The sequence below is a fragment of the Myotis daubentonii genome, chromosome 7 (assembly GCF_963259705.1).
Source record: "Myotis daubentonii chromosome 7, mMyoDau2.1, whole genome shotgun sequence".
Taxonomy (NCBI): Eukaryota; Metazoa; Chordata; class Mammalia; order Chiroptera; family Vespertilionidae; genus Myotis; species Myotis daubentonii.
In genome coordinates this window covers 37,483,004-37,612,728 of record NC_081846.1, presented here as the reverse complement: position 1 = coordinate 37,612,728, position 129,725 = coordinate 37,483,004, and the positions used below count along the sequence as shown (strand labels likewise).

Genomic DNA, 129,725 nt, shown 5'->3' with positions numbered 1-129,725 from the left:
GACAACCAGGGCCTCCCTCCCGTCACCTCCTCCAGGAGCACGGGGTGGGTGTCCGCAAGGCCTGGGGCCAGGCTGGGCAGGTGCACAACGGGCAGGTGATGGGGACAGCCTGCCCACGGGCTCCCGATGCAGCGTTAACGGGTGCGCTCTCTGCAGAGCAGCTGTCAGAGCAGTTCCTGCGGTACAGACGGTCTTGCAGGTTCCGGGTTTGTGTTCTGAGACCACTGATGTCCTCATCTCGGGTCATTTCAGTGCAAAAGAACGGGGGGGGGGGGGACGTCAACGTCAGTCAGCCTCGCTTGACCATGTTCTATCAAATGTTTAACTGAGGGGCCAGCGTGCCAGGCACAGGCCGACCTGTGGGGCCAAGCCTGCATCCTTGTTGTTCGCCTGCTGGCTCTCCTGGCTCCCCTGCGCTCTCAGAACACAGCACAAAACTGCTGAGTCTTGTAAATGTTCCCTCTTCCAGGAAATGAGTAAAAGCTACACTTCAAAGCACCCAGGACGGGTGGTCTCCGACGCAGAGGATCTGAAGGTGTTCTGGGAGAAGAAAATCCAGCATCACGCACGGCAGCTGCAGAGAGAGGGCGAGCGGATCCGCAGGAGCGCCCTGGACAGGTAGGTGGGGGCGGCGCTGGGTGGGCTCAGGCACTCAGCCCCCTGCCTCCCAGCAACAGCATTGCACTCCCAGATCTCATGTCATACATTACCTCAGATTCTAATCACAACACTGAATAAGGGGAGAGAGGAACACCTCACCGTGCCATCACCCATCCCTCCACCCCACACTCCATCACCCCATCCCTCCATCCCACACTCCATCACCCCATCCCTCCATCCCCCACTCCATCACCCCATCCCTCCATCTCACACTCCATCACCCCATCCCTCCACCCCACACTCCATCACCCCATCCCTCCATCTCACACTCCATCACCCCATCCCTCCATCCCCCACTCCGTCACCCCATCTCTCCATCCCCCACTCTGTCACCCATCCCTCCATCCCCCACTCCATCACCCATCCCTCCATCCCACACTCCATCACCCCATCCCTCCATCCCACACTCCATCACCCCTTCCCTCCATCCCACATTCCATCACCCCATCCCTTATACTCTCACACTCTATTACCCCATCCCTTATACTCTCACACTCTATTACCCCATCTCTTATACTCTCACACTCCATCACCCCATCCCTCCATCCCACACTCCATCACCCCATCCCTCCATCCCACACTCCGTCACCCCATCCCTCCATCCCACACTCCGTCACCCCATCCCTCCATCCCCCACTCCATCACCCATCCCTCCATCCCACACTCCATCACCCCATCCCTCCATCCCACACTCCATCACCCCATCCCTCCATCCCACTCTCCATCACCCCATCCCTCCATCCCCCACTCCATCACCCCATCCCTCCATCCCACACTCCATCACCCCATCCCTCCATCCCCCACTCCATCACCCCATCCCTCCATCCCACAATCCATCACCCCAACTCTCCATCCCACACTCCATCACCCCATCCCTCCACCCCCACACTCCATCACCCCATCCTTCCATCCCACATTCCATCACCCCATCCCTTATACTCTCACACTCCATCACCCCATCCCTTATACTCTCACACTCCATCACCCCATCCCTTATACTCTCACACTCCTGAGCATGTGTGGAACTTGTTATGGATGCATGTCCTGCTTTATCTGATATTCTTACAATTGCTCCCCCTGAGTGTGTTCACTCTACTCCTTCCCACACATTTTCAGGACTGTAGATCCAAAGCAATCCCTCTCTTTCTGCAGCCAAGTCCCGCGACCTTGCTGCTGAGGGGGGCCTCACAAGCAGAGCCAGAGTGTCTGATCGCAGGGACAGCTAAGAGGGCAGATTAGCACATAATTCACACCTAGACCAGGCCTCCAATGGCCAGGATACCGAAGTGGCCACAGCCTCTTCCTCAAATAGCACCAGCGCTGCCCTTGGAGCAGGTTGGGAAGGAGGATCCTGGTGGCGCCGGGACAGAGCTGGACTGACCTTCCAGCTGCCAGAGGTCTGGCTGCTGCACTGGCCCACCCTCCCCCGCCTGTGGGGTGGGCTCTGCCACTCAGGACATCTGCCCTGGTTAGGCATAGGTGGGGGCCATGGTGCCTCCCCTCCACATGGCGTGGCCCCCACCCCAGCTCTCAGGAGGTCCTCACCCTGACGCTCCTCCCAGCTGCGGGTCACAGGGCCTTGTCCCCGGCCTCTTCTGCCATCAGGCCCTGGAACCTTTGGGTCTTCTGCCCAGGGGTGCAGGCCCAGGAGTGGGCGCTGGGTCCAACAGTGAGGGTGCATCAGCACCAGCCGGTATGTCACCAAGGTCCTGGGCTAATGGGGATGGGACTGTGGGCAGGACGTCTGTGCCTCTTGGGAAAGATGTGGCTAGTTATCAGGACCACAGACCGCAGCCAGGACACGCCCTGTCCCCTGGACCACAGCAGCCCCTGAGACATCCTCACAGGCACCCAGCGGCTCCCAGGAGCCAGTCAGCAGCCAGGGCCTGGTGCAGGGGCAGGAGCGTGACAGTCGTGTGTGGGGCCATCACTTGCGGGCCCGTCACACGTGGGCACTGCTGTCGTGGTCTAACCACCTGCTGCTCGGAGGTGCCTTCCTCGTTGAGGCCCTTGGGTGCCGGGACAAGGGTCTGAGTGCATGCCCTTTCCCCAGAGGTCGGCAGGAGCCAAGCGCCCATCTCTCCACCCACTAAAGCCAAACCACACCCTACCTCGGGCGAAGGCCCCAGGTGGTCATTGTCTCTGGGCCGACACCCAGGGCTGGGGGAGCCTGGCCCCCTGAACCTGGACGTCCCCGCAGCTGGGTCACCCTGTGCTCTGTGCTGTGGTGCCACAGTGTGTGCCTCCGGAGGTGGCCGGGCTGGGACAGGTGGGTGCAATGCGAGGGCGCTGGGGAGGGAGGGGGGTGGGAGCAGGCCCATCCTCATCCGCCATGAACCAGGCCTCACCAAGCAGAGAGTTCAGGATGTGGCTCAGCCTCTCTGGGACTCGGAAGTTTCCAGAAGCTACTTCCTGGGGCAAAGTGCTTTCCCTCTGGGCCTAGGGTCCGAGACAGACCCTCCGTGACAGGCATGGCCCTGACCTTGAAGTGGCCGCCCGAGGTTGCAGGGTTCTCTGCGACCTCACATCGTCACAGCTGCCGGCTGGGTGGGGACACAGCCCAGGTGTCGGGGTCCTGGGAAGGTGACTCACAGTGAAATTCCGCCTCCCAGGCTCCGTGGAGAATGGGCTCAGAAGCTGGAGCTGAGGCACAGGGCGCTGCAGGCTCCCCTGGAGGCCGCCCCGCGGGCCTCCGGAGACAAGACGGCAGCCTGAGTCCTGCGTGGAACGGAGGCACACAGCCAGTCACGTGAGTTCCCCCGAGAAGGGACACCCCGTGAGGGGCTGTGTGTGGGCACCGCCCGCAGAGCCACTGCACCCACAACCAAGCTTCACGGGCGCTCTCCCGCTGCTCCGCTCGGCTGCTATTGGTTTTGCTTTTGAAGCACATAGTAGGTGCCCAATAAAACCTACAATCATTGGAACAAGGGTTTGTGCAAAATTTCCTCTGTCTTTAAAATCCACACATCTTAAAAGCTGACCAACATGTTGTCAACTTGCAACAGCCGTAGAAAGAAACTCAGCCACCCCACTAGGCTTTCTGACTCCGAGGCTGCAAATTTTATTTCCCCTTCGGCCAACACATGCCCATAAATCTCAGCCCCACGATCATGGCTGATGGGAGGTCATATAAAGCTCTGCTTTTCCAGAATCCCCCATGTGCACAGGTGGGAAAGCTCAGGTTTGCAGAGCACGCGTTCCCTGAGGCCATGCGGCCCTGAGGTCAGGATTCTGTCCCTGCTGGAGCCCCACCTGTGGTTGTGACTACCCTGGACGGGCAGGAGGCAGGGCGCCCAGCGGAGGCCGGGCCACCACAGGACCTGGCCCCTCTCATCTCCCGACAGGGACCCAGGCTCCAGCAGCGACCACCCTCACGTGGTCACCCGAACGCCACAGCCCGTGCTCTCACTGGCCCAGACCCAGCTGTGGCCCTGGGTCCGCTGTGAAGATGCGGGAGCTCTGGTCTGGGGCTGGAGTCCAGCTGTGGCTCCCTCTGGTCTCCCGTCATCTCTCCAGGGTTAGCTGCTTGTTGGTTTGGGTTCTGTTTTGTGTGACCCTCCATCAGGTTGACAAAGGGCAGGGAAGGCGCACGGCTTTGCCTGCCCTGGGGACTCTCCAGGGAGTTACTCAGAGAAAAGGCTCTGAGAGCAGCCGCCAGGGACCTTCTGTGCCCAACAGATTCCTCGGAGGACATTTCCAGAGCTGACCTCACAGTTGAAAGTCCAGAAAAAACAAGTGGCCCTGGCCGGTTTCTCAGTGGTTAGAGCACCGGCCCACAGCCCGAAAGGTGGCAGGTTCCATTCCCAGTCAAGGGCACATACCTCGGTTGCAGGTTTGATCCCCTATCCTGGACAGGGCACATGTGAGAGCCAACTAGTCCATGTTTCTTTCTTCCTCTCTCTCTCTCTCCCTCTCTCTCTCTGTCTCCCACTCCTCCCCCCCTTTCACTCTCTCTCTAAAGATCAATGGAAAAAATATCCTCGGGTGAGGATTAAAAAAAGAAAGAACAAGTGGAGAAAGTTACGAGGCAGACCTACAAGCACGCTCCTCAGTCATCACCGGGCCACCTGTCACATTCGTGACTCAGGAGATTCCCTGGACACACAGCCTGGGGACCTGGCGATCCCTGGACATAGCCTGGAATAGGAGTCGCTCACGGACACTGGTGAAGGCCCGGGCTGCTGGCGGTGGCTTTATGTGAGGATACACTTAGATCATCGGTGCTGTCAACACCAACGAACGGAGGCGTAGACGAGCCCCTCTTGGCCGGAAGGGCACAGTCATGTCCCCGTGAGGCTGTGCAGAACCCTCAGGAACAGCCACCCCCTCCTTGCCATCTGTTACCACCCCAATGACCCATCACACCCCAATAATGGCAGGAGCCCAAACCCAGGAACGCAGACCACTGACCAGCCTTGTCTTCTGTGTCACGGATCTTGTTCTCGGGCAAAGCTGAGCCAGACTCAGAGGCTGGGGGGCACTAGGTGAGGAGGGACGGGGAAGAAAGAGATGATGGGAGGTGAGCGGGCGGGCCTGGGGCGTGAGGTGAGCGGGACTCCATCCTAAGGGACCCCGTGGGGGCTCAGCTGGGAGCTCCCTCCTCGCTTGGGCCCTTTGTGACTCGCCACAGGCTGGGTTGTGGAGGGTGTCTCTGAAACCTAGCTCCAGGGGCTGAGTTCTGCAGAACACATATGCTTTCTCTTAGGGAGGAGGAAACAGAGAGAGAGAGAGAGAGAGAGAGAGAGAGAGAGAGAGAGAGAGAGAGAGAGGGAGAGAGAGAGAGGGAGAGAGAGAGAGACCTGAGGACGGGCTCAGCCACACAGCTTGGAGAAAAGGGAATCATTTACAGAACATTCCCCCCCTCCCCGAACTGCAGGACACACACTTTTTAAGCATACAACGAACATTTCCCAAGACTAAAAACATTTCAAAAAGGAAGGTGCTCAAATGGCCAATGAGCCCATGAAAGGATTTTGCCGTCATTAGTCATTAAGGAAATTCATGCAGACACGGCACATGCCCGAGTTGCGGGCTCCGTCCCCATGGAGTGTGTGTGTGTGTGTTGCGGGGGGGGGGGGGGTGCGGGGGCAGCTGATCAATGATTCTCTCTCATTATTGATGTTTCTATCTCTCCTTTCCTCTCTGAAATAAATAAAAAAATATTTTTTAAAAATGGAATTAAGCAACAAGAGCTGCCCTGTTGTCAGGGCGGTGGCGACATGCAGAGTGCCTGACACAGAGCAGCCTCTGTGTGTTTATTAAAGAACCTTTCAAATGCAACACATTTGAAAATAACACAGCTTCTCTTGATTAGGCTACGATGGTGTCCTGGCTGGATCAGGCTCCTTTCAAAACTCAGCAGACATGAGCGAAATGAGGAGCCTCCGCTACCATCAACGCCCCGGAGATCCCCGGGTAGAGGAGAGAGGATCGGGGTCTGGGGGCAGGACAGTGAGCAGGAGGCGAAGCTCAGTCAAGGGCCGGGGGGGCGAAGTCCCAGCCATGGGGACCGGCGGCCCAAAGTCGCTGTCTGGTTGCCGCCCCAGACCCTGGGGAGAGCCAAGAGGTGGACAGGAGCCCCGCCCCCCACGTGGGGCACCCCAGGCCCTGACTATCGGGAATGGGAGCCACGGTCCGTCCCCCCATCATCTCAGCCGTGTGCCTGGAGGGTGAGACCAGTGTCCAAGGGTCGAGCAGCCCGAAAGGACAGAGACCTGGACGGGGCACCTGCTTCCAGCCCGGGAGGGGGGCACGGACGTCATACAGCGGTGAAGGGGGCAGGTCTGCCCTCCGCCCAGCCCACCTGGATACCAACGTGCGCCGTGGGACCAGGGCGCCACCTGGCGGCCCCGCGAGCACGAAGCCCGAGGCCGGGCCCAGAAGCCGCCGGAGTCGGTGCACTTGGGGGCCTTTGCCCTCCCAGGAGTCGCTGACGGCGCGCCGGGAGCTGCGCCTCCATCGCCTGGCCCTTGCCGGGCTCGCAGCGCCCTCCGCGGGTGGTCGGCGGGGCTGGGCAGGGTGTGTGCTGAGGGCAGGTGGGCCGGGGCCCCACACATCCCGCCCGCGAGACCCTCCAGTAGGAGGGAATGTGCTCACAGAAGAGAGAACAGGGGCCCCACCGCTGCTCCTACTGAAAGCAGCGTCGCCAAGACCCCCGACACCTCGTGCGCCGGCCCTTGGCCTCTCGGGCCCTCGCGGGGCAGGAGGTCCCAGCTGGGCCTCAGACAGTCGTCCTCCTGGACTCCAGGTTGGGCAGCAGTAGAGCCTGGCACTGACCCGGGGCCCCGCTTGCCTGTCTGCCTGGGCCACCCCTCCCGCAGAGCCACCCCAAGTGCCCACCCCTACACACCCAGAGAGGAAATGAGCCTGCCGCTGGAGCCATCACACACACACACACACACACACACACACACACACACACACACACACACACACTGCCCCGCTCCTTTCCCAGGCCCCAGGCCAGGACTAACACCTCGCACCCGCACCCGGGCAGGCTCCGAGGGAGGGTCTGCTCCACCTGGGCGGCCCCACCCCCGAGGCTACTGCACGAAGGTGAGCCACACGGTGAATAGGCAGGAGCCTTGTGGCAGCCTCTAATCCAGCGGTTCTCCACCTTCCTAATGCCACCACCCTTTCATACAGTTCCTCATGTTGTGGTGACCCCCAATTTCACTGTTACAAATTGAACATAATCAAAGCATAGCGATTAATCACAAAAACAATATGTAATTATATATGTGTTTTCCGATGGTCTTAGGTGACCCCTGTGAAAGGGTCGTTCGACCTCCAAAGGGGTCGCGACCCACAGATTGAGAACCGCTGCTCTAATCCCTCCATCTGTTTCTACAATAAGTGTGTGTCCTTTTCATGAGTTTCTTGTGTTTAAAGGACACACACTGCTGTCCTTTTGTCCCGCCGTCCACCACCCACCCCCGCTGCCAGACAGGTGGGTCCTGGCTGTCATGGGCCGGTAGGTTGCAGCTGGTTGGTCACAGCAGGGCAGACCCACGGTTGGTTGAATGAATCATGTGATGTAGACAATTATTTTAGCTTCTAAAGACCCCACGCAAAACCCACGCTGCCATATAGGGGCCCTAAGTCCCTGGACAATGCAGAGAGGACGCCCCAGCGCCTCCGCTCCGGGAGCTGAATTTTTCGTGGCACTTTCATGATCAGTTGGCATCACCAGCAGCACCAAGTGTGAGGTTCCCCACCTAGGGAGCAGCAGCCCGTCCGGACTCCAGCCACCCCAGTGCCTGGGAAAGGACACAGCACGGCCACTGTCCCGCCCAGGCCGCCAAGGGCACCAGGGGCAGGGACCTGCCCCGACCACTGAGGGACTCAGGAATCTGCACCGGCCCACCCTGACCCAGCCCCTTTCTGATGTGAGCTGTGGAATTTCCTAGAACTTTCTAGACGGCAACACCAGGTCACCCTTACTGACTGTGGGAGTGCGGTCAACAGGTTGTCCTCTGACTTCAACTAAGAGAAAAGCGACAGAGAAGCTTCCCGGGGGGGTGGGGGGGGCGGGCAGGGGGGTTTACCATGATGTTGGTTCCCAGCACCTGCTGAGGGGCCTCCGGCAAGGGCCTCTCGTACCTGCAGGACTCCGGCCACGACAGGGGTGTGCTCTTGGCCAGGTCAAGCTCCCCCACCCCGGCCCTAGGGTCTTCTGGAAGTCTGCCCTGCAGGCAGGTCAGGGAGCCCCCAGTTGGAGGAGAGGAGGGTGCAGCTGCTCATGTCTGCCGTGGCCACGCCCTGGGGTGCAAGACATTGGGTTCTCTTCCCTCCACTAGGAAGTTTACTGAAAAGCAACAAACTGTTCACATGTTAGTCCGCCCCACTTTGGCTGAACTAACAATAATTGCATCTAAAATGCGTCTGCCTTCAGTCCTCTTTGAGACCTTTCAGACATTCAATATCTCATATTTAATAAGGCCCATCCTGGTCATTCAGGCTGCGCAGGGGCTCACGTATGGCCCAGGTGTGGATTCAGGCCTGGATTCAGGTGCAGACTCTGGTGATGGCTCAGGTGTGGGCTCTGCTGGGCTGTCCTGGACTTCAGTCCCAGGCTGCCCTCTGCGCTGTAAGGAGTGTCCCTGCGCCTGAAGAGTCATGGTTATGCAGGTGGGTACAGATCAGAATAGCTGATGTGCCTAAGGATGGGTCCGCCACAGATCCAATGGGCATATTGCATGCACTCTCATTTTTATTAGTGAATTTTAATTCTAGTAAATTAGTTATTAATGAATTAAACAAAATTTCATTATTCATTAAGACGAATGTTAGAGATACTGACAGCGGGTGGGGTTGGTTGGGTTTTAACTAAGCCAGCCGATTAGACAGTTTAACAGCAGTGACTACCTCCCCGCTCCCCCAATGCAGGGCTGCGATGCGGCCGGCGGCCACACGGGGGCGCCGCAGGACAGCGCGGGCGGCCGGCCGGCGGGGGGAGGCGGGGCTGGAGGAGGGGCGAATGGGGGTCCGGGAAGGGCCGTCTCCGCCCATTCGACTTGCGGGTGGCGAGACCTGACAGCCCCCCTCCTTCTCCCCACCCCTCACCCCATCCCGGGGGGCCTTCGGGTGGGCGGCAGGGCGGGGTGGGGGCAGACTGGCCTCGAAGGGGCCCCCTAATCCGAGGAGCCCTCAGGCTGGTGATCCCCCCACAAGCTGTTCCAGGTGTTAACCCTTCTAGGGCGTCCTGACAGGGCAGGGTCCCTACGCAGGGGGGTGCAATGACTGTAGGGCGGACGGGGCTCCGACCTGCCACCCGTCCCCCACGGGGTTCGACCTGGCCCCGGGGCAGGAGCGTGGCAATTGGGCCGTGTGCGTGCGTGCGTGCGTGCACAGCAAAGGCGAGCGGACACGAGCTCTGTGCCTGAGGCCCAGTCCCATCACGCCCTGGGGAAGCGCCAGGGGCCCCTGGCCACCGCTCTCCCACTTCACCACCTTCTCTTAGGCGCTGGCTGTCATCGGCCCAAGTGTGTGTATGGTCTTCTCTTTTTGACTTTTATTTTAACGGAGTGTAACACACACAAGTGAACACACAGGGGCAGCTGGGGGTCACACCGGGGAATGATCACACGCGGACATCACACGTGGACATCACGGGACCACTGCTTGAGTCACGTCAAGAGAGAGAACACAGAAGCAAGAGGTCCAGGGAGCAGCTGTGCGCGCTGGGAGGCCCCAGCTCAGGGGGGCTGGCAGAATGGGGGCGGGGCTGGTGGGGAGCCTGGGGGCTGGGGGGCCAGCAGCACTTGGCTTTGCGTCTGGGCAGCCCTGCGGAGGGAGAGACGGGTGGGGGACCCGGGCGGGAGGTGGCACGCTCAGACACGCGTCTGGGAGCCGTCAAGAAGTGCACAGGTACAGTGTCCAGAGGACGAAGAAGATCATGCACATCCAGACCCAGACCTCTTCGTAGGGGTCGAAACTCGGCCAGCACCAGCCGTCCTCCTCCTCCAAGAAGTCCTCCTCCCTGCGGGCCCGAGGCCTCCGGGCCCGGCGGCGCCTGTGCCTGTCGCAGTGCCCGCTCCTGTGGTGGCTGCTGCCCTGCAGGCCTCCAAGCTTTATGGGACTAAAGGCTGAGAAGGGGATGATGAGGGAACCCCTGCTCCCCGAGGAGCCGGGGCTGAGGGCAGGGTCGTGGCCACACTCTGCCCCACCCTTGCCCTGGTCGGTGATGATGAAAGGGAAAGTCAGGGAGCCGTTGAGGTCAGGGAGGGAGTCCGGGCCCTGGATGATGTTGGCCAAGGACAAGGGAAAGGTGATGGAGCCCTCGCCCTTCTCTGTGAGGCCCAAGACATAGGCCACGGGCAGGGTGGCATCTCCAGTGGGTCCACTGTTGCTGCTGGGATCGGCGCCCGGGCCCTTGTCTTGGCCCAAAAGGGAGCCAAAGCCCTTGAAGATGAAGCCTCTGACCTGGGAGGACTTGATGCTCCTGAGCAGGTGGTCTCTGCCGTGGAGGACGGGGGCCTTGATGTTGACCAGGATGCTCATGCTGGTGGGCAAGGCCCTGAGACTGGCAGGCTGGTCGGCGGAGCCCCTGTCGATGATCATCAGCCCCTGGAGACCAGCCTCGCCGGGGGTGCCCTCTCCAGGGCCAACAGAGCCCTTGTCCCTGCCCACGCTCACCAGGGTGAAGGGCACGGTGATGATGTCCATGTCCTCGCTAAAGAAGTGGCTGCTCTCAGAGAGGGGGTCGGACACAGAGGGGAGGACGAAGCCCCAGGCGCAATTGGCCACAGGGCCGCTGCCCAGGGCTGGCATGGCCTGGACGGTGCTGGGGCTCCTGGTCTCGGGCCCCCAGGCGGGGTCTGGGGGCTTCTGGAAGAAGCAGACACCCAGGTCGCAGGCTTCACAGTGGTCCCCAAAGCAGACCTCGGGGCACTCGTCGGAGCTGATGCTCTCCTGGTAGCACTGCTGCAGGACGAACAGGACCAGCTTGTTGAGGAAGAGCCGCACGTTCAGCAGGCTCACCTGGCAGTCTCCCCGGGCGTCCGGCGGGCACAGCTGGCACGCCTGGGCCCAGATACGCATCTTCACCAGCCCCAGGTGGCGGTCCTTGTCCCATCGCACATGGAATAGGATGTGCACGTGGGCAGAGGACCAGCCCCACTGGCAGCGGTTGCACTGGAGCCTGGGGGGGAGGGGAGAGGAGGAAGAAGTGAGTGGAGGGGATGGGGACCTGCCCCTGCACCCCACAGCCCTCAGCCCTGTTGGCCCAGAGAGGGTCCCAGCATGAGCTCCATGAACCTGAGCCACTCTCTGTACAGGGACAGGATGCAGGTGCCTGGCCCCTGCCTGCAACCCACAGTCTGAAAAGCGAACACCTTTCATCAGATTTGCACCAAACACCTTTCTGTCAGATTGGCACCAAGCCTGGCCTGACCTATGAGGGGTCACCCTGCTGCTTTTCTGTCACTGTTCGTCACCCTGAAGAAATGTTACCAAAAGCTAAAGACAGCCCTGTGGGTCCTGGTGAGGGCAGGAAAAGAAGGCGTCTGCGGTGTCGGGCAGTGGGTCCGTGGAGGGAGGAGCCCGCCCTGGGAAGGAAGGTAAGGGGGAAATAAAGTTGGGAGCTGTGTGGGTGGTGGGGGCAGCGCCGGAGGCAGAGAAGTGTGGGGAGAGGGGGAAGCAGAGGTTCTGGATGGCAGGGTGCACCCTGCACCCCTGTGACACTGGCTTTGAGCAGGTGAGTAGGGGACCCGGCCCCACCCCCGGCATGGAAGAGGAGAAGCAGCTGCTTGGCTCCCTGGGTGAAGGGGCCGGTGCCACAGGCCCGTGTGTCCCCGGGGCCAGGCAGGCGGGCCCTCGGGTCCCAGACAGGTGACCCCGGTGAGGCACATGCACGCAGGTGTGGGAACCTGCTCTCGTGTGAGGTCTCCCTGCGTGTTTGCCTCGGGGCATCGGTGGAACTTTCCGTGACAGGGCATTGCTCTGCACCTGCGTCACAGTGGCCAGGGACGCCCGCACATGGAGCGTGTGCCCGGGAGCTGAGCGTCCTTTACGTAAATTAGTTAATGAGCACTTCACAGGCTGCAGGTGGCCGTGACCCTGTTGCAGAGCGCAGGTCTGTGTGTGGCCGCCCCACCACCTGCCTCCTTAAAGCGGTTCTTCACTTAGGCTGCGGGAGTAGCACGTGTTTAAAGGTGTTTCTTAGGCCTGAGAAAGCCAGCATTCCACCACCCGCTGGGCCTGAGGGTCCCTAGGGCGCCCCCTCCCAGCCCACCTCAGGATGCCTGGCTAGGTGGGGCCCTGCAGGTCTGGGTCGTCCACTGGACTGACATAGCTGTCGTCATGACAATGAAGATGGAGGTTCGCGTAGTGATCCACGACCACCAGGGCTCCCACCCGCCCACAGCCCAGGCCGCGCACATGTGCTCCTTGTCTTGGGCTGCGCTGTTTCCGTGCACTCCTCAGCTTCCTGGTCCCTCCAGCCTGGATCATTGCGGAGCTGGGCGGTGACCATGGCCCTGCCCATCCCCTGCTCCTGTCAGTGCTGCCATGGAAACCAGGAGAGGCCTCGGGAAGCAGACAAAGCCCTCCTTGCCTGGGCGGCTACGTCATCCCACGGGCCCGCATCTGGACAGGGCACCCACTGGGCTCCAGGGGTCCTCTCCTGCCAGGCAGGGTCTGAGATTGCCACTGAAACAGACTGGGCAGGCATTGTCCCTCACGTTCCAGAAGGGAGAATGAGCACCCAGCCCACCCACCTATTGGGGGACTGGACCAGGCCAGACATATGCCCCTGTGTCCACCCCTCAGAAGCCAGGTCACGCCCAGCCTGGCTCAGGACTCAGGGCCAGCCTAGGGCCCGTGGCCCAGCCGCCTTCAGCCCCCTCCCCTCCCGGGAGCCGGCAGGAGACCCCTTCCCTCCACCAAACCTGGAAAGCCCCCTCAGCCGGTACTCGTAACTGCCACTGTCCAGATGCCCCGAGGACAGGTTCTCCTCAAGGACCAGCTCCCAGGTGTCCTCTGGCTTCCTCTTGGCCATCAGCTGGGCTAAGGTGCTGACCCACACGTCCATTCCGTCCATGCTGGCGCCGGCCCCGCAGTGCAGACTGCGGGCTGTGCCAGCTCGGCTCCCAGGAAGCACCCGCAGCCCCCCCTGCCCATCCAATAGCTGCCTTGACAACCATCCAGTCTCCATGGCAACCGGCTCGGCTCAGACACACAAGAGACAGGCCGTTTTCTTATCCTTTTGAATATTTTTCATGACGCAAGCAAGCAATACATTTTCAATTTTAGAAAAAAATAGAAACAAAAAGGAAAAACAACCCAATGCGATGAAATCGCCCATCCCCCATCGCCAGAGCTTATCTGTGCTGACGTCCATGCGTGCTCCCATGCATATGTACATGTAAATATTTGTATGTATTCCTCACAGATGGGAAAACATACTAAACAGATCATGCTGTGCCTGGTGTTTCACGCACCCTGGACGGTGGCCCATGCTCACAGCCCGGCTCTGCCATAACCTGCCCTGCCCCCGCCTCTACTCCGGCCGGTGGCTCTTTGTCATTACAGACAAAGCTGCCAAGAACTTTCTTGAATATGTATCATTGCCAATTTTTTCAAGCTTTTTATTGGCTGGAAATGTGCATCATTTACGTAAAAATGCCTAAAGCATAAATGCACAGCTTCAGGAACTTGTATAAAGTGTTGGTGAGCACCTAGGAGAAGCCAGCCCCCTGCCGCTGGGACCCCCTGGCGTCCCCATCCCCCTCTGTTGTCCCCAAGCACGCCCTCGGTGCTTTCTGTGCATGCGTGTCTGGCCTTGCCCGGGTTTTCGGTGTGAGCTTCAGGAGCGTGGTGGTGTGTCAGGTACAACGAGGAAAGGTGAGTTGAGGTCAGGCAGAGCGGGGAGGGGCTGGAAGACGCAAATGAGAGGCAAAGTGCTCATTAACCTTGGGGGGCCCACGGCTGAGGACAAGGGCCATGTGGAGGCGGGGCTGAGACACTCCTATTAAAGCCCCCTCGGTGCTGGAGGAGCTGCCAGGGCAGCCTTTCCCCGGGGCAGCGGGCCAGAGACACGGAGCTCGCCAGCCAGCACGCCAGGGAGCAGGTTTCTTCTGAGGCTGTCGAGAGGTAGTCAGGTGGGACCAAAGCCATGAAACCCCCTCAGTGCTGGGGAGATAAAGGGTTTGACCAGGGGGACTGAGAGCTGACTTTGGTTCCCAACACCCACTGCAAGCTCAGCGGCCAGCAGGCCTCGTCCCCAGCACCCACGTCCCCCGTCTTCTGTGCAGTGGTGTGGAGGTGATGGCCGGCGCCCAGCAGCCACCTTAGACCATGAGTTCACCCTGTGGATGGAGGCCATGTGCTGAGGAAGCAGAAAGCTAAGACCCTGGATCCTTGATGACAGTCGGAGTCACCGTACTTTCTCCAGGTTGCCTACCTCTGACTTAAATGTACAAGAGAGAACCTTGGTATAAAAAAGAGAGGAATAAACTTCTAGCTCCAGTTTTTTAAGCACTGATTTCGGAGGGTTGGGGAGGCATTACCCAACCAAATCAGAGCAATGTTAACTGATACCCTACAGTCCTGGATTTCTGTACGCACATGCACAGACTTACACATTAATACACACACGCAGCACCTACATGCCTGCACACAAACACATATACACGTATACTCACAAACACACACATTTGGAGATTTAAACTGTGAATTCAGATTTAAACTACTCACAGCGTTCTAGAAGGTTTAGAAAATGAGGGGGATGAGAATCTCTTGTGACACCCTCCACCTCAACAAACAGGCAAGTGGCTATCTTTATTCTTGTGCATAGTAGATGGTGAAAGTATTTTGTTTAATTTTTTAAAAATTTGGTTCTTGCCTTGGCTGGTGTGGCTCAGTTGGTTGGGGCATCATCCCATGTACTTAAGGGTTGCCAGTTGGATCCCCGGTTGGGACACAAACAGAATGCAACCAATTGATGTTCTCTCTCACATCAATGTCTCTCTCTCTCTCTCTCTCTCTCTCTCTCTCTCTCTCTCTCTCTCTCTCTCTCAAAAGAAAAAATCAATAAGCATATCCTCAGGTGAGGATTTTTAAAAATTAAAATTAAATTTGGTTCTTGCTCATCTGGGTTGAAACTCAGGGGCCACCAAGATGCTGGCTTACCACTCTTCTCTCATGGACCCCAACCCCAAACTCATTGGAAACACCGCACTGTCACCATCAGAGGTCAGTTCAAAGGACCTGCCCCCAGAAAGACAAAAGAGACAGATATTGTGGATGAAGCCATCTATTACTTCAAGGCCAGTGTCTTCTTCAAAAACTGTAAAATTAAGAATGAAGCTGATATGCCCTGGCTGGTTTGGCTCAGTGGATAGAACATCAGCCTGTGAACTGAAAGGTCCCAGGTTTGATTCCGGTCAAGGACAGGTGCCCGAGTTGCGGGCTCGATCCCCAGTCGGGAGCGGGGGTGTGCAGGAGGCAGCTGATCAATGATTCTCTCCTGTCATTGATGTTTCTATCTCGCTCCCCTCTCCCTTACTCTCTGAAATCAATAAAAATTAAAAACAAAACAAAGAATGAAGCTAATAGAACCTTGGTATAAAAAACTCTCTACATTTCTGAGTATTTACAGAAACTCCAAAAGTGCAATTCCAAAAGCCAAGGTGAGCAAAACATGTATAGTCCCTGGGCATCAGTAATTTCCTGTTTTCTGGAGAACCTGGTTTTCCACTTAACACGATGTAGGCCCGTCCTGCAAACACACAGGAAGACGAAGGGCAGAGGGCCGGTTGGCAGCAGCTGTGGCAAGAGGCTGGCCTGAGACTCAGTGAGGAAGTTTCTGATCCTCAGAACGATGAACCCAGCGAGTGGCCGAGTGGCTTTGTGAAGAGACAGTTAATGAACAAGAGTCCTTCGGGACCCGGACGGTGAAGGCAGCCAGGCAGACAATGTTCCCCTGGCCGTGGGCAGCATTTCACAGCAAACGCCTTGACTTCATAAAGTTTTATACAGAGGAGAGACGCGAACATGTCTTTATTTGAAAAGTTCACTATCAAGAATTTGGGGGGGAGGGAAGAATGAGTTGTCAGAGGATGATCTGAAATGTTCTGCGGTATTAAGCTGTTACTTAATAAGCAGTGATAAAGAATTTCTAACACTTACAAGTTGGTTCTTGAATTTTGCCGACAAATTAGGCAACCTCTCTTAACTTCTGGGAAATGCTTCAAAAACAGGATAGAACAGAAAGTTTTTATTTGCAAACATTATTAACCATTTCCTGTTCCGACCTCAGAAGTACCTGTGACTCTGCCGGCCAGTGGCAGGTCCCACCCCACCCGATGGGAACAGCTCGGGGACAGGGTCACTGACATCACCCCACCAGCTTCTTCAGAACCAGTTTCGGGATGATCCTCCTGCTTCCTGTGTTTCTCTGTGAATGGAAACTGCCTCCGGAGAGCTCGGGGGATCCCCTCTCCCCCACTTTCCATCTGTGCTGGCTCATGTTCCCCTCCGCCTGCTGCCGCCGTGTGTGTGTGTGTGTGTGTGTGTGTGTGTGTGTGTGTGTGTGACCTTGGGGCTGGCGCCTTGGAAACTCTAAAGCACCTGTCCCCAGAGCAGGAGGCTGGGAGTCCCGCGGGCACTTCTCCAGCCCCCAGGACCCTCCTGATAGAAAGAGGGGGCGCCACCCTGCAGAGAGCCTCGGGAGGGGGCCCTGCTTCCTGAGCTTTATCATTAGGCCCCGCAGATGGCAGCCAGCCACCGGATAAAGGGGTTATACCACAGGTACAGGAACATGCACACCGCAGCCCCAGCGCCCGCGGGGACCACTCCTGTGATCAAGGCTGACGGTAACACTGACACCACACACCCCTATGCCTGCAGCACCGTCACCAAAACCTCACAGAAAGGGCCAGGCCGCCGCTCAGCTCCCACCCCCCCCCAGCTCTGCTCTCCGGGAAGGAGCCCATGGGAGACACGTGCTCGTGGGTGAAGAGCTCGAGGCCGCGTGGCCCAGCCCGACAGCCACACTCAGCCATCCATTCACATGCGTCACAGAAACACGCAGTCCCCGGGGCGGAGGACAGGGAGGCGGGCGAGGGACCGGCAGGGCCCGTGGGGATGGAGCCGGCACAGGGCTGACGTGCACAGCAAACACACACACAAAGTAAGTCCCTAAAACGGGCCCTGAGCAGATCAGTGGTTGTGCCCAGGCCAGCGTCCTGGCTGCGAGACGGACGGGGCTCGTCCACAGGGACCATTGAGGAACCTGGGCCGCGTGCACAGGGTCCGCTCTGTCAGCTCTCACACTCTCAACAGCCCAAGACGACCGGAGAGCAGCACCCCCCTTCTCCGGGGGACACCACACAGAGCTGGGGTGTGGGCTGTACCTGACGACCCCGCCCGGACCTGCTTATTGGAGAGGGTGCGAGGTGAGGGAAAGAGGCGGCCAGCCGGCTGTGACCCCAGATGCAACCCGCCACGCCTGAGGGTGAAGCCAGGACACGGAGCAGGGAGGAGAGAGCCAGCAAGCCGGGGACACAGGACCGGGGAGATGGCGCCCCTGACCTTCCCACCCTTCTCCAACCAGGACCCCTGGCCTGTTCCTAAGGAGAAGGTGAGGGAGGCAGTGTGATGGGGACCACGTGTGTGCATGGGGTTTGCGTGTCTGGGGGGACGGTGCGCTGATAAGCGGTGGGGATGCATCACCCCAAGATGCCCAGGCCTCCTGTCCCTGTCCTGCCTGTGCCACACCCTCCCCAGTCATCCTGCTGGTCCTGCCCACCCCAGGCAGGTGGGGGCTCTTCTAGGTCCCCACCTCCTTTCACAGGAGGGTCCTCCCCCTCCCCCCTGTACCCCCCCTGCCAACCCAGAACCTCCCAGTGCCCAGTGCCCCTTTCAGCCTCCTGTCTATGTCCTCTCCAGCCCACTGTTCCTGAGAGAGGAATTATAGGGGAGAGGGAGGGATAAATCAGGAGGAAGGACTGGGAGGGGAAGGGGTCAGCAGGAGGGAGCAGAGTAAAGGGAGGGGACAAGAGGGAGGGGGAGGGGAAACAAAGCAGAGACCAGGGAGGTGGACACGAGGGACTCAATCACCCTGGCTTTGGGCCCCCTGTGGACACATGCCCAAGCTCTTGCAGATAAAGTCACAGGAAGGAGGCTGCTGGGATGGTGAGGAGACCCCTCCCAGGGATCTGACAGCCTCTCACACCCAGAGCACAGTGCTCCCCCCCCACCCCAGTCCCCTCAGCCCCTGGGGACAAACTGCAGTGCCCTGGCCAGAGCCTGGCCGGAGCTGAAGCAGCTGGTTCCCTGCGTTGGATGCCTGGTGACCCTTAGCCTGACCCGGCCCCACCCCCAGCCCTCCATGGAGCCCCTCCCACCCCAGTGCCAGTCCTCTGGGCCCTGGGCCCTCCAGCCACCCACACGGGGAGTGGCCCTTTGTTCTAAACTGAAGCCGCCCGCTCACTCGCTCTGCCTGCAGACACCAGCGTCTTTGATGCTGTTTCCACCGTTTCTGTTCTTTAATGTTTTCCCTTCACAACTAACGCTGAGCGGTGCCCTGGGAGCCCAGCCGGCTGTGGCGCCAGCTGTCAGGCGGTTTCTGGGTTTCTGTCTGGTTATTTTAAGCTGGTGAGACCTACGCATTGCATCACTAATATCAGCAGTTTCTTTTCTCCTTGTTTTCCATTCATTATCATAAAAGGCTTAGAGCAAAACTATCTCACAAACATCTGGCTGGGCAGCCAGGCCACAGCCCCCTGCCGACCGGAACCCTGTCTCCCACCTGAACGAGTCCCGAGGGGCCCTGCGGGGGTTGTGGCACGGGCAGGCCCGGAAGGCAGGTCTGCCTCACAGGCTGAGCCCTGGACACTGTGCGCTGTCAGGAGGCTGCCGACAGTGGAAAGATCTGGAAATGGGGCCTCCCCAGCCTGCTTGGGGCCTTCTGAAACCCCAAGCTGAGAGGGGATGCTAGGCAACCGACGGCCTTCAGTAGGGCCGGCAGCAAGGCCCCCGTGCAGGTGGGGAGGAAAAGGGGGAGGACATGGATGAGGGCCTCAGGGGGTCCTGGCAGAAATGTCCCTGACCTAAGCCATGGGTCAGGCAGGCCCTCAGCTGCCCCTGCAGGGGGCCTGGCAGTCCGGGGAGGGACGATGGCTCTCCGGGATCAGGAGGGCCAGACAGGACCTTGGCTGCCCACTGCCCACTGCCCAGAGGGGTGGCTGGGTGGGGCCGCAGAGGTCTGGCCAGGCCCTGGGCCTCGGCCCCCAGTAGTGGCAGAGTTGGTGGGTTCAAACACGAGGCCACAGAGGAGGCAGAGTGGGCTGTGGGCAAGGGGTGGGGCCCACCTTCACTGCTGCCTGGGGGACCTCTGCCCTGAGAGGGTGGCCCACCTTCCCATTGTCAGAAGGATGGCTGGGGAGGGAGGACAGTCACCCCCTATCATATGGAAAGGGAAAGAGACAACCCCAGATAAAGAAACAAAATCTGCCCTCAATAGAGAGCCCTGATGGGGAGAGGTACCCAGACACCCCCGCCCCCCACCTGTCTGTCTCCCTCTCCTTCTTCCTCTCCATCTCTCTCTGCGTCTCTGTCTCTCTGTATTTCTTTCTCCCTGCCACCTCCTTCCCCTGTCCTCTACTCTCTCACATCCCCCATCTCTCTCTCTCTCCACCCCCTAACCCTCCTCCTACCCATGTGGAGGAGGAGGAAGAAGGGGCGGGGCGTGTGCCTTCAAGCCCAGGGAAACAGTTTCCTTTCTTCACGCACTTCTGCCGGAGCAGAGGAGAGGACGTTGTGGTCGGCAGCGCTTGGGGCATGGGGACCCCGGGGGTGCCCTGGCCGCTCCTCTGGGCGGTGCTGCAGCTGGGCTGGCGGCCAGGCTGGCTCCTAGGTATGTGGATCACAGCTGGGTGGCGGGGTCTGGGGTGGGAACAGCCTCTGGCGCTGTCTCTGGCAGGTGGGGAGGAGACTGTGTGGCGGAGTGCTGTGTGGCTTTGGGCGAGGGAAGTGCCCTCTCTGGGCTCACCTGGTGGTGAGACCCCTGAGGGGGCAGGAGTATCCCAGGTCTTCCTTTGTGGCCAGTGGGATGGCGAGCCTGTGCCCCTTGCTGTAGAATGACCAGGCCGGGCTGGCCAGAGCCCAAACCTACGCCCAGCTGCCCAACTTGGGTTTTCCTGGGATGGACCAGCCTCGCGGGGCTGACTGGCTCTTGAGGACACAGGCTGGGTGGCCCAGAGACTTACTCTGCTATATCCAAAGTAACTGTGCAAGTAAAGATCGCTCCCCCAACCCCGCTCAGGGCCTGGGGCGCGCCGCCTGCGGCCTCTGGAGGAGATTCCCGGGTGTAGAGCCTGGGCACGCCCCTCAGCGTCCACGGCAGGTTCAGGTGAGGGGCCCCGCTATGAGCCGCGCACTGGACAGGCCCTGCAGGCCCATGGTCGGGGAGCGGGGCTCCTCCTGGCTGCCCTCATCCTCAGCCAGCACTGCACAGGTGGGGACCGGGGAAGGTGGACCCCCACGTCCGGCCCAGGGCCTTTCCTCTGGACCTCGCTGGGATGGGGACCGAGGGCCCCTGGGAGGACCAAGACGAGGTGGGGGTTTCCGGACCTTGGAGTCCCGGGTCCAAGGGCTCTCGGTCACTCTGGCCCTCCAGGGTCTACTTGATGGGGATGGGGGCAGGCCTTTTCCTGGGCAGGGCCTCGCTCTCCAGGAAGACCTCAGGGTCAGTGAAGACACTCAAAGTGGTCCCAGGGCCTGTGGCCAGAAGATGCCTGGTGGAGGGCCTTGGGGGGAGTCCAGGCATGGGGGCAGAAGGCGTGTGCGCCACCCGGGAGGAGGACCTAGGGCAGTGATGGTGAACCTATGACACGCGTGTCAGGTGACATGCAAACTCATATTTTTGGTTGATTTTTCTATGTTAAATGGCATTTAAATATATAAAATAAATATCAAAAATATAAATCTTTGTTTTACTATGGTTGCAAAGATCAAAAAATTTCTATATGTGACACGGCACCAGAGTTAAGTTAGGGTTTTTCAAAATGCTGACACGCCGAGCTCCAAAGGGTGGCCATCACTGGTCTAGGGCGTCAAGGGGGCTGGGACCTCCCATGGCCTGGTCCTCACCAGGACCCCTTCCCAAAGCAGGGAAAGGTGAGCATAAGGCTCCGCAGCCAGACCCTCCAGCTTCAGACGTGTCAGCCTGGGCGAGATGTGCAAACGCAGACAGCCTCAGTTTCCCCATGTGTGGCCCCGGCTCGGCACAGAGCACAGCACTGCCCTGTCACACGCCTGTGGTGTCCTCCTGCTCTGGCCCAGAATCGGGCGCTCCAGGCCACGGGGACTTTTTTCCCATGTCATCTTCTTCCTTCCTAATTCATTCGCTAGATTTATTGTTTAAGTCCTTCCCATGGAAGTCCCCTCCTGAGGTACACGTTTTTCTCGCATTTTACGAACTATTCCAAACCCAGCAGTAGGCCGCCCCCACCCACCACCCCCGTGCTAGTGAAGGAGAGAAAACGAGAGTAAACGACAGCCTGGAGCCAAGCAAGAGCCCTCATCGACAGCTTCCTCACCTCCGGCGAGTCACGTAACCTCAGAGCCACGGTGTTAACCTGCAATTTGGGGACAACAGTGCCTGCCCTCTGAGGGCCATGGGAATGAAATCAGATCACTTATAAACACCGTCTGGCACAGACCGTGGCACAGGTCATTAAGTCAGATTATTGTATTTATTTTTTTCAAATTACAGTTCTGAAAGACATTTAAAACATACAGAATAGTTACAGAAAACAGCCGTGAACACCCTGCACCCAGAGCTGCCAACTGATAACACTGGCACATTCGCCGTGTGTATCAGCGGCCGGGACCAACGCCACAGACCAGGCGGCTTCTCAACAGAAGTCCCTGGTCCCACAACTCAGAGGCTGGAAGCCGGCAGCCAGGTGTTGGCCGGCGGAGGGCCGAGAGGCCAGGCCTCTCCAGCTCCTGGTGGTGGCCGCCAATCCTTCTCGTCCTCTGGCTCGGACATCACCCCATCTCTGCCTCTCTCTTCACATGGTCTCTCCTGCCTGCGTCTGTCCAGATGTCCCTCTTCTTGTAAGGTCAGGGTCTTGTGGGATGAGGGCCACCTCTGGACCTCATTGTGAACAAGTACATGTGCAAAGGCCACACTGAGGTGCTGGGTGTGGTCTCAGCGTGTCCACCTGGGCCCACGTCCCAGCTGTGCATGTCACCGCGATTTGGGCTGGGCCACGGAGGTTGGTCGTTCGGATCGCCCCGCAGACCTCCCCTCCTCCCGGCACGGTAGCTTCGCGAGTCCCGAGTTCAGATGTCCCCAAGTCCAGCGCTGACTGCTTGTTTGGCAGTGGCGGTCCTCAGCTCCCTCTGTCTCCGCAGGCCCTGGAGTTCTTTTGCTTTTAAAATCCAAATCTCCATTTTATTTCACACATGGGAAGCCTTAGGACTAGGAATATTTTATGGAGGTATAATGGGCGCAGTGTTGCATTACTTCCAGGTGCATAATGTAATGATTCCGTATTTGTCCACATTGCGAAGTCATGAGCCTGCTTAACAGCCCCCACCAAACATCGTTACAGAATTCTTTCTTCTTATCATGAAAACCTTTGACTCCACTCTCTTAGCTGCTTTCAAACGTGCAGTGGGATGCCTCAGTGTCCACGGGGATGGGTTCCAGGACGTCCGGGAATTCTGGGAAAGCCCCTTATATTGCACAGATGTACAACAGTCTCGTTAGTAAAGGTGTTTCCCACCAAGACGTGAGGTAGCAATCCTGAACCTACTTGTGTGTACTGAGATTGAACAAGAAAGTAATATATTGTAAGCTCTGAGATCCAGGTTTCTGTCAACCCTGTGGTGTCGGGCAGGAGTTGGGTCGGAACTTAAACTCGTGGTCCTTAGACGGCTCTCACAGCAGCCATGCCTGCCTGCTCCCCTGGGACATCATTGCTCCCCTGGCCACTTAGGGTCACACCGCTATTCCCGCTCCGCCGAAAGGATTGTCCCTAAATCTTGTTTAAAAATAATTTTTATTTTTAAATTATAGTTGACACACAATATTATATCAGTTGGAGGTGTATAACGTAGTGATTAGGCATTTATATCATTTACTAAGTGATCACCCATTGTGTCCCTAAATCTTGAACATCCTCTCTTGTGTTCTCTCCTCTTCTCTCAGCCGCCACCTGGAGCACCCTAACTGACTCACACCTAATACACACACAATCATATTTTCCTAACTAGTCTCAAGATTTCCAGGGGCAGAAACAGGCGTCAGAGATGGGCAAACTGTTGAGTGTTGGGTGTCTGGGCCAGTGCCCGCTCTCATGGCAGGGGCAGCCCCGACTTGGCCCCAGAGGCGGGACCTTGCACCAGGTGTTGAAGATTTTTCTGACATTTAAGGAGAGGTCAGACATTCTAATTTTTATGTGATATCTCGTACGTCTCATGTGCTAATTCTAGGCTGTTTTGTTTTTTAAAAATTCTTTGTGAGGGAAAAGATAAGCAACAACAACATATCTGTGGTCAAATGTATCTACCACAGCCATTTTGCAAGTTCTGGCCATGAGGAGAGATGACATTTAAATAAATGACTACAGCCGGCCCTTGGAGTCCGGGAGTCTGTATACTGAAACCCAAGGATGCGCAGGGCCCTTATATAAAACGATGTGGTGTTTGCATATAACATCGGTGGGTGCACCCGCACATCCCTTGTTTTGCGTGGATTCAGCCAGTGCTCCACACAAATTAGCAAGTGGAAAATTCAAATTTTGCATTTTGGGATGTTCTGGGATTTTTGGTTCTTTTGACTATTCTGATCCGAGACTGGTTGAGTCCATGGATGCGGAACCCATGGGTGGGAAGGGCTGACTGTGGAGTGTTATGAAGCACAGTTGCCATGCCCGGCATCCCCAGGACCTATTCCTCTTATAACTGGAAGTTTCTATCTTTTGACCCCCCTTCACCTGCCCACCTCCTTTCTGGCAACCACCTGTCTGTTCTCTGTATCCATGAGCTCGATTTTTGTTTTGTTTGCTTTCTGTTTTACATTCCACATATACGTGAGATTATATGGTATTTGTCTTTCTCTGTCTGACTTATTTCACTTAGCATAATGCCCTCACGGTCTATCCAGGTTGTCGAAAACGGTAAGATTTTATTCTTTTTTATTGCTGAGTGACATTCCATTGTATATGTGCACGCCTCTTCTCTATCCTCCCGTCTATCACTGGGCACTTGGGTTGCTTCCGCAGCTTGGTCACCGTGAATAATGCTCCAATGGACGTGGGGTGCACCTACCTTTTCTGTTAGTGTTTTGGGTTTCTTCTGATAAATACCAGACGTGGGCTTGCTGGATCCTATGGTAATTCTGTGTTTAACTTTTTACGGTAACTCTATCCTGATTTCCACAGTGGCTGCACCAGTTTACATTCCCACCAGCAGGGCTCGAGGGGCTCCTTTCTCCGCGTCCTCACCAGCACCCGCTTGTTGATTTGCTGGAAACAGCCATTCTAAGAGCAAGAGGTGGTGGCTGGCGGTGGTTTTGACTTGCATTGCCCTGATGATTAATGAGGACGAGCATCTCTTCATCTATCTGTTGGCCATCTGTATGTCCTCCTTGAAAAATGCCTGTTCAGGGGCTTTGTCCATTTTGTAATCAGATTGTTTATGGGGGTATTTTTGCTTTTGAGGTTTATGGGTTTTTTATATATTTTGTATATTAACCCCTTATCCAATATATGATTTACAAATATTTCAAATCTTTTTTCCACTCTGTAGGCTGTCTTTCATTTTGTTTGATGGCTTCTTTGCTGTGCAGCAGCTCTGTAGTTTGCTGTCGTCCCACTCGTCTATTTTTGCTTTTGTTGGCAGCCCTGGCATTCTCGAAGGCTCCACCGGGGTGTGTCTGATGATTGGTCATGGAAGATCACAAATGTGTCCTTCTTAGGGCATCCGCCAGGGACCCCACCAGGGTCCCATTCTCTCTGGGCCCCCAGCAAAAGAGGGGAAGGCTCTTTTGCCTTTCCTGTGTGATGAATAAAGATGCACAGGGGCAGCTGGACGGGGACCCGCCTCGTCCAGTTCCGATTCCGTGAGAGGCACCACAAATGGCCAACAGACAAGTGACTCAATTGGTAACAAATTAAGGTCAGGGGTGGGGCAGATGAGATCCAAAACCGCAGAGAAACAGGGCTCCCCCCTCCACACAGAGCGAGGACAGGGTCCCGGGACCGGTCAGCAGTGCCCTCACCAGGGCGCCCTGGGAAAGCCTGCTGGAGGGGCCTGGGCAGGAGGGGAGGTGGCTCCGTGCACTGCGTGGCTCTCAGGAGAGCTTCTTGGGTGGCCCCGGCCGTGAGAGGGGGGCCTGCTTGGAGGCCCTGGCAAGTTGGACCCAGGTGGAGGCATGGATTTGGGAAAGGGGTGGGACAGCGACTTGGGATGGTGCCATCCAGACGGGCTGTCCTGGGTGTTGGTGAAGGGAGACACGGGCTGGCTCAGTGGACAGTGGCGGGGGACACACGAGCAGGGTGGGTGCTGTGTGCTGCAGTGTCACCGATGACTTCGCCAAGTCTTTGTCCACCTTGAACTGTCACTCCCATGGCGCTTCCTTTAAAGCAGCGGTTCTCAACCTGTGGGTCGCGACCCCTTTGGGGTCGAACGACCCTTTCACAGGGGTCGCCTAAGACCATCGGAAAACACATATGTAATTACATATTGTTTTTGTGATTAATCACTATGCTTCAATTATGTTCAATTTGTAACAATGAAAATACATCCTGCATATCAGATATTTACATTACGATTCATAACAGTAGCAAAATTACAGTTATGAAGTAGCAACGAAAATAATTTTATGGTTGGGGGGTCACCACAACATGAGGAACTAGATTAAAGGGTCGTGGCATTAGTAAGGTTGAGAACCACTGCTTTAAAGAGACTTGCTTCCCGGCACAACACAGAGAACGCTGCCTTTTGTCGCCACCACACCCCAGCAGTTACTCTTTAGATAACTGTCATGACTAATGTGCAACATTCAGACTGAATTTCTTGCTCATCTAACAGAGCTGAGCGGTTTGGGGTTAGCAGGGTGGCTCTGCTCCGTACATCTATTTAGAAACCCAAGCTGATGGGGCTTCCTTTCTTCACTTGGGCCTTCCACTCAGAGTCATCTTCATTGGTCGGCCAAGAGGAGAGAACCTGTGTGGGCCAGGGAAGAGCGATGGACCAGGTCCAAAGTGCCATTCACTCCACATCCCACCGTGAGAACGTATGCGCTAATGGTGCATTCGTGTAGGAAAGGAGAATGTGGACTTTCCTGAGCAGCTGGAAACTTTTGCCCCACCAATGGGAGGAAATCAAACTACTGTTAATCTTAACTTCTCTAATACCAGATTGGTGTACCTTTCCAGCCTTTCCTGGAACCATTACTGTTCTTTGCCACCACACTGTTTCTATCAGATCATTCATTCAGTCTAATAGCTCCAAGTCACTTTCTTTCACACCAAAACCCTTAAAGCAAAGCACACTATTATCTCTTTCGCTAAGTCTTTTCTCATTTTCTTCTTTCCCGAAAAAGAAACCAAAGGTAGGCAGTAAACGTATTCAACTTTAAATCATCTAAGATCAAATCATAATTAGTGTAGAAAAATGCCCAGTAATCAGAGAGAGACAGAGAGAGCCTTGCTTTCCAAATAAATGTGTGAAGAAGATGGGCGTTAGTGCTGCCAATGGGAACGGGGCTGGCATGCAGGAGGGTAGGACACAATCAAGAATGAGGGAAGGGCTGTGTCCCCATCAGTGTTTGTGTCGCCCCCTAGAGGATCCCACCTGCCACAGCCTTCCCAGTCCAGAACTGACCTTCTCCAGGCCCCCTGGCCTCCCTGACACCCCATGCCCTCCCTCGAGCTGCCCTTCCACAAGGCCCAGAGGACCCCAGCCTGCTGAACAAGGATGTGCAGGCGGTCTGGGACGCCCACAAGGAGGGGGCCCGAGGCTCTCCGACACGATAATGAGCACACATGCTAGGTTATGCCCTCCCTCCCTCACATGCATTCACGCTCACGGCCACATGCTCCCCCGGCTCATGTCCAGCTGGCACTTGACAGGATCATAGGGACAGTACCTGCAGCCCCAGGACTGGCCATGTGCCCCCCTTGACCATGCACTGATGGCCAGGAGAGGTGCCCGGGAAGGGCCATGGTGGGAGGTACAGGCTGGCGGGGCCCTGGCCTCTCCACGCCAGTGTCCTCAGTGTAAACCGGTGGGAGGGGGAGAAGGGCCTCTGTGTCCCCGAGCAGGGCCACAGAAATGGAGGACACTGGGACATCTCAGGACCCACCTGGTCTCTGAATATTTGTGATTTTGACCCTTGTGAGGTGCCCAGTGGGGATGGGCAGACGGTGTCCTGGTCACACGTGCCCTGAAGTGGCCCAGGTTGAAGGGGAGTTGGGTCCCAGCACCATCCCATCCTCCTCCGAGCCACTGGGCAGGCTCACTGGGCAGGCCTCGCACAGGACAGGGTGGGCCTGAAGCAGCCAGCCCGGGGCAAGGTCATGGAGTGTGGGGAGCCACACCCAGCAAGTTCAGGATGGAGCCGAGTAGAGCAGATGCACAGCCAGGGAAAGCAGACGTGTGGCCCTGAGTGTGATTGCATGTGAGGGAGGGTGAGCATAACCTAGCATGTGTGCTCATTCTCGCGTCGGAGAGTCTCGCGCCCTCTCCTGTGTGGGCGGCCCCAGGCCGCCGGCACATCCTTGTTGCGGGGGAGAGAGGGGGTGGGGAGGGGAGCGTGGGCTGGAGCCCAGGGTGTGGGGGACTCTATTTCCGTCCATCTCAGGGGTGATGGCCCAGCTGAACTGCAGTCCCCAGAGCCTTGGAAGAGGACCTGGGGGGCCCCACACTGCCCAGGTCAGCAGTGCCCATGTGGGGTCCTGGCTCTGAGCTTGTCCTGAAATGGGGGAAAGGCTGGCCCCTGGACCCACTGGAGCTGGGCTTCCCACGACAGCCCCAGCAGCCCAGCCCAGCGCCCAGGCCACCCTCCCCACCCCTCAGCACAGTGCAAACGGCTCAGAGACCTGGGAGGCAGAGCTGGGGACCTGAGTCAAGGAGGGAGGGGTGAAGGTCCTAAGCCACAGCTTGGGAAAGAAATGGGGTGGGGGACCTGGGGTCGGAGCCAGAGGCAGCCCAGCCCAGATCTCTGGATGCCATCAGTGTACAAGATCCCACCTTGGGGTTCCCTGGTGAGAGGTGAGCTCCTGTCCCCAGGAGGCGTGCAAGAAGCTGCAAGGCTGCCCTAACCGGTTTAGCTCAGTGGATAGAGCGTCGGCCTGTGGACTCAAAGGTCCCAGGTTAGATTCTGATCAAGGGCATGTACCTTGACTGCGGGCACATCCTCAGTAGGGGGTGTGCAGGAGGCAGCTCATCAATGTTTCTCTCTCATCGCTGTTTCTAACTCTCTATCCCTCTCCCTTCCTCTCTGTAAAAAATTAATAAAATATGTTTAAAAAAAAAAAAAAAGAAGCTGCAAGGCTCATGGCAGAGGGGACTCCAGCGTGGCTGGGCTTCCCAGGACCTTCCTGTCTGACGGGATGTGGGAAAGCGGGAGGGGGTCTCGGTGGGCTGTCCCACAGGCCTTCCTCAAGGCCCGCCGGTTCTCTCTCCACCCCACAGAGACTCCCAAAAGGCCTTGGAGTCCCCTCACCTTCCACCCGCCTCAGCTCACGGTGGCCGAGGGGGAGACCGCCACCTTCACCTGCAGCTTCTCCAACACGTCTGAGGACTTTGTGCTCAACTGGTACCGCATGAGCCCCAGCAACCAGACGGACAAGCTGGCCGCCTTCCCTGAGGACAGCGGGCAGGAAGTCCGCAGGGACCAGCGCTTCCGCATGACCCGGCTGCCCAACGGACGGGACTTCGAAATGAGTGTCCTCACTGCCCGGCGCAATGACAGCGGCATCTACTTCTGTGGGGCCATCTACCTGCCCCCCAAGACGCAGATCCATGAGAGCCTCCGGGCAGAGCTCACGGTGACAGGTGCAGGGCGGGACCCCAGGGTGGGAGTGAGGATGCGGACAGGGCTGGGCAGGGCCTGTTAGGCACAGTGAGCACGGATTCTCCTAACTTCACTCCAGGACTGTCCCACACCCAGGGCCACAGTGACCAATGGCTTTGGGCCTCTGTGCTTGGAAGCACCTCAGACCCCGTTTGTCCTGAGGGAGGGGCAGGTGGTAGGTGCGCCTCAGAGTGAGGTTGTGCAGGCCTGGATGAGACTGGTCAGTGCGAGCCTAGGACTGAGTCCCCTCAGACTTGAAGGGGGCAGGGTAGGACCCGAAGTCCCTGTCCTGTGTCCCCACGCCTGAGTATCTGTCCTCTGTGTCTCCAGAGAGAGCCCCGGAACAGCCCACGGAGGGCCCCAGCCCCGCACCCAGCCCCGCAGGTCAGCTACAGGGCCTGGTCATCGGTGTCACAAGCGTCCTGGTGGGCGTCCTGCTGCTTCTGCTGCTGACCTGGGTCCTGGCCACTCGAGGTAAGGCCCCAGCCAGCCCCGCTGCCGTCCCGCCAGGTGGAGCCCGAGGCACTGCCAAGACCTCTCCTCGGAGACCCCGGCCATGCTCTCAGGAGGGGTCGGAGGGGAAGGCAGCTGCCCAGGTCACACAGGAGGCTAGGAGAGGCCCCCAGGCTGAGCCCCTGTGTAGCTGCCCAAGGCTGCCCTCAAGCCTCAGGCCACATCTCAGACCACAAGCCACTGTGGCGGTGCTTCTAACAGCTGCTGGGGGCCTGTGGTGACAGCCACAGCCGCCCCGCCCCGCCCCCCAGGATGGTGGTGGTCACGGGCAGCTGACCTCACTCAGTCACTGCTGTCCTGAACTGTGGCTCTGTGCCTCCTGCACGCCCGCCCTGGGTGTCAGAGGGGTTTTGGGAGTCACTGTGCACCCCCCCCCACCTCTTAGGGGGGCCTGGTGCCTGGACAGGAGGCACGGGGGGTCCTGGTTGGACACTGTCTTGGGCAGCCAGTAAGGTGCCTCCAGAGTGAGGAAAAAGGGGCCGGAAAAAGGGGCCACTTCCTAAAGGGGGCCCAGCCCAGGGTAGGTCAGCCCCGCCGAGGCCCTGCCCACCAGAGGCTCCGGTCACGCTCTCCCAGGACAGGCACCGTGTGTGGCAGCAGCAGGAGTTCCCACTCGAGACGGACACTGCTCTTGACCCCTCTGACGGCTCCTCGCCGGCCCATGGCCTTCAGACCCTGCGATAACTGGGTGGCCGCCCAGGGCTGAGCCTGGTGGGGTCACACCCCTGCACCGTGTCAGCCCTGCCTGGCTCTCCTCTGAAACCCTGAGGGACCTGGACGCAGGAGAGACCACTGTCCCTTCTGGGCGAGGAGAGGAGACTGGCCCAGGGCTCCAGACGCAGACCTGCTGAGCCGGCCGAGTCGCTGTCCTGAACTGCGGCTCTGTGCCTCCTGCACGCCCGCCCTGGGTGACAAGGGCAGCCACGGCCTCCATGCCCTCCCTCTGGGTGGTTAGGGACAGCGGCCATGCCGCCCTGCCATTCCAGGCCCTGCGGGGTTCATTTCTCCAGGGATCACATTTTTCCTCCTTCAGATATTTTTTTAAATATGTTTTTATTGATTTTTTTAGAGAGAGAGGAAGGGAGAGGGAGAGAAGATAGCAACATCGATGACAGAGAAACAGAGCTGCCTCCTGCACGCCCCCTGCTGGGGATTGAGCACACAACCCAAGCATATGTTCTGATGGGGATGGAACCAGGGGCCTCTGGGTTCATGGGTCAACGCTCACCCACTGAGCCGTGCCCGCCAGGCCCCTTCAGATCATTTTGAGATGTGCTGTATGCGCCTCTGGGCGCTGGTCCCTGGTGGGGACGCACATGGTGCTCCTGTGCACGTCGATCAGGGAGATGCTGCCATAGCACCGCTGACTATGTGTCTGCTGTGTGCTTTATGGCGCCAGCCTGGGACCCAAGGTGGGTTTGGTGCCCTGCAGTGGCCACCAGGCTCAGCCAGGTTTGCGACCAGCAGGAGCACTAAGCCCGGAAGACAGGCGGTCCTATGTGGCCTCACACCCAGCAGCTCACTTCCAGACGGACCCTCGGAGATGAGCAGGCACTCGGGTGGTTGCATGGGGGGTGGGAGCAGGCAGGGAGGCAGCTGGGCCACCCAAGCCTGGAGGCTTGGGCTCTTCCCATGGCCAGAGGTCTTCCCACCCCACCGCCTGCTGAGACCCAGCCTGCCTGGGCCTCCTGGACCTGACTCCCTGTGTTTCTCTGCAGGGGGCTGTGCCTGCCGGAGTGAGGACCAGCCTCCGGTGAGTTCCCTTCCCCTTCTGGTGACTCTGGTACATTTCAGGGAAGGGGTGCGAGGGACAGGCAACCCCAGGGGTGAGTGGCCTCAGGAGCAGCCACACCCATCCCCAACCATGTCACCTTGTTCGAACGTGGGCACCCGAGCCCAAGGACGGGCTGTGGGGCTCAGGCCCTGCCCCGCTGTGTATGTGTGCACACGCATGTGTGGGTCTGTGTTCACACTTGTGTGTACGTGTGTGTTCACCAGCCACTGAAAGAGCGCTGACTCCTTTCTCCCTCTCCCCTAAGAAGGAGGGCCCCTCCGTGGGATCTGTGGACTACGGGGAGCTGGACTTCCAGAGGCGGGAGAAGACCCCGGAGCCCCCCGCCCCCTGTGTGCCGGAACAGACCGAGTACGCCACCATCGTCTTCCCCGGCAGGCCCGGCTCTCCCCGCAGGGCCTCTGCCGACAGCCCGCAGGGGCCCCAGCCCCTGAGACTTGAAGACGGACACTGCTCTTGGCCGCTCTGACGGCTCCTCGCCGGCCCATGGCCTTCAGACCCTGCGATAACTGGGTGGCCGCCCAGGGCTGAGCCTGGTGGGGTCACACCCCTGCACCGTGTCAGCCCTGCCTGGCTCTCCTCTGAAACCCTGAGGGACCTGGACGCAGGAGAGACCACTGTCCCTTCTGGGCGAGGAGAGGAGACTGGCCCAGGGCTCCAGACGCAGACCTGCTGTCCTGAACTGCAGCTCTGTGCCTCCTGCACACCCACCCTGGGTGTCAGAGGGGCTTCGGGAGTCACTGTGCCCCCCTTCCCCCTGCCTCTCAGGGGAGACTGGTGCCTGGACAAGAGGCACGGCGGGTCCTGGTTGGAGACTGTCTTGGGCGGCCAGTAAGGTGCCTCCAGAGCGAGGAAATCCAGCACACACCTCAAAGGACACAGAGGGACATGCAAGAGCCTGGCTCTCCCCAGGCCTGGAGAAGAGACTTGGCCGCCCAGGTGGGCAGCACCCCGAGTGGCCTCCTCCATGGCGCCCATTTACGGTGCTATTTAAAGGTGCCTCGGAGGCTCCTGCTTGGGGTGCTGGGTGGGCACCCTCCAGCCAGACTACCACTCCTTGCCCAGCACACACAGGGCGTCAGCTGTCCTGCAGGATGGCCCGTGGGCACCCAGTGTGGGGGCTCAGAAGCAGGTGTCCTTCGTGGGCTCCACACACACACTGAGCAGCCCTTTCCCTTTCTATTATATTATCTATACTAATAAAAGGGTAATATGCTAATTAGACCGGACATCTTCTGGACATCCTTCCAGACGTCCTTCCGGAAAAAGCGGGGCCCAAGACAGAGGCAGTTGGGGGTGATCAGGCCAGCAGGCAGAATGGTTAGCAGCAATCAGGCAGGCAGGCAGGTGAGCGGTTAGGAGCCAGCGGTCCCGGATTGCGAGATGGTGCAGGCCGGGCTGAGGGTCCCCCCTCACCCCCGCACGAATTTCTTGCACCGGGCCTCTAGTAATTAAATAATGACAGAAGCTCAAAGAAAGGCCCCCAGTTCTGTCCTAGTCACAAGGTCATGAGGGGAGGGGGAGACCCTGCTGGTTCCAGGCAGATGGAGGGCTCCGGCCTCGATGTCACTATTCAAGAAACACACAGCCCCCTGAGGCCCTCATCTCCACTCCTTTGGCTCCTCCCACACTCACACAGCCTCTGACTTTAGGGGGCTGCTGGACCCCACCCCCCAGGAGCCCTTTCTGGGCTTCATGCCCCAGGGTCCCACGGCACCCTGCCCCCAGACCACCTCAATCTGGCACAGGACATCCCTGAGCGATTGTGCCTATATCTGCCCTGCTGCAGCCCTCATGAGTCCCCCACACCTTGGGGTCCCTCCTGGGCAGGTCTGTGCCCCAGGCTGGGGCCAGGCCAGGCAGTGGGGGGGCTGCACCAGGCTACCAGCAAGCAGGCTCAGGGTGCAGCCTGCAAAGAGAATGCCTGGCCCGTCCTCCAGAGGAGACAGGACACCCCCGTGCCAGTTCCCTGACTGCGATGACAGATGCCCCCAACCTGTCCCCTCCCATGGGCCCCATCCAGGCCCCGCCACTCCCCAACCCTCTGAGCTCACAGCCTGTGCCTGGCACCCTGGGGTCCTGTCCTGGGTGGGGCGGGAGGTGGAGCCACCCATCCAGGAAGACGCAAGGATGCCAGAACAGGCCACACGTTCGAGGAACACAGCCTGGGAAGTCTGCAGTGAGCATGAGCCTGAAAAACACAGTAGGTTCCATGGGAAAATACTACAACAACATGAAAATCCAGGCAAGGAGCAGATGTAAAATTAACATCCCGAAATAGAGGGCTGTCACATATTCAAACACTGACCAGTTAGCAGAAAATGTGATAGTGTTCCGAGAACGGAGAAGGTAAAATGCCTGCGGCATGAATTTATCGAGAAACGTGCAAACCTGCAGGAGAGCTGGGTGTGGGCCTGATGGACGGGAATACACACCCTGGTTAGGATGACAAGACATCACTGAGGTGTCAGCTCTTCCTGGGTTCATTTATAAATTTAACAGGATCCCAACAGAAACCCACATGTCTGACCTGTAAAGTTCATGTGGAAAAATGAACGAGTAACAGCCAAGAAAGCCATGAAGAGAAAGTGAAAGACTAGCTTTGTCAGATCTAAACTCACCCAGTTAAAGCAGTGGGATTAGCTCATGAAGAGACAAGAGTGAATGGGACCAGGGCAGAAGGTAGACTTTTTGATGCATAGTGTAGGGACCACACTGCAAGCTGGAAACGCATGCAGGTAGACTCACCTTATGCCACTCACTTGCAGAAATCGCCCGGCAGCAGGGGCGTGAGTGTGAGAGAGAAACCCTACAAGACAAGAGAACACGTGATGAACTATTCCTCACACTGGCTCAGAATCAACTTATGTACACATGCACGTAACACATATGTGCACACGGCACGCGGAGCATACACACATGCATGAGCATACACACCACATGCACACACATGCGCACATTGTATTATGTGTACATTGCTTAAACAATGAAAGCATGTTCAATTTTGCTCATAATAAGTGCAGGTTACATGGCACCTGTCACCTGGCAAACTGAAAGCTGGGACCAGGCTGCTGGCGAGGACGCAGGAAGCTCTTCACGCAGGGCCCTGGCCATGGAAGCGCAAACTGGAGGGGCATCAGGTGACATCCAGCAGTTAGTGAAGCATTTGCCCATGGAACCCACCTGGAATACCTCCCGGGGCGGCTGGCTGGCAAAAAATATGAACCTCACTCGGGGTCACTGCGCTGGGTCTGGGGTCACAGACTACCGGGTCTGGCTGGGACACTGGGAGACCACGGCTCTTTGGGCCAATGACAGTGCGGGTCCGTGGGGGGCGCGTGCAGGAGGGAGCCAAAGGCAAGGCGCCCAGCTGGGGTCCTGGCAAAAGACCAGACAGACCGTTTGAGCATCCAAACCGCCAGAAGTAAAACTAAACACCTAATTGATTACCACATTTTGAAAGTGCTTAAGATTGCCTGAGATCATATTGATACAAAAGACAAAAGCGCGCGCAGGAAGAGGGAGGAAGGGGCGGCCCCAGCAGCGGCGTCCTGGCCGCGGCGCGCAGATCAGTGGAAGCGGACACTCAGCACTTTGCGCGCCGCCTTCCCGTAAAGCGCCTGCCGCCCGCCGCCGCCGCCACTCACTTTTTCCGTTCCTCGCTCTGCCCCAGCCTCGTGTGTCACGGCCGGGCTGGGGCACCTCGCCCACCCCCACCCACGCGCTCGGGCGGGTCTGTCCCTGCCTCTCCCCAGCGGCGGCTTCGGTGGGGAGCCGGGCGTGGCCGGCCTCGGTCCCGCCCCAGGCCTGGGCTTCCTGAGTGAGGCCCGCGGATCCTGGCCGGCAGGGGGCCCAGAGCCGGAGGCGAGTGGCAGCCAGGACACCCTGGGCCCCACCAGGCTCCGGGGCTGTGCCCCGCCCTGGAGCCCCACCCTGCAACCCCTCGGCCGGGAGGACACGCCCACCAGCCCCTGGGCGCTCCCAGTCCCAGGTCTGCGGCGCAGGGAGAGGGGCTGGACCCCTGGGCCTAGGAGTCCCGCGGGACAGAAAAGACAGGTTAGGCCTGTAGGACTCTGGCCAAGGTCTCCTGGAAGGAGGAAGGCACCGATCTCAAAGGGAGCTCCGCCTCCGGGTCATGCAGGCAGGGCTGCCCCAGCGTGGGGGGAAGGGGGGGGTGCGGGGGGGGGGGGGAGGCGGGAGTCGCAGCCCTTGTGGGTCAGCGGTCCAGTGGGAATGGATCCATCCCCTTTGCAGGTGGATGAGGCTCCGAGTTTTGAAGACTTCAGGATGTGGGGAGTCCTCCTGAGGGTGATCAAGGCCAGCACAGTGTTCACCCCAATCACTGGAGCCCCCTAACTGGGCTCAATCGAACCCTTCCTGGGAGTCCTGTACCCTCTGACCTCATTCAGGCTGCCCTACCTGCCTGCGGAATCCTGTGTTTGTGACTCCTGAGCCCACTGACTCACTGTGGACAGGGGTATAGGGCTCCCTTCAGCCTTTGGCTCCCACATCTTGGGGTTCCCTGAGTTCACCACATGTCAGGGGCACCTCCAAGAGCCACTGGAGCAGAAGAATGAGTGGCCGAGCTGTCCGCCCTCAGGCAGGAAGAGACTCTGGGCAGAGGCGGCCACTTGTCCAGGATATGGCCCTGAAGCCTCATGTCTGCCATGGGGTGGCCGCTCAGTCCACCCCAGGAGCCACTTCCCAGCCTCCCCCACCCTTTGGCTCCTCCCAGCCAGAGGTCCCCGCCAGGCACACAGATCCCCAGGACTCAGCTCCCGTTGGTCTTCAGGCAAAATGAAGCCAGCCTGGGGGTGCGGCCTGGATGGCGGGAGCTGCCTGGGGCTCAGGTTCCCTGGACCCCTGCCTTGGGCACAAAGTAATGGTTGGTTTTTTGTTATGTTTTTATCTCATTTGAATTCCAAAAATAAATTATTATATGGAATATTATTCAACTGTTAAAATAATTACTTTTTAAAGTTTGTACATCAATGCACAATAGCCAACAGTTGACAGCAGCCCCACTGTCCGTGGCTGTCCCTCCGCACAGCCCAGTATGATTGAGTCTGAAAAGGGAGCACAGTCTGACACCTGCTCCAACATGACAGGACCTTGAGGGCTGACGGTCAGTGCAAGAAGCCAGACACAGAAGGACAAACACTATGTGATTCCACTGATTTGAGGTTCCTGGAGGAGTCAGGTCCACAGAGACAGAGAGTAGACTGTGGGGGACTGGGGTGGGGAGAGGGGAGAATGAGTGTTTAATAGAGACAGGGGGTCAGTTTGGGAAGATGACAATGTCTGGGCTAGGAGGTCAGCCCCTGAGCCACAGGGACTGGTCAGGGCACCTGGGCCAGATGCAGTGGTGGGATGACGCATGGACGGCCTGCAGTTCAGAAAGGGACTGATGTACAGAAGGGAACACAGGTGGGGGGCGGGGGGAGAGGTCCCTGAGTCTGTCAGTGTTCTCCAGAGGAACAGAAACTGTAGGGTGTGTGTATAGAGATTTATGTTAAGGAACTGGCTCATTGACTCATGCGATTGTGGCAAGTCAGCAGCTGGACACCCAGGAAAGAGCTGATGTTGCAGCTTGAGACCAAAGGCTGTCAGGAGGCAGAAGTCCCTCTTCCTCAGGGGACCTGAGTCTCTTCTCCTAAGTCTCACATGATTGGATAAGGCCCACCACATCACGGAGGGTATTTGCTTTCCTCAAAGTCTGCTGATTTAAATGCTAATCTCATCATTTAAAAAAAAAAAAAGGGAAAGAAAACCTTCACAGAAACATCTAGACTGGCATTTGACCAAATATCTGGGTACTGTGGCCTAGCCAAGTTGACACATAAAATTAACCACAGCATCTACAAGCCAAGATAAGAGTGGGAAGACAAGAATGAAACCCAGGCTGCCATCTATCCCCAAATCTGCAGGCTTATGGGGGCAGCTGGGCCTCCCCACAGCCAGAGCAGGGCCCTGTGGCTCCCTCCAGGGCCCAGAGGGCCAGCTGGGCGGTCGATTGCAGGGCCACAGACTGAAGGATGTGACATCTTGGTTTCTTCCAAGTTCTGGCAATTACGAACAAGCTGCTATAAACATCCATGGGCAGGTTTCCACGTGAACATACGTCTTCAACTTCTTTGGGTAACTGCCAAGGAGCACAATGCTGGATCATATGGTAGAGCCTGTTTAGTTTTATAAGAAACCACCAAACTGTCTCCCAAGTGGTGGCACCATTGTGCATTCCCGCCCAGCATGAGTGCGATTCCTGCTGCTCCCGGCATTTGTTGCTGTCAGTGTTCCGGCAAAATGTTGGCCATTCTGATAGATGTGCAGTGGCATCTCACTGCTGTTCTATTTTGCAATTCCCAGGTGACATGCTGTGCAGCATCTTTTGCTATACTTACTTGTCAGAATATGCAAACAATTTTAAAAACTCAACACTATGAAAACAAGCCACCCAGCTGAAAACTAGGCAAAGACCTGGACATCTCACCAAAGAAGATACACAGATGGTAAAGCCACTGTGGAAGACAGTTTGGCAACTTCATACAAAGTGAAACTATCAGATACGAGCCTTGCAGCAATTTTCCTACAGCCTGTGGCTTGTCTTTTCATTCTCTTAACGTGTTGTGTCAACTGTTCTCATCAAATTGCCCTTTCATGGATTGTGCTTTAGGTGTTGTGTTAGTATACTTTTTGAACTTTACTTCTTAAAATGTACCTAATTCCTTGGCTCTTCGATGGTTTCTCCTCCCAGGAGCAGCGCCCACAGTGTCAGCCCCGCGCTCTCCCCAGGGACACACGACATGTGCTGGTCCATTCTTAGGGTTTGACAGGATTCGCTAGGAAAACCACAGACACCTGGAGTGTTCCTAGTGTGCAGATTTTAAATTATGGATTCCATTTCTTTACCAAGGTTCTCCAGATTTCCCCTTTCAGCTTGTGTCAGTTCTAATGTCATATTTTTCCAAAACGTGTCCATTTTATCTAAATTTTCAAGTTTATTAGCATAAAGTTGCTCCTCAAGTCCCCTTGAAATCTTTGAGTGTCTGTAGGGTCCCGCGTGTCCTTTCTCATTCCTGGCATTGGTTATTTGTGGGCATTTTGAGAGAGAGAGAGAGAGAGAGAGAGAGATCAGTTGCCTTCTGTACCTTCCCTGATGGGGATCAAACCCGAAACCCAGGTATGTGCCCTGACTGGGAATCGAACCAGCAACCTTTGGGTGCATGGGATAATGGTCAACCAACTAAGCCACTTCGGCTGGACTATTTTCTTCCTTACTTCATGACCAGCCTTATCAGGGGTTTGTCGATTTTATTAGTTTTTTTCAAAACCCAGCCTTTGGCTTTCTTTGTTCTCTTGTGGGATTTTCCTATCCCACTGCTCTGCTCTTTGTCATTTCTTCCTTCTGCTTTGTCTGGACCGAATTTGCTGGCCTTTTCCTCGAGAGAGCAGGACAGTCACCTTTCTTCCGTTCTAACATGTGCATTTCCCTCTAATCCTGGTTTCAGCATCATCCCACAGTTTTATGTAGTGTTTGCATGATTAATTTCAAAATCTCTTCTAACCTCCACTATGGCTTCTTTGAACTGTGAGTTATTTAGAATACTGTTTCTAAATTCTTGAACATATGAAGATGTTTAATTATCCTTTGTTTAATTTCTGGCTCGATTTCACTGTGGTTTTTCAAGTCTTTGAAGTCTGTGGGGATTTGATTTTGTATCTTGGTGTGTTTGGAAAGATGGCACCTCCTGCAGGTGTTCTGTGCCCTGTCTTCAGGTGTCAATATAGTTTAGCTTGTTAGGCAAGTTGGCCACACCTGCCCTGTCCCTACTGATCTTATTTTTGTCTGCTAGCTCTGTCAGTTACTGACTCGTGTCTAAAACTTGCTATTATAATTATGGGTCTATTTTCCCCAATAGATCTGTCCATTTTTGTTTCACTTTTTGAGGCATAATATTGGGTACATACAAACTTAATACTGCCATAACGTTCTGTAGAGTCAAACGTTTGTAATTTTGAAACGTGTCCCTTTATATAACTAGTCATAGTTTGGCTGCAAGGTCCTTGCCTGATAGAAACACAGCGCCACCAGCTGTTCATCTGCGTGTTTCCTGGGCTGTTTTTTCTTTCAGGCTCCAACCTTTCTCTTTACATCTTCTGTCTGCTGTCAGGGGGATATCGCTGGGTTTGGGGTGGGGTTTACCATTGTTGTTTTGCTTTCAGCCATGACCATTTTGTCTGTTAATAGGAATGTGAGTCAATTTACATTAATGTAATTCTGATATGCTTGTATTTCGATTGGCTTCTTAATATTTTTTTTCTCTTTATCTTACCAGTTCAGTATGTATTTTCTCTCATTCCTTGCCTTTTTGAAATTGATCCCTTTCTATCTTATTTTCCCGTTTGTCACCTCTATTAATTTGGTGATTATCCAGTTTTGCTGTTCTTTCAGCATTTGCCCTAGAGACCCAGAACCCGGCCTGGGCCAACACGCATGGTGCATTCCCCTCTCCTTGGGCAGGACAAGGATCTCTGAGATCTTCCATCCCATTTGCTGCCCACTCAGCTTAACACTGCTCTGATTCCATATTTAAGTCTATACACATTGCAACCTCCTGAGGAATCACTGTCGGTTCACACAGTCAGGTTCATCCAGATTTATCAACTGTGTGCACTGCCGCGGCTGTCCCGTGACGTTCCATCTGGAGTTACCGTCCCTCCGCTGAAACAACGAGCTTTCACGCTTTCTTTAGTGAGTCTGCTGGTGACAGACTAACGCTTTTTTACTTATGTGAGAACGTCCCTATTTTTCCTTTGTTCTTGAAGAATACTTCTTCTAGGCATAGAATTCTAGGTTGGTGGCTATTTCCTCTCAGCACTTTTGAAGGGACCACACCATTGTTTCCCAGTTTCCATGGTTTCTGGTGAGAAGTCAAATTCCAACTAAAAGTTGTCACAAACCGGGCACTTAAACAACAGGTGGGCATTCTCTCCCAGTTCTGGAGGCCAGAATCTGACACCAAGGTGTGGCCAGGCGTGCTCCCAGAGAATGGTCCTTCCTGAGGCCTCGGTTTCCGGGGCCCCAGGTGCTCCTCCCAGTCTCTGCCTCCATCTTCAGTGCCTTCCTCTGAGTGTCCTTTTCTGTCTAAGGACACTCCCATCTGACTTAGGACCTCATTCAGGGTGATCTCATCTCAACCCTTATCTTAATCACACCTGTAAAGAATTTATTTCCAAATAAGTCACAATCTGAGGTTCTGCGTGGACATGAATTTGGGAGGCATTACTCACCCAGTCCAGCACTGAATGGCAGGACATGGGCCACACACACCTGTAAGTTCTATAGCTCCAGACTGGCTGTCCCCCTGGGATGCACAGAAGGGGTGGTTGGCCTAAGTTGGGGTCCCTGGGTAAGTGCAGGCAGGCTCAGGCCACTGACAGGCCCTGGATCCAAGCTCCTGTCCTGCCGCTGCCTGGAGCCCAGAGGTGACTCCGGAAAGGTAGCCATGCTTAAAGGGGACTGAGAATGAAGGTAAGTGATGAGGGGCCACCTTGCTCCCATGAGGACTGGCTGCCCTGAGTTCCCTAGGCAGCATCCAAAGCTCCCTGGATGCCCCCACCTTTTGGGCAGGTTACCCAGCAGAGGCCTTGTAAAGAAATTATGTCCAGGCTGGGGGGCGGGCACAAAAGATAGATGACTGGAGTGTGACAGTCAGGAAAGCTAAAACACAGTCAATCTTTTTAAAAGAAGAAAAAGTCAGAAACACCAAAAGGAACATCATGGTTATGGCTTGGCATGGGGGCGTCATATGGGATCATTTTTTTAAAAATTTTTTTATTGATTTGAGAGAGTGAGAGAGAGAGAGAGAGAGAGAGAGAGAGAGAATTGTTGTTTTACTTATTTATGCACTCATTGGTTAATTCTTGTATGTGCCAGGACCAGGGATCAAGCCCACACCTGTGGCATATGGGGACAATACTCTGGCCAACTGAGCTACCCTGCCAGGGCACATTTTTATTTTGGTTTTATAGTTTCCTACATATCCAAAATTTTCTACAGTTAACATATTTTTTGTTGTTGTTGTTAATCCTCACCCGAGGATATTTTTCCATTGATTTTTAGAGAGAGTGGAAGAGAGGGGGAGAGACAGAGAGAGAAACATCGATGTGAGAGAGACATATGGATTGGTTGCCTCCCACATATGCCCCGGGGTGGGGATCGAGCCTGCAACTGAGGTACGTGCCCTTAACCGGAATTGAATCTGGGACCCTTCAGTCCGCAGGCCGACGCTCTATCCACTGAGCCAAACAGTCTAGGACAAGCATATTTTATTTTTATAACCAAAAATGAAGAAGAAATAAAAAGGTGCTTCCATGAGGAAACAGGGGGCAGGTCCTGGGAGGTGACCCTGCTGGCTACACGCCAATGGGAAATGCAGACACGCAGGGACATTTGCAGACCAGACAGCCCTGGGGGCTGCCCTACTGAGACCTGCTTTTCCTGCCCTCACCCTGCCCCCACCTCTGATGCCCCAGGGTTTGGAGAGTTTGGCCAGTGGGGTGGGGATAGGGAGCAGACGATGCAACAAGATTGGGGGCTGGTGGTCAGAGAAGTGAGCTAGAGAACTGGGTGCCCTCACCAGGGCTTTGGTAGGGAAAGAACTCAAGAGAAACGTCTCTGGACATGAACGCACAACCCCTTTATTTCCCATCCAGAAACCAGAAAGCAGAGTGAGATTAAAGAGCCAAACACCAGGACAGTGCAGCACCTTGCTCGAGTCCAAGCATCCGAGTCACCCTTGCCCACGGCCCATCGCCTGCCCCTACAAGGCTGAGAGCCCACCTCCCTTGGCTTCCAGCTGTGAGCTCTTCTCAATGCCCAGTCCTGCTTATCTGACAGTATTAAAACTGAACTTCTGTGTCCTTATACAGGGTCCTTCATGAAGACCTACCCTCAGGGCTCTCCATGAAGAAGTCGAAGGTCAAAGGTGCTTCTTGAGGGATCACCCAGAGCTCCACCCAGGCCCTTGCCCTCCCCCTCCTCCTGGGTGCACCTGGCCAGGCCTGGTCAGAGGGCCCTTCAGGAGGGCCAGCACTGCTCCTGAGGCTTGCTCCCCAGGCAGGTTGGCTCGGGGCCCGGAAGCACATTCTCTAGGACCTCGCGCAGGGAGAACACGCAGAAGGAGATCTCCTCATAGGACACCCTGGCTCCACTCTCATATAGACACGCGAAGGTCAGGGCGCCCTCAGGGGTGGGCCCGATGGATGCCAGGTCAGAGTAGCCACTGGGGCCCTGGTAGATCACCCAAGGCTCCGTCCAGCTGTGGGGGTCCAGGGGGGACCTGTTCAGGTGGACACCCATATGGAGCCGAGCCCTGCGTCCCGCTGGGTGGGAATACAGCAGCCACGTGGGGCTCTGAGGCAGGGCAGCAGGGAGCCTAGGGAGCTGCAGGGACCAGGCGCTCCTGTCCTCACTGAGCTCAGGCCCTGGGCTAGGGTCCCCTGATCCCTCTGCCCCGCCCCCATATCCCTTTGTCCCACCAACCCCCCCACCCCTTTGGGTGTCTCCAGCCCCCTCCTTCGGGGACTCATGGGCTCCAGGACAGAGATTTGGAGGAAAGGGAGTCTTCCTGGAGCCCACTGACCATCCCTCATCGCCAGGCCTATTAGAGGGTGGGGCTGGGAAGCCCAGGATGCTGCCCTGGCAACCCCGGGCCGTCTCGGCCAGGGTGGGCACCAGCTCTCCCGGCAGGAAGGAGGTGCCCTCATCTGTGCTGAGGGCCTGCACACGGCTGCCCAGGGGGCTCCGGGCATTGCAGTAGAGGACACTGCCCGCCTGCCCTCCGTCCACCACAGCCAGCTGACACTCGCCCGAGCGCAGGTTGGACAGGAGGCCGCCATGGTGCCAGGTCTGGCCATGGTCATCGCTGTAGAAGGTGAAGGCGTGGGGGCTGGTCCTGCAGATCTTGCCGAAGCACTCACGCCGGTCCACGTGGTAGGTGTAGGCCGGCACCAGCAGGCGGCCCGAGCGCAGCTGGATGCCATGGCCTGGGCCCACGGCAAACGTGGCCCAGTCTGCAGACGGGAGGGGCTGCTGGTTACCTCAGGAGCGGACAGCCACAGCCGCAGGTGATGGGGAGGATGGGGGCAGTGCCGGATCAGGGAGCAGCTTGTGAGGGAGCCACCCCTTGACCCGGCCTCTGCCCTCCACTCCTTCAAGCCACCGTGAGTCCTCTGGGGCTGGACAAGCCTCCTGAGAACATTAGCAGGAGTGGGAGCCCGGGCAGCCACTTGGCCAGGTTCTCGGCATGTGAGCAGGTGGCCACTGGGGGATGTGGGGTGTGTGCAGCTTCGGGACTGGGTAGCCCCTCCAGGCTGGGCCAGTCCCCCGGGGTTGGGTCCACACCCACCCCGTAGCTCGTTGAGTAGCTCCAGGTCTCAGAGCCGCCCCCTGACAGGGTCGGGGTGGCCCCTGAGGCAGTGGTAAGGTCACCCTGCCTGCAACCGCTGCTGAGGAGGAGGAGGAGGAAGTGGTTAAGGAGGGAGGCCTTGGGGTTTGGGGGCTCAGATGAAGACACAGCTCAGGAAGACGAACAGACTGCTCCTTCTGGCCTGCCCAACACCCGTTTGCGGACTCAGGGGTCGGGGATGGTGCAGTCTCCATGGTCCTTAGGCTGCGGGGGGGGGGGGGGGGGGGGGGGCGGCGGGGGGCGCAGCCAAGGGACCACTAGCCGGACCCGCCCGCACCAGCCGTGAGGATCCACCCCACCCCGTGCAGACCCGCCCCCAGGTGTCTACCGGCGCACCCCGTGCCCACCTACCCCGCTCGGTGGCGCCCACCGCCTCCGCCGTGAGGTCCCGCGCGCTGCCCCACGTGCGCCCCGCGTCCCGGCTGGTCACGCAGCAGAGGCGCGCGGCGTTCCTGCCCGTGGCGATCTGCGCCAGCTCGGGGGTTTGGCCGCGTATGGCCACGAAGAAGAGGAAGACGGTGCCAGTGCGCGCATCGTGCACGGGGCAGGGGTTCATGGACCGGTGCTCCTCCAAGGCCGCGGTGCCCAGCACTTGGGCGGCGCCCCACTGCAGGGAAGGGGGAGGGGTGGGGGAGGAGGGCCGCCTCAGTTTCCCGTCCGCACGGGGCACCCCCCCCCACCCCCCGCCCCGGCAAGGTCACTCACCCGCACGGAGCCCCCCGCCAGCGTGCCGCACCTCTGCACCAGGCGGTGGGCGTGCGCGTCGTTGGGGCTGAGCCGCTGCTCCGCGAAGGCCAGCAGGGTGGGCCCGGGGCTCACGGGCAGCAGCGCGGGCACGCGGTAGGTCAGGCCGCTCCTCTCGCTCTGGAAGAGCACGGTCCGCGTGGGGACTCGGGGGGCCCCCATGCCCTGCGGGCCCAAGGCCAGCGGATCAGCGGTCAGGGTCAGGCACACTCCCTTCTCTCCGACTGATGGTGGAGAGGATCTGTAGGTGCAGACGCGCGGAACCACGCCAGATGCCTCCCTGTACCCACCTCGAACCGCCCTGACCCAGGCTCCCTGCCCACCTCTTCTTCACGGCCACCGCACCCCCAAATTGGCCCCTTCCTGCTGTCAACAGAGCCCACAGAGGGAAAGCAGGGCGCCTGGCCCGAGCCCCTTCACCCTACACGCCTGTGTGCCTGGGGCAGGTCAGCACCACCTGCCCAGGAGGCCAGCCAGGTGCACAATCAGGACCCAACGCTTTGAACAAGGAGGGGTTTACTGTCCCCAAACAGGGGCCCCACCACCTCGGGGGCCAGCCTCACAAACACAGAGAAGCACAGAAACAGATACACCATCAAAAACAAACAACAACACAGGGAGAGACTCACACACGAAACAGACACATGCAGATGCACACACATCCCCACAGATACCCACAGATACACACTTGGGGGGCAAACACACCGTCACATTTCACACACGGGCGGAAGGCACCCTAGCTGCTGCCACCACTCTTCTCAGACCTGCAGGGTGACCAGGGTCAGGAGGTTCTGGGGAGTAGCCCGGAGAGGTGGGGATCACCTGCTGACCAAGGTGGCCCCAGCAGGTCTGCAGAGAAGGGGCCTGGAGGGACATCTGTGGGGCAGGTGACCTGCCACCCTGTCCCTTGGGCTCCTGAGAGAGGCTGGGGGTCCTGGGAGGGCCAATAGAGCCATTGCCACCCACAGGGGCCCCCAATAGCTCCCTCACGTGCCTCAGAGACCTAGGAATGATGTAGGCCAGAGGAGCAGTGAGAGGGACCCCACGGTGGCCAGAGAGGCCACCATCCTACGGTCCTGCCCCTGCCCCTGCCCCATCCCAGCAGAGAGGAGCCACAGGAGATGGGGGGAGGGGGGGCGAGCGGGGGGCAGCTCTAGTCTGTGCACTGAGGCCCAGTGTATTGAACTTGAAAGCAGGAAGCAGGTGTGGCTGTCACATGTCCCTCCGGGTTGAATGGACACAGCAGGACATTCTCTCCACTTGGCTCCCTCCCCAGGGCCTGGGACCACCCGAGCTGGTATCAGCATAGCAGGCAGCCCAGGCCCACGCCTGGCCTGAGGACAGAGCGACAGAGGGAGGCTCCCGAGACCAGCTGGTACGTCTGCTTGCTGCACAGAGCAGGGCAGGCCTCCCCAGTACTTGGAGCGTCCTTGCCCCGACCAGAGCCCCAAAGTTCTGGGGAGGCCCCCATTGTAGGAGGAAGTACCACGTCTCCCAGGCAGCTGGCCCTTCCCAGTGTGGCCAGTTCAGCAGATTCTGGGGCTTTGACTTGACTAGATGGCTACACCTGAACATTAACTGGAGCCAGAACCTTTTTTAAGTCTGGGTGCCCATCTACCCCCACAAGGGGGCCTTTCTCGGGGGCAGCACATCGCAGAAGGGAAGCTGAGGCCCAGGGCAGCCATGGGACCTCCAAGAGAACCTGGTCCCCTGACCCTGGATCCCGGGCAAGTTGTCAGGGCTTATTCTGCCTCCAAGGGGCTTACCCTAGACCTGCCTGCAGCCGGTCCTGTCTGGGCTCGCCCTGGAGCACTGGGCCAGGCCAGGTCATCCGGCCCACACCTCCCTTCTGAGTCAGCACCTCTCATACTGCTGGGCCGCTCACCTGCTGAAATGCCGCACAGGAAGAGCCAAGGCTCTTTGCGTAGAAGCCAGGCAGAGGGACCCTGGCTCTGTCACCCCTGCGGGGGCTCCAGTCTAACCTGCCTGCCCTGTGCTCTGTCTGGACAATGACTCAGTTATACACGCCTCTGCCTGGTGGAGCGACACCCACAGTCCCACCTGGTCCTGGGGACTGGACACCCCGTCTGCATCCATCCCATCCTCTGAATCTACCTCCAGTGTCACACCTATCCCTTGAGCCAGGAAACTGCCCAGTGGGGATCCGCGTGCCCATGGCCCTCAGCCCAAAGAGGGGCAGCCAGGGAGGATGGAAGGAGCGGGGTCCCGGCCCTGGGAGGCTGGGAAGCAGGGAAGGGACTCACCGGGCACCGCAGGGAAGCCGCACAGCGGGCTGTGGTGCGGCCACAGGACTGCCTGCCTGCCTGCCTTCGGACCCAGCGAGCTGAGTGGAGACAAGGGCCCACTGTGTGGGTGGGAGGCAGGAGGCGGGAGCTGGCCTGGTCCGAGCGCTGCGTCAGAACCCAGGACCCTCCCGCCCGCCGTGGTGCAGCAGAGCAGCCATGGGGTGCAGAAGGGCACTCGGGGTGGGAGCCAGGGTCAGGACGGGGCCACACAGGGCTCCTCTCTTCTGGCTGACCCGCTCCACCCTGGGGTGCTGGGGACTTGGGGTTGGGGGGTTACAGTTGCCCTCAGGCCTCCTGCAGAGATGCCTCAAACTCCATAACACTCCGTGACCCTTCCCTTGGCCTCCAGGATGTAACCACTTGGGCCCTCACTGGGCTCCAGCCCATGTCTGTTGCTCGGGGCCCGGCTCCCACCAGGCAGGCCCGCATCCCACCTCTCCCACCCCCGCCCCAGCACCAGCCGCCTCCCAGGGCCTCCTCCTGCCAGCTGGCCCCATTCACCCTCACCACTCCCCCATTGCTATCTCCAAGGTGGCTTCATGGATAGCCACTGCATGGGTGACCGCTGCCCAGGTGACCGCTGCCTGGGCCAGGACTCAGGGAGAGTGCTGTCAGGGTCCTGAGGGGCCAGCCTCCTCAGGGCCCCGCCCCCTCCTTTTCCTGGGCCTCCCTCCATTCGAGGGACAAATGGGCTCTGGGAAAATTAAGACATCCCGTAATGTCCACATGGAGATGACAACCCTGCTGTGTCCCTTCAGGTCCTCAGGGCCTGAGGGGATTTACAAGGCCACAAGGTGGAGAGGAGTGGGTGGGCCACCATCCTACCTGATGGCCTCCAGCCCCTCACCACCCAGCACAGGCACGGCCCCAGGAAGACTGCCGCCCATTCTGTGAGGCTTCTGGGATGGGCACCTGTCACCTCTGCCCACTCCCGTGAGCCCCAGGGCCATCCCCCAGTCCCCCTAAGACAAGCACATGCCCTCTGGCCACAGGCAGCTCCTCACCTGCCTCCAAAAGGAGGTTTAGGCAGAGTTTGCTCTGAGCTCACTAGCTGCACAGGATGCCAGCATATTCGGCCTTTTGGGTGGGTGGACTGGTCATTTCTGAGTTCTTATTACAGACCACAAGCACTTTACATGGTAATAAACACCCCGAAGTTTCCCTCCAAAAACCGTACCGGTTCATATTCCTGCCAACCCCAATGGCACAAGCAAACGCCATGGAATTTCTATGGTGACTCAGTGGTCTCGGTTCTGTGCCACTGAGGATGGACCGTGTCTGTGCCGAGGTGGAGGCTCCCCTCCCCCGCCCCCATTACAACACAACCTACAACCTGCCCTGGGTTCAGAAGCAGCAGCTTCCCTCCTTATCCGGGGTTCACACTGGCCCAGGCTGGCCCGGTTTGGGCCTTGCTTCCTTTGGGTTTTGGCGGAGCCTGCCTGATGCTCGGGGCACTAGATTTTTTCTGAGTCTTTCTCATTTGACTATAGTTTCTTATCCATGGCTCTTACTGTCCTTCTGAGCCGCCTCTCATCCCCTTGCCGTTCATCGGGCGTCTGGTTCCCTTTCTCTGCGTTCCCGAGGGATTCCTTCTGCTTGTCCCTGGGTTAGGGAGAGGGGCCCCAGCTCACCCTGGCTCTGTAGTGTCCTGTTCTTCACCATCTCTGTTCAGTTTTTTGGAAGTCATTTTTCCGTTTCCAAGTGTTGTCTTTTCTTTTCATATTCACTGCACTATGTCTTCTAATCTCACGAAAAACTCATTCTTCTTTTTGTTTTTTATTTTGAGAGGCCGTTCATTAAAGCTGGGGACAGTGAAACAGGAGAGGGCTTAGGGTAGAAGCAGCAGCAGGGGAGAGACTGGCGGGGCTGCTTTGGCTCTCTAGGAACTTTAGGGGAAACAAGCGAGCCCAGGCCGGCTGTCAGCTCACTGGAGAGTCAGAGACAAGGAGGCCTTGGGTTCAGGTTCAGGGGTGAGCCCTGGATGAGCTGCCACGGCCCATTGCTCCCTGGCTGCACGTCGCATGGCACCCTTAGAGGTTAGGAGGTGCATGCCTGTGGGGGAAGAAGGGGAGGAAGGATGAGGCTTGGCATGCTCCCAGGAAGAAAAGTTCACACCGGGTCCTGTGTTTTAAGGGTTTTAAAGGCTGGGAGTTTAGGAGAAGTCTTAGGGGAGGGTCTCTTTATTATTATTAATTTGAGAGAGAGAGAGAGAGGAAGATAGAGAAAAAGAGAGAGAGAAACATAGGTTTGTTGTACCACTTATTTATGCCTCCATTGGTGGATTCTTGTATGTGCCCTGGCTGGGAACCGAACCCGAAACTTTGGCATATTGAGAAGACACTCTAACCAAATGAGCAACCCGGCCAGGGCATAGGAGAGGATTTCAACAGAATATTCATCAGATTTATGGTGATGTACCAAAATGAGATTAATTTCTTTTATTTTTTATTTCAGAGAGGAAGGCAGAGGGAGAGATAGAAACATCAACGATGAGAGAGAATCGTTGATCTGCTGCCTCCTGCACAACCCCCACTGGGAAGCGAGCCTGCAACCTGGGCATCTAACCACAATCTCCTGGTTTATAGGTCAGTGTTCAACCACTGAACCGCGCCAGGCCGGGCAAATTCATATCCTTGGGTGTGGTTGGTACGAACTGTACTAACTGGGTTTCTGTTATCTATCTCTCTGAGGAGTCATTTAAGCTGTATACCCCCTGATTACGAAGAAGGGTAAACCATTTACTCTTAGCTGTCGTTGGTCAAGGAATATAGGATTTTGCGATTTACTAGCTGGCTGTAAACTGCTAGGTCATTTAAATATTTGTCTCAATTTTCCTCTTCTACTTTCCCCGGCTCACTGACCTGTCTTAACTGGACCAGGTTTTCCTAACGAGCTGAAGTCACCTGGTGGTAGCGCCGTGTGGTGTCCTCCTAACAAGCCATGGTACTAGGAAAGCTTGTTGTGTACCCTGCTCTGTGGCTGAAAAATCACTTTGGAAAAGTTTGCCCCTCCTGGGAGAAGGCAACGGCCACGTCCTCAGTTCCCAGTGTTCCAGGGAGCGGCTGCCTCCTGTTCTGATCATTTGGGGCTCCCCTTCTTTGAAATGCTGATTCACCTGAAAAGTGTGGACATACCTACACATAGGAGCACCCGCTGCAGGTGCCCAGCCCAGCTGCCAGGTCCTCTGAGCTGGAGGCCCTGAGGGGAAAGGAAGGGCCCCCAGCACCGGGCAGGCCAGGCTGAGCCTCCAGGCTGAGCTGTGAGAGCAGCTATTCCTCCAGCGCTCCGGGCACCGCGTGTTTTGAAGGGCATAAGACACTGACTGTGTGCATCCCACTCTCACCGCTGGGCCCCCAAGCAGCCAGGAATCATGTCCTGCCAGGCAGGGCGCCCTCAGTCCTTCCCCACCAACAACAAACAGGCTCTCTTCCGGGACTGCGTCCAACATGAGCTCCCCCTGCAGGCGTTTTCCTCACTGGACACTGGGAGTGGGCAGCTGTAATCCCAGGGCGCTATGAGCCTGAGGCCGTGCCCAGGGCCTCCCAACGTGACAGCAGAGGGACGGGCAGCAAACGGAGGGGCTATGCCTTCAGGAAGGGGATGTCCTTGGGGGGCTTTTCGGGGAACTGCAGGGTGTACAAGTGGGCCATGTACTGGAGCTCGGGCATGACCATCCGCTGACACATGCGCAGCGTCTCGTTGTCCAAGCCCTGCCTGAGGTTGTAGCCCAGGATGCTGGCCTCCCCGGACTGGAACGGCTGCAGCCTGCGGTCGGTGATCTGCGTCTTGTTCTTGGGCGCGCTGTCCTGCAGGCACAGGGCTTCCAGCTCACGCCGCCGCGCCCGAAGCCTCGCCACCTCGGAGCGCAGTCGCCGTGGGCCCAGCTCGGCGCGCACTGAGGCCCAGAAGGTGCGGTTGAAGTGCTGGTAGAGGTGCCAGTCCAGGGCGCACCAGCGCTTGGCGCGCTCCTGGCCCTCGGGCGTCAGGCGGGTGACGGTGCGCTGGCTGCGCGAGTTGAGCTTGAAGGAGACCACGTCGTCCAGCCGCCAGCGAAGCCGGTGCCGCAGCAGCACCATGGACTCGTCGAAGTGCTCGGCGATGAGCACCAGCTGGAAGCGCTGCTCCACCTCGGCCAGGCGCGCGCGGACGTAGCTCTCCTCCACCGGCGCGTTGGGGTCGAAGCCCAGGTCGAACCACATGTGGTTCCGGGCGTAAGCGTTGCTCAGGTTCTGGTTGTAGTAGGTGTGCGGGGCCGCCAGGAAGGCGTCCAGGCTCGGGGCGGCCCTGAAGGCGGGCGCGTCGCGTCTGTAGTAGGTGAAGGAGGACTCCAGCTGGAAGATGGGGTTTCTGAGGATGGAAAAGTATAGAGTGTCGTTGGGCATCACTTTCTGCACCTGTGAGGAGACAGAATGAGGGCTGGTGACGCCCCGGGCTTCTTCCAGAAGCTCAGGGGACAGGTGTCCTCACCCCCCCCGCCCCCCCCACACACACCCCACCCATCCCCCACTGGACACCTGATCCTGCCCACCACCTCTCCCACTGGCTTCCCTGCATCTCGTCCACGCTACCTTGCTCCCTTGACTGCCACTTTCCACGAGTGTCCAGAATGATCCTAAAACACTTGAACTTGGCCCTGCCCTTCCCCCAGACTCCCTCCACTTCCCCGTCTCTCTCCTGGAAGGGAAGTCAGGGAAGCCCCCAGGCGGAGGTGATCTCTAAGAATCTGAGACCCAAATGACCCACAAGAGGAGGGGTGAAGAGCATCACACTGAAGGGGATGATAGCACATGCAAAGGTCCTGGGGTGGGAAGACTGTGCGGGTTGGCAACAAGAGGAATCTGGAGAAGGAGGAGATGGCGGCAGGCTGTGAGGGCACCCCTATCTGATTCCAAGAGCAGTTGCAGGCCACTAGAGGTGGAGGTTGGAGTGGCAGGGTCTTCCAATGGACAGCTACCAGCCCCCTCTAGCCACGTCCCTGTACACACCCCACAGTCTCTCCAGTGGCCAGGCCTGACCCCTCCCCGCATGGTCACGCCACAAAGTGCCTTCAAGGCCTGCGGCTGAGTCCTGCCCCTCCATTACGCCCCATCTCCCACCTGCAGAGGGCACGCCCCCAGCCACACCTCGGGCAGGTTAAACCTCAGGTGGTTGCACATGATGTTGAAGTGCCGCTGTGGGCCATCCTGCTCCATGCCCTCCACGTAGCGCGCCAGGAAGAGCCAGGGGTAGCCCAGGTGGAAGCGCGAGCCGACTGGCAGCGCCACCGACAGGTTGTGCCTCTCAGCAAAACGGAAGAGGATGTTGAGCACCGTGCTGCTGGCGGTCTTGTGCGTCTTGAGAAACATGATGTTGGTGACGGGCAGCCCCTCAGTCTGGCCCCAGAGTAGGCTGGGAGGACAGCATGCGGCCATCAGTGAGGGACACTGCCTCCCCTTCACCCCCAACTGAAATCCCCACTGGGAGAGACCCCAACCCAGCAAACCTCCCAGCTGCATGACCCAGCGACCCCCAACCTGCTCCCCCAACTACATGACCTCAACCCAGCAGCCCCCCAATCCGCACTTCCCATAGTGGTGACATCCCAACCCTCCCAGCCTCATCACTGTGGTCCCTCTAACCTAGAGACCCCCCACCCTGCAGCCCCCAAGGACCCACTGGCACAAACATGATTCTCCCTAAGTGGCTGCATCATCTGCCCCTCATGTACTGCAGGCTGGACCCTTAGACGCTGGCCCCCCTCTTGGCCCCCCAACTTCTTGTCTGGCACCTGGGGCACCTAACAGGGGGCTGGCCCTGTGGTCTGAGCCATGTGTCTGGCATTTCTTGGCTGATCCTTCATATCAGGATGGGCCAACCTGACCGCAGGGCAAGAGTGGGGGCTGGTGCCCCCAGCAGTGGATTCCAGCCTGGAGCAGCAAGGCCCCAAAGCAGGGCCAGTAAGAGGGACCCAGGATGGGGGAGGAAGGCAGGGTCCAGAGGCCTGCACTGGCCCTGGGGACAGTGAGGAGGTGGGGGTAGCAAAGAGACCCAGGGACTTTGGCACTCCCCCATATCCCAAGGAGATCCGAACAACATTGGCGGTAAGGCAGGAGGAGATGGCCTGGGGCCACAAAACCCTCCCAGCAGCCAGGCTAACGTGCTGGGCCTGGGCGGCTACCCCATGGGCCCTGGGCTTCGCAGAGGACATACCACTGGCAGGCAGGGAGCAGGGGTCTTGATCTCCCCGAACCTAGGCCCTAACCCTGCCTCCCAGCACCTGGTCACCCTCTGCACACAGCAGCTCTTCCCAAGACACCCGCAGCCCAGGCCCAGGCCCCCCCTCCCAGAGTCCTCCTCACTGCCCAGAGGACTCATTGGAAGGGCCTCAGTAAGCTAATGGGTCCCCCAAAGGAAGGGCCCACCCCATCTAGGAGATGTGACCTGCCCCGGTCACTGGCCAATGCTTGGAGATAGGCAGGCTGGGGCCCTGTACTGGTCTGGGAGGGAGCGTGCCCAGACCACAGAGCACCCAATGCAGCACTCACGGTGTGAGCATTTCCACATCCACATGCAGGAGGCCAACCAGCAGGAGCAGGAGCAGGGTCAGGAGGAGGAGGGTCCAGAAGCGCCTGTGGGCAGGGGAACCAGTGAGCCCCCCCAGTCAGGGGCACAGGAGGGACCGATGCCACCCACCCCACCCACCTCAGCTCAGCATCATCCATGTAACAGCTCCTATTGAACCGAAGTGGCTATACCCTCTGCCCCTCATGTGCCACAGGCTGGGCCCCTGTACTGTGCACCGGCCCGTGCAGGCCCTGGGTGGATGGATCATCAGGCTCTACTCCCCGTTGGCCCCCTGCCACACTACCCACTGCCCAAAGCCAAGGGAAGCGAAGAGGCAGAGCACTTCTCTGGGAAGTGGGCAGGAATCTGACAGGTGGAGGTGAGAGCAGGTCAGGGGTCCCTGGAGACTGGCCTGACTGAGACCCCTGAACTCACACCCCAGGGACACATCCTGGGTGGGGGCCGAGAGGTAGTACATCCTGGCATTCCGCCCCCCACAGAAGGGGAGGAGCCCCACAAAAGAGGACACTTAGAGGGCCCGCCTGGGTTCCAGGAACTCAGCAGTGGTTGAGTGTCAACTTGTGAACCAGGAGGTCACAGTTCGAGTCCCAGTCAGGACAAATGCCTGGGTTGCGGGCTCAATCCCCAATGTGGGGTGTGCAGGAGGCAGCCGATCAATGATTCTCTCTCATCATTGGTGTTTCTATCTCTCTTCCCTTCCTGTCAGAAATCAATAAAAATATTTTTTAAAAAACAAGTGATATAATATTATTATATTTAAAATAATTTTTCTTGAAATATTAATGTTTGTTGCATGTAAATGGCTAATTATATTGTATCTACAACCTGGTAATAGATTTAGTTTGCATATTGTACGGTTAAGTGCAAAATAAATAACTAAATAAATAAATGTGGGGGGGAAAAAGTGATAGCCCTAGCTGGTTTGGCTCAATGGATAGAGAGCATCGGCCTGTGTACTGAAGGGTCCCGGGTTCAATTCCAGTCAATGGTACATGCCCAGGTTGAGGGCTTGATCCCCAGTAGGTGGCGTGCAGGAGGCAGCCGATCAATGATTCTCATTATTGATGTTTCTATCTCTCCCTCTCCCTTCCTCTCTGAAATCAATTTAAAAATATATATATATATATATATATATATATATATATATATATATATATATATACACATACACACACACACACACATATATTTTAAATAAGTGATACAACAGCAGTGAGTGAGGCCCAAGGCCCAATAGGGAAGGATGTCCAAGTCAGCAGTGGCCTGTGGGCAGCAGCACAGGGACCCCATGAGATGCAGAAAGGGGAGTGACCAGGAGAAGCAGGTGGGAGACTTCGGAGAAGCGGGGCCCCAGTGAGGTGCACGGATCTGGGGGAACCAGTAGTATGCACCAGAGTGAAAAGGGACAAGTTTCCAAACCCCAAAGGGTTGCCCTTCTAGAAGGCCATACTGTGGTCACAGAGCCACGGGGTTACTGTGCTACAGTCCTTTCCACTGATCTCATGAGACCCTCCCAGGGAAGCGGTGTGCTGTCCCCTGACACCTGCTGGGTTGAACCCCTGCTGGGACGTCTGCCAGGCTGGTCTCCCTTATGATACTCTCCAGTCAACATTTTGCTCCACCATAAAACTCCCTCCCACAAATACTGCAGTTTACCGACTCCTTGCAGAGGCTTTAATAAGATTCTGCCTAGACTGACCATCTGTTTGAAACTTACAATAACCTCTTTGGCCTTGAGGCAGCATGAATGTGTCTCAGTTCTTCGCAGCTGCCCAGTGAGAACCAGGAAGTCTGTAGAGAACTCCCCGTTTCTAAAGAGAGGCTCTTCTGGCTCTAGTCCCAACGCCCGCCGTGGGGTCAGTAGGGCCGTGGGGGTTGAAGTGACTGGGAAGGCAGTGGCCACGGGGGGACCGGTGGTCAGCCCAGAGAGGCCACCGACCCTCAGGGCCGAGGCAGGGAGTCCCTCTCCTGCCTGTCCTGACACCACGAGTTGCTTACAGATGGTTAGTCTTTAACGAGAGCCCAGTGGTTGCACAAGGCTAAATGGATGAATTGCTTGGTATGTGAATTACATGTCAATAAAGCTGTTTAAAAAAGCAAAATTTTAACATTTTTTAAATGACTCCAGCTGCTAAAAAAAATTTAAAGCCAATAATTGTGAGAAAAATTATGAAAAATAGTTGAAAAGTATAAACCATGTGACCATGCTTCCAAATGCCTTTAGCTGGAAGGGGCCACCTCAATCCCTGAGAACTTCACCACTCAAACAAACACTTGTCTGTGGCACCCGCTTCCCTTTGGGGGTGGCCGCGTTGCTCAGGAGCCTCACACTTCCTGCATTTGGAACTGAGAACAGGATGTGGCATTGGTCCAGTTCCACTGGGGCCAGTGGGGAGAGCGTAAGGCCCCGCAGGCCCATGCCCACGCCCCACTGAGCCGAGGGCTGACCAGTGAGTGCCCCAGGTGAGGCCATTCCCAGATTGCTCAGGAAGAATTCCTGGCATCTGGTAACAACCAATAAAAGATATAAAATTGTGAGCAGTAAACAGTCAAGACAGCCAGCATATCAGCAAGATTCACAATGGTTTTATATCCAGGATTCCACACACCCCTGCAGACCCATCTGGCCAGCTCGTGAGAAATGGACAAACATTTGCCTCTGTGGGGTTATAAAAGGACATGGAACCAAATGTCTGCCATCATTCAGTGGTCAGCCAATTTTAGCTGGAATCTAGAAAAACAACACCCAGCCTAATCTCGAATTTTGGAGGGTGATCTTACAAATCACCCCCAAAATCCAGCACTACAGGTAGAAGAATCACACACATACACACATACACACACTCACACTCACACATGCACACACATGCACATACACATACGCACACACATACTCATACACATACACACACTCACACACACACACACACATACACGCTCACAAACATACACACATACACACTCACACACACATACACACTCACAAACAGACACACACTCACATACACACACTCACACACACATACACACTCACAAACATACACACACATACACACACACTCACACACCTATACACACACACACACACAAGCGCTTGGCAGCAAAAGCTGCATCCTCAGGGAACGGGCAGCCTAGACCCCTTCCCGGCTCAGTGGGCTGAGGAAAGCACTGAGGAGCTAGGCTCCAGGACCCCCCCTCCACCGCGTGAGGCCAGGCACAGGTCTCCTGCAGGCCAGGGGCAGCTCCCAGTGCTGGGGACCCGGTCGGTGCAGAGTGGAGCCCAGGGCCACAAGTCCAGAGCACAGAGCCATCCATTTAAAGGCCAAATCAAAAAGAAACAGCCCCCCCCCCCCCCCGCCAGCATGGCTCAGTGGTTGAGTGTCGACCTATGAACCAGGAGGTCACAGTTCAGTTCCTGGTCAGGGCACATGCCCAGGTTGCGGGGGGATGCAGGAGGCAGCCAATCAATGATTCTCTCTCATCACTGATATTTCTATTTCTCTGTCCCTCTCCCTTCCTCTCTGAAATCAATAAAAATATTTTTTTAAAAAGAAAGTGATGGGGTGCCAGACATCCAAACTGAACATCCCCCAAATCACAGAGGGGAGGAGTGCGGGTCACCCTGCACCCGGAGACTTCATCTACAAAAAGAAAAGAAGGCCACGTTGTCGCCACCTGCAGGATGTGGCAGAGGAGACACGTGGCCATAGATGCCTGTCCCGCCACACCCAACACCCACCTGCTACCCTCCCGTCAAGATGCCGCCCATTTCACTGCCACTGAATTGGGAATGACAGGGTGTCCTTTGACCAGTAGAATGTGCCGTAAGTGATGCTGTGCGATTCTGAGCTCAGCATGAATAATGCAGCATCTGCTTCTGCTGCCCTGAGACCCTGTTCAAGACAGCTACCCAAGGAAGTTGTTATACCACTGGAAAGCCATGTGGGGAAAACGGAGGCACCCCCGCCAAGAGCCAGTGAGCACAAAGCTGTCCAGGGCCTTCCAGCCCCTCAACTGTCGGGCTGGATGCAGCCACTGGGGGGGTGCCAGGTGTGGGTGCAGAGGGGCCACTGTCCCTGAGAACACCATGCCCCCTCTTCCAGCGGCTGGGTCCCGGGGGCTTGTTAACAGGTTGTTGGTACAAGGAGAGCCCAGTACAGCCCATGCACCCTACCCCACAGGACGCCGATCCTTCTCCCAATCACTGCTTCTCCCTCAGCAGCCTAGGACGGTGTTCTCTCAACTGTGGGCTGCGCGCCGGTTGCTAAGAAGTTTATTCAGTGCGTCTCACTATCAATGCATGGGGGTGCAGCCAGCGCTTTTGCAGAACAGAGTAGAATAAAATGGAAGGGAGAGGAGTAGCGAGGAATAGAATAGAGTGGAATAGAGTAGAATAGAGTGGAATAGGATAGAGTAAAATAAAAATGGAAAACAGTAAAATATTATAGAGTAGGATGAGATGGAACAGAATAAATATATTCTAGATGTAGAATCCATATATATAAAAAGCCAGGGGCCATCACAACCGAAACAACCGAATGGACGACCAAACAGGCTGCAGGGGGGTTAGTGAGGGATGACCAAACGACTGAACAGCAGGCTGCGTGGGGCGGCCAGGCTGACGGAGGGGGACAGTTGGGGGCGACCAGGCCAGTGGGGGGGCAGTAAGGGGTAACCAGGCCAGCGGGGGGGGGGGCAGTTAGAGGTGACCAGGCTGGCAGTGGAGGGCAGTGAGAGATGATCAGGCTGGCAGTCAGAGGCAGTTAGGGGTGATCAGGCTGGCAGGAGGGGGGGGCAGTTAGGGGCAATCAGGCAGGCAGGCAGGTGAGCAGTTAGGAGCCAGCAGTCCAGGATTTTGAGAGGAATGTCTGACTGCTGGTTTAGGCCCAATCCTGGAGATCGGGCCTAAACCGGCAGTCAGACATCCCCCGAGGAGTCCTGGATTGGAGAGGGTGCTTGCTGAGCTGAGGGGGCCCTACCCACCCCCCTGCATGAATTTCGTGCACCAGGCCTTTAGTATAAAATAATAAGCATAAAATAGATAAAAATAATTATAGGACAGAACAGGAAGTTTCAGGGCTGTGGGCCTGTAGTGGCTCCTCCTTCCGCCCCACAGGACACCCAGAAGCCCAGAGCTCCTGTTGCCTCGGTCCCCCAGGGAGGCAGCACCATCCCCACCAAAGTTCTGCTGCCTAATCGGCAAGCGGGGTCCTGTCAGGGTTGGCTGGGAGCCCCCTGCAGCTGGCCTCCCTCCCAACATCAGTGCCCGAGACTCTACCTCCTCTGCTTATAGAGGGAAGCAGCCGCGTGTCACCAAGAGCTGCAGGGAGTTGCTCTCAGGAACTCAGGCCCTCAACGAGCCTCCTAAAATGCATGGAGCCCCCACAGGCCACACAGCCCCCACAAGCACAGCTCCTCAGGGCTCAGCACTCTTAGGGTTCTTTGCTCCCACAGAACTGAGTCCCAAACAAACAGAAATGCATGTCTTTAGAGGCCCAGGCAAATATCCCAAAGCCATTCAACAACTTACAGCCAACGAGGCCACAGTCTTGGGCTGGGGTCCCCAGCAGCCATAAGAGCCTGGGGAGATGCCCCCCAAATCAGGGTCGCCCAAAACCTTGAAGTCACTGAGGAGGGTTTGTGCCTAAGTCCATCACAGGCAAGGGGACTCACTGAGACGCCACAGCCCATCTGGCCAGAAAGTCTCGACTCTGCTCACAGCTCCACGGACTGCCCAGGGCCACGGGGTCGCCCCACTTGGCTGCCCTGCCCACGGTTGTCCTCTCTCTGACCCACACAAACAAGCGAGCTGGGCCAAGCGAGAGAGGCCTACAAAAGTTCGCACCATTAACGGGAATCAACAGGCTCTGGGTGGCCCAGGCCAGGGTTGTGGGGACAGGGACTCGGTGGCTGCAGCCCCTTCCTCCAAGTGCTTTGACTGAACCCATGAGCCTGGGACACGCAGAGCCACCAGACAGCCCATGCCCTGGGGCTCGCCAGGCTGCCTCACCTGCCGTGTGCACAGGATGCTGGGCAGCCAGAGAAACCCAGCTTGGCCCCAGCTAGATGCCCCAGTGACCCTGCCCCCAGCCTTCATGCCTCCTCCTCACAGAGTGGTGACAAGGCCCACAGGAAGAGAGACACTGGGACCTCCCCCCATCTCTGCTAGCCCCCAGGGCCTACAGGGAGGGATGGGCACAGGTGGAGAGGAGGGCATCAGAGGTGCTGGAATCCCGAAAAGCCTGTGGGATGAGGCAGAGAAGTAAAATGCAAAGCATCTGCAGACCAGGCCCGCCTCCCTCCAACCTGTGTGTGTGGGAGACTCTACCTCCTCAGCTTAAAAAGGGGAGCAGCCTCGTGTCACCTAGACCTGGCAGGGACTCCCTCTCACGCATTCAGGCCTCCAGCAAGCGTCCTAAAATGCAAATGCAGGTAACTGCCAATGCCATGAAGGAGGATGGAAGGTCACTACAAATTCAGGGGCCCAGCCACAGGAAGGTGACACCTAGACTGGGGCCAGGAGGTCCCAGGGCCCTAGCAGTCCCCCACCGAGGCCTTCAGCCCAAACCTCAAATCCTCATTTTCTCCTCAGCCCTGGGCTCTTGTCCCCCAGAGGCCCAAGCCTGGGGGTGAATTCAGGGGAGTGTTAGAGCCCCCAACCCCGTGACTTCCTTTTTAAGACAAACACAGAATGACTCCTTTCCGCCAGGTTCTCAGAACACCCGAGGATAAAAGAAGGGCTCTATCTCCCCTGGAGGACCCAGTCCGCAAACCCCCGCCTTACCTCTGCATGTGGCCCAGCGGGGACAGCAGCATGCTGGTGGGTCCTAGGAGCTGGCACAGCAGGGCAGGTGGGTTCAGGCTCCCCGCTGGCTCCTGCCCCAGCCACAGGCTGCATGTGGCCCCTTGCAGAGTATGAATTTGATTCCCAGAGAAGCTCACTTGCCAGCTCAGGTGTGAGGCCACACCCTCCCCCCCACCCCAATGGGAGGGATTAATACTGGGCCAAAGGAAGAACCAGCCCTTCCCTGGGCACAGGTGTGAGCTGGTTTCTTCCTCAGCTTCTCCTCCAGGCTCCCCCCCCCCCCCCCCCCCGCTGTCCACACCTGCTCTCCCTGCCCACCCCAGAACTCAGGAGGTGCAAATACTTGAGTGTGAGCAAAGACAGTCAACATCTTTGAGGAGGAAAAGGAAAACATGAGACCAAGTTCAGAAGCTTTTCTCCCCCTCCTTTTCTTCTGAAAAGTGTGCTTTACGCCAGGAGGAAATTTACTATTTCTTACATCTTGGGCTGAAAAAAAACTTTTCTTTTTTAAAAAATATATTTTATTGATTTTTTACAGAGAGGAAGGGAGAGGGATAGTTAGAAACATTGATGAGAGAGAGACATCGATGAGAAAGAAACATCGATCAGCTGCCTCCTGCACACCCTTTATTGGGGATGTGCCCGCAACCAAGGTACATGCCCTTGACCAGAATCAAACCTGGGACCCTTCAGTCCACAGACCGACGCTCTATCCACTGAGTCAAACCGGTTAGGGCTGAAAAATACTTTTCAATGAGGACACCATCATAGGAACTCAACAAAAATACTAGTAGATTTTACTGCATAAAAGCTCATTTCTTTCTTCAGGAAATAAATGAATCTCATTCAAAAACAAACAACAGACAACAGCCTGGGGAAATGTTTGCAGCCCTTGACCATATGCAAAGTCCATTAAAAAATTTTTTAAAAGCCCCATGGCCCACTGAGGGGCTTGGACAGGACAGACAGCCATGTGGAGGAGGCCAGGCTCTGGGGGAAGCGGCCTGGCATCCACACACACAGCTCCGGGGCCGTGGCTCGGAGGGCGGGGGTCTGCACCCCAGGACAGCCCTCGAGGGGAAGAGGATGAGGAGAAGCATGAGGCCCTGCCTCCATCCTCAGAGAGGAGCTGGAGCCAAGCACCCGGGCCTCACTTCTGAAGTGGGATGGGAGTTGAAAGGAGGAAAAGCGTTTTCCACCAAGGAAAGACAGGCAGTGCGTGGACAGCACCCGCCTGCCAGGAATCCACGCAGCACAAACCAAAGGAGATTCCACTTGACCAGCAGGTTAGGGTACTGGTGTATTAGTCAGTGAGCCCCACACGCATGCTTCGCGACAAACCACCCAGAACCTCCGAGGCCCAGCGGCGGGCGTGGCTCCTCAAGCTCACGGTCTCCGGAGGCTCTGTTTCCGGCTTTGCCCAGGGCTGGAGCAGCCACCAGGACACGCTCTTTACACTGAGGATAGTGGGGAGGCCACGTGCTCATCTCATGCCCGGCAGCACCACAGTCCTCACATCTCACAGGCCAGTGAAGCCACACGGCCAAGCCCGAGGTCCCAGGGAAAGCCGTGAAGCCAGGGTCAGCAATGCTACAGGGCGCCTCTCAGGGGAGCGCCAAGTCCTAAGAAGCTGCTGGGTCAGGTGAGAGACAGGGAAGTGCTCACTGATGGGCGGGAGGGGGCCAGGCCCAGGGCAGTCTGTGGGTGGTGCTCCCCTCCTCCAGTCCCCGCCATGGTGCCCACCTCTGTCTCCTCCCGGAGGCAGGAGCCCCAGGGTGCAGGGCACAGGGTTTCCACGGCTTTCTCAGGGCCAGCCCTCCCTGGGCCCGATGCAGGCATCAGTCCTAGCTCTTCCGGGAGCCCCAGTGGGGCAAATGAGCCAGGGGAAACTGCCGTGGTTATGCTTCGAAATGCCATTCCTCTGATTCATTGGGGCACACTCAGGGCACTGGGCTGGGGGAAAGGACAATCATTCTAACAGCCAGACAGACCCAGAGCAGCCAACTGTTCACCCGTTTACAGCTGGGAAGGAGTTCTGGGGGGGGGGGGGGGTGGAGGGGGGCACAAGTGCCACAGGTGGGGACATCTTGGGACCCAAATGCTGAGGCCCCATCTCCACCTGCTGGGGCCTCAGACTTTGTTGATGTTGTTACAATTGTGTACTTTCCTCCAAATTTGTTGTGTGTTTTTGTAACCCCAACCCTAACCCAATGCCTTGGTGTAGACAGTGACCACACGTCACAAGGTCAAATTCTCAAAACACTTGGTGAGGGAACCCCAGAGAAAGGGCAGCTGTGTGAACACCTGTGAGAAGCGCCCCAGGGCCCCATCCTGAGGGAACAGGGGAACCCCAGAACCACCAGCCCTCAGGTAGTGCAGGTCCTGGGGTGTTGGCACAGTTGGTGATGGGCTGGGCCCAGGGCGTGGAGCCTGTGGAGAGAGACCACAGCTGCATGCCGGGTCAAGGGCGAGGCCTGGGTGGAGGCCGCTGCCTCGCACCTGGTGTCCAAAGCCAAGGGCCCCCAGGAGGACCCTTGGGAGCAGCCAGCAGGGGAGAGATGGGGTTAGGGGCTCAGCCTCAGCTGTCGGAGGCTTGGAGGCTGGAGAGGAGGAGGCAGCAGCTAAGGATGCCGAGGAGGAGGATTTGGGGGTCAGCTGTCAGGTGGGTGAGGACCCAAGACTGACCACAGGGTCAGTGGGGGAAGGGGAGCCGGTGAAGGGTGATGGGGACCCAACCAGCAGCTGCTTGGTGCAGTAGGGGCTAGGGCTCCAGGAGAGGAACAGACTTCAAACCTGGCAGGCAGGGAGGGGAGCTGGGTGCCAGGGGTGGGTGGCAGGGACTTGGCCCTCCTCTGTCCTGAGCAAAGGGTGCCCCATGGAGACCAGGACTGGGAAGCAGCCATGTGCAGCCTGATTTGTACCAACGAGAACACACACCTCTCCTGGCCAGTCCATCTCCTGCTGCCTACCAAGGGAGACAGTGCACCCAGGAGGCCTGGCTCACTGACTCTGAAGTACCAGCAAGCTGGGTCCTTCACCTGAGCCCCCCTCCTCACTCACACCCCACAGAGTTGAGGCTGGAGGCAGGGAATGGAGGACCAGGAGCCATACCATCCCCTTCCCATTCTTCTATCCCCATCAAGAGCCCACCTTGGACCCCCTGAACATCACGACCTCCCCTCCCACCCCAAACTGAGAGGTCTTGTTGGCTGTCAATGCCCCTCCTCTGACCCTCCAAGTCTGGAGGGGGGAGGATAGGGAGAGGAGGGGACAGGAGGGGGCCCTTGGGTGGCCTGAGCCCCCTGAGACCCCTGCAGAGGTTGGTGGGCTTGGTGATAGAATGGAGGGAGGAGCTTTCTGTGTAGCCCGCACAGAGGTACCATGTGAGGCTGATGTCTCCCTGTGCCTTCTGCCCTGGGGGGAGGGGGTCAACCCTGCATGTAGGGCGGAGACAGCCACTCACCTTCGATGCATCCGGACTGGGTGTCATACAGAGGAGGGGTCTGGATGGAGGACAGCCGTGTTGCTCACCACAGGGGGTCCAGAGGGCCATGTGGATGCAGGCTCCAGGAGATGCTCAGGCCTGGCCTCCCTGGCCTCAGAAACCCTTGGTGGGTGCACAGCTCCACTTCCCTTGCCCAGAGCATCCGACTGTGGTGGGAGGCCCATCGTCCCTGCTTTCCTCCGCCTATACCCTGAGGTCATGGTGCGGATACCAGCTTGGGCAGCTCTCCACCTGGACACTCCCTGCACCCTCCGCATTCCTCTCTCCGTGAAGGTCCGGGGGCTGCCTTGCTCTTCCTTTAAAGGGAACGTTCTCTGTCCACCCAGCCACCCACACCTCAGGAGTCAATACCACTCCGATCCCTTGCAGGTGCTAGGGCCCAGGGACACTCCACTCCAGTTGGGTCCCAGCTCCGGCATCTAGGCAGGAAGAGTGAGCTGAGGCCAGAGGCCCAGAGCCCTTGGCTGCCACCCAGCTCAGACAAAGCCCATGACATGGATTTTTGAGGTCAGCCACCCAGGTGACCTGGGGAAGGAGAGGGAGGCCCCCTGTGACCTGTGGGTCCTGGCTGGAGTCTCTATGAGAGCAGGTCAGAGGTGCAGGAGCACAGAGAAACCACCATGAAGTCTGGGGGCAGGTGGCGCCCCTGCTGCAAGAGCCAGATCAGAGGACACAGGGTCACCTCCAAGCCCACTCTGCCACCTGCTTCCTGTGCAGGGCTGCCTCCAGCCGCTCATGCTCACACCTCTGTGCCAGGTGTGTGGCCTGGATCCTGTGCGAATGGATGCCCTTTGGGGCAGACCCAGGGCGTGAGGGGAGGCCAGCCAGGCCACTGTTTCCTCCTCCCCCGGGTGGGGGTGGCCAGAGGCAAGGGGCTGGCAGGACCCACGGGTGGGAGGGGCTCCCACCCACAGAATCAGGAGTGCACCCTCTTTGCCAGGGGAGTGAGCACCAGGACTGCCAGCTGGCCACATGCCACAGAGGACCCCTCAGGCAGCAGCCCCTCTGGGCCCTGGCTTTGACCGGCGCACATGAACTGACCCCAAGGCCGAGTCAGGAGTAGGGCCAGAGCCCAGCCCTCTGCCTCAGACCAGTAAGCTGGTCACCCTCAGACCCACTATGCCCCATCCCCCTCTCCGAGGGCTAATGGCTGCTGCTAACTCCGCCCAGAAACGGGGGCACATCATCTGACTTCCAGCCACGTCCCACAGAACACCTATTTACACACGTCTGGACCAGGGTCAGGGGAGGGGAGCCAGGAGACAGGCCTTACAGGGCCCGTCCAGGAAGTCCCTTTTTCATGCACCCCTACACCAGGAGCTGTTCCAGAAACTTCCATGACTCATTTGTTCCCACCACGTGTCCTTAAGGAAGAGCCTGTTCTCCCCTAGGCCCTTGAGTCCCCTAAGTCTGAGTGACCTCCAGCTGAGGATGGTGGATGGTGTACTGGGTGGGGGTGGGGGGTGAAGCCAGTCCTCATGGGGGTCAGAGAGGAGATGGTGAGGTAGCCTGGGGCTGCGTCCACTGTGAGGTCTGTCACCTGTCAGTGGGCTTGAGGTCAGGGGTCAGGCACATTGCGCTGTGACCTGTCATCCCCCCCATTCCATAGAGCAGCACCCTGGTGGCTGTCCCCAGGTGCCCTGCGGGCCACAAGACCCCAAACTCTTCCCGAGCTCTCTAGACCCACAATCATGGGACACCCCGAGTCCTGAGCGAACAGGAAGCCTGTGCTCAGAGGCTGCTCCCTGCAGACCTGTGTGGGGCTGCCCATCCCCAGCCACATCCCGAGGTTGAGGGGCAGACTCCTTGCCCCCCACAGCCCCCCACCCTGCTCCTGGGGCTGAGACCCCTGACTCACCCTCTCCACCCCTCACCCTCTGGCTGGGGCTTCCTCACCAGTCCCTGGGCCCTTCCAGGCGGATGCCTCTACGGGGGCCCTCTTACATAACCGCTTCTCACATTGCAGTTTAGAGGTTTTAAAGCAAAAATCATAAGCTTTTCCTCATCCAAACACAATGGCCCCCCCTCCACACTTCCAGCACATTCGAGATTATTGAGATTGTCATCAGCGGAAGTCCCACCGGGTGGGAGCAGCTTCCAGTTTCCGGAGGGGAGTTCTCTCTCCACGCCCATAGGCTCAGGGTCCAGGTTCAAGGTTCGGGGCTCAAGGACTGGAAGGCAGGTTTTGCTGTGCAGACATTCCTGACTGCTCGGCGTCCCTTCCCTGTGATGCTTTGTGTGCGGTGTGCCCTGGACGGTGCGCTCTGCTCTGATGGGCACTCCACCAGCTTTGGTGACATTCGGGGCCACAGGGAGCGAGTTCCCCGAGGGCACATGGGCCCAGGGGGTCTGCAGCGGCATCCAGCCGTTTAGTCAGACTTTCCAGTTGGTTCCAACAGGATTTTCTGGGTGTGTGAAAATGATAGTGGGGAGGGCACGCATTAAGAACATAGCCACAGTTGTTTCACAATTATTCACCCTACTAAGCATAGATAAGTTTCCTTACAGCCCTGGGGAAACTGGAGAATGAAACAAGCCTGTAAAAAGATAAGATGCCTCTGCCCCACCGGTCAGATTCCTGGTCAAGGCACATGCCTGGGCCCAGGTTTCAGGTTTGATCCACAGGGGGCGGGGGGCGGGGGGGAGGTGCATGCAGGAGGCAGCTGGCGCCCCCCCACCCCACCCCGGTCTCTGAATCAGCTTGTCACCTGGTTTGTCCTGTTTTGTTTCTAAAGTGTACATGCACTTAGCCAAAAAAAAGTGCAAGGCATCCAAAAATTACAAAAAATAAATCTCCTACCCCGACAGCCAGGCGCCCTCCCCAAAGTGAGCCCAGCTACAGTCTCAACACACCGGAAGGTTCTGTGTGCAACCAGCTTCCTCAAGCTGATGTTCTCTCTTGGGAGCAGGTGGCTGCCCCCTTCTCCCCCTTCTTGCTGTCCCTCTGTCTCGGGGTCTCAGAGGCACATGTCACCTCCTTTTCTAAAAGGCCAGCCCCCACCTGTCCAGCAACGGATGCCAGGTGCAGACAGTGCTCTGTGCTTGTTCTGGGGACAAGCCTGTGTGCGTGTAGTATGTGTATGTTATGTGGGCCTGTGTGAACCATGTCTGTGTACACTGTGTCTGTGCATGTGTACAAGTATGTACTGCATACATGTACAGACCTGTGCACAGGTGGATTCTGTAGTGCGACCCCAGGAGTGAACTGCAGGGCACTTCACATTTTGACATTTTGGGGAGCAGCTTGTGTCCCAGGGAAATGGAGGATCCTCCAACACTTGCTCCCAGAACCCCTGGGCCACCTTTGCAAAGACCTCCTGCTACTCTAGCAGAAAATGCCTCAAAATTGTTAGCCTTTTAATATTTCATGCATTATTTGAATTCTCCAAAATAAACTTGCTTAGTCATAAAACTATTATTGAGAAATCACTGCAAACCTGAACTGACGGTGGGAAAACCACCTGAACCTCAGCCTCAGGGGCCCCATGAGGCAGGGCTCTAAGCCTCAGGTGGGGCAGGGGTGGAGATGTGGACAGGACAGGGACTAGGGAGGGGGCAGCCACTCCCACAGGTAGCCAGGCCCGGTCTCTCTGGCAGCCCCCAGTATTCGGTGCTTAGGGAACATGGCACACGGGCACTTCACCACTGGCTTTTAGGAGATTATTTCTCTAATAACAAAAGCAAGGAAAGTGTCCTGAATAATTCCGTTTTTACTGGGAGTTCACGACAGCCAGAAAGAGAAAACGTGCCCCACTTCCCAGACTGTCTCCACAGCCCTAGCAGCTGCCCGGAGCCACCGGTCAGCAGGGACAACCACGTTAGGGTCACTGAAGAAGCAGGAACACAGGAGGGCTGTGTGCAGTGAGGATGTACTAGTACGTGTGCCTGCGGGGGCTTCATCGCGGCACGGCCCACCTGCGTGGACTCATCACAGCAGCCTGCCAAGTGAGAAACGAACGCCTGAGCTCTGACAACTGTCGAGGGAAAGGATGCATTCCAGGGCCCAGCAGTCGCCCATTCCACGTCCCAGTAAAGCACCTGGTGAGCCAGGCTCTGGTGGTCAGAGCCCTGGAGGGACGGGTGCTCTGGGCTATTGACGGAGTTGATCACCGCTGGCCTGACCGAGTGGCCTGCACAGCCTGGGCCGGGGGTGGGGGAAGAAGGGGAAGCAGGACCATAATGCTCCTCCCAGGGCTTCGGCTCTCAAGCAAGGCAGGTGCCGCCTGGTCTATTTCTGAGTGGGCAGAGCCGTTCATACACCGGCCCACCCAGGACATGCCGGCAGGAGACCCCACTCCCTCCTGTGCAGGGACATGAGGTGTCTCCTTATAGGCCAGGCAGCGTGGCCAGGGCAGCACATAGCCGCGCTCTCCTCTCTGCTCACACTATGTAACCTGCGGAGCCGCCAGAGGAATCCTGCCCTAGAGTGAGTCCCAGCTCCTCGGAGCCAGCTCCCAACCCTCCAACCAGGGGGCTCTATGGGATGGAGGCCTGAGCCCACGCCCGCCCTGTGCACCCATCCCAATGGGCAAACCAGGACTGGACGAAGGCCACTCCTGCTGACCCCAATGCCTTGTCAGGCCCGGGTGGGCAACGTCTTGTAGGGGTTCAGGATGCCCTTGGGGTCCAGGAGGGTCTTGATCTGCTGCATGAGCCGCAGGGCTTCAGGCGGTTTGCTGTAACCAAGGACGCTCTGCTTCTTGAAGCCGACACCGTGCTCCGCGCTGACGCTGCCCCGCTGCCCCGCTGTCCACTCGTACACGTAGGGCTCCAGGTCACCCAGCAGCGACGGGCTGAAGGCCTCTGCTGTTACATTGAGGTGCAGGTTGCCATCCCCTGGAGGGACAGGGAACCATGGGTCAGGCTGGGCAGGGCCCCCAAGAGCCCTGTCCTCTCCACCTCTTAAGCCCTCTCCCAGAGAGCCCCTTTCCGCCCTCTGTCTGGTTCCAGCCCTTCAAGCCACCAGCCACTGACCTGCAGTGACAGAAGCAGCCTCTTCAGGGGGCCCCAGCTCCCTTGGCTTTTGCTCATTTCTCTCGCCAGTTCTCCCCGACCTGGTCCTTCCTCCATCAGCTCAACATCTTCCAAGGGCTCCCAACGGAGAGCCCTGGAATCTGATCACACTGATGGCTGTCACCAGACTCACATCTCCAACAACACCCAGTATGACCCCATCCCCACCAGACACCTCCACGGACACCATGGGAGCCTGCCCCACCCCCAGGGTGCCCCCTCTGAGGCTGCCCAGCCAACACCCACCACAAACAAAGTCCTGGATCCCCACCTGCCTCCTCTCAGGTCCACCTGGCCCCCTGTTACTCTCAATGAGACCCCCTGGGCCCTGGCTTTCCAGAACTGACCGAACACATGCTGACTCTGGCCCTGGGGATAGCCGGGCTCGCCGTCTACATGCACCCTCTCGGGGTCCCACAGCAACGACAAGAGACATGAGAGTAACCCAGGCGCTGGCTGGGGCTGTGAGCTGGCTGGAGGGAGCCTAGGGTGTGCCTGCACCCAGTGGGGTCATGAGAGCAGATAGTGGAGTTACCACTGAGGGGAGGCCTGCAGGGAGTCTGGGGGGCAGGAATTGTGCTGGCCCTGGGAGACCTGGGAGGCAACACCCAGGAAGCACTGGATGTGACCAGCATGCCCTGGAGCCAGTGCAAACATACAGAGAAGAGGCCCCATGACCAAGTCAGCGGTCAGGAACGTAGAGGGGTTGAGCAGACAGTGGGCCAGGCCCAGTGAGGGTTGCTATCCATCCTGAGGGGCAGGGGGATTTGGAGGCCAGAGGAAGGGGCTCCCAGAGGCAGGAAAAAGCACAGCAAACCGAGGGCAACAGAGGAGGCAATGAGGGCAGGCATGTGGCCTCTGACCCAGTGACCTTGAGCTTCTTACACCCACTCCCTCCATGAGGGTTTTTCAAATGTGGGGTGCATAGCAGGGACCCCCTCCAACCAAAAATGGTCCTCACTGACACACTCAGGGCAAAGGCAACTGAAAATGCCACCACAGGCTTTCTTTGCCCAGGGAACTGTGTGTGGGAGGAGACGCACCTCCACTGACACCTGGATATTCACAACCATCAACCAGCACAGAGTTTGCAGCCCAAGTTCACACTACCTGGTGGTCCACAGACAATGAGCTCAGGACATGAATATTTGGGAGGTTCCAGGCTGGGCGGCCTAGATCTGCACCCACCCCCTGCACAAACTCCAACCCTGGCCTCACTGTTTCCACAGGCAAAGAACTAAGACATATGAGCCCAGGCCACAAACTACACCCACACAAAACAAAGCCACCAAGAACCAGGGCAGCAGAATCCGGCCACAGAGACTCGCCATCCAGCCATTTCCAGAAACAGAACGTAAATGTTTCATATGTTTAAAGAAATAAGAGACTGCCCTAGCTGGTTTGGCTCAGTGGTTAGCTAGAGTGTCGGCCTGCGACCGAAGAGTCCCAGGTTTGATTCCAGTCAAGGGCACATGCCCGGGTCGTGGGCTCGATCCCCAGTGTGGGGCATGCAGGAGGCAACTGATCGGTGGGTCTCTCTCATCATTGATGTTTCTCTCTCGCTACCTCTCCCTTCCTCTCTGAAATCAATAAAAAAAATTTTTTTTAAAGAAATAAGAAATTAAAAAATACAAAACACTGCTGGCTGGTGTGGCTCAGTTGGTTGAGCATCATCTCATGCACCAAGAGGTCAAGGTTTGATTACTGGTCAGGACACATGCCTGGGTGGTGGGGTGGGCTCAACCCCCCAGTGTGGGTGTGTGGAAGGTGGCCAATTGATATTTCTCTCTCACTGATGTTTCTATTTCTCTATCCCTCTCCCTTCCTTTCATTCTAAAAAAAAAAAAAAATCAATAAAAACATATTAGAAAAAATAGTGTAATGGCTGAAGCATACGACTCAGTGAACAGGTTTAACAGCACACAGCACATAGCAAAGCAAGACTCGTGACCTGGAAGATGGCAAAATGCTCTGAATGTAGCAAGAACCGAGGCCCACATCACAGGAACCTGCGATCAGTGATGGGGCAGGAGACCTCGAGCACTGGGCTGCAGTTCCAGAAACAGAGCTGGGGAAGCAGGATGTGAAGACACAAGGGCAGCCCGGTAGGACACACGCTGTCACCCAGATGAACCAGAGGGACACAAGGTCATAGAAGCAGCAAGAAAGGAAAAACGGATTCCTTTCCATGGGACATATGCCCTGGCGGCTAAATTCCCAGTGATACAATTGGAAGACGGCAGAGTGACACCTCGTGCTGCAGAGAGAAAAGAACTTGTCAAACCCAAATTGCTGAAATCCGTTTCAGAACAAAATCAATAGCTTTTCAGGCAAATAAAGTCTAAGATATTCTGTCACCTACGTCCCTAGTAGGAAATTCTAAAAGATGAGGCCCAGACGGGGGCTATGAAAGTAGACAGAGCAGGACTAGAGGTTTGCCCAGGTCTGGACCAACACTGACCACACGAATACCAGCAACAGCATGACCACTTGGGCTGACACACAGACTAGACTGAGATCTACTCCAGAAACAGTGTAGGAACAGGCGGGTGATAATCGGGCCGGCCTTTCACCTAGAGCAGGACATCATGCAAACGTGTCCCCGTTGTCCCCACCTCCACCCCCACCCCCGCACCAGGAAGGACGGAAATCATTGTCAGAAATGCTGGGCCCTGATCAGCCTGAGACGCAGGAGAGGAATTCATGTAACAGCTGGTGGTCCATTTCCCCAGGTCATTATTGACCTTCCCACGGTTTGCTGCCTGAGAAGCTGCAAGTCCTCATCCTTCCTCTGTGACTTCTCTGATGAGATGCCCGTGTCCTGAGTCCCTTTGAGCTCCTCATCGCTGAGCCCTGTGTGTGTGTGAGATGCACCTGTTAGTGAACTTGTTTGTTTCTTGTACTCTGTGTCTTATGGGTCTTGTTTCCAGGGCCCCAAAGACTCTAGGAGGGCAGGGGGAGAAGTTGAGCCTTCCCCACCCAACACAAATAAACCAAACGCTTCAGTTTAAAGACAATGAGTGGCCAATGATGAAGAAGAAACCCCAGCTCCATGCTGTCTTCAAGACACCTATGTAAGTCATGGACAGAAAACAGCTAAAAGTCACAGGAGGAAAACCAGTATGTCAGACAAACACCAAATAGAGGAAAGCTAATGCTCCTGTAGAACATCAAACAAAGGAGGCTCCATGACAAACGAAACTCTGAAAATAAAAAGACTCATTTAGCAGAATGAAAGGACAGTTCTCATCTCCTATCTTCCAAACTGACAGCTAGAAAGAGAGCCAGATTATCCTGTCACCTGGAGACTGATGCTCTGACAACCAGCAGGATGTGGAGGATTAAACTCTACGTGAGCACTTCTCTGTGGATCTGTGCAAACACGGCTCCAGGACTTCAGAGGGCAGCTCTCTCCAAATAGTCATCACAGTTGTGGAATCAGACCACACACTGGGCCCACTGGGCCGCTGACTGGTTTCAGTGTGACACAGGCCCAGTTCTCTGGCTCCAGTGCAATTAAAAGCAAGTCAACAATTTTTAAAATAGCTAGAAAATTCCCATATGTTTGTGAATTTAAAAACATTTCTGAAAAAAGAAAACACACACATACTTCTGCCTAGCCCATGGGTCAAAGAAGAAATGACAATGGAGATGAAAAAATATTTAGAACTAAGGATAATGTACCATCAAAACTGTGGGACAGCCCTAACCAGTTTGGCTCAGTGGCTAGAGCATCAGCCTGCGGACTGAAGGGTCCGGGTTCGATTCCGGTAAAGGGCACATGCCCGGGTTTGTGGGCTTGACCCCCAGTAGGGGGCGTACAGGAGGCAGCTGATCAATGATTCTCTCATCACTGATGTTTCTATCTCTTTCTCCCTCTACCTTCCTCTCTGAAATCAATAAAAATATATAAAAATAAAAATAAATTAAAAAAAAAACAACTGTGGGACTTCTGCACAAATGCTGGGGCACCTCTAGCTGCTGAGGCGGACCAGTCCCGGAGTCGCCCCCCACCAGGCCTTCTGGGAGCCTGGGGCTGAGGTCAGGGCTGCAGAAGGGCAGGGCAGGGGCATGCCAGCAGCAGAGAGGCCAGAAAAAAGAGTCCCAGCAAGTGGGCTCCAAACATCACACAGCAAGTGGGCTCCAAACATCACACACATGGACATTCCGCCCTCCCACTGAAGTCCGAAGGGAAGTCATGCTTTGCTTACGATGACACATGGACCCGGAGTCACTGTGGCTGAGTGACAGCTACTGTCCTGGCTGAGTACTTTCCCGACCATGCTGATACCATGAGAGGAAACATGAGAATATCATGAACACTGTTATGCCAATACATCTGAAATTCTAGAAGAAATGGACAAATTCTCAGAAAGAAAAATTGTCAGGACCAGTTCCGAAGAAAAGGCAAGCTGGAATAACCTGCAGACATTCAGGAAACTGGTCTGCAGTTGCCCCCCAAACACACAAACTTCCAGCCACTTACCTTCATTGGCAAGTTCTCCAAACACTCGAGGAGAAAACTCCACGGTACACAGACTTCCAGAGACCGTAGGGAAGGGGCCACCACCCCAACATCAACCCAGACAGAACCAAGGATCCTGACAGGGCAACAGCACCATAAAAATACCCATGTAGAATTAAGTAAATGGGGTCGAGATACAGGAAGGACCATAGCCAAGCAGGCCCATCCTAGGAACATGGCCCCATCAGCCAGGAGGGCCCAATGTCCTTTGATCGCTGACTATTACAGAAGCACCAACAAACCCAACATTCGCTCCTGATTTCAGAGGGAGAGCCCCTCCGTCCACTGTGACTGCGACAGGTTCACCCACTCTGGAGTCCAAATTCTCAGGGAAAACAGCCTCCCTCACGTTACCCCAGTGACCCTGCGCCCGCTCCCTGCCCCTCCCCAAAAACTAGAGTTGTGAGACCCAAGCTTCACCAGCCATCATTCCCCTGAAGGTTGTCTGAGGAACAGGATCATTCACTTTCCATGCAGCCGACATTACCAATCCTTCCTGATGCTTCACACCGACTCGAGTCCCACAGACTGTCCTGTGCTGTCCCCTAACCAGAGTCACTGCTGCCCTCGCTGGGGACCTCCAGCCCACGTGGGACAGTGATGCGGTGTGGTCAGGGATCTCAGACCTGCTCAGACTCTGGGGTCAGGGCCCATGCCCTACAGCGCTCCACGGAGCTCCCACAGCCGGTGTCACTCTCCCCCCCAAACACCTAAAAGACTCAGAAAAACGGTTAGGAATCTCTCAACCCCAGGCTTTCTCCATCACTGTTCAGAGCATGGACGTGGCGCTGAGCTAGCCCATGGTTAACCACGGTCCACCCGCCCAGCTCTGCTCACCCAGGTGGCCATAGCCCACCACGTGCTTGGCCTGGGGGCCAAGGCGGGCGCGCAGGTCGGTCACAAGGTCATAGAGCCTGTCCACGGGCAAAGAGATGTCGTACTTGTACACATAACCGTCCCGGGTCAGCGCCTCCGTGATCCTCTCCCGCAGGGCCCACAGCATCTGGGGGACAGGAAGAAACAGGCAAAGTCAACACCTGACTGCACTGGGTGTCCACAGTGATGGGCATGACAACGGCGGCTGCTTTGGGGGTGACACTGCTGTTGTGGCAGGCATGAGGCTTCCATCCAAGAGCCCATACTCGACAAGGTCCCAGATGCAGCCCGACAGCACCAGTGCCAGCGACTGAGGCTCTGAGAGCCCCCTTCTGGAAGGGGACGGGCAATGACACTATGTCTTGTAGGTCTGGGTGATAGGGTGGGCATGGCTGGTCGGGCTGCCTGGGGGCGAGGGGCTGGGAAGGCCCCCAAGGATGGGCCCTGGGCTGCCTGGGGACACATGGGGCATGGGTGGGATGGGGATGCTGGTGGCTGGAGCAGGGACAGTCGGGGGTGCAGGGCCTGGGGATGGGGTCGAGGGAGCTTGTTGCGGCAGTGCTGCCTTCCACACAAACCCAGCTGTGGTTTACTTGTTCAGTTAACTTGTCACTGTGGGCATTTGAGGCCGTCGTGAGGGAGCAGAGACAATGTGCTGTGCGACCACTGGGCCCTACTGTCCCACCTGGGCCTTGCCCCGACTCCAGCCCCACACACCCCACCATCTCAGGAAACGTCACCAAGAAATGTCTACTAGGTAAGGACGCTCCTTTTGTTTTTAACATAAGCACAGTACTATGAGCACCTCTAAAAATTCCCTCATCGATTGTGATAGCCCCACAGGTCATCCGTGCCCCGACTATCAGTAGGTCCTACTGGCCTGGCCCCTCACGCACCCAGAGCCCAGGGATGTCCCTGCAGAGATGCTGGAGCCACGGGGACCCTAAAGGATATTTTTTGGTTGCCTCCCACACACACGCTGACCAGGGCCGGGATCAAACCTCACTTGCTGCACAGCTGTCATGCCCACACTGCTGCCTGCAGGCCCCGCTCACCTCCATCACATTCATTGCCAGTGCACGGCCACAAGATTGCTCCCCCTGCCCACCTGTTCTGTCCCACCAGCTCAGGGATGTTCTGCACAGGCCTCCAGGGGCACTCCCCTCCATCCCACCTTTGCTCAGTGCCCCTTCCCAGGCCCCACACCTAGCCATCTCCCCATCTGGATGCCCCCCCAACTCCTGCCCACCTGGGAGGGAAGCCGGCCCAGCCCACCCCCATCACCTCTGGGTACCACCATCTGAGAACAGGGCTGTAGAGCCAGCAGTCTGGACGGGCCAGGACCAGCGTATTCCTGCCTCCCCCCAACTGGATAGCAATCACCCTCTGAGGCAGTGGTTCTCAACCTTCTGGCCCTTTAAATACAGTTCCTCATGTTGTGACCCAACCATAACATTATTTTCGTTGCTACTTCGTCACTGTAATGTTGCTACTGTTAGGAATCGTAATGTAAATATCTCATATGCGGGATGGTCTGAGGCGACTCCTGTGAAAGGGTCATTCGACCGCCAAAGGGGTCGCGACCCACAGGTTGAGAACCACTGCTCTGAGTGACCCCCCCTCGGGTCACCCTCTGAGGAAGGGTCCCCACCCAGGCTCATGTAACCTGCTCCCCAGGAGCTCCAAGCAGACGCCTGCAGCACAGTGTTGTCTGTCCTGTCTTCTGCAGCAAGACCAATAGAGGCGGCTCTGCCTGGGCCGGGGGACAGGGAGGGAGGGCACTTGTGGGCAGAGCGGCAGCTCAGGCTGCCTAGCCACCGCGCTCAACAGGGGCCTGGGTCAGATATTGCTGTAACTCCTTACATATAATATCTAACTACCATAAAAGTAACTGTAGAGAAAAGGGTTTAATTAGAAAGTAGAGAAATAAAGTCAATAACCAACCACTAAGAGACAATGAGCCCTGGCCAGTGTGGCTCCGTGGATAGAGCATCAGCCTGAGGACCAGAGGGTCTCAGGTTTGATTCCCGGTCAAGGGCATGTACCTGGGTTGCAGGTTTGATCCCCGGCCCTGGTCAGAGTATGTGCGGGAGGCAACCAATTCACGTGTCTCTCTCACACACATCTCTCTCCTCTCTTTCTCTCTCTTGCTCTATCCCCTCCTTTCCACCCTCTCTTACAATCAATGGAAAAAATATCCTCTGATGAGGATCAACAACAAAAAAAGAAAGAAAGAAAAGAAAACAAGATCCCACTCTCCACTCAGCCAAATCAGACCCACCCGGGTCCCATTCCTGCCACTGTCCTGTGGACTTCCTGCCCCCTGCTGGCCACTCTCCACACTGCAGCTCAGGGGACCATGGGGGGGAAGGGAAGGGGACAAAGGCCCTGTGCTGTTGAGGATCGCTCCCCTGCTCCGGCCCTCACCTTCCCCCATGGTGACGATGGCTCCCCTGCCCTAGGCCCCCCAGGGTGATAATGGCTCCCCTATGCCAGGCCCCCCCCCTTCCTTCCTTTGGCCGCAGAGGCCAAGTCACTCTTGGTGCCGAGTCATCCTCAGGGAAACGTCTTACCCCCACAACTGGCTCAGCATCACACTAACGCTCCCACAGCCCGCACAGTCCTCTCTGCCTCTGTTTAAAACACCGCTGAAATACCCAGACACCAAGAGTGTGCTTCCAAAGAGGTTCTTCTACCAAAGCTGAGACAGCCACTCAGGTCCAGCCACCAGCCACACTCCCAGTGGACACGGGGCCTTCCACACAGCTCCGGTGAGCCAGGCTGGGCAGAGGACGAGGGCCGCTAGCACACACACACCTTGATTTTCCCCTGGTCAGTGGCCAGGGTCCCGTCGGTCACCAGGCCGGAGGCCAGGGCATGTTCCAGGAAGCTGCTCAGCTTCTCGGCATCGTGCTCCACTCTGGAGCCTGAGGTCTCGACCAAGACATAGAACGGACTTTCTGGAGAGGGCAGAAGGCAAGATGGGCAGAGGCAGGGCCGTCAGGCTGAGTCAGGAAGCTCCGGGGCCAGGAGCCTGCAGAGCAGGGGCTGAGGCTGAAATTCAGACAGTTTAAAAACAGATCTTTCACTGTAACAAACCACATTCACTGGAAACACAGGAACAACCCAGGTGACACTGTGAAGCCCTCATTGCAGGAGGCGCTCTTACCAACCGAGGGAGATGCACCGTCCACCGAGGGGCCCACCATCTTTCCAAAGGTTGTGTATGTCTTATTTCTTTACCACTGGGCATTTATGTTGTTTCCTACTTTATACCAAGAGTAGCATCTCATTCAAAATTGGGGTCTTTCCATATTTATAATTGTTATGACTGAACTGTGTTGTCACCCCCCCCCCACACCCCAAATTCCCATGGTGAAGTCCTAACCCAACCCCATGTGACCATTTGAAGATCAAGCCTTTAAGAAAGTTAAATGAGGTCAGAGGGTGGAGCTCTGATCCTGCAGAGCATGCGCCCTCCTAAGAGGAGGAGGAGTCACCAGAGCTCTCTCTCTGGCCACCATCTGAGGACACAGTGAGAAGGTGGCCACCTGCACGCCAGGAAGTGGGGCTCACCGGGAATCAACCCTAATGGAACTCAGCCTCCAGAACCGTGAGAAATAAATTTCTTTTGTTTAAGCCACCCAGTCTGTGGGCTTCTATTAGGGCAGCTAAGACAATAACGATTTCTTTAGGACGGACCTCAGAAGTAAAATCACCAAGACCTCCAGCTGAATATTTTTCGGTTCATAATGCAAACTGCCTTCCAAAACCCTATCTGAGTCACACCCAGCACCTGTGACTTGCTCCCTGAGGTCGGAGGGTGAGCGTGTCATGGAACGGTACATCTCTTGGTTCTGGAAACAGGGCATTTCCGACAAGCGCGCTTGGTTGTTTTGAAGATCCCAGAGCTATGCCCCAATGGACTGCATTCACTGAACTAACCGAGGGCACATTTAAAACAAAAGTAAATGAGACTCCTGTGCTCATCCAATAGTGGTGACAACACAGCTGCAGAGGGGCCAGTATCCTCCTTCCCGCCCCCTCCCGCACAGAATGGCCTGACAGCCTGAGCCATCCGTGCAGACAGCCTAAAAGGAGCGGCAGGTGGGTGGGTCAGTACCTTGCACTGGGCTGGTGAGGTGGAGGTGGTGCCTGACCAGCTGCATGCACTCAGCATCCATGAACTCGTACGCTGACAGGATCTCCCCCAGCATCCTCTTGCAAGTGCTGAAAGTCTGCAAAACCTCAGCAAAGCCTGGGCAACCTGCATGGGACACAGCACCTCAGGAACATGCCAGCCCTGAGCCTCGCCCAGGCCCACCCAGGTCCCCTGTAACGCAGCCTGCCAACCCGACTCCCAGCTGGCGTGCGAGGCAGCCTCTCGGAGCTGCAGAAGCACTGCCGAGGGAAATGCCACCTGTCAGCCAACAAGCACATCACAGGTTCTGAAGATGATGAAGACAGAAGGCTCGCCAGGATGCCCATGGTTTCCTCACGACTCGCTCAAGACATATTCACGGAACACTGAGAGGTCACAGTGGTGCCAGGACAGGGGGGGCTGACCCTCCAGCTGGAGGGCAGAAGGGACCGAGTGTACTGCTGTAGGCGGAAAGGGCTGGGATGGCAGTGGGGAGGGGTCAGGGATCAGAGGTCACAGAGATGTCGGGAAGAGTGTTCCAGAGAGAAGAGCCTGGGACTGCAGAGGCCTGTGGAAGCTGCACCAAGGGTGCGGCTGCATGGGGACACACGCAAAAGGACACATTAGCGAACTGAACAAATCGAAGAAACAGTTGGAATGCAACACAGGCGGTGAACGGGAAGGAAAGAATGGAAGAGGGTGAGAGACGGGAGGGCAGACAAACGATGCCACATGTGTAATCACAGGTTGAGGAAAGGAAATGGGCAATACTGCAACTGACAAGACACCAGGCCAGGGAGACCTAGAGAAACGTACTGAAAACCACGAACGACCAAGGGTCCAGAGGAAGGAAGAGACAGACCTCTTCAGAGCAGCCGTGGAGGCGGCCCAGAGTGGAGCATTTTCAGTGGAAGAAGGAAACGAGTGCCCACCTGAACCTGCACGCCTAGTGATGGCGCCTCTCGAGAATGAGTGTCAATTAAGGCATTTTCAGACAAACTGACAGTGGGAACTCATCGCCAGTGGGTGTTCCCCAAAGGATGCTCGAGGATGTGTTTACAAGGAGATGAGCATAGCAGGAAGTCTGACGAAGAAGGAATGAGGGGGAAGGAAAATGGCACATTGATCAAATAAGGGTAATTATGATCTGAGAGATTAAGACAAATGGGATCAAGAATTCAGACAAGAGGGGACATTTAAAGTCAGGAGGGGAAGAAACAGCTAATGTCCCCACAATCATGACTGTTCCAGTGGGAAGACACTGATGGCACGGACTGACTGCATTGGTATGTTAGGAGCCCGTGGAATCCTCTAGAAGACTGGTGGTTGGCATCCCTCCTGACCAAGCACAGGAGACGGACCACACACCTACCCAATGGAATGAAGGCAAGAAAAGAGGTGGGAGCAGATGAAGGACAGGGACTGAGGGAAGCAGATGTAAGGTTGTGGTTCAAGTCGCTGGGAAGGGAGGCAGGTGGTGACGTTCCTCTATGGTGGAAACGGCACGTGTGCGTTTGCTGAGGAGCCAGGGAGGGCCTCCATCTGATCACCCCACATAATGAAGATCGGTGTCCTTGGCCTTATCCCCAATGACAATACTTCCCACAGAATCTTAGGTATATGCTCCATAAATGACAAGTGGGTGAGAGGGCTGAGGAAGCTCGACTTTGTTACAAAGTGAGGTTACTGTGCCCAGAACCCACAAGCATGACTCCAGACCTGACTGAACACCAAAGCCAGATCCTGGACCCCTTTGGAAAGAGCGAGAAGCTAGGAGAAATGGGGAGTCCTGCAAGGGCCCTGTCCATCCGCTCTCTCAAACCATGGGGGCGGCAGGCAATCCACCTACCAAGGAAAGCCACGTTCACAGCCCTGGGCTTGGGTGGACACAAGATGGACACGGCGGTAATGACCCCCAGGGTGCCCTCTGACCCAATGAAGAGCTGCTTCAGGTCATAGCCCGTGTTGTCCTTCCGCAGGGAGGTGAGGCAGTTCAGGACGGTGCCGTCGGCAAGCACCTGGCGAGGGAGAAGAGAAACAGGTGTCTAGGAAAGCAGGGGCCCCAGGGTGGGGACAATCAGGCTGAAGGACGGACTTTTCTTCCCTGGCTGGAGTGAAATCCTGCCCCCCAACCAAGAGGCTCAGGGCCCAGTTCTCAAAGGAAGCTGGCCCGAAGCAGAGCCACACCTGGAGATGGAGCAGGGCCCAACCTGTTGCTACAACAGGACCCACACCTGGGGGTACAACAGGGCCTACACCTGAGGGTGGAGCAGGACACACCTCATAAACATGGCAAAGTGAGTTACAATAAAAATAATGTGCAGCCCAGCCAGCGTGGTTCAGTGGTTGAACATCGACCTATGAACCAGAAGGTCATGGTTCGATTCCCAGTCAGAGCACATGCCCAGGTTGCGGGCTCGATCCCCAGTGTGGGGAGTGCAGGAGGCAGCTGATCAATGATTCTCTCTCATTACTGATGTTTCTCTCTCTCTCCCCCTTCTTCCTTCCTCTCTGAAATCAATAAAAATATATTTTAAAAAAATAAAAATGTGCAGCTGGCTAGAAAACAAAGCTATTAAAACGTTGTGAATTAGCAGATGAAAGTCCAGCGTGTATTTATGTTCAGTCCACCCTTGGGTAACAGGACAGAAGGTTCCAGGCTTTAAAAAACCATGAGGTGTGCCCTAGCTGGTTTGGCTCAGTGGATAGAGTGTCGGCCTGCAGACTGAAAGCTCCCTGGTTCGATTCTGGTCAAGGGCACATGCCCGGGTTGTGGGCTCGATCCCCAGAAGGGGGTGTGCTGGAGGCAGCCAATCAATGATTCTCTCTCATCATTGATGTTTCTATCTCTTTCTCCCTCTCTCTCTGAAATCAATAAAAAGTATATTTAAAAAAACAAAACCATGAGGTGTCTAAGCAGGAGCCAGTGAGGGTTCAGGGAAAGGGACTCCAATACCCCTGGAGGGGCAGCCAGCGATGGTGTGAGTAAAGGCCAACAGAACCTTGCTCCTTCTCTGCACACAGCCCACCTGGAAGCTGACTGGTGGAACGTGGCTGGGTCGTGGGAACCTGCTCACGGGGAAGGGTGCCTAGAGCGCCTCACGTGGACCCAGAAGCCACGGACCCAGCAGCAGTGCCTCGGGAAGCCAGAGCAGGGCCTCCCTGAGCAGGTGCTATGTGGAACCCACAGGTCCCGGCCTGGGCTGGATGACTGGAGCCAAATCACCTGCACCACCTGGGGCCGGAGGGCAGCCTGGGCACCACCCCAGTGTCCACACAGTTGTGGGCCTTCGAAAGAGGAATGAACGCTAACCCGAAGGCACAGGGTGTGGAGCTGACAGGCCTTGTGAGCACAGTAACAGCTGGGAAAAGACTGGAAGAGCCCTGAAACTGGCACCTGGACACAGGGAGCCAGGCCAGGGGTCCCTGGGAGCAGGGCCGCACTTGCACGCACAGCAATGGCTCCGGCTCACCACTTCCAGGCCCAGGACAGTCCCACGCAGCGAACCATATCTCAGAAACCGCAGACCACCTGCGTTGGTCGCCAGGTTCCCCCCGATGTGGCAGCTGCCCTTCGCTCCCAAATCCAGGGGCATGATGAAGTCCCGCTCCTCCACATACTGGCTCAGCTCCTCCAAAATGCACCCCGCCTGGCAAACCAGGATCCCTGCGGAGCAAGCAGAGCTGTCACGGTGCTCTCAGCACAGGGTGACTCAGACAGAGCCTGCAGTGTGAACTCCCCCCGCCCCCAAGGAACTGCACCTCAGGATCCAACCCAGAACTTAGAAAAGGAGCTTGGGCCCCATCCCTCCCCAAGAAGTTATCTCTGTGAATACTGTGAAAAAGAGGAAAAACTCATAAGGCAAAAATGAGAAGAAACACACATGCACACGTATACACCTGCACACATTCACATGTGTGTGCTCATATGTGCATATGCACACCCATGTGCCCCGTACGCATGCATGCACATGTATTCGCACACACATGCGTACATGCATATACGCAGGCCTATGGAAGAGAGCAGAAAAGAGAGGGTTGTTATCAGGCAGTGGTCCTCAACTAGGGGTGATTTGCCCCCCAGGGCACATGTGACAACACATTTTTGGTTGGGGGTGCTGTGTCAAGTGGGTAGAAGCCAGGGATGCTGCTCAGCACCCTATGGTGCCCGGGTGCCCCCACCATAGAGAATGATCCAGCCCACACATCCCACTCAAGTAGCCTACACCATGATACTGCTGCATCCTGAGCAGGAAGCCCCTTCATGCGATGTGACCTCACACTCCCAAAAGGTGGTTCTGGCCGGAAAATGTCAGAGTCCAAAGGGGCAGCCCATCCCCTTCACCTCAAGCCCACAATACGTCACTAAGTGACGAACTAAGTAACACCCCGTGAGGAATGGGCATGGACAGACCTGGTCCTTTCCTTCCGGGGCCCAGGTCCCCTACTGCCCAGCCCCAGCAGCTGACAAGGATGAGGATGGCACCAACAGGCAGCCAGGCTCACCAGATATGTCCTGAAAGCTGACGACCTGGTTCATGAGGGCAGTAGACAGGATGATCTCATCAAAGACGGGGACACTGCCCCCCACCAGGCCCGTGTTGCCCCCCTGGGTGTTCACGGCCAGGTTCCTCTCATGACAGTACCTAGGACAAGCACGGGGGAGGCATCAGGTCCCACTTCCCCACACCCACACCACCATCCTGTGGGACACGCTCTGGGCCACATCTGAGAGCAGAGAAGGCAACTGGATGGAAAAGAATTTGGAGAAACAAATGTGCCCATCTCTGGGAGGCAGTGTGCCCACGTGCATCAAGTAAACCCACCCCGTGAGGTGCCAGCCTCTAGCGATGGGTTCTGAGAGCAGGCACACGTGGACAATGACATATATTAATGTGAAATTCAAGAACACCTTGATGTGATCTGGCAGTTTTGGGGGACTGTAAAACGTAGGGCACTTGTGAGGTGGGTCGAAAATGGCACGGAGGAATAATTTGCACCAAGAAATGGTCATGGATTTGCCAAATGAGGAGGGAAAAAAGATGACAATGTCTTAGATACAATGTGACATTTGCCTCGGGATCTTTCTCTGTGGCCTCAGCCAGGCACAGGAAGATCCACGGAGACTAGAGAAAGCTAGAGAGTTCTGAACGCTGTCTCCGTGTAAAACATTCTTCGCCGACTCCATCCACACCTTTGGGACCCCCTGGACCCCCAGGGCTGGACCCCGGCAGCGACCCAACCACCGACCACCAGGATTGAACCTGAAACCCAGGTACATGCCCTTGACCAACAATCGGACCCTTGACATTTCAGTGCACGGGGAAACACTCTTAACCATTGAGCAACACCAACCAGAGCTGCAATTTTTTCTTTTCTTTTTTTTAATTCTGAGAATATTATTTCCACTGATTTCTAGAGAGTGGAGGGAAATAAGGAGGGGGAGAGAGACACATCGATTGGTTGCCTCCTGCACACACCTCTACCAGAGCTGGGGAACCTGCAACCAAGATACATGCCCTTGACCAGGAATCGAACAGGCAACCCTTTGGTCCGAGGGCCGATGCTCTAACCACTGAGAAAAACTGGCCACGGCTGCACTTTTTTCTTTACGATTTTCTATGTTTCCAATTTTCCTATCTATGTAATAAAAACCCAGTGGTTGTAACGCCGAACGGCCAAAGACCGGTCACCAGGAGGTGCATTGATGGGTCCCGCAGAGCCAGCGGGACTTGACGCAGCATGCTGGGTCTGGGTTTCACACAATTTCATACACTGGGCCTCTAGTAATGAACATAATAGCTTATTGATATAGAAAATAAAAAAGGTATATTTCAAGAAAAGGTCACTTTCCTTGGAGTCTGCAGCCACTCCCACGTCGTGCCCAGTCCAGCACCCAAGGTTCTGAGGTTTGAGGCCTGGCTCTGCACAGGCTGCCAGCTTCCTGGGGTCTGTGTTTGTGTGTCTTCAGGAGGCGTCTACTCACATACCACAGGGAGGGCTTCTTACCTGAGGATGTGAGACACCTCCTCCGATGTCCGGGGCTTCAGCAGTACCTTGCTACAACCTGAGACAGAAAAGAGCGTTAGACACGGGAAGGGGACCTCCCTGGAAAAGGGAGGTTCTTCAAAAGCACTTTCTCCTTCCTCAGTGAGATGACCCACACAACCACGGTCACCCACAAACCTCAAGGACAAGAGCAGTCAGTCTGCTCACTGAGAGGAGGTGGGAGACCGGTAGACGGTGCCAACTGAAGTAATGGTGAAGGTGGTCAGATGTGAGGGGAGGGGTGCTTGCCTGGCTTCTCCACTGCAAGTTACTAAGGATATTGTGGGCAGACACTTGACACTATGTAGACACCCTGTTGCTCCTCCAAGTTCACCCCAGGAATTTAGCATCTATTGATTTTCCTGCCTGAAGCAGTTCTTAGGATAGTTGCCAAATGGGGATTTCCACCCATCCTGCACTGAACAGCTGACCTTGTACTGTAAGGAGGGGCCTTCCTTCTCTCTCATGTATTTATTTAGCTATTCAATCATATCCATGTGGACTCATGGGTTCATTTTTCTTTTACTCACTGGTTAAAATTCTTTGCTGTCATGATTTGAGGTCCAGATGTGGCTGGTGGGAGCCCCCTGAACTAGTTCGTTGGCATCCCTAACCACTGCCCCCCTTCTGCACCTTTGTTTTGTTGAAAGAACTCTGACTAGATGAGTGGAGGCTGCAGAGGCAGGAGGAGCACCAAGCATGTTCCTCTTACATCATTAACTCTTCACGAAGCCATGAGATCAGGCTAGTGGGTGTGGCTCAGAGCTTGAGTTTCGACCTATGAACCAGGAGGTCATGGTTTGATTCTCTGTCAGCACAAGCCCGGGTTGTGGGCTCTATCCCCAGTGTGGACATGCAGGGGGCAGCCAATCAATGACTCTCTCTTCACTGATGTTTCTCTCTCTATCTCTCTCTCTCCATTCCTCTCTGAAATCAATAAAAATGTTTAGAAAAAAAAAAAATTCCTAACTGGGAAGTCACGCCCCATGCAGGTAACTTTTTAGTAAAAGGTTTACCTTTGCCTTAAGCAAGCCCTGTCAATCGTTTTTGTGCATCTACATCAAAACTTTTTTTTTTATCAACACACTTTTTTTTATAATATTCAAGTAATTTTATTTTATTTTTTAAATACATTTTATTGATTTTTTACAGAGAGGAAGAGAGAGGGATAGAGAGTTAGAAACATCGATGAGAAAGAAACATTGATCAGCTGCCTCCTGTACACCTACTGGGGATGTGCCTGCAACCAAGGTACATGCCCTTGACTGGAATCGAACCTGGGACCTCTCAGTTTGCAGGCCAATGCTCTACCCACTGACCCAAACCACTCAGGGCATCAACACACTTTTGAAATAAGCATAGCCACCCTCAAGTGAGCACTAATCTTAATTATCTTGTAATGCAATCCCTACCTTGCTCTCTCCCACCCTCATCTAATCTTCATTATGATCCCTCCTTAATTTCAAATGCATGAAGGCTGCAAAACTGTTATTTTCTGGAACATTTGAGATCTTGCTCCCCGGTATATGACATCAGTTTGGCTCAAATAAGCTCTTATAAAAATTCTCTACAGGCCCTAGCTGGTTTGGCTCCGTGGATAGAGCGTCGGCCTGCAGACTGAAGGGTCCCAGGTTTGAGTCCAGTCAAGGGCACATGCCCAGGTTGCAGGCTTGATCCCCAGTAGGGGGCATGCAGGAGGCAGCCGATCAATGATCCTCTCTCATCACTGATGTTTCTATCTCTCTCTCTCCCTTCCTCTCTGAAATCAATTTTAAAAAATAAAATTTAAAAAATTCTCTACAAGTTTGGCCGTTTCTTAGGTCCCATGTAATGAAAGAGGCAGAGACTAGGCTGATGCTGTCACAAGCCAAGAACGTCCCCTAGAAGTTGGGGGAGAAAGAAAGGACCCTCCCTGGAGTCTCGGGAGGAAGTGCAGTCCTGCAGACACCTGGTCTCGGCCTTGCTGCCTCCAGAATTGGCAGGATCCATCTCTGTTCTCTTAAGCCCCGTCTGTAGTTCTTTGTCACAGTGACTCCAGGAGCCTAACACAGGAGCTGAGAGGAAGCAAGCAGTAAACACACAGACCGCCTCAGAGCAGCCAGGGCACTGTCTGGTCCTTTAATGTGAAGGTGTCATGCACCACTGTGGAGAGCAGAGTTAATAACTAACTCCAATTTGTGTCTGAACCTTATCATCTGAACACATATAAGCCTAGGCCAACAGCCAAGTCCTGGGCTGCCAGCAAAAGGGAGGCAACCCACATCTATAAGTTATAACGATGACCAAGCATCTTCGTGGACGGTGCCAAATATTTTTATTTGGATTTTGAGGGCTAATCTCAGAGACCACAAGATAATCTAACAAGTGCAGATGAAGGGAGACACCTCGAGAAGAATAGAAGTGAAACTAAGAACAGTTGACACTTGCTATTCACCCTCCTGTGAGTGAACCGTGCTGACAGCTCATGTGTCTGGCTTGGAGACTGTTGATTATTTCGGGGCCTTGCTGTCTCAAGGTAGTTCAGCAGTCTTCCTTGCAAAACATCCTCACCCCCACCTTCCCCCACCAGACACCGAGGCCTCTGTGACTCCGAATGACCAGTAAACACTGCTCTGTGAATAGCCTGGACTGGAGAACAGTTTGTTAACCCCCAATACTTGTGTGTATGTATTCTGATCTGTTTGTAATTTGGATTAAAACTGCAAGTAATAAAAGCTAAATGGACAGCATAGTCACCCGTGTTGGTGTTGGAAACCTAGAAGGCCAAGTGGCCTCGATCAAGCACCCCTGATATTATCTGGGGGTCAGGACATCGAGTGACTTATAGGAAAGACTATACTCACAGCCAGAGTGCTCATGACAACCACCAATAAACTTCTATCAATTCTGTCCTCAGAGCATCTTAGAGTCACCTCTTAGCAGCTTTCTGCAGCCTAAGAAAGGTGTGGGGGTCCTTGCTCACCTCGCATGGTTCTCAGCCAGTCCACATTCGAAGCCTCCAGCTCCTCTGGGTCTGTGATGACCCTCCTGGGGATGATGCGCTCAAAGGTGGCCAGGTCTTCCTCAGACACTGTGGAGAAGGGCAGCCGCCGCACCGGGTAGCGCTCGCAGGTCAGCACCACCTCGGGGGCCTGGGAGGACGTGGAGGAGCTGCCTCTGCGAACCAGGGGGCTAACGCCCGCGACTCCATGAAGTCTGCCCCACGAGGGGGTTCTGGTTGCCCCTGCCCAGGTCCTCTGCTGCATGAAGGCTCCAGGAGTGCAGGCTGCCCGCCACGGGAGGAGCCACACAGGCCACCTGGAGGCCAGACGCCCCACCATAGCTCTTGCCCTAAAAAGCAAGCGATGGGACCTGTAACCCTGGACTACTAGGAGCCGTGAAAAGGAAATGATTGCCCCAACCGGTCTGGCTCAGTGAACAGAGCATCGGCCTGCGGACTGAAGGGTCCCGGGTTCGATTCTGGTCAAGGGCACATGCCCAGGTGAGGGCTCAATCCCCAGTAGAGGGTGTGCAGGAGGCAGCCAATCAATGATTCTCTCTCATCATTGATGTTTCTCTCTCTCCTCCCTTCCTCTCTGAAATCAATAAAAGTATTTTTTATTTTTTTTTTTAAAAAAAAGAAAGAAATTGCCCAGGGAAGGGTATAAGTTGGGAAAGTGAGGACAGGACGCAGGCAGAGGCGGGCTGGAGGGGACAGGGGGCAGGAGGCCAGCGGGCGGCTCTGCCCTTGCTCTTGCCCGGGTGTGGTCCCCTGCACCTCCTGAGGACTCCCTGGGCTGTCCGTCCCCAGGCGGCTGACCTCTGTCTCCGTTCGGCCCTCTTCCTTCAGAACAAAACCAGGGCTCGAGGCGTTCAAAGGAAGGGACAGATGGCACGAAACTGTACACTTAAAACTGGCTCAGTGGCAAACTTTATGTTTTATGTATGTTACCACGAGTTTAAAAAGTGCAGAATCAAGAAAAGGACAGATGAGGGAGCTTCTCCGGCTGCCCACGTGGTGGAGGCGGTTCGCACACAGACCCCGCACCAGTGAGAGGTGACAGGTGGAGACCGGCCCTCACCTGGCGCTCAGACAACCTGGACGGCACATGGGGCAGTGCTCTCGCCCGCTGCGTGGCTCGGGGAAGTGAGCCGGCCGCCCGGTGCCCTGCTACCGCGCCCGCGTGCCGCCCCGCCCCGGGCCCTCGCGCTCGGAGGGACGCGGAGCGAGCTCAGGCTCTTCCCGCGAGAACCGACGGGCGCGCGCAGCCTGCGTGGTCACGTGGTGGCCGCAGCCCGCACGGGGTCGACCCCGCGGACGGACGGCGCCTGCGCTCCTTGTCGTCCTCGCCATCCGCGACCACGGTCGCCGCTCGGCTCCGCTCCGCCCCGCAGCCCGCGGTCCCTCCGCTCAGACCCCTGGCGGCCGCGCGCGCGCACTCACGTCCGCGTCCCCGTCCCGGCCGCAGCGGCCGTCGCCGTCCTCCAGCAACCAGAGCCAGTGGACGGAGCCGGCAGGACTGAGCCTGCGCACTGCCTCCCTCCCGGCCCGCCCCGCCCCCTCAAGCCCCGCCTCCAAGCCCCACCTCTCCCATAAGTCCCGCCCCCAGGGCGAGGGTGGCCCCTGGCGACCAGGCGCGCGGCGCTGTCCACAGCCCTCACTGCGGGGACCGCCAGCCTCGACCCGCGTCCCGCACCGCCCGGCGGGGTCTCGGCACACGCCCACCCCCTCCCCGAGGCCGGCCCCCCGCAGTCCGCCGGACGGGCCCCCCAGGAAAACTGCCCACTCCCCCCTCCTACTGCGGGCCCTCAGGGGACCCTCCAGGAGCCCGAGCCCTGGCCCGCTCCGGCCAAAGGGCGGGCAGAGCCCGAGCTGGTTCCCAAAGCTGCCCGCCAAGCAGCGGGAACATTTTCTCGGACAGAGGCCCTGGCCTGGGACTCGAGGGAGGGGACCGCAGAGGGGCGGGGGCCGGGCCGGGCTGCGAGAGGCCACAGCGGGACCGCAGCCTCCTCCAGCCCCTCCGGGTCCCACCTGCCCTGCCGGCCGCCGCCCGCAGCTCTCCGTGGGGCCTGCTAGCTACACGCCGCCCACCGCAGCTCGGAGACGGGGCCGCAGCTTGGTGGACGCTCCTGTCATCCCAGCAACGGCCCTCACCCCAGCGGCACCCGTGCCAGTTCCCAGCCTCACCCCATGGCCTCAGGGGTGCCGCCCTCGCCCCAGACGTCCCAGTCCCAGATCCATGGACACCCCCCGCCTAAGCTCCTGCTCCACCAGCCTGGTAGCACCCACTCCCCGGGTGGCTGAATCCCGCCCAAGGGCACTTCCCCATCAGTTGTGAGGCCAGCCCCCCTCAGAGCAGAGTCCTAATCAGCCCCCTCCCTGACGCCTCCTCCCTTGGACGCCCCGGATTAGCGGTAGAGCTGCTTCCTGCAGTTACTGTTCCCTGAGCCCTCCAGTACCCTGAATTAAACCGTCAGTCACACGTGGCTCCTGCTTTCCTGACAATACAGTCCTGGTGCGGAATAGGGTTCTCTCCCATCCTCTGGCTCCCAGGGGTCCTACTGAGGCATCTCCAGTTCCCTGTGTGGTCAGTGATGCCCACCGGAGGGATACTCTTCTATGTCCCAAGGATGAGGGTCTGTGGCCAGACGACAGACAGCGGGAGTTCATGTAATCCTGATTCCAGAGTTGCACTGATGGCTTTGCCAAGGATAGCCAGGTCCTCGCCAGACCACTGGCCACATGCCGGGTGCCAAGAGTGCGCGGATGTGTTTTGGCAACAATGCTGCAGCTGGAGTCATCACCCATGTCTTCGTAAACTGTATTCCCACAGGTAAATTGGGGGGTGAGTACATCCCACTGCACCTTCCTGCCAGGAATGTGTTTGCCTCTGCACCACTGTCTTGGCAAGAAGAGGACAGGCCAACCCAGAAACTTCTACCTGGCCCTTCCTGCCTTAATGGTCCTTGCTTCCCAGGTCAGTTACTGTGGGAATCCTGCCAGCTGTCAGTTCTGTTTCAGTGACATGGGTGGGCCCTGGGGCGACAACCACTCAGACAAATGTGACTTGCCACGACAGCCGTAGGCCCCACTCTTTTTAGACCAGCATCTGGGACCTCTGGGGACTGGTGACAGTTCAGAACTAGTGCGGATGACCAGCCCCATCCCCAAAGAGCTGGTGTTTCCTTTTCCCAGGGAGTCACCCAAAGAAATGGGTACAAGTGCCCTTGGAGTGCTCAGAGGCGGACAGCCTGTGGTGCACTCCAGGTCTGTGAATGATTTTCATCTGGAAAGTGAGGCTGTGCCCCTCCATCATGGTGACCACGTTGGGTTTCTGGACATCGGCCATTAACTCTCAAGGAATGTCCTAAGAATTAGTTAGTCCTCAAAGGGATCTTGACACCCTGCAGGTCTTGATGGCAAACCTGTTCCAGACAAAGCACTTTTAAATCTCCATACAGCAACTCATGGCACTCTCATCCACACACTTCTTTCTTGTAAGCCTGGGAACCAACTTCTGATGCTACAACACAGCTGGGGCTCAGAGCTGGTCAGTAACACGGTGAGGCCAGGGTCTTACTCAAGCCCATGGCCAGCAAACAACTCTCTCCAGTTCACCTCACATCTCCTTCAAAATTCAACATAGGACATACTCACCACCTCTGGACACAATGCTGAAGTTTTATCATTTCCCAAAATGATGCATTCTCTAATGTTTGTTCAAAAAAATACTTTATTTATTAAACAATATATCCATAATCTATAACATGATCAAAAAATACAGATATACATCTTTACATTATTTAATAAAAAGATTTACAATATTATATTTCCTTTACAAAGGGAACATAGGTAATAATTCCTTGAAAATAAAATGTAACATTCATGTTAAAGCTGCATCATCTTTTTGGATGAATGTGGTAAAAGTGAACACCACAAAAAGTGAACACATACGAAGGAAGAAACTTCATAGGACTGTCTCCTGAATGAGAACATTTCTTAGGCTTCCCATCTTAAATGCCTCTCAGCACAGGTAATGACAACTCATCGCTGTTCGCTAAAAATGGAGGAAAACCTTAACTCAAATGCCCATGCGAAGTGTCCGAATCCTGTGACGGGGCAGGCCGTGGCTGTGGCCTGTGGACAGTTATTGCTTGAAGCAGCCCCTGCCAAGGGCTGCCAGGGACAGGGCAGGAGGCAAGTGCAGTGTGGCTCCCTGGAACAGCACTGACACACAGCTGGCCGGTGTCCCCATGCATCCCACCACACACATGGCTGTACACCCAGCTTCCAGGGCCCTGGCTAGTCCAGTCTCACGTCCACCTGCCTGGGGCCCAGCCTGCATGTGGGGATAGTCACTCAGGCCTCAGCCCAGCCAACAGCTCCATTAGCACAGCCAGAGATGCAGAGCTCAGCTTAAAAAACTTTTTGTTAGTGTAGATGTGTCCTGTTGGAGAACAAGGTTTCTCAAATGGTAGGTGAAAACATAGCACTGAGAATAAGAAAAATGGTTCTGCTTCTCCTCTGAACAAGGTACTTCTTCCCTTACCAGTAAACCCCAGCCATGGAGGCCGCACCCTCACCTGCTGGGCCCAGCCCAGGTCCTGCAACCTGAGGGATGGGGTTGGCTCCACAGCTGTCCTCAGGATCAGACATGGGACCTGGCAGGCACAGACAGGGTTCCAGCCTGAATCACCCCCAGGATGAGGGCAGCCAAGCTGTGGGGAGCAAATCACTGTGGTGCTCTAGCCGTCCAGGGCCAGAGCCAGCCAGGTGGCCTGACATTCTTTCTCAACCAAAAAGCCACCCTTTTGTCTTTCTGACTCCGACGGTATTAATGGTCAGGAATGGCGTTCAGACATTCTCCAAACATCCCAGGGGACATTCCTATCATGCTCATGATTTCCATTTTTTTCAAAGCTGTCTGCATATTATTTTGGTGATATTACTGTAACTGGCAAAAGTAAACACTAGAAACAGAAAGCACAGAAACTTACAAAAAGCCGACACATGGGATGCTGCACAGTGACAAGCAGAATGACAACATCGAACTTTAAACAAAAGCTTAAGACAGAAGTTGGTCTCATTCTCAGGAAATGAGCATGGCCTCAAGAAACCAGGTGACAACTGAAACTAGCCAGCCATTAACCTGCATCCACAAACACAGTGTGTTCCAGTGGCAAGTGAGTGTGTTCAAAGATGAAGTGCAAATATTAAATTCGCTTCCAAAGAATCATCACAAACTTAATGTACTTACCTATCCTCTCCACAAAAACTGGTAAAAGAATGAAGAAAAAAAATTTCCACAACCGATTCCTCACAATCTTTAAACACCTGCAATGTAAAACTAAGTTGCGAAATACAAGCGGGCTTCGTGTTCCAACCCAGCTGAGTTACAGGTGCGCCCCCAACTTCTTCCTGAGCAGCAAGGAGACATCGGTTCTGAGACAGTGCATCAGGCCTGGAACCCACCAGGGACAGGCTGTGGCAGCTGCTGCCCCTACCCTAACCACCAGCCCGAGACTGGAAGGGGCACACAAGCGGAAGTGGCCCGCCTGCAGTCATTTGGAAGCAAGTCCTGCCCCCTCAGGTAGCTCTAGAAAGGACAGCAGTCTGGACACGTTCCATGCAGGGTAAGACCCACTAAGGGCCACAGATTCCAGCTGGACCCCAGCTGCCCGCTGATATCTGCTCCCAACTGCCACGTATTAACTCATTTGCAGGGAGGGGCTGGTCTAGGACGCAGCTTCACCAGTTCCTCTGCTCTATGTCCTCTCCGTGGTGAAACCCTGGAAGCTAGGAGAGGATGTGGTACAGGCGGCCATTGGAAGGAAGCAGTGGACCACTCCAGAGGACACTCTTCACAAAGAGAACGAGATTCTTCTGAAGCTGGGCATTTCACACCTTGATTCTATCTCTTGGGTCTTTTTTTTCCTGGTAAAAGGAACCCTGACTTGTCTGAATCACGCAGGGTGGGTCTTGGAGAGTCCAGGACACTCCCAGAAGCCCCACTCTAGGTACCATCACAAGTGGATCTCAACATACCAAATGTATGCGATGTCCCCAACTAGTACCAAAGAGACGGTTCAAAATCAGTTTGGTGAATGCTGATTAAACAGAAAGTACATTCTAGTTTCCTAGCTTCATTCCAGAACTGCTATTGTGGCACAAGAAATTCACAAATCACATAATTGTAGTCCTCTGGGAGACAAAATGCTGACCCAGTGTGTAACAGAAACAGGTTCAAAATCGGCTCTTAGTAGACTGGATTCACTTCACAAATAAACTTCATGCGATTACAATAATTTCATCTTCACAGTAAAAACATCCGGAATTCCCAGAGAAATGGAACATCTGCCAGTCTGCTATGCTGCTTCTCATTGGTGCTGGTCGTGGTAACCTACGGCCCATCTGCCAATCCAGAGCCGTTTCCTCCAGACAGTGAAACCTCAGGGAGTCCAGACTAAAAGGCAGTGCACAGCTAGCAGAGCCCCTTCTGGGCGAGCGCAGCCCTTCCTGTGCAGCTGCCAGCTCCGAGCGCACAAGTCGCGAGGGCGCCTTCCGGCAACGCCCACCAGACTACACACCCGTGCACTCAGCGTGGCCAATGTGCATACAGTGGTGTGGGCTCTCAGGGGAAGCCCAGGAAACTGCAGACCACATAAGGCTCACACCTCTAGCTGCAAAGCGATGGCAGTATCTGCTCCCAGCTGGCACATCCCACCGCACCCAGCACACCGCACGCATACATCCACGGAGTCATTCGGGCTCGTGGGGCTGCTGTGCTCAGTGCTGGGTCTGTACAAAAAGTCATGAGAACAAAGTCACTGTGGCAAGTCCCCATAAGATCCCTACTCTGTGCAAACAGGGCTCAGGTGGGTTCTTGTTGATTTTAGGAAATATCCAGAATTACAACTGGCCACTGAATTATTAAATATCATTCAAAACAAGGTAGCTTTAAGATGAAGGTAAAATATTGCAACGTGAAGAAAGGAGTGTATCAACTTGCTCTTCTGGCCCCGGTGTCAGCTCTTCCTTACTTCTTCTTCCTCCGCTCCTGGACACACCGAGGACAGAACCTGTGATGAGAGAGACAGTGTTAGCCCTTCGCAGATTTCTGCCAGCACTCGGGAGGCCCAGAACCTGTCTCTCGGTGAAACAGCACCAGAACCAGAATAGAGACCCACAAACACAGTGCACAGCTCTCCCACCAGGAAAAATCTCCTAAGCAAGTCGCTCTATCTAGCCTGGCTGTTTTCAAATAGATACAAATCAATCAGCAAAACTGCTTTCAGACATGAGCATTCCTCTTCACCAAAACAGAGACAACACCTGCTGTCGAGCTGGTGGCCTAGAGTGGGCGCAGGATGACGTGCACGCCGACCAGGCAGGCCACAGGCTCCCAGCCCATCCTGCAGACTGTGGTCAGGTGACCCTGCGCAAGCAAGTTCCAGAGTCTCAAACACAGAGCACTTTCTCAGTCACTCCTAGACCATGGCAGCACACAGGGACACAAGGGACAGTCCAAACTGCTGTCCACCTCAGCCCTCCTGCGCCCCCTACCAGAAGGCAGCTGATTACCGTGTAGCTGAGCTCAACCAGGCCAGGTCTACGCTAGTGAATGGGCCCTGAGGAAGCCTCGGTTCCTGCTCTTGCCCCTGTCCCTGCCCTCTGGCCCCTGCCCTAGTACAGAGCCTGCCCCAACCCTACCCCTGCCCCTGGCCCCTGCCCACCCCCTGACCCTACCCTACCCTCTGGCCCCTTGCCCTGCCTGCCCCCTGACCCTACCCCTGCCCCTGCCTGCCAACTGCCCATGCCCTAGCTGAGCCCTGAAGAAGCAGCACCCAGCATCATGCTCACACATGGCACACACAGCACAAGCACGGCTATCAGCTCACATCTCACCGACCAAGAAGCCTGCACTCAGTGATCTCTAAAAAAACCACAAAGATGTACAGCCAGCGTGGCTCAGTGGTTGAACATTGACTTATGAACCAGGAGGTCCTGGTTCGATTCCTGGTCAGGGCACAAGCCCAGGTTATGGGCTCAATCCCCAGTAGGGGGGGCATGCAGGAGGCAGCCAATCAATGATTCTCTCTCATCATTGATGTTTCTCTTTCTCCCTCTCCATTCCTCTCTGAAATCAATAAAAATATATAAAAATAAAAAGGCCCCAAAGAAATCAGGAGGAGGATAGCCGGGTTGGGTCCCCAACATGCCTCAGGCTCTGCCTGTTCTCCCAGAGGCAAAACTGTTTTCCAAGGCCTGGTAGGACACGTCCACCAGGAGCTCCACAAACAACTCAAATACAGCATGTCCAGAATCAAACTCTAATCAAACCCCTCCTGCCTCATGCCCCTTCCATCAGCTCAGGAGCTCCCCGTCATCACTGGCCAAGCCTGCCCCATGGGTTGGCCTCCTCAAGCCCAAAGGGTCACCCTGATCAGCCAGGGCCCTGACCACAGTCCCATCACATTCCCATCACCCCAGCTAAAGGGCACTCAGGGCTGCTGCATCACATCTCAGACTTGCTGGTGCATCCCGGTGCCCAGGGAGCCCCTGCCGGGACAAGACCGCACAGGCTGAGACACTGAGCACTGCACCGGCCCTGCTGTCATCCACCGAGGACCCAGGATAAGGCAGACTGTCCTCAGGGCATCTAGTCCCCGTCTGCATACAGCAAATGTGTCACATACACAACCAGGGAGGGTGACATCTCCACAACTGCAGCCTAGAACACGCCTGTCTTTAGCACAACTAAACAAAACCAGGTTTTTACTTAAATGGCATCATAGAGACAACTGAATACCAGGATGAAGAACAGGAGGGGCTCAGTCCAGAGCATGTAAGTCCCTGACCAGGCATAGCACCCGCCTGCCTGGTCCCATCCGTTTAATACTATGTTCCTCATCTTCTCTGAAAGCTTCCCCAGCGGAAAAGAACCCCTCATTTCTCATTTTATTTAGGACTATCTCTACTTCACTCGAAAGAGTCAGAATGGCCATTACATAGAGCAACAGAAATGTAGGTGTTTTGCAAATATAATAGAAGATGCCCCAGGTGAGGTGGGCAGCAAATGACTCTCATCAACTTGGCCAGGGACACAGGACCAGTGTGTGACACAGCCAGATCCCCAAACCCACACCCAGAGCACCGGGGGCCAGAGCAGGGAAGGTTACTAGGCCCAGCCACCCCCACCTCATTCTCGGGAAGGAGATAGAGCAGCATACTGACCATTTTCCTTTGGGCTTCGTGGTCAGGTCTACACAGGCAAAGTGAAACCACTCGATCGGACACTGCAAGGCAGCAGGGGAGAGGGGGAGAGCTGCAGTGAGCATGTAACTTGCTGTGTGCCAGACACAGAGAGTCTGCCACCTCCCCATCCCACCCCACCATGCCCTCACCCCTCCCCACCCCAGCCCACCTGGTACAGGACCCTGCCCATGGTCCCACAGGGGGATGCCGCAGCGTCCGGCTTCCCATCTCAAGGCCCCACATCTTGCAGCAGAACCCCACTGCAGCATGCCCAACACTCACATCTGGATTGTCACAGCCAATCATCTCCCCGTAGGACACCTGGTGGCAGAGGCAGTAGGTGGGCTCGTTGGGGTCCACGGGCATGTCCAGCACATCAGAGGGATGCACAGACAGGATAGTGTCAGTGAACTCCGACCTACATGGACACAACAGTGTTGAGCAGCAGTTAGATGGGACCACAGTGCCCCTGTGATACCTGACTGGTAGTGGGGGCAAAGGCGCATTCACATTCCGGCTTCGGGGTCCAGCGCACTTGGGCACATGAAGTCATCCTGCCTTAGTCCCTCCACCTGGATAGGACCTGCTCCCAGGACTCACCTCCATCCCGGGTCGACCCAGGGCTCACCTCCACCCTGGGAGGCCTGCCCCCACCAGCTCTCTCTCCATCCCTCCCATGACAATGGCTTGTGAGTTCCCACTCACATCCCCACGTATCTTCCTCACCCCAAAACCCATGAAGCCCACCAGCTCCCCTTCACCCTCCAAGATCTAAATCTCAGGAGTCCCCCTCTGCCCACCCATCAGCAGGGATACTTCTGACCACAGCCGCCCCCCACCCACCTGGGAGGCAGGCCTGTTGCCATCCCTCCTCAGTTCCCCTCAGGGTGTCTAACCCATGGCCCAGCCAGGATACCACCGTGCCCACACCTCCCTCCAATCCCCCAGCTCTGCAGCGGGTGATGGGACAGACGTCCACCTGTTACAGGGAAGGGACTAGGGCAGTGGTCGGCAAACCGCGGCTCGCAGCCACATGCGGCTCTTTGGCCCCTTGAGTGTCGTTCTTCCACAAAATATCGACTTCTGCGCATGAGCCATGAAGTTTCAATCGCACTGTACGTGCGCACCTGCACGTGGTATTTTGTGGAAGAGCCACACTCAGGGGGCCAAAGAGCCGCATGTGGCTCGTGAGCCGCGGTTTGCCGACCACAGGACTAGGGCATTTACTCTTAATGTGTTTCAGTATTTTTTAAATAAAGCTGCAAGTTACACGGACAGTATATTTCCATCAGTACAGAGACCTGCCCCCAGAGAGAGGACACACATGTTCCCTGAACACACACGTGCTATGTACACTAATTCACAGGGCAACAGGGCAGAGGGGAAGCTGAGCAAGTGGCAGGCCAGGACAACTGACATCATGACGTGGGTGACGTGAGAAGTCTGCTTCCCAAAGGGAACCCCCCCCTTACCTGTTCCGGTCTAGGAAGGTTTTGTGCCTTTGTGGTCACATACCAAGCTCCATAATGCCCCCAGCGTGCCACATGATGCCCCGTATGTGCTGCCCACCCCCAGCATGAGTGCCACCCATGCAGGCTCCAGGCACATCTGAGTCTCCTCCCTCTACTCTGTCTCTGGGAATAGACAGGATTTTTTCTTTAGATCTGAAAATCATAAATGTCACAAGAACCTGCCGCATCCATGTGCTTTAACACTGCTTCAGGCAACAGTCACAGCAGTCCTCAGGCTACGGCACTGGCTCCTTGCTACACTGAAACCTAGGTTTGTCACCATGGCCCATGGCACTGTCTCACCCACCTGCTGGCTCTGTCCTGTCTCTCAGGTGCTCACCCTGAATAACCACACGTACTCGGCACACTCTCTCTCTGTGGCACTCTCCACACTTCTGCAGACTGTTTCAGCTGCTCCCTGACCCTCACCTGTCACTCTGTGTTCAAGGGCACCGGCCAGATGTGGGTGGCAGCAAGAGAAGCTGGAGGGACTTAGGGCACCACCTGGCAAGGTCACCACCTCACCAGCAATCAGACCTGGGGATTGGTCCTGAGCCACCCCCTCTCCTGTCTCACCAGAGGGGGCTCCAGGGTGGTGGGTGCTCACGCTACCCCTGGAGGGAAGCACATAGGAAGTTGCCAAGCCTGTCCCTCGAGCAGACCAGGCAACCCCACTGCCTGAGGTGCTCGCTCTGGCCTGACTGGACATCAGAACTGTCCTCCAAGCTAATTCCCGTGGACATAGAGGGCAGCCCTCCAGCAGGGGTGGCTACTCATCCAAGCTTTGGGATTGGGGGCCACAGGAGGAACTGTCCCCGGTCCACACACAGCTCCTGCCTTGCCAGAGACAGCACGGCCAGGCAAGGAAACAGCCTAACCAGTATGGCTCAGTGGTTGAGCACCGACCCATGAACCAAGAGGTCCCAGTCAGGGCACATGCCCGTGATGTGGGCTCAATCCCCACTAGGGGGCATCCAGTCCCTATTTCTCTCTCATCGATGTTTCTATTTCTCTCTCCCTCTTCCTTCCTCTCTCTCTAAAAAGCAATAAAAACATTTAAAAAATAACTAATAGCCCAGCCAGCATGGCTCAGTGGTTGAGCATCAACCTATGAACCCGGAGGTCACGGTTTGATTCCCAGGGCACATGCACGGGTTACGGGCTTGATAACCAGTGTAGGGTGTGCAGGAGACAGCCAATCAATGGTTCCCTCTCATCACTGATGTTTCTATCTCTCTCTCCCTCTCCCCTCCTCTCTGAAATCAATAAAGATATATATATTTTTTAAAATAACTAAATGAAAATTAAAAAAAACAAATAGACCTTCTTGAGAAGAAAATATATTAAATGAATGATTCACTAAAGGAGACTAAAATTCAATTAGATACCAAGAGAAAAGCACTTGAAGACAAAGAAATAGAAATTGTCTAAACTGAGCACAGAAAGAAAAACACAGGTAAGAAAATAAGCAGAGCCTCCGTAATCTGTGGGAAAATGTCAAGCTAAATAACATACATGTAATTGGAGTCCCCTAAAAAGGACGCTTATGGCATACAATGGATTAAAATCTATTTAAGATAATCAATGGTTTGACCTGAAATAATAACACTGATATATTGTGAGGCTTGTCACATGTAGAAGTAAAAATTCTGACTATAACACCAAGAACAGGAGCAGGAAGGAAAAATGTGTGTGTAGGTTCTTATATTAAACATCTGTTAAAAAAACAACAACATCTGAACAATCTAAATATTGCACGAAAAGGCGGAGATTATCAGATTAGATGAAAAAGCAAGATGCAACTACTTGTTGCCTTCAAGAAACCCACTCTAAATACAAAAACATACACATGTTGGAAGTAAAAGGATGAAAAAGGAAACATACACCATCAAAAACTCACCATCAGACAGTGGGAGGGGCTGTAGTAATATCAGACAGAGCAGACTTCAAAACAAAGAACATTACAAGGAATAAAGAAATAAATTTCATAATGATAAAGAAGTCAGCCGAAACCGGTTTGGCTCAGTGGATAGAGCGTCGGCTTGCGGACTGAAGGGTCCCGGGTTCGATTCCGGTCAAGGGCATGTACCTGGGTTGCGGGCGCATCCCCAGTGGGGAGTGTGCAGGAGGCAGCTGATCGATGTTTCTCTCTCATCGATGTTTCTAACTCTCTATCTCTCTCCCTTCCTCTCTGTAAAAAATCAATAAAATATATATTAAAAAAAAAGTCAATTACTTTTTAAAAAAAAACTAAATACTCATGTAGAACCAAATAACAGAGCTTCAAAATACATGAAGCAAAAACTGACAGACCAGAAAGGAGAAACAGATAAATCCATAATTAGAGTTGGAGATTTCAACAATCCTCTCTCAATAGTTCATAAACTAAACAGAATACCAGTAAGAATACAAAAAACTGAACAACACTATTAACCTAGCCATTGAATTCACATTTATAGAACACTCCACCCAACGACAGTAAAATACATATTCTTTTCAAGTGGATATGGAATGTTCAGCAAGACAAACCATAACCCATAACACAAGTCTTAATCAACTGTAGAAGATTTCAATTATAGAATGTTCTCTGATCATAACAAAAATAGAAATTGAAATCAGAAAGTTATATGGAAAACCCCAAATTACTTGGAAACTTAGAAATCTACTCACACATAAGCTATGGGTCAAAGAAAAACCACCAAGGAAAATTTTAAATATTTTTAATGGAATTAAAAAATATATATATCAAAATTTGTGAGATGTAGCTAAAACCGAAATTATAAGAAAACGTACAGCTTTAAATACTTGTTAGAAAAGGAAGATATAAAAATCAAAGATCTAAGCTACTTCTATCTTAAAAAGCTAGAAAAAGTAAAGGAAAGCCATGGCCGATTTGGCTCAGTAGATCGAGTGTCAGCCTGTGGACCAAAGGGTCCCAGGTTCGATTCTGGTCAGGGGCACATGCCTGGGTTGCAGGCTCAGTCCAACGTGCAGGAGGCAGCCAATCAATGGTTCCCTCTCATCACTGATGTTTCTCTCTCACTCTCTTCCTCTCCCTTCCTCTCTGAAATCAATAAGAATATATATTTTTTAAAAAGCAAAGTAAATTTAAGTAGCTTAGTAGGAAGGAAATAATAAGAGCAGAAATAAATGCAATAGAAAACAGAGGGGTGCCATGGCCAGTGTTGCTCAGCGGTTTGAGTATCAGCCCGCACACTGATGGGTCTCGGGTTAGATTCCTGGTCAAGGGCACATACCTGGGTTCCAGATTTAATCCCCAGTCCCAAAGTCAGGGAGCATGCAGGAGGCAACCAATTGATGTGCCACTCTCACATCCATGTTTCTCTCTCTCTCTCTCTCTTTCTCTCTCTCCTTCTCTCCCTCCCTCCCTCCTTTCTACGCTCTCTAAATACAAAAGAAAACAGGAGGGGGGGTAGGAATCAATGAAACCAAAAGCTAGTTCTCAATCAAGACAAAATGAGAGAAGACATAAATTACCACTGTCAGGTCTGAAAGAGCAGTCATCTACACAAATCCTACATCAGAAGAATCACAATATTATAAACAACCTGATGTCAGTAAGTCTGACAACTTACAAGAAACAACAAATCTTTGTAGACACATTTACCAAAACTGACTCAAAAAGATACAAAAAGCCCGAATAATTCTCATAATTAAAAAAAAAATCAAACTATATACTTAAAATGAGAACATCTTGCTGTATGTAAATTATCTATAATAATAAAAGCGCAATGTGCAAATCAACTGAACGGCCGAACAGCACAACGACCTTCAGGACGAAGCCGAGGCTGTAGCCGCGGGATCAAGGCAACCACCGCGGCTGCGAAGGCCTAATCTCACGCAGCCTAATCTCACGTATCGGGCCTCTAGTTCCTTAATCAAGCCCATCTCAAAGTTTAATGTCCAGGAGTGTACTCGTGGGGGAAAAAACTACAAAGAACAAGTAGGGCACATACTATATATATATGTGGGTTATGTTGGTTTGGGGCAGAGTGAGGAGGTTATGGTCCCGACAGGCATGTCAAAGGACATGCCTCACAGCAACTCATTACACTACACTTGCTCTGTGTCGTGTTCTGCATCCCTGTAGTGCTTTACAATACAAAGGCTGGCATCTGGGTGTTTTTAAAAGATGAAAGTTTAAACACCAGGTTTAATAACCAAAAATTTTCCTTTTTCTTTCAAGATCTAACTCTTCAGACCTCTCCCCATAACTGTCAGAATCATCTCCACAGAAGCTAGCTGGCATTTTACCAGATTCTCTTTAGTCCAAATACTTCTGAGAAGCAACACTACAGTACAGGGGAAGGCACCAGGCGGGAGGCTTTAAATGAAGCATCTTCAAGGTCAAGTTAAATGACACATGTGTTTAATAAATGCAATCACAATAATGAATATATACAAAATATATTTATATATGAAATGATCAACTGATACACAGGCAGCTACTAAACAGTGGCTTAGCCCCAACTGTGAATACACACTGTTACGTCACTCGAGAGGCAGGCATACGCTCAGAGAAGGGGCTGTGTATGCAGCCTGATGCTCTTGCACATGGGCCACCAGGCAGGGGCAGGTGCACTCCCTGGGAACCACTGCCTACCACGCTGCTCACCCTGGCTGCTTAAGGGACTGACAGACTGACACACGAAAAGTCCACAGAACTATAGCCATGCTGGGCGTGGTAAGCACTTTCTCAAGGGTGGCTGTCACTGGTATTTAGATCTAGCAAATACTAATGGTGTGCTTTGGGGAAAAATAGAAAAGACAAAAGGCCTCACCCTCCTTTATGCTTCTTTTTCTTTGGAGTGTCTTCTTCTGAGGTCCTTCTGCCTCGCCCCCGGGAACTTCTCTTTTCTTTCTGGCTTCGACCTTCTGAAAGACAATGAAGACTCAATTACTGTCACAGAATTCATTAAAGCAGGACAAGGTTTACCCAAATACGATATTTACTGACAGGTTCCTAACATATTTATCAGACAATTCTTCAAAACTCCATAGTTAAAAGTAACAGAATAAAGAAAAATGGATAGACTTGCTTTTTAACCCTCGTCCTCCAGAGCTCTCAAAGTCGCTACCCTCCAGCTTGTCTTTCAGGTCTGCTTCAAAGCGTGCCAGGTCTGCATCAAGCCTCCGAATGTGTTTATCCACCTGCACAGAAGATCAAGTCACATTTAACATGAAAGCAAACAGCCCGGAGTCATAGCCCAGTACCAGCCAACCACTCCGCACTAAGTCTCTACCTGAGCCTTCCATTGACAAAGTTCTGCTAAGGTGAGGCCACCATGTCAAAGTGTGTAAGAGGGTCCTTTTTGACATCTCAACCAAATAAATCCTGCTCAGGAAATACCATGAGTTGGCAATATGACAGAGAGAGCTGTGAAACACAATGGACTAGGGGTGAGGATGTTTGAGGTCGAGTCCTAACTTAAAAACCTGAGGAACATTAGGCTCTTAAACAGAGTAACAAAAAACAAAAAAACAAAAAAAAAGGAAAACAAAATTCCTCCAGTGCTTTGGCTTTGGATGAGCTGGAAGGGAGAGAAGGCATTGCAAGCAGGGCAGCAAGATGAGCTGACCGAGCCTGTTCCCACCCTGAAGTCACACCCACCAGGGAAGAGTGACAGTACCTTCCATGTGTAAAAATGAATTATAATCTTAAGTTCATTTTGCATCATAGTAAAAATCTGACTCAATGACAATTGATCAAAGCTAACATTTCAGAAAACAGGCCGCGTACTCCAAAGATGCAGCACTTGGGGCATCAAAATCCCAAATACAAGCATTAAGGTCTCCTTCTAGAGTATTCTTTCTCAAACACAAGTTACTTCAGGTTTTTAAGAAATCACTGTTGCTTGATTGGGGAGGTAGGGAAGGGCATTCGTCAGGTGACGGCCTGCAGGGATGACAGAGATCTGCCACACGACATGTGCCTCATGGAACAAGGACTCCAGGTACCATGTGAGCTCTTAGTGAAGCTTACTTGAGAGGAAACAGGACACAAATTCTAGGACTGTTCCTAAAGATGACCAAAACATTGATTAAAAAATCTATATATAACAATGGACTATTTCCCCAGCTAAATAAATAAGCAAAAGAGCAGAGAAAACAAGACACAGTCATGGTCTGGGATGAATGACACCCCCCATTTGTACTCCTCTGGAAGCATCACTCTGCCAGAGCCTGAACTGTCCCCAGCCCCCAGCTGTCCCTGGCCTTGGGGTCCTGAGCAGCTCATCCCCACCCCCCTGGCCCCCATCCCCCATTCCACCCCCCCCGCCTCTCACCATCTCGTAGGTTTGCATGGCCAGCTGCACCTTGTCGTCGCTATACTCCTTGCACTTGCTGTAGGCACTCTGGATCTTCTGCAGATGCTCTACCCGCTGCTCTGGGGACAGAGTCTTCACTGTGGAGATGTACTCTGCGGCCAGGATGTCAATCTCCGCTTTCTTATCTGATAGAGAAATGGCTGAAAGCTAGTCCCTGCTTGAGATGCCAGAACAGGCTCACCAGATGGGCAACAATGAGGCCTGACAACACCAAGTGTCGGCAAGTGACTGACAAGCACCCCGAAGCACTGTAGGTGGGGACACGGGGGCACAGCACTCCACAGGCAACGTGTCTAAGGCAGTGTGTCTACAGACAGTGTGGCATCTGGAAGCTGAGCAGAGGCTCCGGCCAGGGCAAGGTGCCCAGGACAGTTCTGCATATGACTGCTGTCCCAGGAGCATGCACCATGCCTGTTCTGAGTCGTAAAAGTCCCTATCTGAACAATGAAGTGTGTTCTCACCTTACCTAAGACCTGGCATACTACTTTTAGGTACCCACCCTAAAGATTTAGATGCCTGCCCTGGCTGGCTTGGCTCAGTGGATAGAGCATCGGCATGAGGACTGAAGGGACCCAGGTTTGAGTCCAGTCAAGGGCATGTACCTTGGCTGCAGGCACATCCCCAGTAGGGGGCGTGCAGGAGGCAGCTGATCGATGTTTCTCGCTCATCAATGTTTCTAACTCTCTATCCCTCTCCTTTCCTCTCTGTAAAAACTCAATAAAATATATTTAAAAAATTAAAAAAAAAAAAAAAGAATCCAAGGAACTAAGTTTGGTTTAAAGTATCAGCAACTCTCTCTAGACACCATTCGAAGACATAGCCTAGGGCTAGGCCACACAGCCCCACTGCATAGGCTGGTCACCCAGTGCCACCCCAGGATCCTGGTGCCTCCTCTCCCCAGATGTACTGAAGGCCTGAGCCCACCTTCTGTCCTCTGGTCCAGCTCACGCATCAGCTGGAAGTTCCTCTGAAGTTCACAAGGAAGGTTCTCGATACCTGAAACACAAGGACATGGACTTCTCAGGAGAGGCACACAAATCTACCTGCTGGGCTTTAACCCCGAAGTCAACAGATAATAAGCCCACTTTGTCTTCTCTTTCTGCTAGGGTTTGAAGAGGAAAAGGATTAAGATACCCAGACCCTCCAGTCTAGATTACCCCACCACAGCCACCCAGTCCAACCCTGGGGTCCTCTTTGATCTTTCCCCACCTTAACTCTGAAATCTGCACTGGGTAGTGCAAACCAGTACTGTTGGTAGAACTTTTTATCCAAGGATGAAAGCATTCTCTAAGCTGTCCAAAAATGTGGGCACTGGCCACACTGGGCTACGGAGCATGTGAAATGGGCGAGTGCCCCCTGAGGGACTGAACTAATTTCACTCGTTTATTCACTTAAGGTTAAACAGGCCATGCTGAACCTCACAGGTGGAGAATCCCACGCAACGCTGCTAACCTGTTAGTGCTGCCATCCTTACAGGTCAGGCAAACGTCCCCACACACCTGCACAGCCACAACAGGCCCTGACTGGACTCCTCTGTCCAGTCTTGGCCACCCTCCACTCTCCCCATGTGCCAGTGATCATTTAAGAGCTCAATCTTGCCGGGAGCCGGTCCATCCTTGCTGTTTCAAGGGACCTGGCATATATGGCATACGGTTCTTAATATGTTTGCTCACCTTCTTGGCACTATGTGTTTTAACCAAGGTCACCTCTCCGAGGAAGGTTGAATCCCCAGGTAGGGATTTTCCCCTGAAGTTAGGGAGGGAATAAAACCCCTCAACTAAGTGCCAGGCGGGTAATTAATCACTTTAACTATGAACAATCATGCTTAAGCTACATAATCTTTACTCCCTGGAATGGAGATAAGAAACGCCCTAACCTTTGTAATAGAGATTGATAGGATTGAATCAACTGGTATAAATACAGATGTAACAAGACAGCAAGACACAGAAGTTAGAAGTCAGAACTCAGAATACAGAACCTACACAGAACCTACAGACAGAAGAACTTCGCTGGAGAGAACATGGCAAAAGATCCTGGACTGAGCCTGACTACAGAAATATGGCAGGAGAACCTTACTAGAACCTGGTGACCGAACCTGGCTAGAGATCCTAGACAGAACTTGGCTGGAGAACTGGCTACAGAACCTGGCTGGAGATCCTGACAAGAGAACCCGGCTATGATGATCACCTGAACACTGCCTCTGTGTCATTCCTTCTTCACCAACTCCGTCCACGCCTTTGGGAACCCCTGGACCTGCTGGGGTTGGACCCCGGCATCTGGCACCCGAACAGGGACCCCTAGGTAAGCGTCCCGCACTCGGGACAGATCGGACTCCACCATAGGAAAAGGGTGGATAGTCTTCGCCGACTCCGTCCACACCTTTGGGAACCCCTGGAAAAGGATTCCCCTAGGTAAGCCCCACTCTCGGGATGGATAGGACTCCACCGTAGGAAGAGGGTGGATAGTCTTCGCCGACTCCATCCACACCTTTGGGAACCCCTGGACCTGCTGGGGTTGGACCCCGGCACAATCTAATCTTTAGAAGCTGCTGCTTAAAGCCCAGTGCTCCTCAGCTCCCCCAGAGAGCCATGAAAACTCCCCACACAGCCTTCTCAGACCTCCCTGCTCTATCCTACTACCCAGGATTCTGCAGGACAGGCCACTCCCTGCTCTTGAGACTTATAAGCTCCTTCATGACTTTTAATTTTCTATACACTTTAAAAATAATCTGTCTGCCCATTTGATAGTAAGTTCCAGGAAAATAGGGATCATGTCTGCTTTCCTGGAACAAAGGACATGCTCAAGAAGCAAGCAGGTTGCCCTAACCAGTTTGGCTCAGTGGATAGAGCATTGGTCTACGGACTGAAGGGTCCCAGGTTCAATTCTGGTCAAGGGCAGGCACATCCCCAGTAGGAGGTGTGCAGGAGGCAGCTGATCCATGTCTCTCTCTCACTGACGTTTCTAACTCTCTATCCCTCTCCCTTCCTCTCTGTAAAAAAATCAATAAAATATATTTTTTTAAAATTTAAAAAAAGCAGGTGCCCTAGCCAGTTTGGATCAGTGGATAGAGTGTCTGCCTGCGGGTCCCAGGTTCAATTCCAGTCAAGGGCACATACCTTGGTTGCAGGCTCAATCCCCAGCCCTGGTTGGGGCATGTGCAGGAGGCAACCAATCAATGTGTCTCTCACATCGATGTTTCTGTGTCTCTGTCTCTCTCCCTCTCCCTTCCACTCTCCCTAAAAATCAATGAAAAAAAGTATCCTCGGGTGAGGATTAACAAAACAAAGAAAGAAGCAAGTAGGTGCCTCCTTTCCCAGCCTTCATGTTCAGGCTCCTCAGACCCTCCCATAGGGGCCACTGGACAGGTGGTGGGACAGAAAGGGCAAGCCCCAGTGCTCCCAAGCAGGCACCTGAGTGCAGACCTCTCTAGTGACAATGAAGGGCGGGCTCCCCTCCAGTGCTCTCCCACCTGACCTGTGCTCAGGATGGGCCAGGAGAGAACAAATGACCAGGATTGGGTAACTCCTCCTTGGGGAGAGCTGATCCCCACTGTCTCCTTCAGAGCAGGGGCTCACTCCTACTCAGCAGCCCCAGGTGGGGCGCCCAGACCGAGTGACCATGAATATCCCCAGTGCAGCAAGGTGCCCCATGCCCCCGCCAGAGACAGACACTCCCAATATGTATGTGACCTTGACAAGCTACTCGGCCTCTGTGAAATGCGGGAATAACCATCTGGTCAGGAGTGGTCAGGAGGGTCCACCCTGAGCTACAGGTAGATAGGATGCCTGCTGGGAGGAGCCTCATGGACGTCAGCCCGGATCACATAATCAGTCCCGGAAGTACCCCGGGGAAAAGGCAGACACCCTGGGAGACCCTCCAGGCCAGCATCGCCTCCCATCTTCCAGTTGCACAAGCTGAGGCTCGGTGCCCGGAAGCGACTCCGTGGACCCCAGGCCCGGAGACCCGCAGGCACGGCTCAGCATTCAAGGGGGTCGGGGCTCACCACCATCTTGGGCCTGAGTGGTGGGAGGCAGGCCCTAGTCAAGTAAGCGCAAGGCCCGAGACCAAGACAACACTGTGGAGGGCGGGGCCTACTCGGGGAGGCTGGGACTTGGCTGGGCGTGGTTTATATGGGGCGTGGCCTGTTGATGAGGGCGGGGCCTACCAGGAGAGCGGGGTCCAGCCGAGGGGTGGAACCGCACACTGGCCCCGCCCCGCCGTGACGCACCGAGAATTGGCGCGGCAGTGTCGGAGGACCCGGCGCCGCACCCCCCGCGCGCTTCCCACCCTTGTACCCGCCCGTTCCGCGTCCGCCTCCGCCGCCGCTGAGCCGTCCCCCAGACCCCACGAGCCTGGGATCCGCACGCGGATGTTAGCGTGCGGGGGAAAATGGCGGAGCGGGCCCTGCACGGGCGACGGCCCAGGGAACATGGTGGGGGGAGGGCGCTTACTGTCCAGGTAGTGCTCCAAGTACATGGCAGTCGCCATCTTCGTCCGCGGCCGCGCTCTGGCTCTGCGCAGGCGGGCGGAGCCGCGAGAAGTAGAGGGCGGGGCCGGCACGTTCACTATTAATGAGCTGCGCGTGAGGATTGGTCAGCAGGCGGGGCGGCCGCCGGCGGGGTCCGCCCCCTGGCTTCCGGCCGGCGGGGTGCGTGCATCATTTCGGGGTAAGCAAGGTTGGGGGCCGGGGGCCCCCATAGGAACGCTGCGGGTGGGGAGGCTCCTAATCCCCGGGTCGCCCTTTTGGCGGGGTCAGGTCTGGCGGAAGCCTGGGAGGAGTGTAGAAGATGGTGCAGCGGACGAGAGGGTCCCCCGGAGTGCACCGGATGCGCGCAGGAAAAGGGGGGGTCACGGGGTCAGCACGTGTCGTTGGGTGTCCGGGAAACGCTGGGCCCAGCGCTAGCCGCCCGAGGCTCTCCACGGGGATGGAGGGGAGGGGCTCTGCGCGACCCCCGCGTGCGGGAGGGACCACTGGTCCCTGGATGGAAGGAGCCAGGACCCGGAGCCGCACACCCCCATCCTCCTCCCTTGGGATTCAGGTAGCCCTGATCAATGAGTGTTCTTATGGAAAATGCATGCATAAAGATGTACCCCCAGCCCCCTCGCAGCAGTATGGCTCAGTTGGTTGAACATCCTCCCATGCGCTAAGAGCTCACCAGTTGATTCCACCTCTGGACACTTGCCAGGGTTTAGGGCTCATCCCCAGGGGGCCATATAGGAGACAGCCCATCGATGTTTCTCTCTCATAATCTATCCCTTTCAAAAATTAAAAAAAGAAAAAAGTACCCCCTTCTCTATGTGGACGAAAAGCGGCCACATACTAAACCTGAAAAGCTCAGGGAAGACCTGCATGCTGGCCTTACAAACTCGGAGACCTAACATAACCAGAAAGGATGGTCTGAGATTAAAACTTTTAACTAAAATCAGTTTATGGTGGGTAGTCATGTCCTAGGCTAGACTCTTCCCTGACAAAGGTAAGTTTTCACCGTAAGCCTGTGGTCTTTTTGCATCTAGGATAACCTACGTTTGGAATGTCAAAGTGATTTCCCTTTTCCGGACCCCTCAATACATAGGTACTGCAACAGAGCAAGACCACAAATCCTCTCCTTATTGAGTTAATTGTTGACTAACTATCCTGCACCCACCTATTTAAAAAATATTTGTTAGTCATTTTACTTTTTATCCATTCCCAGAGGTTTCTCCTGCTTTGCTTTCTCTTGCCTCCCTAATCTATTACCAATGGATTTCCTGTGACCCACTTTTGTCTTCTCTTTTCATTGTAATATATAACATAAGGTGCAAAACTGTCATTCTCTGGAGCATTTTCTCAATCCGTTGAGATTTTGCTTCCCAGCAATTGTGGACATTTCGGCTCAAATAAACTCACAAAAATTCATGTTTCTTACATCGACACCTAAACCCGAAATTTTAAAAAATTGAAACGTTTTTGCCAACTTTACTTTCATTTTAAAAATTCAAACTATCCAGGAACTTATAAAGGAATTTTCCCACCTCTGGAAGGTACAGGACTGTGATTATCTTGTTTACCTTTGAATCCACATGGTAGCAGTTTGGCCCCATTTAATGCTTGATGAGAAGACGCCCACACACATGCATACATAACTAAATACTACCCATATTTTTTTATTGTTTTAAGTGGCTAAGTTTTTGTTTTTTGTGGGTTTTTTTTTTAATTAGGCTTTATTTTTTTAGAGTAGTTTTGGGCTCACAGAAAATTTTAGAATAGAGTTCCTGTACAGCCAACCCTTCCACAGAAATATGAACAGGGTTTTCCCCAATATAAACATTTTGTATTGGCATGGTTCATTATTAGGATTGATTAAACAATATATATATTTTTTAAATATATTTTATTGATTCTTTACAGAGAGGAAGTGAGAGAGACAGAGAGTTAGAAACATCGATGAGAGAGAAACATCGATCAGCTGCCTCCTGCACATCTCCCACTGGGGATGTGCGCAACCCAGGTACATGCCCTTGACTGGAATCGAACCTGGGACCCTTCAGTCCGCAAGCCGACGCTCTATCCACTGAGCCAAACCGGTTTCGGCTGATTAAACAATATTGATACATTATTATTAACTAAAGTCCATAGTTTACATTAAGGTTCACTTTGTTGTACAATTTTGTTAAGTACCCACCATTACAGTATCATACAGAAGTTTCTCTGCCCTAAAAATTCCCTGTGCTCTGCCTGTTCATCCCTCCTCCCCCCACAACCCCTGATCTACTATCTCTATAGTTTTGCCTTTTCCAGAGTATCATATATTTGGAATTATACAGTATGTAACCTTTCAGATTAGCTTCTTTCACTTAGTAATATGCATTTAAGTTTTCTCCATGTCCTTTTCTGGCTTTATAGATTCTTTCTTCTTAATAGCCAAATATTTCATTTTCTGTATGTACCACAGTTTATCCATTCACCTATTGAAGAACACCTGGGTTGCTTCCAAGTTTTGTCAATTAAGAATAACGCTGCTTTACTCATGTGCAGGGTTTCTGTTTGTATTTTAAATAGATTTTTATTGATTTCAGAGAAGAAGGGAGAGGGAGAGTTAAAAACATCGATGAGAGAGAATCATTAATGGGCTGCCTCCTGTATGCTCCCTACTGGGGATTGAGCCCACACCCCAGGCATGTACCTTGACCAGGAATCCAACCTTGACCTCCTGGTTCATAGGTCAACCCTCAACCCCTGGGCCACACTTCCAGGCCATGCACAGGTTTTCTTATATGTGTATTGATTTTTAGAGAGAGAGAAATATTAATGTGAGAGAAACATCGATCAGCTGCCTCCTGCACACACCCTACTGGGGATCAAGCCCGAAACCCAGTGCATGGAATGATGTTCAACCAACTGAGCAACAGTGGCCAGGGCTCAGAGTATTGTATTTTCTTTTTTTTTAATATATATCTTTATTGATTTCAGAGAGGAAGGGAGAAGGAGAGAGAGATAGAAAAATCAATGGTGAGAGAGAATCATTGATTGGCTGCCTCCTGCACGCCCCCCACTGGGGATCAAGCCTGCAACCCAGGCATGTGCCCTCGGCCGGAATCGAACCTGGGACCCTTCAATCCGCAGGCCGACGCTCTATCCACTGAGCCAAGCCGGCCAGGCCAGAGTATTGTATTTTCTAAGTGCTGATACTTTTAAACGAACTGACACTCCACTAAGGATATTTCCACACTTTTGTTAACCTTAGATTTCATCAGGCTTTATCTTTGTTAACATGATAGAAAAAGAGATAATCAAAAATCCACCTCGGTGTTTTAATTTGTATTTCTTTGATTTTAAGTGAGGCTAAACATATTTTTATATATTTGTTGGCTATTTGTTGTTCTCATCTACAAATATTATTATTATTATTATTATTATTATTATTATTATAGAGAATAACTCACATATTGTGCCCTTCATATATCAGATACTGAAAATAACTTTTCCCAGGTAGCAGTTTGTTAGAAGCTGCCAAATTAGAGCCGACCCCCTTACTTTCTTCTCATTGCTCTATACTCTGGAGCAGGGTTGCTCAATCTTAACACTATGACACTTAACATATGCCTGATACTCTGCTGTGGGGCTGTCCTGTGTCTTGTAGGCTGTTTAGCAGCATCCTCTACCCACCTTACACGCTCTCTAAAAATCAATGGAAAACAGTATCCTCAGGTGAGGATTAATAAGAAAAAAAAAAAAGTGCCCAGTTGAGAACCAGAGTTTTATGGGAAGGCTAAGCTACTCTAACCAAGAAACCCAACCAAATCCAGTGGCTTAGAAAAGAAGTTTTATTTCTTATGTAATTGTCCAGGGGCAGACAGCCATGCCCATGGGGTCACAGGACCCCAGATTCCTTCCAAGTGGTGTCTGCTCCTAAAGGGCCTCACCATTACCTTCATGGTCAAGGCTGGGTTGCAAGGAGGCCAGGGCAGGGAATAGGGACAGCATTCAGTTTGCTATTTGAAGGCGCACATGCCACTTCTCACATTTCATTGGCGGTAACTTAGACACCTAGACACATCTAACTGCAATGGAGGCTGGGAAATGGATTCTGGTAGGGCAGTGACGTGCCCAGCACAATCTATTCTGGAAGTAGGTGAGTGCTATGGACTGAATATCCCCCTTCCCCCCCAAAAAAATTCTTAGGCTGAATCCCAAACCCTTAATGGGACTGTAGAGAATTAAAAGGAAGACACCAGAGCTCTCTCTCCCCAACACCTTACAGTGGAAAGTCAGGTGAGCACACAGCCATCTGCAACCCAAAGGGAGAACTCTGACCAACATCAACCTTCCTGCTGCCTTGATCTTGGACTTGCAGCCTCCAGAACTGTGAGAAAATAGATCTGCTGTCCACTGCCCATTTGTGGTGTTTGTTATGAGCCTAGCTAAGAGAGAGACTTTGGTGGATGTCTGATAGCTCCTATGAGATGGAAGGTAGAGCTGAGAAACAGAACAGTATAAGGGTTTGAATCCTTTTTTTAAAAATAGAAAATCTCAAATACAAAAGTAGAGAAAACCTAATGAATCCCAGGCACCTGCCAGTTTCAGCAACTTAGGACCAATTTTGTTTCACCTGTCTCCAAAAACATTCAAACATGGCATCCCATCATGTCCTCCATAGAGTGGACAGCCTTGGGCCCACCTGCCTATCAGAAGGTAGGGTGAAGAGATCCTACTTGCACTGCTCCAGGCAGACTATGCTACATCAGGTCTGAGGCTCAGGGCAGCAGGGCACAAAGGAGACTGCATGTTCAGGTGCAAGGGCTTGTGTATGCCCATGTCAGGGCTACGAGGTCAGGACCTGAGGCCTGGAGGTGCAGCAGTCACAGTGATCATGAAGGAAAAGCTAAAAGAACTGCTAAGGTGCTGACATTGTTTGACAACATTTGACATCACTGAGCAGCAAAAGTTCTTGGCTGCCTCATCTAGGTTTTGTGTTATTTGAGATAATTAAATACCACAGTCAGGCTAATATTCTGGTCTGTGCAGTTAAAGGCATCCTGATAAAAGAGAGGCATGACAGACAGCCCAGCGGGTGTGGTTCAGCGGTTGAATGTTCACCTATGAACCAGGAGGTCCTGGTCAGGGCACATGCCAGGGTTGCAGGCTTAATCCCCAGTGGGGAGGACGGGGGTGCTGGAAGATTCTTATTATTGATGTTTCTATCTCCCTTCCTCTCTGAAATCAACAAAAATATATCTTCTTTAAAAAGGCATGACACAAATTTTTTTTATTTTTTTAAATATATTTTATTGATTTCTTACAGAGAGGGAGAGGGATAGAGAGTCAGAAACATCGATGAGAAACATCGATCAGCTGCCTCCTGCATGCTCCCAACTGGGGATGTGTCCACAACCAAGGTACATGCCCTTGACCAGAACCGAACCCGGGACCCCCCAGTCCACAGGCCGACACTCTGTCCACTGAGCCAAACCGGCCAGAGCACACACATTTTTTTAAAAAGGCATGACATGGAAGAGGTGGAAGCAAAGTTGAAGGAGCACATGCCACTTCTCATGCTGTGCTCCTTCACTTGTAGCTCAGTAACAAACTACTTGTGCTGGCTTAGCAATTTCTGCAATGAGAAGGGCACCCCATCCCTACTCAGTATGCAAGGCCTCATCAGCCAAGTCCCCTCTGTTTTCATGGGTGATCAGGACAGCTGTGTATTCACAAAAGTCCCATCTGCCTGGTGAGCTGGTCCTACAGATGTGGTACAAGGCTGTCCAGGTGTAGTAGGTGGTGGGAATGGCACCAGGTGTCTGACCAGTGGGGCCAGACCAATCCTGGGTTCAGCAACCTTGGTACTTGGGTTCTGGCAAGGAAAGAATTCAGGGCAAGACCCAAACTGTAAGAGAACATTTATTTGGTAAATTACAGAGGTAGAAAAAGTAAGTCCTAGAAGAAATAGGCTTAGGAAACAACTTATGGAGGTAAAGGAAGGGCCCTTGGAGCTTGAAGTGAGGAATGGTAATGTGAGATTTTAGGGGAGGTCCCAGGGAAAGATCTTAATAGAATATTCAGCAGTTTTCCAGGTGCATCCTTTCAGGGTTGTGGTCTCCACTGATTGATTGGTTGGCACCAGGGCAGGGGGTCTTTATTCCATGCCTGGCTGGTTTTACTGCTTACCTGGGCCTGGAGCTGAAATACAACAGGCCTAGATGTTATCTCTAGAGAGGAAAGGTCAGGGGGCCCAAACCTCTTGACCAGTGATGTGCTAGGGGAGGAAAAGTCACCCTGGGGGCAAGGTCCCACCCTACAATTGATTGTCCATTGCTGGGCACCTGGGGCTTTCCACCTGGATGACCTATACCTGGCCCATCTTCCTTGCTGTCATGTCTAACTGCCTACAGCACTGAGACTTATCCAATGCCAGGAGGGTTCTCTTCTGTACTATACTCGAATCCCTTCCTCTTTTGAAGGCAAGGAGATGGACTTTTTTTTTTAAGGGATATTTTATTTATTTTTATTTTTTGTTAATCCTCACCCAAGGATATTTTTCCATTGATTTTTTTTTTTTTTAAAGAGAGAGTGGGAGCGGGAAAGACAGAAATATCGATATGAGAGAAACACATCGATTGGTTGGCTCCTGCAGGACTGACCAGGGCCTGGGTGGGGGAGGAGCCTGTAATCGAGGTACATGCCCTTGACCTTGACCGGAATCTTATCTGGGACCCTTTGGTCCCCAGGCTGAGGCTCTATCCACTGAGCAAAACCTGCTAGGGCAGGAGATGGACATTTTAGAAGACATCAATGAGACAGCAGGATATTGCTTACCTAAGTAAGGCGGTATTAAGCAACAGTCATTCTGTCATGAGCTTTCATTGGGTCCTGCTACAGTAATAACCCCAAAGTCTCAGTGACTTGAGTTACCTCAGTTTTTCTTACTGGAGCTACCTATCAGCTGCAGTGGCTGTAGCTTGGCTGTGGCCATGTCTTATTCCAGGAATCAAAGTGAAAAAGCAGACCTAGTTGCACGCCAGCTGCTCTCACCTGGGGGTCAAGAGGGGGATGGGTGAGCCAAACTGCTTTCAAAGCTTCTGCCTGTGCTGTCAGCTGTGATTACTTTACAGCAGTGTTTGGAAGTCACGTGGCCAAGCTCAACATCAAGGAAGGAAGCAAATAATTGGAAACAATATAATCTATCACCCTTCCAAAACTCACTGTAGGCATCTTGGGTAATATTATCATTGGGCTTCCGCAACCACCGAGAGAAGGGGGGAGGGGGGGAGGGAGGGAGAGGAAAGGTCGGAAATGGCCCCAAGGGCCTCAGCCCAGGCACTGCTCAACCTTAAGGGCCCTGACTCACCGACCTCTGGGTCTGCAGCAGGAGGCAGGTGATTCCCAACAGCTCGCTAGAGAGCAGCCCGGAATTCCACATCTGCATTTCTGCTGCATCCACCTCCCCAAAACAGTGGCCTCCAAAGTTTGTACCAGTGCCTCTAAGGGAAACCTAAGCCAGCACGACAGAAATTCTGGAAAACAGAAATTCCTGGCTTGCTCCGGTCTCAATGTCTGTGTCCCCACAACGTGATGGATTCGGGGACGGGCCTTCGGGGTGATAGGGTTTAGACAGGTCAGAGGGCGGACCCCTCAAGTGGGGAAAGTGCGCGTGTGAGGAGCGGAAGGCGGCACCCCCAAGTGCGCAGTGTCACCTGGCAGATGCCGCCGCAGCTCGATGTCCCTGAGACAAGAGCAGCAAACATCACTGGACGCTCTCTAGATGCCGGGGCTGCTCTCAGTCAGACGTGTCGCCTCCCCACGACAGGGACCTCTCCTGGTCGGTGGCCACATGTCACAGACGAAACGACCGCCCTGCTCTCCTTTCTGCCTGTGGGTGTGCACACGCAGTCTTTGCAAATGGAAGTCTCGGAGCTTGGCAGGCCCCTGTTTACTCGGCTGTCGCGTGGGCCCTGTGCAAACAGCTCCTCCCCGCGCTGCTGGACACAGACGGGGCGAGCGTTACAATCCCCGGCCTGCTCGCGAGACCTGCCTGCGGGCCGTGCCGCCCTACCGCCGCACCTCGTCGAGGACGCGCCACTAGCCCTCTCGGGCTTGGGCCTCCAGCCCACGCGCCGCAGCCTAGCTCCAGGCGCGACCGAGAACTAAGTCCCGCCCTCGGCTTCCGGCTTAGAAGGCGGGGACTCCTCCGGAAGAGGCGGTGCGAACAGCCGTTCTCGCGCCGCTCCCCTTGTCAGTTCTAGCCAATCCGACCAACGATGGAAAATAGCAGCCAATCCTAGCGCGCGCGGCTGACGTCAGCCAATGGAAGCTCCGGACGACGCGCGGCATTTTGGAGCCCTGGCGGGCGGCGACTTCGTGGCGATGGCGGGCCGGCGCGGGGCGCTCATCGTGCTGGAAGGCGTGGACCGCGCCGGGAAGAGCACGCAGAGCCGCAAGCTGGTGGCCGCGCTCTGCGCCGCCGGCCATCCCGCCGAGCTGCTACGCTTCCCGGGTGGGTGGAGCCCTCGGGCGGGTCTGGCAGGTGGTGGGGAGCTGCGGGCGGGAGAGGTCGGGCGGCCGGAGCCCGGGGGCCGGAGCACCGCGAGGAGCAGGGGGAACCCAGATCCGGGGACCGAATGTGCCCGCCGTGCTCGCCCCGCCCGGTTCTCCCCCCAATCTGCCGCGTTTGTGGTTGAGGGCGGGTTTGGTGTGGTCTCATCCAAAGGTGTCTGAGAATGAAGAAACCGAGCCTCCTGCCGACCTTACCCTAATTGACCTGTGCAAAGATGGTTTACCTGGAGCTATGGTTGCCGTCTGTGGCCATCATTGGCTTTCTCACTTGTTATAGTCCTGTGTTCGCTGTGTCCTGTCCGTCGGTATTGGATGCATCCGTGCTTTTATTTTTGCAGTTATATTGATCTGTAATTGATGTACAGTAACGTGCATATGTGGGAAGTGTGCGACGAGCTTCGACATAATTATACACCCGTGAAACTCTTCACAATCAAGACTGTATCTGTCATCCCCAAAAGTTTGCTAGTGCTGTTTTGTTTTTGCTTGTTTTATTTTTTACTCTTGATAGTATTACAGATATCTTCCATTGCCACCCCCCCCCCCCACCTCTCAGTCCCTCCCCCCTTCCTGGTGCTGTTTTGTAATCCATGTCTCAGATTTCTGTTTGTTTTTTTAAAATATACTATCATTATTATTGTTATTTTAAACTTATCTTTATTGATTTCAGAGAAGAAGGGAGAGGGAAAGAAACATCAGTGATGAGAGAATCATTGATTGGCTGCTCCTGCAGGCCCCCTACTGGGGATTGAGCCGCAACCCAGGCATGTGCCTTTGCCTGGAATCCAACAGGAAACCTTCAGTCCGCAGGCTGACGCGCTATCCACTGAGCAAACCAGCTAGGGCCAGGTTTCTGTTTTGTTTTTTGTTCTGCTGTTTGCCCTCTCAGGGGTTTTGTGGCATATTTTTTAGTTTTTAAAGTAAAATATTGATCTTGAAAGTGCTTATAAAAATATCAGTATTCAGATAACCAGGAGACAGCGTAACGCTTACAAAACAAGGAGAAGGAAATGGGGGAAATGCTATTTTGAATATTGTCCTAATCTTTAAGCCAGCCATTCTACAAATGTTAGAAATACTTCCTTTGAGGTAACTGCTCCCCAGTGTGCCTGCATACTGCTGCATTTTCTCAGGGAAGCGCCCCTAGCTTCAGGGGAAGGTCTGAACCTGTGTAGTGATGTAGTAAAATAAAACTCAGCCGAAACCGGTTTGGCTCAGTGGATAGAGCGTCGGCCTGAGGACTGAAAGGTCCCAGGTTCGATTCCGGTTGAGGGCATGTACCTGGGTTGCGGGCATATCCCCAGTGGGAGATGTGCAGGAGGCAGCTGATCGATGTTTCTCTCTCATCGATGTTTCTCTCTCATAGATGTTTCTAGCTCTCTCTCTCTCTCCCTTCCTCTCTGTAAAAAATCAATAAAATATATTTTTAAAAAATAAATAAATAAATAAAACTCAAACTTAGACTTGAGTCAGGACCAGAAGTTTAGTACAAACTATTCTAATGTAGATGGAAAGCTTCATTTTTGTGTGTTTCTTTCTTTTTTTAGAAAGATCAACTGAAATTGGCAAACTTCTGAGTTCTTATTTGGAAAAGAAGAGTGAGGTGGAGGATCACTCAGTGCACCTACTTTTCTCTGCAAACCGCTGGGAACAAGTGTAATACCATTGCCCTCCATCTCTCCCCCAATGCTTTTCTCCCTCTTGAGATTCGGGAGGGGAGTGGATAGTGATGCCAGAGGCTGTGCCTTTACAAGGTTCTTTTATTCACCAGTCCTGTGACCAGATCTAATCGCTGTATATTCCCAAAGAGCACTGATTAATGCTTTTTCTGCCTCCTGTCCACCACCTCTTTGTAATTAATTTCCTTTAGGTAGCTTTAGGTTTACAGAAAGGGTTATCAGGAAGTACTAAATTGTCCCACACCCCTGTCCCTTCCTCCTGCTCCCCCACAGTTTTCTTTCTTTTTTTTTCAATCTATTTTTATTGAGTTTTTTCAGAGAGAAAGGGAGAGGAATAGAGAGTTAGAAACATCGATGAGAGAGAAACATCGATCAGCTGCCTCCTGCACATCTCCTACTGGGATGTGCCCAAAACCAAGATACATGCCCTTGACCAGAATCGAATCTGGGACCCTTCAGTCCGCAGGCTGATGCCTATCCACTGAGCCAAACCGGTTAGGGCCCCCCACAGTTTTCTTTTCATTTTTTTTTTTAAATATATTTTATTGATTTTTTACGGAGAGGAAGGGAGAGAGATAGAGAGTTAGAAACATCGATGAGAGAGAAACATCGATCAGCTGCCTCCAGCACATCTCCCACTGGGGATGTGCCTGCAACCCAGGTACATGCCCCTGACCGGAATCGAACCTGGGACCCTTCAGTCCGCAGGCCGACGCTCTATCCACTGAGCCAAACCGGTTCTGGCAACAGTTTTCTTGATTATATATTTGTTTAACTGAAGTTCACAGTTTAGGTTGGTATCTCATCCTCTCTCCCAACCCTTTTTTGTTTTACATCTTAGTAGAGTCCTCTCAACATTTAACTGTTTACTGAGCGATATGGTGTGTGCTTTCAGAGGCTCTTGTTTCCATTTACACGTATGTAGATAACACAGCATTGGAGTTGTTTCATTATAAATAAATGGGAACCTACCATAAAAATAATTTTGCAGCTGCTTTCTAACTGCCTTACAGACCTTTGATATCTGAAGGAGGCCTCTCTTCTCACTCTTTCTTAGTGCTGTAGCTTGCTCACCAGAAGGGCGTTCACAGCAGATGTTGATGGACATTCAGGGGTTTTGCATTGTCCCTCTTATAAGCAGGGACAATGCTCTACTCTCTGCTTAGCTTGCTGTCTTGCTTGGAAAGGCCTTCCCCACTGTAATACCACTCTAAGGACACCAAGACCATTTTTATAATCTCACATCTGCAATTTATGGATGTAATTGTTCTGATTTTGTTTTGTCTTTGTGGTTTGTAGAAAAGTAATGTAGGCCCAAATCAAACTGAGAAATAATGCTAACTATTTCCTAAATAGTGGTCTTGTCCCTGGTGTGGAAAAGACCTCCTGTCGGTTGTCCCTCTGTTCTGACACAACACATAGTCCCCTTTGCAGATCATTCCAGCCACTACTGCCAGATTAGTGTTCCTAAGACCTGAAAGTCCTTGGGTGATAGGTCAGGTGCTGAGTTCACAAGTGGTACCATTGTCCACCATCTCTGTGACCTTGGTGTCTTGCTCAGCCCTCAACCACAGCTTCATCATTGGCACAACAGTGCCCCTTGTAGGTCTGGTGTGACAGTCACCTGAAGTCGGCCAGGTAGGGTGGGAGCAAGTGCTTGGTAAGCCTCGGCTGTTTTGATTTCTCCCTTGTACTTGAAGCACTTTGTGCGGAAACTGATTATTTCCTCCAGCCATTTAATCTTTCACCCTTAGTTTTGCTTCATCTGAACTGGGTTGATGGTGGTCCCTGAAAATACCTCAAAACAATGGGGGTAACACCCTCCAGATCCCTCCCTATCTCCTTTTACCAAAACCTGCCTGCCCTCTATGGCCGTAAATATCTCCATGCAGGAACATATCCCTAGAAATAAGTGATTTCTCTTACTTCCCATGGCAATTTGCTACTCTGCCTGTTTTTAAACTTATTATGAAATAATTTCAGTCAGCTGAAAAGGTTGTAAGACTAGAACCAAGAATTCCCATAAGCCTTTCACCAACCTTCACCTATGATTAACATTTGCCACATTATCATCTGCTCACTCTGTAAAAAGTTACAAACCATTTATAAAGTGCTACATTTGTCTGATGTTTCCCCACAAGTAGACTTAGGTATGCAATTTTGGTTTTGGGTTCTTAGTGCATTGGGCAAGAGGGAGGTGAGGCATTTAGCCATCATTTGCAGGTTCCCTGGGTCTCTTAGGAGGCTGCTGGCTAGGCCCTTCCACTAAGTGACTGTCTTTCCTGTTGTAAATAGTTAGGAGGGACGCCCACCCGTGTAACTCAGCGGTTTGATTCTGGTCAGGGCACATGCTGGGGTTGCAAGCTTGATCCCCAATAGAGGGTGTGCAAGAGGCACCTGATCAATATCATTGATGTTTCTTTCCCCCTCCCTCTCTGAAATCAATAAAAATGTTAAAAAATACTTAAAAGGGGAAATACTACAAAACTATATAAACATCCCCTTAGCAAACTCTGACCCTCTGCTGTAGCATTCATGAATAATTCTGCCCGAGGCAGTCATTGTGATTTCAAAGGGCGACTTTATAATTCCATTTTTTCTATTTTTGTTAGTTGGCATTCTGTAAGGAAGGGCTTTCCTGCCTCCCCCATCCATTCGTCATCAGTGTGGACTCAGGTTCTTTAGTCAGTTGGTCACAAGCTACTCCTGTTTTTTGATGTTCAGGTTGTTCCAAATTTGGCTGGTGGGAGGCTTTTCAAGCAGGTCCATTGGTTGTGTTCCCAGGCCTTTTTTTTTTTTTTTTCCTTAACTATTTTATTGATTTTTTTTTTTTGCAGAGAGAAAGGAAAAGGGAGAGTTAGAAACATCGATGAGAGAGAAACATCAATCAGCTGCCTCCTGCACACCCCCCCATTGGGGATGTGCCCGCACCCAAGGTACATGCCCTTGACCAGAATCGAATACGGACCCTCCAGTCCGCAGGCTGACACTCTATCCACTGAGCCAAACCAGTCAGGGCCCAGGCCTTATTTTTAAGAGCTTGCTTTTTGGTATAACAAGATGTTTAGGCTTCTCATGTTTTCTGCTTCAGCCTGGGAACCAGCTGTTTTTCTCTTGTGGGGAATGGTGTTTAGAAACCAACATCTGGGTGCTAGGTGTGCTCACTGCTAGTGGGTGTCCCTTCTGGGGACAGACCTATACGTTCGTCTGCTCTGCCTCTGTATCTGTTTATCGACTTTCGTTTCCCTTACCCGTGGTTTCACTTTTCATGTTTCAGTTACCCACTGTCAACCAAGGTCTGAAAATATTAAATGGAAAATTCCAGAAATAAACAATTCAGAAATTTCAAATTGTGCACAATTCTGAGTCACAGGATGAAATCTTGAAATGTCCTCTGTCCCTCCCGGGATGTGACTCACCTCTTTTGTTCAGCATCTCCACACTGTAGATCAGCCGTTCTGAACCTGTGGGTCGCGATCCCTTTGGGGGTCAAACGACCCTTTCACAGGGGTCGCCTAAGACCATCGGAAAACACATATATAATTACATAATGTTTTTGTGATTAATCACTATGCTCTAATTATGTTTAATTTGTAACAATGAAATTGGAGGTCACCACAACATGAGGAACTGTATTAAAGGGTCGCGGCATTAGGAAGGTTGAGAACCACTGCTGTAGATGCTACCTGTTCATTAGTCACATCAGTTTGTGTTCAAGTCACTCTTATTTTACTTAATGATGGCCCCAAAGCTCAAAAGTAGTTATGCTGGGGAAAAAAAAGAGTAGTTATGCTGGCAATTTGCATATGCCAAAAGAAAAAGTAAGGGCTTCCTTTAAATGAAAGGTGAAAGTTTTTCACTCAAGGAAAGAAAAACAGCCGAAACCGGTTTGGCTCAGTGGATAGAGCGTCAGCCTGCGGACGGAAGGGTCCCAGGTTCGATTCCGGTCAAGGGCATGTACCTGGGTTGCGGGCACATCCCCGGTGGGGGATGTGCGGGAGGCGGCTGGTCGATGTTTCTCTCTCATCGATGTTTCTGACTCTCTGTCTCTCTCCCTTCCTCTCTGTGGAAAATCAATAAAATATATTTAAAAAAAAAAAAAAAGGAAAGAAAAACATACGGTGAGGTATCACTACAGTAGGAACAAGTCTACTTATGAAATTGCCCAATTTATAAATTCAACTTTATTATATATAATATATATTATATATATATGTGTATGGAAAAACAGAGTATATAGGGTTTGGTACTATCTGTGGCTTCAGGCATCCCCTGGGGGCCCTAGAATGTATCTCCTGCAGATACGGGAGATGACTGCACATATCTACACTGAAACTCAGTTCATGCTGATACCTGTTGCAGTCCAGTATCACAGGCTCCCCCACAGTTTTCTTGTTTATATCTTTGATTAACTTAAATTCACAGTGAAACAAGTTCCCTATTGAACCACAGACATCACTGAGAGTGGTTCATTAGGGGACCTGCCCGCCCGCGGTCCACACCTCTGTAAGAGCCTGCGTAGTGGTCAAGGTGGTGGGCAGCTCTGTCCTTAGCACATGGGTACAGAGAGTGCTGTGTTCAAGTCTCTGGGGCAGGTTTTCCTGTGTGTTCATGTGGGATATGGTTATGTTCATTCAACTATACAATTTTAGGTTTTTTTTCATCTTTGTTGATTTAATTTTCATTTTTTTAAAATATATTTTATTGATTTTTTACAGAGAGGAAGGGAGAGAGATAGAGAGTTAGAAACACTGATGAGAGAGAAACATCGATCAGCTGCCTCCTGCACATCTCCTCCGGGGGATGTGCCCGCAACCCAGGTACATGCCCTTGACCGGAATCGAACCTGGGACCTTTCAGTCCGCAGGCCGACGCTCTATCCACTGAGCCAAACCGGTTTCGGCTAATTTTCATTTTTTAATTCATAAAACATTATATGGTTCTAAAAGTTAAAACCATACAAAATATGTCACTGCCCTTCCCATTTCCCATCTGTCCAACACCTGTCCTCCGCTGTGGGGAATAGTGTCCCCTCAAGTATTTATTTATTTATAAAATGAGCAAATGGGTATGTGTCGTCCTGATAACCTTTTTTTGTGTGTGTGATACACCTTATTGAAAAGGTAGTCAGCCATATGTACTTGTTTGTACTTTGCTTTATTAGTGACACATTAGGAGACTGGTTTATATCTCCTTATGGACGTCTTTCTCGTTTTTTTAAAAAAATATTTTTATTGATTTCAGAGAGGAAAGGAGAATGAGAGAAACATCAGTGATGAGAGAATCATTGATAGGCTGCCTCCTGCACGCCCCCTACTGGGGGATCAAGCCCGCAACCCGGAATGTGCCCTTGACCGGAATCAAACCTGGGACACTTCAGTCCACAGGCTGACGCTCCATCCACTGAGCCAATCCGGTTAGGGCTTTCTCATTCTTTATACAGTTGCACCTTCTCAGTTGTGCATGTGACATACTTCCTGTTTGCAGGTTAGGTAGTTTTTTAATGGCTTGGAATCACAAATGAAGCTGTGATGAGAACTGCATCTCGCTGTTGCAAGTGTGATCTCCCATCCCTACTCTTCTGTGGGCTTCTCCAGGTCACAGGTGGCAAAAATCCTTTTGTTCCCCAAAGTGCAAGCGATGCTTCTTGCTGATGTCAGACCTTTGTCTTTGCACATCTTCCTAAGCTACTGTCACCTGTGAGAATGTTCTCAGCATCATCTTCTGGCGGAGTCTCTCTTGCCCACAGGCTTCCCTGCCATCTTTGTCAGTGATGTCTGTGGTTCCTTAGGGGACTTGTGTTTCACATTGGGCTTTGCTGGGAGTGCCTGTGTGGCATCTTCTAGGAGGAGATCCAGAGCTCTTTTTTTTTTTTTTTTTTTAATCTTTCAATAAGAAATAAGGTTACAAGTCACTGGCCCGTAATCCGTCAGGTTACTGAATTACTGAATTGTCATCAGGATGATTGTAACATGACAGTTCTGGGGATGTGGAGTTGGGTCCATGGCTCAGAATCATTTTCTGTTTTTTTAGGCCATTGATTAAGGAAAGGTTGAGCCAGGGCATCACCCTCATCGTGGACAGATATGCGTTTTCTGGTGTTGCCTTTACCAATGCCAAGGAGGTGAGTGCTGCCCAGCCCGGTGGGATGCCGCTAGTGTGACTGTCTAGAGCAGGGCCATGACATCACACAGCAAGTTGTGTGGTCCTTATGTCCATCTGCTGTAATCTGGTCTTATCTAAGGGAAAGGCAAACACTGGTGTAGATGCAGCTTGTTTTCACATCACACATTTCCAGAGGTGGTCTGTCAGCAGGGCTTTCTATCCCAGCCTTGTGTCCAGACCAGATGGTGAGAGCATCTGGTGCTTTGTTTATATTTTCCTGACTTCCTGTCCCAGGTAGAATGGCAGTGACTGTACTGCCCCTTATTTCTGCTTTTTATTTAGAAAGTTTCAAATATGTACCAGCAGAGAAAATGATAAATCACCCAGTACTGTGACCACCAGACACATCATATGCTTCATAAATGTTTCAGTATGCATCCCCCAAATACCTTTTTTAAAAAATCTTCACCAGAGGATATTTTATTGATTTTTAGAGAAAGAGGGAGAGGGGAGAGAAAGAGAAACATTGATGTGAGTAGAACATTGATTGGCTGCCTCCTAGACACCCCCTACCTGGTATTGAGCCAACAACCTAGGCATGTGCCCTGACTGGGAATTGAACCAGCAATATTTCTGTGCAAGGGACCATGCCCAACCAAGTGGGCCACACTGGCCAGAGCTCTATCCACTTTTGAATGTGCTCACAAAATTAAACCAGAAGGAGGTGCCATGGGAAATAGTAAAACATTCACGATCTAAAAAATCAAGTCACTACTGGGATCCTCACTTCTTGCTGTCTCAAGAAATGGTAGCTCATTGCCCCTCCTTTGGTATGGATTTTAAAACAACACATTAGACCCCATTAGGCTTCTTTCTCTGATCATCAGTTTCTTTGCTGCAGAACTTCTCTTTGCATTGGTGCAAGCAGCCAGACGTGGGCCTTCCCAAACCAGACCTGGTCGTGTTTCTTCAGCTGAGGTTGGCAGAGGTTGTGGAGCGGGGCGGGTTCGGCCAAGAACGCTATGAGGATGGGGCCTTCCAGGAGCGGGTACTGCAATGCTACTACCAGCTCATGGAGGACAGGACTCTAAACTGGAAGGTGAGTCGCCCTAGTGCCAGAGCTGCACCCAGGAGCGTGGGCACCCTCAGGGTCCCGGTGCTAGCTTCTCAAAGTGTGGAAATTGGGTGTCTTGTAGGTGGGTTGGAGGACAGTTTGACAGGCACTAGCCCCACAGCAGCAATCCTCCCTGGTGGGTCCTTTCCAGAGCTGACTGCTCAGCAGGTTCCTGTCCTCTGCTGAGCATTAGCCATGTGACCTTGTCATCCAGAACATAAAATCCCTGAGTTACTCCTCACATCACCTTCCATGCTTATTGGAAGAGTAATACTTTATCTTGCAGTCTGTGCTTAGGTCCTTGCATCAGAAGTCTGAACTTGTCCATTTGGGGGCCAGCCCTCAGTTCACCCCCTTTCAGCTGCTGGGTCAGAGACTGCCTCCCTTACGCCCCTTGTCCTGCACAGTGCCAGCTCCTGGGTGTTCCTGCTGTGGGGGGCATGCCTGTCTCCTTACTAGCTCCTGGGAAGGAGATGGCTCCTGACTCTGCTGGCCTGGCCTGGGGTGCTTGAGCCCGGACACCACCCCCATGGCCCACTCAGCCATCTCCCTGTGCTGGGGCTCTCCTTCATCTCAGCGCCCATCATCCGGTGCCCTGACCTTAGTCCCAGGCATCAGCCTTACTCCTCCCTCCCTGCAGATGAGCTACTGTTCCTGCCAGCAGTGCCATAGCAGATCCCACCACTGCCTTCTCTCGGGCACATCTGAGTGCCTGGGCTCTAGGGGTCAGGCGGTGCTGCAGGTGCCACCCCAGGCTCGAGAGAGCCACTTTTATCCTCTGTTGACCAGGTCCACTGCCGGTCACACGCTGCATCCATGTGACTCTGAAAGGTTAAGCTGTTGACCCTGTCATCTGGCGTGTGCTTCCCCACCTCCGTCCTAGGAGCTGAGCCTGCTGCTGGGGTGGGCTCATTTCTCTTCTCTTTCATGTGTGCTCAAGTCAATGCGGAGCTGCATGGCCTGTCTAGGGTGACCACAAGCCCTTCCTCCCTATGAGGGAGTAGCAACATAGAGCCTCACATGGCTTTCACATGTACTGGTGGAATGTCTCACACTGAACCCTGGAGTCATTTTCACATAATTTAAATGATTCACATAACACATTTCAACATCTGCAAGGATCAAGCCAAGAATGTAGAGTGCTAGGAATATGAATCAGAAAACTTTATCTCCTACTGGCCCACACTGGTGCTCATCTCTCCTTCCACGTTTCCAATCATGTTTTGTTTCCCTCAGCCTGAAGAACTGCCTTTTCTTATAGGGCAGGTCTCCTAGCATAGAATTCTCAGCTTTTGTTTATCTGAAAGTTTTTTGTCTTTTTTTTAGCATTCTTTTTCAAAGTTTTTAAGCAATAAGATACTTCCAGAAAAGTTGCAAGTATAGTACAAAAACTTCCCGAGGACCATTTGGAAATTAATTGGTGGCTAACGCCCCTCACACCATCCAGTGTTGCTGTCCGGGAAGGTCTGTGTAAGAGCTGTGCTGCTGGAGCAGTGGCTGGCGAGGTGACCTTCGGGGTGTACTTGTGTGGGGTCTCAGGAGTCATTCTCATTTCTGCCTAGTCAGACCTCATTATTGCATTTTTCTGAGTTCGTCTACACCCCCCAGGAGCTTTTCCAGAATTGGCTGTTCTTGGCCTAGACCAGTGATGGCGAACCCTTTGAGCTCGGTGTGTCAGCATTTTGAAAAACCCTAACTTAACTCTGGTGCCATATCACATATAGAAATTTTTTGATATTTGCAACCATAGCAAAACAAAGACTTATATTTTTGATATTTATTTTATATATTTAAATGCCATTAACAAAGAAAAATCAACCAAAAAAATGAGTTCACCATCACTGGCCTAGACCTAGATCGATGGTAGGAGGAGGACTTGAATCCCCAGCCTCCCACATCCTGGTGGAGATGTTTTCTCGTGGACTGGCTCCCTTGGTACCAGAGGTCCTCATGCTTTCCATGAGGACACAGCATTTAGTGAGTGAATTTTGTGGCCGAGGATGTGTGGGAGTATAGCCTAGCACAGGCATTGCCCTCTCTCTGCCTCCTCAGCCAGACCTGAGGAGAGCTGATGTGTGGTTACCTGGGGGAGTCACGGGGAGGAGGAAGACGATCAGGAGGATGGGGTGTTTATTCTGCTTCTGGGATGCAGCAGGTATGTGGGTTAGCTTCGTCCCAAGGATATAAGCAAAGCCCTCCCGGCCCAGCTGGGGCTGAGGGTCAGAAAGGTGTGAAGGACTCCAAGGGGCCTGTACTGTGCCCTTCCCACACCCAGCCCTGTCTGAAATCCACATGTTCACCGACAAAGGTGAAGAGCATTAACCATCCTTTTTCTCCTGACATCCCATGGAAATAGGTGGTTGATGCTTCCAAAAGCATTGAAGACGTCCACAAGGAGATCCGCACGCTCTCTGAGGATATCATCCAGGCCGCAGCGCAGAGGCCGCTGGGGAAGCTGTGGACATAAATGTGGAGGGGCTGTCCCCTTCCCTGGGTCCTGCGAGGCCGGAGCCTTATGAAAGGCTTGATGTGCAGTGTTCACATTGCACAACATGGGGGCTGTGCACAAGTCAACAACAAGCAGAGCTACGAGGAGCCTCTCGAGAGGCCTGGGCACAGGGACTTCGTGGTATGTCACTCAGCCTTCTGCCCTCTTTCACCCTGAGGATGTTGATAAATCATTATGCCTTTTATTGAAACTTAATGATAACCATATCCAAGCAGGTTCAAGATAATTGATGTGGCAGTCAGTTTAAAATCTGAATTTCTTACAGGCACGAATAAAAGTTACTTTGAAAGTATGTCGTCGAAGGCCTCCTCTCCTTAGAGTCCTTCCGGGTGGGAGGGCCCTACGCTGGCCCAGTAGGGCTTCTCTGGACCACCCCCATTGGACTGGCCTCACTGGGTCTGGCTGGCTGTGTCTTGAGGTATGAAGTCCCATTTCATCTAAACATAGTACCTTTTTAAAAAAAATATATTTTTATTGATTCAGAGAAGGGAGAGGGAATCATTGACTGGCTGCCTCCTACATGCTCCCTACTGGGGATTGGACCTACAACTGGGCATGTGCCCTTGACTGGACTCAAACCTGAGACCTTTCAGTCCATAGGCCTCTTCTCTATCCACTGAGCAAAACCAGCTAGGGCCAGCTGGTACCTTTGTTCTTTCTGCTGTGGTCCTAAATGCCAGGAATATAATT

General features: G+C 54.2%; 8 protein-coding genes, 1 long non-coding RNA gene and 1 pseudogene across 16 annotated transcripts in view; 4 read left to right on the top strand and 6 right to left on the bottom strand.

Moving 5' to 3' along the window:
- Nucleotides 1-3,554, top strand: part of FAM240C (family with sequence similarity 240 member C) — a 4,445-nt gene extending 891 nt beyond the window's left edge. The window contains exons 2-3 of the mRNA XM_059702487.1: nt 470-618; nt 3,273-3,554. Coding sequence (XP_059558470.1) covers nt 473-618; nt 3,273-3,375 — 249 coding nt within the window. The 5' untranslated portion in view covers nt 470-472 and the 3' untranslated portion in view covers nt 3,376-3,554. The remainder of the gene's footprint in view (nt 1-469; nt 619-3,272) is intronic.
- A 6,105-nt stretch (nt 3,555-9,659) lies between these two features.
- Nucleotides 9,660-13,246, bottom strand: RTP5 (receptor transporter protein 5 (putative)). The gene is made up of 2 exons (XM_059702486.1): nt 13,050-13,246; nt 9,660-11,302 (listed from the first exon to the last, which is right to left on the bottom strand). The coding sequence occupies exons 1-2, from the start codon at nt 13,199-13,201 to the stop codon at nt 10,015-10,017; spliced, it is 1,440 nt and encodes a 479-aa protein (XP_059558469.1). The 5' UTR covers nt 13,202-13,246; the 3' UTR covers nt 9,660-10,014.
- Nucleotides 13,247-15,279: 2,033 nt separating this feature from the next.
- LOC132237955 (actin-related protein 2/3 complex subunit 3-like) lies at nt 15,280-16,218 on the top strand (annotated as a pseudogene).
- Nucleotides 16,219-19,864: 3,646 nt separating this feature from the next.
- On the top strand, nt 19,865-34,362 carry PDCD1 (programmed cell death 1). Of its 2 annotated transcripts, none has more exons than XM_059703900.1 (5): nt 19,865-20,020; nt 28,819-29,181; nt 29,531-29,674; nt 31,432-31,466; nt 31,756-34,362. In XM_059703900.1, the coding sequence occupies exons 1-5, from the start codon at nt 19,945-19,947 to the stop codon at nt 31,972-31,974; spliced, it is 837 nt and encodes a 278-aa protein (XP_059559883.1). In that variant the 5' UTR covers nt 19,865-19,944; the 3' UTR covers nt 31,975-34,362. The 2 variants fall into 2 exon arrangements, with proteins under 2 accessions (XP_059559883.1, XP_059559882.1); XM_059703899.1 differs by having other exon boundaries at nt 31,753-34,362.
- Nucleotides 34,363-42,207: 7,845 nt separating this feature from the next.
- NEU4 (neuraminidase 4) lies at nt 42,208-47,139 on the bottom strand. The gene is made up of 4 exons (XM_059702484.1): nt 46,984-47,139; nt 44,681-44,884; nt 44,327-44,582; nt 42,208-43,580 (listed from the first exon to the last, which is right to left on the bottom strand). The coding sequence occupies exons 2-4, from the start codon at nt 44,879-44,881 to the stop codon at nt 42,586-42,588; spliced, it is 1,452 nt and encodes a 483-aa protein (XP_059558467.1). The 5' UTR covers nt 44,882-44,884; nt 46,984-47,139; the 3' UTR covers nt 42,208-42,585.
- Nucleotides 47,140-49,435: 2,296 nt separating this feature from the next.
- GAL3ST2 (galactose-3-O-sulfotransferase 2) lies at nt 49,436-60,532 on the bottom strand. Of its 3 annotated transcripts, XM_059703898.1 has the most exons (5): nt 60,374-60,488; nt 59,918-60,004; nt 53,550-53,633; nt 52,122-52,413; nt 49,436-51,419 (listed from the first exon to the last, which is right to left on the bottom strand). In XM_059703898.1, the coding sequence occupies exons 3-5, from the start codon at nt 53,558-53,560 to the stop codon at nt 50,607-50,609; spliced, it is 1,116 nt and encodes a 371-aa protein (XP_059559881.1). In that variant the 5' UTR covers nt 53,561-53,633; nt 59,918-60,004; nt 60,374-60,488; the 3' UTR covers nt 49,436-50,606. The 3 variants fall into 3 exon arrangements, with proteins under 3 accessions (XP_059559881.1, XP_059559879.1, XP_059559880.1); XM_059703896.1 differs by lacking the exon at nt 59,918-60,004 and having other exon boundaries at nt 52,149-52,413; nt 60,374-60,532; XM_059703897.1 differs by lacking the exons at nt 59,918-60,004; nt 60,374-60,488 and adding an exon at nt 55,307-55,646.
- Nucleotides 60,533-67,591: 7,059 nt separating this feature from the next.
- D2HGDH (D-2-hydroxyglutarate dehydrogenase) lies at nt 67,592-89,031 on the bottom strand. Of its 3 annotated transcripts, none has more exons than XM_059703893.1 (10): nt 88,926-89,031; nt 87,465-87,832; nt 84,464-84,521; nt 82,961-83,100; nt 81,928-82,121; nt 80,304-80,472; nt 78,437-78,580; nt 77,131-77,273; nt 74,275-74,440; nt 67,592-68,735 (listed from the first exon to the last, which is right to left on the bottom strand). In XM_059703893.1, exons 2-10 carry the CDS (start codon nt 87,820-87,822, stop codon nt 68,476-68,478), a joined length of 1,632 nt encoding a protein of 543 aa, XP_059559876.1. In that variant the 5' UTR covers nt 87,823-87,832; nt 88,926-89,031; the 3' UTR covers nt 67,592-68,475. The 3 variants fall into 3 exon arrangements, with proteins under 3 accessions (XP_059559876.1, XP_059559875.1, XP_059559877.1); XM_059703892.1 differs by lacking the exon at nt 88,926-89,031 and adding an exon at nt 88,564-88,905; XM_059703894.1 differs by lacking the exons at nt 82,961-83,100; nt 88,926-89,031 and having other exon boundaries at nt 87,465-87,480.
- Nucleotides 89,032-91,197: 2,166 nt separating this feature from the next.
- On the bottom strand, nt 91,198-109,144 carry ING5 (inhibitor of growth family member 5). 3 transcript variants are annotated; one of them, XM_059703910.1, is made up of 8 exons: nt 109,050-109,144; nt 105,523-105,594; nt 104,557-104,723; nt 103,309-103,420; nt 103,051-103,144; nt 96,907-97,155; nt 96,717-96,778; nt 91,198-94,561 (listed from the first exon to the last, which is right to left on the bottom strand). In XM_059703910.1, the coding sequence occupies exons 1-7, from the start codon at nt 109,084-109,086 to the stop codon at nt 96,745-96,747; spliced, it is 765 nt and encodes a 254-aa protein (XP_059559893.1). In that variant the 5' UTR covers nt 109,087-109,144; the 3' UTR covers nt 91,198-94,561; nt 96,717-96,744. The 3 variants fall into 3 exon arrangements, with proteins under 3 accessions (XP_059559893.1, XP_059559895.1, XP_059559894.1); XM_059703912.1 differs by having other exon boundaries at nt 96,717-96,828; nt 97,020-97,155; nt 109,050-109,143; XM_059703911.1 differs by having other exon boundaries at nt 97,020-97,155; nt 109,050-109,143.
- Nucleotides 109,145-114,952: 5,808 nt separating this feature from the next.
- Nucleotides 114,953-117,318, bottom strand: LOC132238447 (uncharacterized). The gene is made up of 2 exons (XR_009453790.1): nt 116,770-117,318; nt 114,953-115,255 (listed from the first exon to the last, which is right to left on the bottom strand). It is a non-coding gene; the product is annotated as an uncharacterized LOC132238447 (long non-coding RNA).
- Nucleotides 117,319-117,387: 69 nt separating this feature from the next.
- DTYMK (deoxythymidylate kinase) lies at nt 117,388-129,327 on the top strand. Its single transcript, XM_059703891.1, has 5 exons — nt 117,388-117,569; nt 119,176-119,284; nt 125,341-125,431; nt 126,314-126,511; nt 128,883-129,327. The coding sequence occupies exons 1-5, from the start codon at nt 117,440-117,442 to the stop codon at nt 128,991-128,993; spliced, it is 639 nt and encodes a 212-aa protein (XP_059559874.1). The 5' UTR covers nt 117,388-117,439; the 3' UTR covers nt 128,994-129,327.
- Nucleotides 129,328-129,725: the final 398 nt, after the last annotated feature.

Excerpts from the sequence above, each read along its gene's own strand:
- NEU4 (XM_059702484.1), bottom strand. The coding sequence starts at position 44,881 with ATGGGGGCCCCCCGAGTCCCCACGCGGACCGTGCTCTTCCAGAGCGAG. Across the intron at positions 44,583-44,680 it reads TGGCGGGGGGCTCCGTGCGG|TGGGGCGCCGCCCAAGTGCT; the intron begins GTGAGTGACCTT and ends CCTTCCCTGCAG. Across the intron at positions 43,581-44,326 it reads GGTGGGCGCCACCGAGCGGG|ACTGGGCCACGTTTGCCGTG; the intron begins GTAGGTGGGCAC and ends TCCCGTCTGCAG.
- D2HGDH (XM_059703892.1), bottom strand. The coding sequence starts at position 88,592 with ATGTGCCGTCCAGGTTGTCTGAGCGCCAG. Across the intron at positions 84,522-87,464 it reads CTGGCTGAGAACCATGCGAG|GTTGTAGCAAGGTACTGCTG; the intron begins GTGAGCAAGGAC and ends TTTCTGTCTCAG. Across the intron at positions 78,581-80,303 it reads TGTGAACGTGGCTTTCCTTG|GTTGCCCAGGCTTTGCTGAG; the intron begins GTAGGTGGATTG and ends TGTCCCATGCAG.
- DTYMK (XM_059703891.1), top strand. The coding sequence starts at position 117,440 with ATGGCGGGCCGGCGCGGGGCGCTCATCGTGCTGGAAGGCGTGGACCGC. Across the intron at positions 117,570-119,175 it reads CGAGCTGCTACGCTTCCCGG|AAAGATCAACTGAAATTGGC; the intron begins GTGGGTGGAGCC and ends TTCTTTTTTTAG. Across the intron at positions 119,285-125,340 it reads GCAAACCGCTGGGAACAAGT|GCCATTGATTAAGGAAAGGT; the intron begins GTAATACCATTG and ends CTGTTTTTTTAG.
- ING5 (XM_059703910.1), bottom strand. The coding sequence starts at position 109,086 with ATGGCGACTGCCATGTACTTGGAGCACTACCTGGACA. Across the intron at positions 105,595-109,049 it reads CTTGGAGCACTACCTGGACA|GTATCGAGAACCTTCCTTGT; the intron begins GTAAGCGCCCTC and ends CTTGTGTTTCAG. Across the intron at positions 103,421-104,556 it reads CCATGCAAACCTACGAGATG|GTGGATAAACACATTCGGAG; the intron begins GTGAGAGGCGGG and ends TCTTCTGTGCAG.
- PDCD1 (XM_059703899.1), top strand. The coding sequence starts at position 19,945 with ATGGGGACCCCGGGGGTGCCCTGGCCGCTCCTCTGGGCGGTGCTGCAG. Across the intron at positions 20,021-28,818 it reads GCGGCCAGGCTGGCTCCTAG|AGACTCCCAAAAGGCCTTGG; the intron begins GTATGTGGATCA and ends TCCACCCCACAG. Across the intron at positions 31,467-31,752 it reads GGAGTGAGGACCAGCCTCCG|AAGGAGGGCCCCTCCGTGGG; the intron begins GTGAGTTCCCTT and ends CTCTCCCCTAAG.
- RTP5 (XM_059702486.1), bottom strand. The coding sequence starts at position 13,201 with ATGGACGGAATGGACGTGTGGGTCAGCACCTTAGCCCAGCTGATGGCC. Across the intron at positions 11,303-13,049 it reads CGGCTGAGGGGGCTTTCCAG|GCTCCAGTGCAACCGCTGCC; the intron begins GTTTGGTGGAGG and ends CCTCCCCCCCAG.
- GAL3ST2 (XM_059703896.1), bottom strand. The coding sequence starts at position 60,405 with ATGCTGCTGTCCCCGCTGGGCCACATGCAGAG. Across the intron at positions 53,634-60,373 it reads CCGCTGGGCCACATGCAGAG|GCGCTTCTGGACCCTCCTCC; the intron begins GTAAGGCGGGGG and ends CCCTGCCCACAG. Across the intron at positions 51,420-52,148 it reads TGAGGTTTAACCTGCCCGAG|GTGCAGAAAGTGATGCCCAA; the intron begins GTGTGGCTGGGG and ends GTCTCCTCACAG.